The sequence below is a fragment of the Photinus pyralis genome, unplaced genomic scaffold (genome assembly GCF_008802855.1).
Source record: "Photinus pyralis isolate 1611_PpyrPB1 unplaced genomic scaffold, Ppyr1.3 Ppyr1.4_LG3a, whole genome shotgun sequence".
NCBI classification, from domain to species: domain Eukaryota; kingdom Metazoa; phylum Arthropoda; class Insecta; order Coleoptera; family Lampyridae; genus Photinus; species Photinus pyralis.
Genome location: NW_022170509.1, coordinates 9,162,896 through 9,307,074, shown reverse-complemented (window position 1 = coordinate 9,307,074; position 144,179 = coordinate 9,162,896). Strand labels below are relative to the sequence as shown.

The 144,179-nt window shown below is 35.4% G+C and overlaps 3 protein-coding genes and 1 long non-coding RNA gene across 5 annotated transcripts; 3 read left to right on the top strand and 1 right to left on the bottom strand.

Annotated features, from left to right (window-relative positions):
• Positions 1–19,242: 19,242 nt before the first annotated feature.
• Positions 19,243–20,683, bottom strand: LOC116165698. Its single transcript, XR_004144187.1, has 4 exons — positions 20,403–20,683; positions 20,166–20,346; positions 19,789–20,117; positions 19,243–19,734 (listed from the first exon to the last, which is right to left on the bottom strand). It is a non-coding gene; the product is annotated as an uncharacterized LOC116165698 (long non-coding RNA).
• A 5,468-nt stretch (positions 20,684–26,151) lies between these two features.
• Positions 26,152–38,199, top strand: LOC116165752 (sulfotransferase 1 family member D1-like). Its single transcript, XM_031480417.1, has 9 exons — positions 26,152–26,251; positions 34,125–34,261; positions 34,313–34,409; positions 34,460–34,706; positions 35,624–35,759; positions 35,814–35,910; positions 35,961–36,135; positions 36,181–36,304; positions 37,726–38,199. Exons 2-9 carry the CDS (start codon positions 34,126–34,128, stop codon positions 38,082–38,084), a joined length of 1,371 nt encoding a protein of 456 aa, XP_031336277.1. The 5' UTR covers positions 26,152–26,251; position 34,125; the 3' UTR covers positions 38,085–38,199.
• Positions 38,200–38,334: 135 nt separating this feature from the next.
• LOC116165684 (toll-like receptor 4) lies at positions 38,335–143,157 on the top strand. 2 transcript variants are annotated; one of them, XM_031480336.1, is made up of 4 exons: positions 38,335–38,647; positions 38,788–38,970; positions 120,630–120,745; positions 140,978–143,157. In XM_031480336.1, exon 4 carries the CDS (start codon positions 140,989–140,991, stop codon positions 142,396–142,398), a length of 1,410 nt encoding a protein of 469 aa, XP_031336196.1. In that variant the 5' UTR covers positions 38,335–38,647; positions 38,788–38,970; positions 120,630–120,745; positions 140,978–140,988; the 3' UTR covers positions 142,399–143,157. The 2 variants fall into 2 exon arrangements, with proteins under 2 accessions (XP_031336196.1, XP_031336197.1); XM_031480337.1 differs by lacking the exons at positions 38,335–38,647; positions 38,788–38,970; positions 120,630–120,745 and adding an exon at positions 135,134–135,160.
• Positions 97,664–101,594, top strand: LOC116165692. Its single transcript, XM_031480347.1, has 3 exons — positions 97,664–97,969; positions 98,217–99,063; positions 100,885–101,594. The coding sequence occupies exons 1-2, from the start codon at positions 97,840–97,842 to the stop codon at positions 99,059–99,061; spliced, it is 975 nt and encodes a 324-aa protein (XP_031336207.1). The 5' UTR covers positions 97,664–97,839; the 3' UTR covers positions 99,062–99,063; positions 100,885–101,594.
• Positions 143,158–144,179: the final 1,022 nt, after the last annotated feature.

Here is a 144,179-nt window from a genome sequence, read left to right as displayed (position 1 = left end):
GGTCCTCGAAATGTCTCGTATTTTATTAAAAGATAAAGGATGGCAATCAATCGTGTTTTCTGTAATATTATGTATCTTATATTAATATATTTCAATGACTCATCGGACTTCTGTTTGATTGTTGATTTTTCAAATTCAATATTCTAATAGTTAAGGGTATTGATTCGTTCCTGGTACGAAAAATGGAACTAAATTTATCATTTACGGACCGGAGTCTAGGACTTGAAGTGAAAATAATACCATATATACCATGGTAGAGAAGTGTATTATTGCCTTCGCACCTTACACCCCATGTAATCTTGGGGCTCAGCCTCAGACAATAATACTAGATAACTAGACTGCTTTATATAATGACTCGCCCCTCTCACTGAAAGGTTCATACTGTCAAAACTAGTATCCTTCGCATCTCATAATACTAAAATCCCATAAGGAAAGAATCTTTAGTAATCTTTAGTACAATGGGTCCGAGCACTCTGGATGAATTATCATGAGGGCTGATAGATAATTTTTCTTTTTCTTTTTTTTGTTTGTTTGATGTTATTCGGTTTCGGTAGTTTAAGTACTGTTATCAATATTACTAGACATTTTTTTATTTTTAATTTATTTTTAACTCTATTGTACTCTGGCAAGTTGTAAAATGTTGTTTTTGCTCTGAAATTGGAAAGGTTATGTCTTTCTGTTGAGCAAATAAAGGATCGAAAATCAGAAATTTCCGTTTTTTGTGATATTTTCAAAACTATTGAAGAAATTTTAAATTTCTTATCAGACTATTATTCAGCACGAAGATTCGCAACTTTGCCTCATTTAACCAACCTTCTATATCTTTAGATAAGCGAGATCCCCATAGTGGTAGTCCAAAAATGGATGAATGTGCACAAAATACTCGATCAAATTAAACTTTGCAGCCGGTGAAGACTTTTTTCTTCAACCTTGCACTGAATACGAGGTGAATGCTACAGAACCTTCCTCGAGCGAGTGAATAAACCTATAGAGCATTCGCACCTTAGTATGCAGTATGGGGTCTTATGGACTATATCCCTCCTTTACTAATTTGCGTCATTCTTCAATAACGCTATCCTTATTCCTTACCGCAATGATGCCAAACTTACATATGATTGAATTTTGTCTTTCGTATTTAACACATTTTATTGTCTCATTGCTTTAAAAATCGTTCTTTTAAGAACGCCTCCATCTCGTACTTTATATACAAGGTAACTTTGAGTGTTCTTGTAGAACCGTTATTTGATTTCATCTTTTTAGAATATCCCATTAAATGGAAGCCGAAGCTGAAGCAGGATCTGCTAACGTGAAACGCCATAAAGGAGAGTGTTTTAGCCGAAAGGAGAAACACCTCATTATCAACGTGCTGAACTATTTCTCGGGAACGATGAACGTTACTGCAGCTGTGAAAGAAGCAAGTAAAGCTTTATGTTGTTCTGAACGGAGCATCTATGCCATTAAAAAGGGAGACGGAAACGAAGGTGTATCAAGCCCGAAAAAACGCAAGCAAAGAAAAGGGAAACAAAGCAATGATCGTCTTCATGTGTATGATGAAAATGTGCAATCAGTTATTCGACGTAAAGTGCATAACTTCTTCATTACAAATATTCCACCAACTATGAACAGCATCTTAGCTTCCGTAAAAGACGATAACGATCTACCCAACTTTAAACGCACCACATTATTCAATCTCTTGAAAGATATGGGTTTTGAATTTAAGAAGGTTGGCCGCAAGAGTATCCTTATTGAACGGGATGATATTATACGATGGAGACATAAATACCTACGTCGCATCAGGAAGTTGAGAGAAGAAGGTGCTTAATCTTTTTATTATATTTAATTGCAAATTACATAATATTTATATTTTAGGTAAAAATATTGTGTATACGGATGAGTCATGGGTTAACATTGGTCATTCGGTGAGCAGGGCGTGGCATGACACCACCGTTGAAAGCAATCGTCAGGCATTCATCAAAGGACTCAGTACAGGTTTAAAATCACCCACTGGTCTAGGGCCTCGCTTTGCGTTAGTACATGCTGGTGGTGATAATGGTTTTATTCCGGGCGCGGAACTGACTTTTCTCTGCAAAAAGAACACTGCTGATGCACACAACGAAATGGATGCAGACACTTATGAAAAGTTTTTGAACAGCTTCTACCAAATGTGCCACCGAATTCAGTCATTGTTATTGACAATGCCTCGTACCACAGTAGAAAGTTGGAGAAGATACCAACAATGTCGTGGAGAAAAGAACACATTATAGATTGGCTTCGTGAGAAAAATGTACCGATTGAAGAAAATCCATTAAAACGAGACCTACTGGCTTCTGTTGCGCATGTTCGGCATCACTACGACAAAAATAAGCTTGATGTTATTGCACAAGAAAAAGGTTACGAGATTCTCCGTTTACCTCCATACCATTGTGAATTAAATCCCATTGAAATGGTGTGGGCTCAAGTTAAACATCATATCAAAATTAATAACAAAACATTTAAAATAAAGGACATGGAAGAATTAATAAAAATGGGTTATTCACAAGTTACGGTTCAAAATTGGCAACATTATGTCAATCACGTGAAAACTATCGAAGATGGCATGTGGGCAGCAGATTATCTTCAAGATGATGTTGAAGAATTTATAATTCAAGTGTCGCAGTCATCTTCCGATGAATTTCAATTCGATTCCAGTGACTAATATGTATACTGTACATTTGTAAATTTTTGGGGACTTAATAAATACAAGCTGTTCTCGGCCACATTTGACAAACAATTACAACTTGTTATTAATTTACCTTTTTTGACTTCTGAGGTTAGGTTAAAAAGTAATAAATAGTGTCTAAACTACCGTTTTACGGTGCAGTAATCGATCCTATAATAAGTTTGGCAAGCATGTACTGTTTCTCCATAAGCCCCATACTGCATACTAAGGTGCGAATGGTCTATAGTGTTATGGTTGGATGAACGACGAGTAGAAGTAGGTCATCTGGCAAGAAATGGAGTAAGTGAACTGAACTGGTTAATTGGTCCACGGAGCCTCTAATCTGACGTGGAATACATTTACTCAATGAAATAAACTGGAAAGTACGACTATTTACTATTCCATAGCCATACCATACCAATTTAATATTTATTAATTTCTAATTATTAGCTTCCTAGCTTGATCTTGGTGGCTATTGCGATCACCGTTTTTGGAACATGTTAAAATTTCATTAAATGACGACGTTTTAGATCATTTTAAGCAAATGAGAAAAGCGTTCTTATAGAATCTCATTTTAGTTGTTCCAATGTGTTTAGCGTCGTAATTCTCCGCGTTTGGCAATAATCTATAACAATCACAAGTATTGTACACCTGCTAGCAGTTTTCTACAAAGCTTTTAACTAAGAAAATATTCCAAGAAGCGTCGTGAAGGGAAGCTAATCGCTTTTAGCTCCGGAGCAAAGGTGCAAAAATAATATTGACAGCATGTGTATCCGTGATTTTAATATCGTAAATAATAAATAAGTAATGTGTTGCTTACATAAAATCATACCTCCTATTTTTTTTATAGAGTACCTACTACGACAGCACTACTATATTTTATAATTACATTAGCATTGTCTTGCATCAAAGCCGAGAGCAAAATTACATTTTTAGCTCTGTTTTAGTCACCTAAAAGTTTTATTACTCTTAAATAAAGTAATATTAAATGGAAAACGCGTAAACTTTATCACCTCGTCCTTTATATAAGGTTAATAGCACTTAAAGGAAGTGCTGTTTTCAACTTTATAAGCCCACAGAGATTTTCCGAATCATCTTTTTTTCCTTACATTGTCTTCATCGAGAGTACCCACGCAATACTGTTATCGATTTCCCACTTAATTTAATAAACCTACTATCATTTGCATAATTTCCCAAAGAAATGAACTTAAGGTAAGTACGAAAAATTAAATTAGCTCACCGTGCTTATTGGTATAAATAAATTAGTGTGAGCTCCGTTTATTGGAAGATTTTGTTGGAAATAGAGCTGAACGTACGTATTACCTAACCCGGCGTGGTGGTTGGCATTACGCTAATTTAGCACGCAATTGCACAGAAATCATCGAGAGCTTAGAACAATTACTTCTGCTAATTTACGTTTCCACATTCAGCATATGGATGGGTAGCAAGGTAAGTAGTACGCATTAAATCTGTTCTACGCGCTAACCCTCTAAATTGTACTTACAACCTCGTTAAAATTTACGGGTTGCCCTTTAATTAAGTCCGTTTATATACACTTGTGTGTCGTATATGTCATTTGCTACTTTCATTAGTTTAAAGTAACTTCTTAGGTGCCCATTGTACAAATGCAAGCTCTTCATAACTAACGGTTCTAGAAACTCCTTGTTCCTTAATTAAGGGCGACTTTGCCAGGAAAGTATTAAACATAAGTTAATCTCTAAACAATTACATGGAGTTTTTCCGAAAATTGTGCTCATTGTGTCACGTTTTATGGGCGTGGAATTTTTGGTCTAAAGCTACAGTTTAATCATTCAGTACTTATGTACATACATGTCGTGCCGATCTCAAAATAATCAAAACATATCCTTCCGTATATAGAATAGCTTCACAAATTCCGTTCGGTTCATTCGAACCTTAGCCGCTGTGCGGCTCAACCCGAGGCTCAACCTCGAAACTCGTGGTAGAATAGGCGACCTTCTGCAACCTATGTTTTAATATACTATTCTATCGCAACGGGAAACGACAACAATTTGTGCTGGATCATGTCGTAGATAGAGTTTTGAATCACTGATTATGTGAAAACATCAACATCGCTAACGGGTTTCTTACATTGCCTTATAAGTCACTGTTCGCAGAGTAATATTTAATGCATCCGTATTGGATTATTAATAAAATGCAGAGTATACTTAATGCCGTTTAATTAAGTTACGCTCAGTGCCAATGCCAACAATAAAGTGATGCATATTTACAAACACACCCTTACGTTTAAACATACGTCGGAATGTGGCAACCCAGATGTTACATAACTCAAGCGGTACTTTTAAGGGATCAAAGTCAGTTCAGGAAATGGGCAGCACCCCATTAACTAACAACTGCTTGATTTTCTAAGAATGAATACAAAGAAGGTAGGTAGGATTTTGTATTATATCCAATAATCCGCAACTCTCTGTGGAATGAAACTTGTTACATATACGAATTTTTATTACGAAGTACTAAGTAATAGGTGAAGTAACCACTCACTTCTCTTACTGCTGCGACTGGTCAAAATGAAGCACCATTATCTCTTTCTTGTTCAAAGTAACGAATAAGATTAGAAATAAGATGCTTACCTCTCTTAGTAAACCCGATGGCACTTTTGACACAGACGCAGTGAGACTTACAGACGTTGTCAGATTTGACGTGTCGCAATGTAAACGTACACTACCACAATTTATTTCGATTGACAAGTAACTTAAATACAAAAAAATCTTTTCATTAAAAAGGTTTTTGGTTTTATTTTTTAAATAACGCATCAACATAATAACAACAAACTCCGACGCGTAAAAGCAAAAGTCGATCAATGGCCTGCTATCGGAACAAGACGAGAGGAGATTTTTCTTACCAGAGCGCGAATTGGCCACTCTAGAGTCACTCACTCCCACCTGTTCCAAAAAGCCGCACCAGATATCTGTGACCTATGCGACACTGAAATCACCGTTTCCCATTTATTGTTAGAATGCACGAGGTACCAGAATGTAAAAAGAGCGTTACGGGTGCCACTCACACTGGAAGAAGCACTGTCTCCAAATAACCAGAAAACTATCCTCCTGTTCGCTAGAATTACTAGAATGGACAAAGAATTCTGATGAACGTCGTTTATTTGTGGTTTTCAAAACTGAACTAGTACATGTATTTCTTCCCTAGGTTTTTCCTCTGTTTCTTACCTTTTGTTACTACCTGTTTTCTCCTATCCGAGGTCTTATCTTGTGTGTGTTCAAGTAAACCGTCTTCACAGACCCGAAGACGTGAATATATGTGCAACTTGTTCTTATCTTATTTCTTCTTACTATAATTCCGAAGTAGTACACTCGTTTTGCGATTAGTGACAACGATCAAAGGAGGGTGTAGCACTAATAACCCAGTAGTTGATGAGCTGCACCTTTAAACAAAAAAAACAACTCCTAACATAAACACGTAATTCCAATGTGAATTGTGGTTTAAAATGATTTTTTAAATTTTTTTAATACGTTGGCATTACATTGTTCTTCAAAAACAGAGTTGGTGACGCGTGCAAACGCGCTACTTTGTTAAAGAATTCCTGTCTTTGCTTTACCTTCAGTTTAAAAGTCGAGAATGTTAACTCTTTAACGTCATTCGGCAAATACTGTTTAGTGACTACAATTCCGGAGGCGACTTTCCAGGGGCGATTATTCCGGGGACGAATTTTCCATGGGCTAATTTTCAGAATGCGAATCTTCCAAGATTGAATATTACGGGAGAGAATCATCCGGGGGCGAATTTACCGGAACAAATTTTCCGGGCCGAATTGACCGCACTCGATTTTTAGCTAGGATTTATTTATCTGAATTTGAAATACGTGTAGAAATAATTTCATTTTTTGATTAAGTTGGGTAAAGGCAGTTACCGATTTAAGGTTCGATTGTTAAAAAGAAATACTAAGGGATTTCCAGATCACGGGGCTACCAAAACGGTAGGGCTCCAGAACTGTGTCGAGTTTCGCGGAGATAATTCCGCCATTCCAGAAATGTCTTTAAAAAATTTCTTAACTAAACTTTTTGTCTAGGTAAATGTTGTACCTATTTTGTGAATAAAAGAAGTGATAATTATTATAAACAGACAAATGTTTGATGACAAGTATGGGATTCAAAGAAATGGAAATAGAACGCGAAGGTTCTAATCGCAGTAAATAATGTGTAACCGATGATTAAAGTCCTTTGAAGTCTAAAAGAGATATTTGAAATAGTGAGGTGTGGTTTTTACAACAAAGGTTTGAAATTTTGCATACATTTGCCGCTAAGCCGCATGAATAAATATGGTGTTTCGTTCTATATAACACGAAAGTAGACACGCAAAAAAATCCCTTGTGCTGTTGGTAAACACCATTTAAAAACGAAATAAACATAATTCGTTATTATTATTGCGTGAATTAAAACTATGGTATATATTTCTTTAAATCCAACAAAGCCAAACTACGTTTCAAATAGTTTCCAATTTAAACACGTAGGGAATTCAACAGTTCCACGAAGGGTGTTAGGGATGAAATTCTTACATTGCAGGATGTTGATTAGTATAAAATTGACGTGTCTCGGACTCATAAATAAAATTTATTCCATTTACTATAGTGGTGTATACAACCTTATTTATTGCAATACCTTTGCGCTTTCCTTTCCTATTAAGATGAGTATATGAGGAGAAATACGTTTGATATCTATATGGTTTCAATTGATAGGAAATATACACCAAATATGTGAAAAGATTTATTTTAGGTGAAAATCCTACTCCGTATAAACTCAACGGCGACCTTCCTTTTTGAAAGTACTATATTTGCCAAGTTAACGTAAAATTGCCAGAAACGGTTAACGGTAATGAAAATGAGGCTAGACTGGGTAATTGCATTAAAACTAAGTTTTCAATTCGGATATTGCATGGTGAAACTTTAAGCGATAATCAGCAGCGCGTAGTTTGGAGCGAGAGTTTTTTTACATGGAGATTTTAATCGGTTATATTAGAATATAATTTAGAGAGTGCAGTACATTTAAGAAAAAATTGGGTTGTATGTAATATATTCAGGAACCCTTACTTACTTACTTACGAATCAGAAAACGGGATGTATTGTGTAAATAAAACATTGAAAGTTTTCAGCACTCATTAACCGAAAAAAAAAACAGCAAAAAGTATTGCTGTGCGCAATGGCAAGTTGGCAACACACATAAACATCTGTCCAACTAGCTCAATTAATTTCAGTCACTCACAACAACAATTTTATTAAATGAAACTCTTAAAATCCTGACTCGTAACTTGGACTTCTTCTAATACGAAACTGTTCTTTTACATAAAACACAAATTTATTCAATGATAAACAAACAACAGTGCTACACATTAAAATGACACTCAGGGCCAGCGACACATACCACGCAACACAGGCGGTCGATCGAAACAGGTTAAATAAAGTCTTAATTACCTTTAAATTGTCAACAATGCAAAAATCCAGTCTTACATTGCAATTCAATAATTCAAATGTGCACGAACAACACTAAACTGATTTCTTCGCAGAAAACCTAATTTCTTTACTTCCTAACGCTTAACTTATTTAGAACACAAACTCGACTATTTCCTCTCCACACGACATATTATAAATCACCAAACTTACTTTTATGAACTTTACTAACCGGAAACTGACTGACTTGACAAACACAACTGTAATTAATTTTAATGTAAAGTAAACAACAAGGGTCAAACCTGCACCAAGACTGCCTACAAAAAAGAAGGTCGATGACGGCTGAGGGTGGCGATCAGTCAGTATCATGTTACATATCCGGGATAACTTGCAAAAGAAACATTTTATTCTTACATTTTCGTTGGAATAAGAAGTGCGAATTAATCGTAACACACACAAGGAAAATGCTACACACACAAACAAATATTATAAAAAAAACTAAAATTAAGACTTAATTACTTACAGTACATGTCCGGGAATTGTAATCCAAATAAAAAGGTATCCGTACACAAAAATAATTTTTAATTATCAACACAAATTATTACACTTTACACTGACGACCGGGTAATCTCAGCATCTTCATCTCGGGTAGAGAAGGGCGTTCCAATAAAAAAACAAACTCTACTACAAAATGAGTCACGTTGTATAACAAACTTATGCGGGCGTCGACAAACACCTCTTCTTGAAAAAAAAAACAACTTTGATGGCCAAAACTTCAAACTTTAACACGTAGAACAGATAATTAGCCGCGATTTCGGCATCCGGCAACAGAAAATATCCCTTCAACTTACGTTAATAGACCAAAATAATAAGGTCGAATTATTTTACTCAACAATTTCTTATCAGACATTAAGAGACTAAAATCCTAGGAAAAATAAAAATTCATCTCTTTTAACTACACAGAAAAGGCGATAAATCACATCCACCTGTCAATTAAATTATGCATTTACAATTGATAACAGCTAAAGATCAATACAAATTGTAGGAAATTTCTATGTTAAATAAAATACAAAGTTAAACCAAAACAACCTTGACCGCTTTCTCGTATGACATAATAATTTGCTCTTACATAGAGCAACGACAAATAAATAAAATTTAATTATAAATGTTAATTACACAAAAAGGAGACCGCCCTTGTCCATCTTAATTAAGATGTCCGAAAATTTCATCGTGTCAGACGAAATAAACACAGGATTTAAATCCCATCTTCAATTTCCCCCAAAATGTTTTCGACTGTGCTTTTTGATAATCTGAATCGTCTGAAGAGCCCTCTGTCGTCCCATTCTTCAAAATGGTTTGGTCGCACCCTCACCACTCTTGGTCGTCGAATTCGAACCTCCTCATCCTCTTCGTCACTAAACGCATTAATGTCGTAATCTAACATTATTCTATTAAGAATTTTGAGAAAAAACAAGTAAGCAAAGGGCACGTTATGACGACTACACGTAGTAACGATTCGATGACATATGGACATCATACGCATGTGCACCACACCCAAACCGGAGGTTGTACTGCATAGCTCGAGCTCTATCCTCAAGTTAGGGTAACTTGCTGTTGACGTTCAAATAGCCGTTTCAATGCGTCGAGTTGGAGTAAACTTCGAGTTAAATCTCAACTTTGAAATGGAAAAATCGCCTCTCAAAGATGTGCCCTTTGGACATTTACGTTCGGTGATCAAGTGTTAGAACGCAAATAGGTAACTAGCAATGAGAGTCAGAGCAATAAGTTATCGGCGAAGCATAGTGGCCCATACGTTATCACAAAAGTCTTGGACCATGTTAAGTTCGTGCTCGAAGACTTGCAAGGGTCTTCTCGACCGCAAAGGATATATAAGGGCATCTTGCCTCTTGATAAGATGAAGGCCTTAGGTATCGTACGATATTAGTTTTGAATCCGGCGCGGATTCAAGTGAGGAATAAATCCATTTTGTTTACAAAATCAGAAGAAGAGGGTGATAAATTAATGGTGTACGGACACAAGTTGTATACAAGCAAAATTTAAATTACTGTTATTGAAATGTTTTAACCACTTTCTGTTTTTTTGGCGTTTACCAATACTAGAGACCATGTTGTCTGTGCCAATACAAAATAAAAATAAAAAGTCACGAAAAGTGTAGAAAGTCTGGAATAGTAGGAATGAACGACTGTAGTAAGCGCATAGTAAATTTGGATTCGTATTTTTAAAGTTTGCACTTACATAGAAACATGCAGAAATATGCGAGCGTGATCCATTTTACGCATAACTTTACTAGCTTTTAAAATAAGTTACCTAACTATTTACTTTTAAGTAAAGTTTGGCATCGTTGTTGTTTGGATGGTATCAATGGTATTGATGTTTTGCTGCCAAATAAAGATTACAAAAAAATTTGTATGCTAGGTGTACGTATAAAAGCTCGACTCTCATTTCTCCTGCTGTAAACTGTAATCTTTTACACTCTAGTAGAAGCTATACACCTTTTCTTGGCCTCTAGAATCGAATCGTAGCTTCTATTTCAAAGCTCTCTCTAAAAATCCTAGAAATAATGGAGATAGCTTTGTGCAGATAAATTCAAGCTTGCTTCTATCTGTAGAGCACTTTAACGCTTGTAGGACTTCTAAAATGTTACCCGTTTCATTCCAGTTCTTCGTTACGTGATTTAACACCCTCACTTAACGCCTACATAATTGCAAGGTAGAAATAAGTAAATCATCAACTTTACGCACAAACAATTTTAAAAGATAAATTACGCAACTTCAAAGCAACTTAATTAAAACAGGCGAAATTAGCCCGATTACATAATTTGCGATGTAAGTTTACGGCTCTAAATATATTTCTTCCGTTATAATTGACTAGGTACCTATATAACAATTCTGATTTTAGAAATTCAATTTTCCAGACTGCTTGTTCGATAAATGTGTCAAAACACTGTATTTCATTTCATATTAATAATAATTTTTTTTTCCTTTTCGGCCTACGCTGAACGGTAATATCAGAAAAATCGTTGTTTAGATCGTCGAGGTCGTAATAAACCCAATTTTTGGTTCATTACGTTTGAATTCTCTATGTCTCCGTTGTAGTTTTAAATATCAATTTATAATTTAAGAAACTAGGAGAAAGAAGGGATCGCCATGAAACCCACTCCGAAACAGGGGTGAAAGCCACAGAAAGCCACTCATGATGATACTATGCGATCAACAATGAGTTGCTCTTGCTGTCGAGTGCAGTTCAAAGAACGGTACACTCATTTTATTTTGCTAATGAATTTCAACAATGTTAAAAGTTCATTCCACTTTTTAAGCAGAAGATGTACTTGAAATCAGTGGAACTCGATTGTGGAAGATACTTCACGAATAATTCCCTTTGTATGTCTATAATTCCGCTCAGTACATTCCTCAATTTCTCATAGGTTTTCTCAATTCTCTTTAATAACCATCCCTTATTTGTCCCAATTTTTTTTTATACAAACAGAGATCTAAGCATTAGGGTCGAACTTTACACCGCTGCACATTTATGCAAAAGCATTATTTTTGAGTTACGAAAAGAAAAGTAATTCTAAGGTCTCAATCAATTCCAAAATTCATAAACTTTGCATCTGGCAACATTGGAGAAGACTTTTGGATGTCGATTAAATACGCTTTAAATATGTATATTGGTAAATGCTCCGATGATTTTAATGTCACATTCCGTCTCAAATGGACAAATGCGCTTTAAACAATTGTGCGTCAGGCAAGCGGGCCGACTGTCGAGCGTCAGAATATGGAAGCGTACCTACTCTAGATTGCGTGGCGGTACGCATGAGATGATTTTACTCCCATCCAAAACATGTACGTAATGGATACCAAGCGATAAGAAGTAGCAACTTCATTAGAAATATGATGCTATAATAGTATATTAAGATACGAGTACAAGTGTATAATCAAGTCTTTAAAGTACGCGCAACGAGTTAAATGGCACGACGCGAAGCGGAGTGCCTTCAACGGTGCAAGTGCCTTAAAGACCAATTATACACGTGTATCTTATAGTATTTTTTATTATACCTGCAGTATAATTGAAAAATAGGAAAAATAATGAAATCATATTGACGTTATACTCGAATACATGTCTGATTAAGTTGGCCGGGTATTCTTAATTTCACGCTGGCCATGGAAATGTCACTTGACGTTTGCCGGACGTTTGCTTATAAAAATCATCGTCTTTGTGAATAAAACGATTTCGTAAATCGATTTTGTAAAATCTAAACAAAAGTTGGTAGGTGTAAAATCCAAATCCAGTAAAGTCTATTATAAAGAATATGAAAAGTTGTTTCCATGGATGAATAGGAAGTTACTTACGACTAACTTAAATCGATCGATAATGCTGGCATACTTATATGAAGGAAATGTCACAGGTATTTAAAACTTCTATCTTTTGGTGCATTCATTCAAAACTTCAAACAATGCCGCGATTAAAAAGTGGAACAGATTTGGAAGCATACCCTAAATTACCCGCGTTTGTGAAAGCTTCAACCAAATGATAGGTGCAAGCCAAATAAATGTTCTGCAAGAAAGCGATCTAAGAGGATTTTTTATTTCACCCAGGTGACAGTTTCAAAAGTCATACTTGAAGTATCATTACTTAGCAACTTTAAAGCACGTGTGTTTTAAAGGCCTTTTTCGCACGCATTTGAGTGTTTAAAATGGAGATTGTGATTCAGGTATAAAAAATCTATTTGGACCGTCGGAGATTAAATTTTCAATTATCATCAATCATTAACGTTATTAATGACGTTCATAAACGAACTTGTATCATTAAAAACTATTTTGACAGCATATTTACTTGTAAAACTGACCCCCTTTTTTTGTTGTAGGTAAGTGATATCATCTTTTCCAGTGCATCAGTTTAACGGGTAAGCGTATTTCGATTCTTACAACAGTTTTTTTCTTAATATAAAATATCAAGGAAGTGATACCATCTTGATACCAATTTAAAATGAAGGTACCTACTTAGGTAAAAATACTTTGACGATTTCGTTAACTGCAAGGTCTAATGACAATCGCGTTATTTTAGTTACAAATGCTGCTTTTCTTAAATGTCTCGCTTTAGATATACCAGGTGAACCAAAAGTATTGGGGGCAGTTTAAATTACTGAAAAAAACAAAAACATTTTAAAGTTGGTAACACGCTAAATGCCATTTAGTTAAAAGCAGTGGCAGATCAATTTAATGGATAATCACAATTAATTAATTAAAGAACATTCATTTATCAAGCATAAGTTTACAATTACGCACTTCTTCACATCGATTGTTCAAAATATCTACCACTATATTTGTTGAACTAAGTGTTCTGTACAAACTTTGTATAAAAGTGTCAAGGAGTGAATGTTTTAAAAATAATTGAAGTTGTTGTATTCTATAAAAAATTAAAAAGCTTGTCAATTTGTATTTATTCAATATCTTTGATTTAAACGTGGATATATCAAGGTAAGCACCAGGGTACAATTTTCACAATATTCAAGAAACAGTTGCAGTCGACCAGTCATGTCTTGAAGTACACGTTCTTACTGAGGGAATAAATGGACTAAATGGTAAAAACTTATATTTTGGTTAATTTTCCTTAGGGCAATCGATTAAATATTTATAACATTCGTTCATCAAAAATGTATTCCAGCAATGGCCTGATGATGACTTTATCAGTCGAAATCGATTGCCCTAAGGAAAATTAACCAAAATATAAGTTTTTACCATTTAGTCCATTTATTCCCTCAATATTATAAACTTATAAAAAATGGAGCACTACATCAAACACACACGTTCTTACATTGCCGGTGTGATGTTTATTACCTCTTCTACGGTCGCATTCTGCAAGAGAGTGCAAGCGATTTTGGAAAATGTGATTCTTTAACGTAGGAAACAGAAAAAAATCTAGTCGGGTTAAATATGGCGAACGGGGTGGCCATAATCCTCTGCTGATTAAACAATCATCTTGCTGGAAATATCCTTGTCTCAGTTCGCCATCATGAAGTTGATTCAGGAACGTATGCAGTATCCAGTACGGTACCTTTCTGCAGTAATGGTACATATTGTTGAAAAAAATTAGCCCTAACATGCCGACCCATACCATACCAATTTTCAAAGGATGCAACATGGTTTCTTCGAAATTATGGCGATTTTCCGTTGCCCATGTCCGATAGTTTTGACTATTCACATAGTCTGATAAATAGATCCACGCTTCATCACTCATAAAACTTCGTTATTGTTTAAATGATTATTAAACCAGCGGCAATAGTTGCGTCTACTTTCGCAATCTCGTGCATGCAGTTGTTTGACAATCGAAAGGCAAACATTTAGAGATCTTTGTGCAAAGTTCTGTGGCATGTATCGTATCGTCCTGTAACGATAACAAATAAAGATGTTATCGACGTTATCGTTTCTATTAAGTTACACTTACCAGCTTGATTCGATAGATCGCTAGTTGATTGATTGATTTATTTATTATCCCTCTCTTGTTCTGGGCCCTCAACAGGCTTGTGCCCAATTACAGAGTGACCCGCATAATGCTTTTTAGAGGTGCCCCTGCAGAAGGTTTTAAGTTGTTCTATACTACTCCGGTATTTACCTTACGAATTAGAAAAACTGCAGGAAAACCTAATTCTGAGTAGCCGGCTGAATGCTCGCAACTGGTCTAAGGTAATTGCCATCCTCTGCCACAGATGAAAAATTCACCTCAATCCAGGTTCGAACACCCGACCTCCGGAGTTATAGCCCAACGCTCTATCATTGAACAACAAAGTCGGATTTCTTAGGGATCCGCTCCATACGTTGTCGTACATCTTCGATCGCTTCCACACTTCGAATTGATGGACGGTCTGTTGGTTTGGCCCTACAAATACACTTCTTATTCCCAAACCGTTCGATAATTTGGTGCTTATGACTAACGAAACAACTGAAGTGGTGGTCAAGACCTGCTTCGTTAAATTGATGAAAGCAGGAAAGCAGGTGTATGAGCATGTATCTTCTTCTAAACGTGTTACGCTACAATAGTGCGACATTAATATGAACGCATTATGTTCTAGGGTAAAAGTCATTCTCGATTCTAACTAAAAACTGGGATTATATAATCCTTATAAAGTGTTTTCTCTTATTTACGTACCTTTGCAAAATTTTTCACTTGCAGAAGCTCTAAAAAGAAGTGTTTGTTTTAAAATACAAGGTATGTGGTATAGAGACAAGAAAATAAAAACACTTGTAAAAAACAGACGCCAACGGATTGTTGTTACTCTACCTTAAGTAAAAAAACACTAAAATTTTAAGCGCCAAATTCAAACTGCCGGTAGTCATTTTGGATCACCCCGTACTCAATTGCAAACGATGCATATTCCGAATTACGATAAGCATGGTAGTTTTCTTTTTTACCAATTTTCGAATAGATATCTGGGTTAAACTTAAGTGGAAGATATAGGATACCATGTATGTGCTTTATATGTATTGAACACACAGACAAAACCGATCACTTCAAATATTTACAAACCTGATGCTCCAGGTACAAGTCCAAGTCTGTTGTTTGCTTACTGATTTGAGTCTGACGCGATATGAAGATAGCATGTCTTATGTGAACATTTCAAAATCCTACACCATTGAATCCCACTTAGTATCTTGTTACCACCTTTGCTGCTTATTTTCAAAATAAAAATATAACTCGACTATACGACTTTGGAAATTGTGAACACACCTCCACAGATCAGGTACAAACACTATTTGTCTTGCTGAATTTGCACTAAGTTAACTTTATTGAGAGTTTGCATACTATTTAAACCTAAGATATACATACAAGGGAATATAAAAGAATGCCTGGAAAATAATCAAATTTATCATTAAAATATAAAACTATCTTTACGTGTAATACTCTTTGCCGTTGAAAATTAGAGCTTATAATTCATTAAAGAAAAAAATCCTTTTAAATCTTGACTTTTACGTTGTACTTAATGCAATGAATATTTAATTAATTTACTTCAAAGGTATTTTAATTGCTTAAAATCGTTAGGCAATTCCTTTGTGATATAACGAGATGCGGTGTAGCTAAAGGTAAAGTGAACTAAAACTGGACTTTAGCTTTGCTCATAGTAATTTTATTTCTCTCTTTTGCACGTATTTAACATTTTAACAAACAATTTCTAAAATTCCATGCGATTAAGTACCTAGATATTTTAAGGTAGTATTTTATGATAATATAAGAATATTCGTTTGCGTCACTTGATCAACTGATCACTTGATCAAACTGTGAATTTAACAGAACGTAAAATTTATACCATGCGTTATTGAATCAAACGCGTAGTTTTTTTTAACAGATTTATTTATGAACGTAACCCCCAGGGCCGGCGCTACAATAAGGGCAAAAATCCCATTTGTCCTAGATGGCAACATTCTGGAAGGCATCATTTTAAACATAAATAGTCTTTATTTTATTCGGTTCGGTCGATACACGACGTCCTTTATGCTTGCCAAACAGGTCTTAGCGGTATATAGATACCTACTCTTCTAATATTGTTGGCTCTATCTCTGTTTCTGGTGATTGAAAATTGATGGTTATCTTCGAATTGATGGTTCTATCTCTGTTTCTGGAGGCCAAATTTATTAGAAATCGTCTTTTTTCCGTCATATACTATACTGCTCCAATTGTTGCATGTATTTCTGTTTTTTGTGTTTGAATCTTAAGAGTCTTCTTTACCTAAACGCAACTTTTTTACATTATGGTGTATAGATGATTATAAATTATAGTTGCAAGAAACAAGATGATATTCTTGCTTAGTCAACTCCTATTTTGGTCCTCAGTTAGATCCCGCCGACACTGTGCAGCGGCGCCACAGATCTGTGGCGGCGCTACTTGCTACACTCAAATTGTTGATTTACCGCCCGCCAAGATACAGACTTTATATACAAAAAATATGATTTCATTTTTTGGGGTAATGTTTAGAAGTAACTTATCTAGAAAACTGTCGGTTTACTTTCTCCATAAACCGTTTTGATCGAGAGTAACAAAATAAAACAGATTAGCGCAATAATCGGTGCAAAACACCTAATCTTTAAACAATCGGTACTCCAGTTGCTATAAACTTTTTTAAAAAAGTAGCCCGAACATTTTGTAGATAAAGGTCTAAATTTATGAAATAGTTCTTAAAAAAAGTTTTTTTTTAAAAAAACAACTTGAGTTTTTATGGCGGGCGCTCTTATGGAAATTTAAATTGGGTGCAGTGGGTACAGAAGACTCTTAATGTCTATTAATTTTTTGGATTCTACAAGTCAAAATTTGATCTGCGAAAACTTTTTTCTTTGCTTGATATAAAAAACAAAGTAATGGGCTATAAGCTCTTCGAATTCATGCCTTTATCTTTGTTTCTGGTGGCCAGATCTTTTTGTTCATAGTTTTTTTGGGTTCTACAGGGCGAAATCTGCTAGAAATGGTAAATAGGATCGGACAGTATTAGCAAAAGCGTTACGATTAGATAGACACAATCCAAACATCATTCATAATACATGAGACTGAAATAGTGAAATGTATTGGTGCGGACAAGCAGTATCCGCACAAACGTACAACCTTAAAACGTAATTTCATCGTGTAATTACAAAAACAAACAAGGGAACCCGCGTTTAATAATTAAACCTAGGTATCTCCTTTTTGTTTGGCTACTAATTGTTAGACGTTGATCTGATTTCTCTTCCTTAATGAATTTGCGTGACCGGCTCTGTAATGTAATACAACCTTTCAGCTTTTTCATCTACACACAGTTTGGTAGAAAACGGTTTTTACCCGGTATATACGGGGCTATTGTAATCAAACGAATGCTCTATTATGTTCTGCTTAAAATTTCAATCTTAATAAGCTTTCATTGTAACCCTAACTCAATCTTCAAAGTATCCATAAAAACTGCGGGGCATATAAAATAAATATTTTATGTTTCGTGTATATGCGCGATTACGACCGAATGCATGCATTTTACATGAATATAAACGGAAGTCATGCAGTATACGGCATTTTTAGTTTTACTAGGGGTACAATGGGATGTAAAATATGTCTACCATTACTGACACTGTAGTTACGGGTTTATGGCTATGATCAATAATTAATATATGACATTGTTGCCTAACGGTCGGTTTCTCTATCTTCTAATTAATCAGTTCGACGAATAAAGAAGGCGTTTTACAGTAATTTTCAAGGATTTTGCATGGAAACATTGATTTATGTTATTGTTATTTTTTAAGAGTGGCAACAAATACAGAAGCCTTTCCATGAGGTGCTAAAAACCAGAAACAATGGTTACAGTGTGTAGATCTTGGCCCGGCCCGGCCAAAATAAACCATACACAAAACACCTTAAACCTAGCTATAGGTAAAATAATAAGTTTTCCGTTGCACGTCATTAATTTTCTGACGTCGTTCTTATGCAGCGTTGACAAACATTTAGTATACGATAGAACTATTTTCAAATCATTGTATCTACTGCTTGCACATTTGACCTACTAAGCATGTAGTATCAACAATTTTAGAATCGCTTTTACGTGCCTTAAATTACCTTTAAATTGCCGCCATAAAACCACACGTTTTTTTATAGTACCCCACCCAGTACTTACTCATAATTAATATATCCCTACAATCTTCAAAACTTGAATCAAATAAACATTAACACAAGAAAATTATACAAAAATAAACCCACCAGATAACCTATATAGGTTACAAATCTTAACTTTATATTCAGTTGTCATGAAGTACAAGATATTTACGTGTACAGGAATGTAACGATTATCAATTGCTTACAGGCGATCGACTTTTTAATGTTGGATCTTAATGTAAGGATTAACACTTTGAAGTACCTACATACTGGGAAGTTAAGTACCGACAGCAATTTCGAGAAATTCATTAATACTTTTCAGTTTTCTACATGGTTTAAAGGCTTCACAATTTACATGTCATACTTGACCATCAAAGCCAGGGGATAGTATTTTGCAGTAATAAGTCACTTTTATGTAATTATTTTATAATCTTACAATGTAAATAAGTACAAATTACTTAATTTGCAAATTAACAAGAATCTTCTGTGTCACTCTCACTATCTTCCCCTAAATTTATTATAATTGGCAGTATATCTTGCATATCTAACATTTTTTCTCTTTCATACCATTTCATTATTTCACCTTCAGTGTGTTTGATTGAATTTTTCCACATATCTGGTGTCACGACATTAATTGCTTCTTGCCACATATTTAAACAATCAGCCTCTGTTCTCCCATCTCTGCCAATATGTTTATTATAATAAGTTTTTGTTATACCCCATATTAAATCTATAGGGTTAAAAATACAACGGTAGGGTGGAAGGCGCAACACTTTATGACCATATTGTTCCGCTAATTGGTCCACAAAATATGTTTTTTCTGGTTTAATTCTGGAAATTAATGACAGACGGTTCACTTAAATTTGGAAGCAATTGATTTTGAAACCAATGTAAGAAATTCGTCTGCTTCATTTCTCCGTGATAATCACCACTTGAAGGTATGAATCCTTTCTCATTTCCAGCATGCAGAATTATTTGTCTGTAACATATTTTTTGGTATAATTATTGTTACCGCTATTAATAATAAACCAACCGCTTTCCATCAGTTTTGATAGTTTTCACACTTCTTCCATTACTATCTTGCCATGAGCGTTGTATAGTGCCATTTTGGAATATCAACGTTTCATCAAGAAAAACAAATTGGTACAAATCTTTTTCCTTGAAATCTTTGTATTGGCGCAGAAAACGAATTCTTTTACTTGCCACATGGGGTAGTTCCATTTGACCTCGCCTGGGCTCGTTTTGTTTCCATTTAGGTAAATTCAATTTCTTTTAGCACTGTTCGCAATGATGCCAATGAACCATGAAAAATGACTTTTTCACGAAGCTGTTCATGCACAGATGCCAATGTAACATGCACTTCTGCAACTCTGATTATACAAATTGTGAAACAAAGTGTGATCAACTTACTGTTTTCGTACATTTTATAAATTGTGTTTCTAATACCATCGACGTTTAAATTAGATACATTTGTCACAGGCTTAAGGCGATGACGATTCTTTGAAGGCGATTTCAACACTTCATTCTTCTTCACTGCCGCTGATATGGTACTGACCGTGGAGATACTGATACTTAAAACTTGTGCCACTCTCTACGATAATTACTTAGTAGAATAGGTACCTAATGTAAAAATTATGCTCTTGTTACCTCTCTTACTGCCGGCAAAGGTAACAAGGGGCCTCCATGGTCACGCTCTTGTTCAAAATTCAGAATTAAAGACGCTACCATTTTTTTAGTAGTGCTATCCAAATTCTTCGTCATCGTAATAAATAAGGCTTCACAGTACGACAAAAAGTTGTTCTGAAAAGAACAGTTTGGTTTGTGGAATTGAGAAGCTTGATAAAAAGGCACGAAACTACGATAAACTAGACGATTCGAAGCACACGCAAGGTGACAGAATGGGTGACAGATAGCAACATAACCTTAAATGCATAGTACAGAGTCACGCCAACGTCGCATTTCTGTACCAACCGTATAATTTCAAATAAACTTTTTTTAACTTATAACAATCAATGAATAAAGAAATCCCATTTAAGTATTTAGGTTGGTATGTGAAATTATTCCAGTAATGACGTGCAACGGAAAACTTGTTATTTTACCTATAGCTCTCTTATTAACATTTTCTCAGGACACATATGAATCCTCGTACAATGCGACAATGCGAAGTCCAAATTCTACGGCAAATAATGGCTACGATCAAATTCTATAAATTCCAAAAGGATCACTTACGCAAATTTTGAATACATCTGAAATAAACTTTGGGTACGGATCAACAAAATTTATCATAATTACCACCACAGGCAACATTCATTCTAAAAAAGAAATCAAATTAATTAAAAAATTCTAACAAACAAATTAAGGGGGGAGGGGGGAGTGGAAAGGTTGATATTTTTAACAAGAAGAGAAGTAGCTAATTAAATGGTGTTAATTGTTGGTCAGAACTTATTATTAAGATGCGACAAATTTACTGTAAACTCACCGTTCATTAGAAACGTCCCTCTGTAATCTACGCGAACGATCATAAAGGGTGGCATGGCAGCATTCAGTCTGAGGACTCTCGAGGGTCATGTAAACAACCGTCGCAACTGATTAACCGCGATCATCGACAATGAATTAGGTAACTCACCGGCGAGAGTCAGCCCCGAGCTGGTCCTGAGCGCTTCTGGACCTCTGAAGACTCTGATTGGTGATTGGGGTTGAATGCTTCGTTGGAGATGCATCCTAAAGGGTTACACGCGCGCGCACGTGTATTATTAACGAGCTCTTAGCGAGTTTATAATTTTGCGGTGTCCGTCCGTCCGTCCTTCCGTCCACTCGCCCGTCCGTCCGTCCGTCCGTTAGTTAGCACGATCACTCAAAAACAAATGGACCGATTACGATGAAATTTTGCAGATGGATTTTTTAGCAAATTTTTAGATCGGAGTTCTTGAATTGGCAATGTAGCTCAAAAAATAAAGTAGGCCCTTTTGACATCTCCGTTAGATATGAACCGAATTGCATGAAATTCAATATGCGCATAGCTTTAGCCATATAAAACACAATTCCAAAAGTTGAGCCTAATCGATCAGCATTCACAGTGCCCTTTGCGCATCTCGATCATTTACAGACCGAATTGCAAACTTTCTGATTTATGAAAATATTAAATGAAATTTGATACATAGCCTCTTGGAATAAAAGTAAAATTAACCCCAGTTTCAAAATTTGGTTTTGTTTATGCGCAGTGCCAACTTTCTTATTTATGGAGGCATCCAAATGAAATTTGATTCAAGGAATAAAAGCAAATGTAACGCAATTTTCCAAATTTGGTTTTGTGTAGGACCTGCAGTGCTAACTTTCTTATTTATGATGGAAGCAATTAAATGAAATTTCATACATATACACTTTAAATAAAAGCAAAACTAACATCAGGTTTAAAATTTGGTTTTGCACATGCTCTAGCCATATCCAGGAGCTCGTTTGCTATATTATATTTGATTAATTTATTTAGGATACACATCCCGCTTCGGTCTTCTAACTAGGACCCTCGGTCAATAGATCAACCACCGTCGCTCTATGCCACTCATTGGTCTCCTCACTGCTTTACTTAGCATCCCTTACGATCATGACCAGAGCGCGCTACCTTACCACCACTACCTTAACACGATCCCTTAAGACCCTTGCACTCATCTCTGCAGAATCTCGCGACTTGACCAGTCAGCTGGTCATATTTATTAAATAGGGGTTGACTTGACATTTTACTTTTCACAAGAACTACTATAAAATGTCGTTCTTACACAAAGTAGACTATAAGAAAGTCCGGTTTACACACCCTGCACCATTTTGTAGAGCTTAACCGGGAAGCGATCGCGCCCGGGAAGTGTTATTTGTTTCTTGATACCTTTTCAAACAGAGCAAAGAAAAATAAAAACGAATATGAGTAATTTCGGTTTTTCTAGATTATCTCCGGAACTGATCTGACTTTCCGAATTTTTAAAACATCATTTAACTAAGCTCTATATTAAACGTTTCTACCACAAAAAATTTCTATTTGCCTCTTTCCCGTTCTGGTCACGTCTCTGGATACTTTTTACAGCAAACTTATAGAGAGTGGTACTGATCTGAGATTATCATAAAAACAACTTTTTATAGTGATGGTTTATATTCGACACAATATCTTAGTCCCCCCATTTATCCGCCTCTTCGGCTACTTTTATGCACTTAATCTTCAGCCAGAGAGGCAGAACTATTATTATATATATTAATATATTAAATATATTTGATTTGAGTGAAAAGATCTTTTCGTAGAGAAAGTGAAATTATGCACGCACAAAATTATAACAAATTAAATTAACGGCTTTGATATGTTTTGCATATTTTTTGTGCTATTGTGGTAGTATCCAGGATTTTCCACTAGAAGAGAGTCGCAAAGCTTTAATGTTAAAAACTATGGAGGGGCATTTAGGAAACTTGAGTATACAATTCCGATACTTTTTCTTCTGTTGTCTTGAGAAAAATGTAGGTTCAAAATTTGACACTAAAAACTCCATAAATTCCCCCACAGTTTGAGAAACGCTGACTTCGGGGCGCGAATAATTTTCGGTAATAAATCCACTTGTCTGTGATAGAAATTGACAGCGTTTGATCCTATCAGATCCCGGTATTTGCGGAATCCCGCTCTATTTTTGTAAAATTGAAAAATGTGCCATAGTTGTAGCCGTTACGTGAATTTTAATTGAATTAAAAATATCCACTCTTAAATAAAAAAAGAAATATGAGACCTTCGCTTTTATAGATTCTTCACTGATGAAGTATCGGCACCTACAATTTGACGTGACCTTGTAACAGTTTATTTTTGTAATTACATATTAGTTGTTTTTGCTTTACTCTATGTTTACGGTCACCGTAATTTATTGTTTGAGATTTTCTGGCATTCTAGGTGAGACTTACCGCGCAATCCGCAAGGCGTATTCCTTTCCCATTTCCCTTTCCGGGCATCATTCTAAAACCAGTGTGCTTTAGTTTGGCACGTTGAGCCCAAGTGCGGAATTCATGTCGTTGTGTATAGTTTGATATAATTTGGGAGCGGGCTTAGGAGGATATTTTTTTTCTATTAATCATTTAATCTGTAAGTTGACTGATGTTATTGGCTAAACCCGTGATTCTTTTAAGTTCTGCTACTGGAGGTTCGAACTGATTTCAGTCCGTTGTTGCGCTAATTTCATTGTTCTACGGATAACCTTCTTATTGGTTTGAGGTATGTTGGCCGTTAGGTGCCACCACGGGTGCTACGTTAGGGTAGGGTGTTACATGTGATTTGTTTCAAGGTTGCAATTTTAATTTTCTTCTTTCGTATAAGCTATACTGAGTGTTTGTATTGGTTCGAGTTAAAAATTCCGGTAGCGAAAATATTCCATTTCCATCCACTTTTAATGACGATGATCATCACATGTTTTTTTATCACTCTCCGAACCGAGTAATTAATGGGAGTTATCGTTATAATTAGTTTGCAATTAATAATTTGATCATCTCTTCAAAGATATAGAAGTTATTTTTAAAAAATAAAGTTGATGATGATTTCTCCGAAACGAAACGTTGTATCGGAAATTTCTCAACGCTGTCTTGTAGAGCTCAAACAGTGGCAATGAGAAAGTGTAAATTTTCTTGTATCTATTCAAATACCACCACAAAAAAAACGAAATCAGCAAATTTCGGTTTTTCTTTCTGGTATATCTTTTACACCATGATACAGGTAAAGGGATAATAGGCACAAAGGCACTATCAACCTAACACCAGTAAACTAATCAGAATTATGGGATCAGAAATCAGAAATCTCTTCTCCTGTGTATAGGGTTTTGGTTTAGTGAAATGCTAAATTTTGCCTCTTCCACCAATAACTAAAGTCCCTCTAATATCAAACGATATAATTTGACAATACTGGTATCTTGAGTTTGACACAAATTTCTATCTGTGGGAATAGCTCGAGAGGATTTTGGGAATAATATCTGGCGTTTTTAGCAACCCAGTATCGATCAGTTGCGTATGCGGTTCTCCATTTGGGGCCACAAAAGGAAAAGACGTAGAGTACCAATGCTGACATATAATTCTATTATTTGCTCTTGATATTACCCGTTTCATTAAGAGCCATTAATTTGATTATTACTTACGTCCCCCACATTGCAAAAACATCTAAAAGCAAGATCACGTATAGGTATAAATAAGCTCAACGTAGCTACTGTTATAATGTTCAACGTCTACCTAGGACAATTATGCCGTGGCTGATCTCTCTATTAGGTACTATGAATTTCTTTCATTTCCATTCAATTTTTATGATGTCATCGGTTTTGTATATATTATTCTTAATAATGTGGGTAGGGATTATTAGGCAATGGCCCGTATGAATAAAAGTAAGCAAATGCTTATACTTGCAAAATTCAAAGTAAATACTCGTAAGTGCTCCTTCGCACTGGGCGACTTAGCAGCGCTGCTAAACCATGCTAAACAGACCAGCATGAAGGGGCAGTTACGAGTATTTACTTTGAATTTTTCAAGTATAAGCATTTGCTTACTTTTATTCATACGGGCCAATATAGATTACAAATAAAAACTTATAAACAAAACACAACTTCTATTTTTTAAAATACATCGCGTCCAAATGATACAGAAAGCCCAAAACATTTTTAAAACGAGTTAATAAGCTATAACCAGTTTAGTATCGTACAATTAGTATGGGCCGATTCTACCACGATAGTTCAAGCTCTCCAGATTAACTTTGATTCTGAATGCTGAATTGTGTCAGGCAACTGAATTGCCGCTGTAACATTGTCGTACGGTTCAGTCCTGGGTGTGTCAATACAAAACTGAAAAAACGACCTTCCCACACTGCATATTAGTTACTAATTAGCGTGGACATATCATATGACGTAATGTGCAATGTACTTAAGAATTTAAAAAAGGCAAGTTGCTTAATCGTGTTTGATAACCGGAATAAAAAAAAAACATTGAGCAATATTACTTTTATCTATTTGTCAATAAGACTGGTTTTGTTACATGCTGATTGTCAGGTTATGTGATGATGTAGGTAGACTAAAATCGACAACCCTATATAGGTAAATTTGACCTGGCCTTCAAGTCACTTCCTTATAGGTGAAGTGAAATTAAGTCCTGTTCTAATACCAATTTGACGTGTGCCGGAAGTGCTTATTTTAGTTGAGACACACTGTACACATTCTCAGCAATCGTTAAATTAACCGCTGTGCTGAAAATTTACTATTTTGCTGAAGTGTACAAAAATAATATTAAAAGACAATCACTGGCTTCCCTGAAAACTGTTGTTGTCCTTGATTGACTTAATATAGCACATGGTAGATAGCAGCAATCTGATTATGGAGATTAATAATTAACGACCTTTTAACTTACGTATTCTCCCGAGATTATCCGAGCGTGGCGATAACTTCAAACTTGGTGGATCACAAAGCAATAAGCATTGTATTAATTTGTGTTGTTGCGTTGCTGTGCAGGTAAGAGATATGTCATTTACATGAATATGAATTATTACCTTAAAATTTTGTTACAAATGAATTCTAAAAATACCTAGGTAGCCTCGATCACTGTAGAATTTCAATTACTTTAACAAATTGGGTTTGAAGTGGAACATTTTGTAAATAATCGTTGCCGAATCATATCCTTTGATAATGTGGAAAATTATTGAATACCTTTCCTTGGAATGTTCTCTTCGATTTGCTCTTTCTTAAAAGTATCGTTACACTCTGCAAAACAAACGTTGCTATTATCATATTATGCACCTTGCACTAGTTGCATCCCATATCACAATGTTTAAAATACTCGTATTTATATTCTTCCGTATCTGTTGTTGTAGAACATGATTTTGATTTCGGTGATGCGGAAGAAGTGTATTTTTAGAAATTAAAAAAATTACATTGTGGTAATGTCTCGGTCACCACTTTCTTTATGTGTCACTATCTTCCTTTTTCAAGTATGATTTTGACGTTTTGTGCTGAAATGTTCCAGTACCACTGAAGTATTATTGTATAAATTATACAAGGGTGGAATTAATAGATATTACAAGTTACACTTACACATTACTCATACTTAGCGCGTACTCAGTGGTATTCAAAGATGTACTTAAGGTGACGCATGACATTATTTCTATAGTAACGCGCGAAATTCGGACAGATACTATAAGTTCCACTTAAACTAACCTAAGTGTGCACTGAGTAAAGTGTAAGTCTAACTTAAGTATTGTCTATGAATTCTACCCTCAGATTTCTTACTTCAAGCAAAAGGGGTTGTATTATTTTTTCTTCTGAACTTAAAATTAAAAATTTCTACGGGAAGCTGCAGCTTCAGTAATTAAATTGATTATTCATTTTTCGAGGGCTAGCTTAATATGTCCAAACCTTTCTAGGTGAATTCTTATTGCAAATTTTTCTTGTAATCTGAACCGTAAATACAAAACAAAACTCCTGGGTCCGTGAAGTCAACTTGAAAGTATCTCATAATTTTGTACTCATTTTGTGCTAATTTGTGCTGCTAGTGTAAAATTTTGTGCTCAACAGGTTAATGAGTAATGCAACTTTTTCTTGATGCCACTCCAACTTCACGCTCTAGGGTTAGCATTGATATTTTCAAAATGTTCTTTCACTATAATTTTGTGCTAATTTGTGCTGCTAACTTAAAGTTTTGTGTTAGTCACGTTAATGAGTAATTCAACTTTTCAAATTGTACTCCTACTTATTACTGTAGTGCCAACATCGATATTTTTTTTTATTTTTTGATCGCTTAAACTAGGTGGCTATTGCGATCGCTGTTTTTTGGACATGTCAAAATTTCATCAAATGTCGACATTTTAGATCAGCAACTTTCAAAGAATAAAAATTTTCTCCGTCTGTGTGTACGTACGTAAGTATGTATTGCTGTGATATTTCGTCTGGCAGGACGAAATTTTGGGATTCTTAACTAGAATGGACAAGGGCGGTTTCAATGTAATTAATTTTCATAATTTAAATTTTTGTTTTGTATCGTTCGATAAGTACTTCAACAGAAAGTATTGTTACGAAAAAGAGGTCAAGGTTTGCAGTCGTAATCTCATTTTTGATTTTATTTAACGTAGAGTTCTGAGAATTTTATATCACTTTTACTCTGTTATCATTGTAAACGCGTAATTTAATTGACATGTGGATGTTATTTATCGCCTTTTCATTGTATTTAAAAGATAGAAAATTCTGTTTTTCCTAGAATTTTAAGCTTTGTGTTATCTCTTAATGTCGGTTAAAATTTGATTATAAAAATAATTTCTACCTCTAGTTTAACTTACGTTAGTGGGGAAATTTTCTGTTGGCAACTGCTTATCATTGGCTGTTTGAATTTGTAATTTTGGAAGAAGGGTTTCCACCTTAAATAAAACGGACTGAGAAGAGGAAAGGCTTTTTGCCAGAGTCAACTCAGAACTACGTTTCTTTGTTTTGAAATCAGCGTCTTGTGAGTTAAGAGCAGATCCACATTTTGTTGAAGTTTAAAGTTTGTTTTGGGAGTTTTGAAGTTTTTATCGTCAGTTTGTTGCCAGTCAGGGGGTCAATTTTTGAGATGCGATCGTTTTTTTGCGAATACGCAAAGTTACGTGTACGTAGTTACGAATGTCAAGAAAACAATCAATTTTTGAGTGACAGTTTCTATTATTCGCAACTTTACTTACGATCATCGTAAAGATGCGATTGATAGATTTGACAACACCTGAATTAAAATTGACATTTCGCAAAATTAAATCTAATTTCGTATTTATTCTCATTCCATCTGTTCTATGGTTAAAGAGGTGTATATAATTGTACCTCGTTATTATAATGGACAGTTTAAAAAAGAGAGGTGCAAATGATTCCGAAAAGCAAAAAACTATGCTGGTGGAATATGTGAAAAATAAAGGGTACCGCTCACTAGAGCGAAGCGGCGCGTCGACTGGAGTATAGGTAGGTATAATGAAGAAATCGATGCTTTAATAAAAAACGAAATTGCTTCTTTAACAAACCATTACATCTCTATTGTTGCCTTTGTTGTTTTGTGGAGATTATTGTAACGGCTTTCTGGAGTGTTTGGTTCCACATTATTAAAAGGTGTTAACAACCAAGAGCGAAGGGGATATCCCGAATCTCCTGTAAAGAATAAGTATTTCCCCAAAGTGTAAGGAACTACATTTATTAATAAATGTGTCACACACCCAATACTAATCGATGTAATTGCTGCATAAGACCATTGACATTTGATTGATTCCATAAATAGGAAAACTCAATTCCTCAAAACCTTCCCCTTTGAGGAATTGAGTCGTCTATTTCCTATATGGTTCATCACCCCATTTAGAGAATGGATCAACAACGAGTTTTTTCTGATATAGGTATATCTATATGCATCGTTAGTACCTACTTCCCGGATACCTTGCGTTCACATTTAGAATGTTGAGGCTGCTGTCACATATCTAACAACATTTTTGTAACGTTATCCACTCATCTTCCATTCTTTAAACTTACCGACTGCACATTAATAGAGTGGTAACCATTTCGGTTTATATATAAATATTCAGGATGCTCCGGATCCTCAATTTTCGGAGGAAAAATGGGCACATGCGTGCAGTCTATGCACCCTATAGTTCCCGGAAAACCAAATTACGTAAAAAATCTAAAATCTTGAATGGCCAAAACGTTTATCAATTCTTCTATTTTCGATAAAATTTTTAAAATTGACGATCAACTGGTCACTATACTTTATATTCAAAGCAAAACCTTAGACCATATAGTACATGGACTGCTATTAGCCCTATGCTTTCAATACAAAATGGGTGGTCACGGATAGAGGGCACTGTAGTCGTGGGTATGTGAATCTCAGGGCTAAAGTCGTATGAACACCACTCGGGTCGCGTAAAGAGTAGCTTTTATGGTAACCGTGTAGTACGGGAAGCTTTAAATACTCTTGATTATCTTCTATACGTCCACAAATAAGAACAAGTTTGCTTTTTTGGCATATCTAGGCGGTTAATTAATTGAAGTTTGCTAATTTATAGGTTGATAGTCTCAAATCGTGTCTAATCGGACAATTTCGGACAGACTCGTTTACCCTGAAACGCACATACCCAGGCAATGTCCTTGACCACATTTTAGTTGCAATTAGCAGTCCATGTACTATATGGTCTAAGAGCAAAACGCATTCGAATATCAAATTACGCCAGCTATCTACCGCTCGCAAAAAGCGAAGGATATTTTAAGAGCGCGCAAAGAAACGTGCTGTCAAAATTTGAAACAAACTACTATTCGTATTGTGCCGTATACGTTTCCCATTTGCGAGCGCTCAAAAATTGACCCCCAGGGCAGTTTTTGAGTTGAGTGAAGTTTGTTTATTTCGCTTCGGCGAGTTACCGCAGTAGTTTGGATTTGTGTAGAGGCCAGCAGTGTTGGAAGTTGGTGGAGTTTCCGTTACGGAGTGGCAAGCAGAGTTGCGGCAGGTTTGAGTTGCGGCAGTTTTGGAAGTTTGGACCTTCAGTAAAGTGCGTCACTAAGGTGTGTCGGCGCCGACTTGAGTGTTGTTTTGTGTAAATTTGAATTTTGTTGTTTTTTTTTTGTGTGTAACGTATTGGGATTAGCAGTTTGGACATATACCGAATGTAAGTAAGATTAAGTTTTAATTGTAGTTTTTTTTTGTAATAATTGTTTGTTTTCCTTGTTGTTTTTTTTATTGTGTAACCATTAAAACTGAAATTTGTAATTCTCACATTAATTTCTGTGCTTGTCTTTCGAACGATTTCATTTCCTATAATTTACTGTTTTCTTTGAATACTTGCCCAAGGTCCATTTTATTTAATCAAAATTATTGAGATTGATTTGGAATGTAAGGTATTTGGTCTAACCCACTATCTGAGAAAAGAGTCGAATTCCTCCTCTGTGCTGGGGAGAAGTTTTGTTCCGAGAAATATAAATACAGTTCTTTTCTCCACAATCCAAATAACCTGCCCGTACAGTATAAGCCACATAAGGCGCACTTAACTTACACACAAACGCTGACAGGTTCTCAACACAAAATTGTATGAATAACAAAACTGGTTTGTGATTCGGGTGGTAGGAAGAGCACCTTAACAAAAGGCCTCGCTGTACTACACCGCTTCCATTTCCAATTCAATGAATTTTTTTCCGTAACCGGACAATCTGCGCTAATTTTTCTTTACTAGAGGCATCTATGGTTAAAATTTCAGAGAAATAAATCCCTAAATAAGAAAGTTGATTTTGCGCTGTGTAGTGTGTATACTACATCTAATTTTTACTATATGCGATACTAGAAGTGTCTGTGGTTAAAAATTCAACAAAATATATTAATAAATAAGAAATTTGATATTGCACAGCCTGCGTATGCGCATATTAATCGTCAAGATTTTTCTTGGCTGAAGTATCAGAGCCAGGGGCGGACTGGGTACTTACGGGCCAGGTGGAATTGCATAGGTTACGGGCCATTAAATATGTATGTAAATATGTATGTATTAAGTATGAATGAAGGGGGCGGGGGGGGGGGGGGGAGCTCTGAGGTGCACCACAAAAACATTTTAAAGTACTCCTTTCTCGAAAATCAATTAAGATACAGTTTTTTTAAATTGCAGCTAATAATTAAAAGTAACAAAATATACAATCCACACGAGGTGCGTCGCCTATGATTGTATTTCAGCACTTTCATGCTACGACAAAAAATGATAAATTCATTGTAAAACACTTCAATTAAAACAGAATTTTTTAACAGAAACAGACCAGGTGGCGATACCCCCCCCCCCCCCCGGCTGGGCCAGTCCGCCCCTGATCAGAGCTATAAGCTACCGAATTGACAAAGTATTGGAGTCCTCGGACGATGCGACAGAGAAAGTGACGCTAAAAAATGACGAACTGCGTCTTCAACAAAACAAATACGGCTGAATTTGTGTTTATGAACATTGGCCTCAATTACAATGCAATTTTGTGATAAAATAGTTAGGTACCCAATTTTCCTACATAATTACTCGTAATGAGAAGTATCAGTTGTCGGAACTTAATGAGGCCTGTGAATGCCATATATGTTTGCACAGTTTTAACCTGTTTTAAATTTACTTTTTTTTAAATGTTTTCTTTTTTTTTTAATGGTAGAATCTATTTTATAGCGCATTTTCCCATCGATGCTCAGTGGCGTAACTAGAAAATATTATACCCGTGGCGAAACAGTAAAATGGCGCCCTGCATAAAATTCAATACCTCGCGCGTGGAAAAAAAGAATTAATCGATATCATCTTACAATAAAGAATATATATGTATAGCGCGTTCGCACCTCCAGATGCAGTATGGGCACGAGTATGCTACATAGCTACATCATTACATTCACGCATTGTTTATAAATGAATAAAAATAAACAATGATTAACGTTTAAGGAAAGCCTGAACTGTAGAGTAAGAGTTAATTTTTTCATTCATTCATTTTATCGACTATATTTCGCAAGAAGACGGCGCTCATCTATCACTTCCAGTCGAGAAATTTCATTAATTACCCCTTAAACATTATTTAAGTGAAACTTTTTAGCAACATCCTACAGAATGCATTTTACCCCAGTACTGAAACATGACAGAACATGAAAAATATAAGCCTAACGCTAGCTAACACAACAATTTCAATAGCCATCGCCCCCTACCCTACCCTACCATTTTGCTCACTGGGGACACTTCAAATTAAAAGCACACATAATTACTTATATTATATAGTACATTACTAATTAAAATACATTTTTTTCTTTTTTGGTAGGTACATTATTTACATATCAAACTATGAACTAAATGCATACTTAGATTAGTTAAATGTTACTGCACATATTTTTCTGACGAATGAATTTTCTTTAAAATAGTCTCATTTTTTACAAGCTTTTCCCGAAAGACTTCGCACGAGACACCAAAGTTAGTTTTTACCTGAAACAAGAGTGTTTGTGTAACCATAATTAAATCACACCCACACCCTCACACTTCAAAATTACTGTTTGTATTTACTTTTACGTACTTGTAATAGAGCATTGCAAATCTACTTACCGGTTACCCGTATGTTTGTTTACTAGCTATACTATATACCTAAAGTAATTGAAATTGAAAACTAGCTAGAACTACTACACAACACAACCTTTCCAACTGGTGATCACTGAAAGACTGAAGTAGAAGTACCGTTGTTGACAGCGCATGAGCGCAATCGCCGGAAAAAGTCGTCGAAAGCACTTTGCTTTGCCATGTTGCGTGTTGCCAAGCGTTTTCAATAAACTGGAAATCCGGGGACATTTTTCAACCGGGGGCAAGGTTGCAAATCAAGGGACCGTCCCCGGAAATCCGGGACGTATGGTCACCCTAGTACTGTATGTCCATAAGCACCATACTGCATCTGGAGGTGCGAACGCGCTCTAGTAAATTTACGCCTCTCTAGTTACATAACGTGGAAGAGTTTTTCGAGTCTTATACTAAATTTTTGTTTACATTCTTCAAAAAATATTTATATCGTTTAAGACCATTTAAGTACTTAGGTACTTTCCAAACGTATTTTAATGCCCCAAAAGTATTTGACTACTCTAGATGTATTTAAATACCAAGCATTTAAATACTTTTGAATATTTAAATACTAAGGGCGAGACTAAGGTATAATTTGAAATACTTCCCAGCGCTGATTTCAGTGGAACTTGATGTTAGATACCTATATAGACCATAGAGCATAAAACGTTTACATTTTAATTACTAAAATAAAGGAAAATAGTGGCGTTCATATAAATACATTGCTAGCTTTTCAACCTATTGTAATTGTTGGTATTTTTTATACAAAAATTATAATTTTTGAATTCTGGTGCTGCAACCTTTTGCACACAGTGCAGTGTGTCTTTTTTCTGTCCCTACAGTTCAAATTCTGTGAATGTATATTCATAAGTGCAGAGAGTCTCAGTACTTGGTGCAAGTTTGTGCAACTCTGACATGCATTTGAAGCATGCATCGAAGGATGATCGTAAATCCCTGCAACTACAATGTTGCTGACTAAATTCTGCAATGTGTATATATTTACCTCGAATCGTCAGCCTGTTAAGATTGCGGTCGTCACTATATGCTCTCTTCGATCTGTAGTAATCCTTTACGCATATTATCATTCATTTATTTATCGCAGAGCTGACATTTACATATCCTTCTCCACCAAGTTGAATTTGAATGTTTGAATTACACTGCGGCCATAGGAGAAAGGTAGCAACGAAGTAATAAAATGCATAGATCTAGAACGGACTTACCTCTAATTTTTATTCCAACCAAAATCACTATACGTTGCTCTGAGGAATAATTACGAAGAATAAAATATTATATTATCATCTTAGGATGGAAGACGGACCTTCACATACACCCAAGCAGGATCCACATCTTTGCGAAGAGGCTGCGAAAAAAATGTGCGCTACAATTGTGTCGTTTGAAGTTAAAGACGACGACATCTTCCTAATTGGAAGATCAAGATCCGGTAATATTCCAAGTAGGATGTGACATGATTTGTAACTCGAGAAGTATTTAGGTACTACCTGGGCGCAGGAAATGATTTGGTTGATTGCTAACGATTTGGATTATGAAAATGCTAAGGAATGCACTTATAAGCGGGTTCCATTTCTAGAGTAACTTTCTTTTCTTATTTCGGTAATCGTTGTTGAGATTTAGGTTGTAGGCACAGCGTCTATTTATGCGGCAACTCAAACACCCAAATTAATATGCCAGAGCGATACGAACCCAATTCAATAGAGTACTGTAAAAATCTCAAAAGTCCTCGTATTTTTAAGACTCATTTATCACAAGAGTATTTGCCAAAACAACTATTTAGTAAGGAAAAGAAGGCAAAGGTATTCCTCAAAATGTTAAGCTTGCTTAATTACCTACTTTGCCTTCGCGCAATATTAAAGACGTTTGTTTGTCAGGTTATCACTTCCAAACAAACGTTCTTAATCTTCCTTATAAATCCTTAGAGAGCTACGCTGAGGTTTTTATGTCTGACGCATGTAAGTAATAGCCCACAGCACTAAATAATATTGCTTGTACATTTTTTACTTGCTACATACCCTCTCGTAGCAACTCGATTTTCCTTCGAAGAATTACAATACCGTTTTAGTTCCCAAAGGAGACTATTGGAAAAATGTCCTATACTTTTGGAATCGTCGGGATGAAAATAATATTTTATTCATTAGGTATGAAGATATGAAGAAAGATTTAAAGGATGTCATAAGGAAGGTGACAAAATTTCTTGGTAAATCCATGACCTCGAAACAAGAGGAGGACTTGTTAAAGTGGTTAAGCATTGAGTCTTTCCAAAAGAATACCGCGGTGAACCAAGCTTCGTTTTTTAAAACCGATGAATTTGTGAGGGAAGGAAAAGTTGGAGGACACAAAAAGGAAATGACACCTGAATTGATTTCAAACATTGACAGTTGGAGTGCGGGTTATATTAAATGTTCTGATTATGAGTATGAATTGTGAGTGATTCTGATGTACTCACAGTATACACAAAATAAAGGGACTTAATAAGTATAGGAGGTGTATTGTTTAGTAACCATTTTGTTTTCAATCAAAGGGCCGCTAGCTGTATGTAAATTTTTGTTTTGTGAAACTTGGTACATTCTGGTACTTCTTAATTGATCTGAACAAGAGATAGGTATAATATTGTATAGCCTTCTCAGGGAACCAACCACTTCAGGGAGTACTTTCATTCTTCAGTCCACCTTAGTTTCAATTTGCATTTATATTATAACATTTTCCTTTACACCGTTGAATAAAAATTATACGTTTACAATCTCGTTTACAATAATAAAAATTTTATTTTATTCGTAAGGTACTATAGATCGAAACTCTCACGATGGAAGAAAATAACTATCTCCCTTATTTGTGTGAAAAAACCGCAAGGAGTCTTTGCGCCAAAATCAAACCGTTTGAAGTTAAAAATGACGACATTTTTGTAATTGGAGCGACAAGATCGGGTAAATGCCCAAGCATCAGTTGGTGCATTTTATACTGTTTTTGTAAAAGTTTAGGTACCATGTGGGTGCAGGAAATGGTTTGGTTGATTGCAAATGATTTGGATTATGAGAAAGCTAAAGAGGGGGCGTACTATCGGGTTCCACTTCTGGAGTAACTACTTTAAATCCATAATCAATAATTGCTATAGTACCGATTTACAGATATAGTGTTTATTTGTGCAGCAAACCGGGCTCTCAGTCTTATCATATGCAAGAGCGGTACGAGCCTAATTCAATAGAGTTTTGTAAAAACTTAAAAAGTCCACGCATAATTAAAACGCATTTACCAGAAGAATATCTACCACGGCAACTGTTTGATAAAGAAAAGGAAACTAAGGTATTTTTGGAGTTTTAACATCGCATTAATTATATTACCTTTTAGATTATTTACATTGCACGCAACCCCAAGGATGTCTGCTTGTCAGGATATCATTTTAAAAGAATTGTTATGAAGTGCGAATTTGAATCCCTGGAGAGCTATGCCGAAGTTTTCATGTCGGATTCATGTAAGTATCTATCTAATGAAAGTCTGGATTCACATAGAACTAACTTGTGGGCGTAAATATCAATAGAAAAAAAGACAGAGAAACGAAAGGTATAGAAACTAAGTTTTGCGCTAGGGTCATCTTCTTCAAAACAGAAATTGTCTTGTTGGGTACCTACACTTGCAACGCTTCGATGCAAGATGCTAACGTTTTGACTCTTACTCATCATTACCTCTAAAGCTCTGTACCAAGAAGGCAAATATGAACAAGATACGAAGAATCCCATACGATTTTAGTGGGGGAATTTTTTGACACTCTGTTGGCACGTGGGCATCGATTGGCAAAGGTTTCACATCGCTCTCTCTTCGTTCTCGAATTAGATGAGAAACCGACGGCCAGACGAACGGATAGGACGGACAATACACATAAGGCGAATTTCATTCGAAAAAATCCCCTAAAAACACAACATTGACTATTGTTCAACTTATGCGGTGTAATCTCAGTGGCTCTGCGAAATATCATGGCTTATACAAGGTGTATCTAAATATGATGTACAGGGTGGTTAAAATTCGTGGATCACCATTGGGATTTCCGTAAATTAAAATTGCTTCTTTTTGTGACTAAAATTTGAATTTGAAATATTTGAAAAATCTATGAAAATAACTGAGATATCGCAAAAAAATTGAAATGTCAAATCTCGTTTTCATTTTCCCCAGCTTAAACAGTCGAACGGTTTTCGTTAACCCGCCCTTCTATGGAATTTTTTTTCGGAGAATCTGAATCTGTTATCGGAATTTTAACATTATAGCAACAAAGTAGTGGAGAAACGTCCATGATAGTGCCTACCAGGGACGCATCCTCACGACAGGTGACTAAATCCTGGGAGAGGCGGCGACGCCAGGCATATGTCAAAGTTTCAAGTTTCAAGTTTCAACATTTGCACCCTCCAATTTAAACTGAATTTATGATTAAGAGTAACTCAAAATTCATGGTATCCAATTGTAACCACAATTCCAAATTTCCAATTTTATTCTATTTTAATGTCGGTCATGAATATCACTCACAGCACCCTCCTATAGTAGTCCAAGTTTACATTAAGTGTTATCAGTTTCTATAATAGCTTGCAATATTACTTTATAGCCACTACGTATGTATACAATGGTGCTAAAAGTGCTAAAAAGGTATGTGCACAGTTACATTATAAACACAAGAATCACAAAGAAAACCACAACTCATAAAAGACATATTCTAAAAGTTTTCTTATAACCCTAGATAACTTTGCAAGACGTTACTGTGTTACTACGGTCAACCGTCTAACACCATATACTTGATCGTCCATTGCTAACAAACTCACAATTTTCGATAATAAAACTTTCCTATTGCGCATATGGTCTAAAACCAGAAATAAGTCTTATTTAAAATAAACAAAGATTATGTTTTAGTTCCCAAAGGAGATTATTGGAAGAATGTGCTGTACTTTTGGAACCGTCGCCACGAGGATAATATTTTGTTTATTACGTACGAAGAAATGAAGAAAGATTTGAGGGCGGTTATGCGGAAAGTGGCCGAATTTCTTGGCAAAGTTTTGACGATCGAACAGGAGGAGGAGTTGCAAAGATACCTGGACTTTGGGTCGTTCAAAAACAACAATGCCCTCAATCAAATTGACTTTTTTAATGCAGATGCATATTTAAGACGAGGGGTAGTTGGAGGATACAAAACGGAAATGTCCAATGAATTGATCGATAAGTTTGATAGTTGGAGCAAGGAATGTCTTAAACATTCTGATTATAAATTATAACGGTTTTTGTCAATGAAACCGATCTTGTATAGTTTCTAGTATTTGGTGTCCTTTGGATCTTTTAATCTAAGTTGTGTATGGGTGATTTAAAATTATACGGAAATATGATTTTTTATTGCTCGACCAAAAGCTACACAGTCTGCGACAACAAATGGAATATTCTAATGGCTGATGGAAGCTTTTCTGCTAGGTGGCGATTAAACAAAAATTAAGTCAGTGAAAACCTCTCCATTGTTAAACCTGTCAAATGAATTTTATATTTTTATCTGTGGAAAATTTGCCAATATCCCACCTATGGAAAAATGAGAGCTTTTCTTTATTTTTAATTTTCAGATTTTAAGTACCTTGAAATAATATTGCAGTATTTCCACTTATATAATTACAGTAACATTTGTAGGTACTGTTAAACATTTTTAATTAAAAATGCCTTTAAAAATGAATTTGGAACGTCTATATTTAGTCCTGCGGTACATGTTAATATTGCCGGTTACGTTTTCAACCGCGAATTTAAAATGAACCTTATTGAAAGTAATGATGTTACCACTCTCTCACTTCCACATTGAGTAAGTTTGTATATTGCGTAAGTGAAGTTGACAAAACAATTTCAAACGCATTATATTAATCTGGGAAGCGTTACGGCCGATTTATGTAGCCTTTATCGAATCTGTATGTTTCCTAATGCACCTGTGCGTGTACGTTCTAGGTGTTTCCATCTTTAAATGCGCAGGATCGACAGGATATTCGCGGCACGCTGAAAAAGCTTCCTCAGTCAGTGGCATGTACGATAAGGAAACGTAATTTGGCGGGTTTTGGATTATATTTCGAGCGTTTACAACGCATAAACTATTGTTGCGTGTGATTAGAAACTACCAGTTTTCTCTAGTCGGTATGTCTCCTACTTATTTATTTTTGTGTTTGCTCTGATCAGTATAATATTTTGTACTTTTTAATAGCACTATAAATTATAACGGTTTTTTTGGAAATTGCGGGTATTATACTAGATGGTCGCAAAAGCTATAAACCATAGTAAAAACAAGCATTACTAAAACGCTAGGGGAGCGTTTGATTGATAAGCTTTCAGAGTGTAGATCAAATCTATTTTAATCTACAAAATAAACACGAGTTTTGTAGGCGGTTACTAAATTAACTTGACTCAATATCGATTACTTAAGTGATTTAAAAATTTTTCTTTTTAACAACTTCGTGACGTTTTCATTCTATTATCAAACATTTGAATGTCTACAAACTTTCAAAATGGTAACGTTATCCAGTTATCCGTTTCGTTTGCATATGCTCATATCATGAAGTATAATGAAATTATGTTGTCAGGCTGACAATTAAATTTTAGGTAATTATCTAATAAATGGCACGGAACATGCGGAGCGTTTTCTCTAGGCTACGTAATTAACTTGGGTCTGAAAATTTAATAAATGATATGCCAACATTTCTTAGCACATAATTTCTAGTTATATTAACCTTTTCTTTCCTACCATAAAGCGGGGAAAGTAGACAATGAAGAATTAGGTGTCGAATTCAAAGGATAAACTATGTCTAGAGTACCATCACTTTCATTACTACAAGGGGACATTATTCTGTTATCTATCTAGATCTAAAAGAAAAGTAATTTAAGGTAAAACAAAATTTATGTTTCTACATACGCACCTTCATATTTTACACATTTAGCCCACCGTTTATGCAGTAAGCAGAAAAAAAATAGGTACTAACAACTACGTTACAATCAGAAGTAAATCTTTGTCTTCTTCGTAAGTGTTTTTCTAACGTGGCGAAAAGTAGCCGCAGGGTGCTAAGTCCGGACCATAAGCGGATGTTTTAATTCTTGGTAAGTAGTCACATTCATCGATAACTAGTGGAACCTTTTGGGCCTTGTGAACCCCGCAATTGTTGTGTAGCAGTTTGTTGCCATCGGCATTATGCTGAGGTATTTCCTCTCGAATGGCACAGCTTTAGGGTTTTTCATGGTCTCTTCCTATTGTCGTTAATTGTAGTTCCCTTTATCATACACTAAATCTACAGAATCCCCTTACTATCTAAAACTGTTGCCTTCGCTATGTGCACTAACCATGGCAATGGCAATAGCCGAAACCTTATTTATTTGATCAGTTCAATTATTTGTATTTTCTCTGTGCTCTTGCTTGCGTCAAAAGACCTATCGGATTCATTTGGTATGGATTTTCGAACCTCATCGAAATTGTTTCGAATGGATAATATGATGGAGTATTTGTAACACTAGAGGGGTGATTTGTTGGGGACTATTAATAAATGGGACTTTGAAATTCTGGGGAGTAGATAAGCTTTATTGAAACATAATAATAAACTGTAGGTAGGTACATGAGATATTAAATGCCAAATAGTGTTATATTTAAAGCAGAAACACAAGTAAATACTGAAGCTAATAAGAAGTTCACTTACTCTTGCTCTACAACTACTCACTCAAAATTATTTCTTAACATTTTCACAGGCCACGACCTCTCCCATTCAGTGTTCAGTAGTCCATTCATTGAATATATTGATAGAGTGCATGGAATATGCGAGACCTTTTTTCTTCAACGCTTTGTTATAGGTGTAGTTAGTAGCACAGATTTAAATATACTACTACCAGGCAAAAGGACAACATAAGGCTACCTTTTGTAGACTAACAAACACTCGAAATGGTTTGACTTATCAGTCACAGGTATTGTATAATTGTATTCTCGCACATATAAAAATACTTTCTTTAAAATTATTTAAAACTTCTATCAAAAACGTACTTATAGAAAATGCGTTCTATTTATTTGACGAGTTTATAAGTCACTGTCGCAGAATTTAGTAAGGAATATGCATGTCTCTTTGTTGTAGTGGTATGTACTTTTTATATGCCTTTGTGTCTGTTAATTACATATGTATGAGAGTTGACTAGAGTGTAAGTGTACCCACACAATAACTCAATAAATATATTATTATTATTATTATTACTAAATAGTGTAATTATTTAAATCTGTGTTAGTAGGTACAACTTACTCAAAGTCCCCGCTCCTGGGAGGGGGGGGGGGCTAAGGATGGGAGGGGGAGTCTAGGTGCCATTTTTGGGCTTTTTAATTATAACTTGTGGACTGTAGAAAATATTGTTTTACATTACATTTTACAATAAAAGGTAATTAAATTTCATATAAAATTATTTCCATACATATTTGGATGTTTGCATCTCCCAATTTCAACCTTAGTTGTTCTTAAAGGTCGATCCTTTTGACACTGCCGTCGCCTGTATAGCAATGCCATCCATACTTATTTGTGCAGAATCCGAGGCAGAATCTGTATAAAATAGGTATTTAGTTCAGTCAAGATGTAGGTGTAGAATACATTAAATATTTATGACAAACTGCAGAACTTTGTTAGGAGTAGTAAGTAGTTAAACATACTAAAAGCCTCCGCCCCTGGGGGGAGAGTTAAAATTATTTCCATACATTATTTTTACCTAACTATTTTTTCCAAAATTTGTACACCTTGCGTTTCCTTTGGAAACTTTTTCTAATTTACCTTTAACCTCGTCTTCAGCCAATCAAAAGTTATGGAATTTCAAACATATACGCTCCATTTCGATATTTCTGTAGAAATGAGCATATTGAAGATATATTATGAACATTTTAACAATAGAAATAAGATGGACATAACACTTTTTTTATAATTATAACTTTTTTAATATATAATTATGAATTGTATAATGAAATCACATACCTACTTCATTGGTGCGGATGCTCTTGCAATTCGAACATGCGACAAAGCAGTTTATCGATGCTTTTCTACACTTTCTGCCACTATTGCATCCTTTTGTACATCGACAACAAATCATTTTTAATATTTCATCAGGGGCAGCATCTAACAGAGTTTCGGGACTAGTTCAACATCAGTTCAACGCCCCACCATTAGGTTCGCACCCTAACCAGAGCTGCACTTGGTGGTACGTTCGGAATGCATGCTCCTTCAATTGGAGGGAGAGTTGAGAGATCAGGCTTCATGTCTACAGTTGTAACTCAGTGAGGGATTTTTCTGTGGTTGCAGCGCCATACCATGAGAGAGCACTCCTGATTCCAACTGTCTCAATGGAATCTGGAGAAGAATAACCGCTGGTAAATATCTTAGCTGCACGCGGTACTATCATTCTGGACTTCAGGTATATTTTGACATAGGCGTTATTCTCCATTTTCAACTCCTGTTGCAGCTGTTGTGAGGAATAAACAATAGTACTCACCTTTCCTCTTCCAGGTTTTACCAACAGAAAGTCGCAATCAGTTGGAGTTTTGGCTACCAAGAGAACAGCCAAATCCACAGCTACAGACGAACTTTGTGATCTGTTGATAGCATCACATGAAGCTTGGAAGGCCTTTATCTCATTTTTTTGCAGCTGCATCATCAGCAGATGTATCAGGTGACTCTATTATGAAAGTGGGAAAGAAAGAGCCTTTGTGCTTCCTTATGTGTCGGTATACCCATCAAATACCACTGTACAACCTCTCCCATTATAATGCGTCTTCAGAAATTTAACGTAGGTAACCATCACAAATTGTTGACACAGTTGTCTGCCAAATAACTATGGAGTAGGAATCTTCCATGAAGAACAAATTCAAATGTACTCAAGTCAAAGACCTTATCAACTTCCTTAAACAGTTTCTATAGTACTGTCTTTCTGCACTTCTTCATTCCTTCATTCAACAAAAGTTATACTCATTTGAAGATTGGGCCTTCGGTTTACAGTGTCCCCCGTCTACTAGAGAGTGATCTAATTTCGCATGTAGTTAATTGAAAATGTTGCAAATACCAAAAAAATAATATTTTTTATGATAGAAAGTGCACTAAAAAACATTTTGTTTTTTAACACTCCGTTCTGCAGGTACGAGGTTATAAACGGCCTCCCAAGGGAGTAAGAAAAATAATTTCGTTCGTCGGGGCCTTACATCAGTCATCGGACTATCATGGAGTACACATTCTGCAAATGCTACCCAGTAGCGTAGTGTAGCATTCAAAGATGGAAGATGTATTTATAAAAGAGCGGAATCGCCACATTACGACACCTCTTGTTTTAAACATAAAACTGATCAATGATAATAACAATAGCTTTATTTAGTTTACCCTCAGAATAATACAACAATAAAATGAGCAGCAAACCGATTTTTTTTAAAAATTGGGTTTGAGTGCCTCGACAACCATTGGCCATTGGCACATGTTATGAGTAACACAAGGTTTTAGGTCAAGGACTGTTTAAGTGTTGAATTAGGCGTTTCTGCCATTTTATATTTACATAGATCGGTATTGAAGAAGGGAAGATTTCTGGTCCATGGGGGTGTAACTGTTTCTTGAACTATTGTTTTTGATAAGTCAATGTCTCCTTGAAAATCCTGTACAAGTTTCGAGATTAGAAACAAAAATTTAAACCGAACATACTAAAGATAACTTGAGCCAAAGTTCAGGCACAGGCCATAATTCTAATAATTCTAATTACCTGGTATTGTGTATCTTATTATAGAAGCTGTGGACTCGCCTTAAATGAGGGAAAAAGATGACGCTACTTCAGTTGGTTAAAGAGATACTAGTCGCTAGTGTCGCAATTTATTTAAATTAGTACGAATCTTGTCCCCCTTTCAGTGATTCCCACTGGTATGCTTTTGGGGATAACCCTTCGAATAACTCGTGAATATAGGTGAAAGGTAGACCATCTTGTAATAAACCTCTGCACAGAGTTGATTTCGTCTTGCTGAAAAGGTCTGGAGCTTGAGTGGCAACGCTAATGGGATGGATAAAAGGGAAATCTTCCACGAGTATAATTTTACAGATAATTTGTGAATAGTGGACTGTAGTAGCGCAACTGTGTCAACGGTTAATATCTTCCCCCACCAGTGTTTTACTAGTTGAGCCCATTCAGTCAAGATTAACAGTTTTAGTTTTAAAGTTATTTCAATCTTTTCTTTATTAAAAATTACTTAGGTAGGTACCTTGGATGTGGTCGACACCATGGCCTATTCGAGCGAATAGGGTTACTCAACGGTATAATCATATAATTATAGCGCTACCTAAAATCGCGTCATGAGCTCATTATACATTCTCGCAGTGTAGGAGTATATCCGGATATCAGGAGTTTTACATAACAATAACTCAACAATAGCAATAGCAATAGTTTGCACTAAATCCTTTTTTCGTGATTCAATAGTTGAGCAATTAAATCCAATTGGAACACTCATCTACTATTTTCATTTATTTAGCAATAAAATATACAAAGAATTCAAATAATCAGTAAACGCCAAAGAACGGCATTTATATACACGCTCCTAATAAGCTGTTTTAATCTATAAAGCTTTTCTCTTGCATCCGGAAGAAACAATGCAAATGTAAAATCTCTTCATTCTTCACAAAAGCCTTGAGCGAAGATAAGAAACTGCAACTAAATCTGTGGTTATATCACGGAGGCCATCTTTATACCATCAAGGTTTAACAATGGAAATTATTTACAATGCTATACTGGGAAGCAACTTCTAGATTCTTCCCAAAAGTTTTTGAGAATTTGATTGTCGGACACTGCTTCGCAATAACCAGAGACTTGTTATAACTAGACCGCGCGTAACGTAGATTTTACTATAAACGCCTGTTGTCAAGATAGGATAGGCAACCAACTGTTCATCGCGGGGCAGACGTACGTTCTGCAGCTTGCTTTAGCCATGTTTATTCTAAATTTTAGTAGCAAAAAAAGATAACATATAGCTGTTAACTGTTTTAATCGAATTTACTGGTATTTTATTTGAACTAAATTGGTATATAACTGCCTTACTCTAGTCCTAATTTGATTTATATGTGTATTTTGGTGGTGAACACGTATGGGAAAATATACTCTTAAAACTAAAGATGTAAGTAGTAAGATATGATTATTTAGCGGATTTTGATTCAATATATGCCTATCCAAAAACCCAAATGGGCTGTAGCTGTTATTTATTTTTCTTAGACTGCTGATAACCATTTTGTTTACAACGCGTTGTGGTGTGGATTAAATGAAAAACCTAAACACACTTTCAGCAATTTGGCAAATTTTTAATGCATCGCTTGATACGAGCAACAATCCTCCACGATTTTTTCTAGTTAAAAGCTTTGAATGGCTCTCTGATGCGAATATCGCATCTGCACATATGGAACATTTAACAGACTTGGCTATTTTTCTTGTAACAAAACCTGAAATATACTTAGTACCAGTAAGTACTTAGTTACGTCTATACCTAATAGGCAAATAGGTATTGCCGTTGTCTTGCTGGTAAAGGATGTGGAATAATAGTTCTACGGTATTTTAAGTGGATGGGAAAGTCGAAAACGCTCGGTATTGCATTATTGTTTAACACCTTCGTAGGTACCTTTCTAAAATCGGCTTCATTCCCCGCAAATGCACTATGGTGAGAGTAAATTTTTCTCTTCGAATGGCTCTGATCCATTGGCCCTTTAAACTTTTATCCGTTGAAAATCAGCATATTGTTTCAAAATTTATCGACAGAGTACATGTTGATAGGCACAAGCTAACCTAAGTTTATTGGTTTATTCTCAACAGAAATTTATCTGTTCACTATTTCGAGCTAATCACGAGAATGATTAATGAACGGAACATCTAAAATAACAGCTTATTTCATTATATTGCATATCATCTCAGCGATTTTTGCCCCGCGGTGCATTGTGTGTTGCATACTGTGTCGACAACACCTTAGATACGTTAGGCGCAGTCTAGTTATAGCAAGTCTCTGGCAATAACACATTGTGTTTTCAGCTAAGATAAGTGGACGCATTTTCCCGTACAGCTTTGAAAAGACCAATTCGGTGATGTGTGAGTGTATATTACGTCCTTCATAACATTTCGAAATGAATCTGTAATCCAATGGCATATTGACTGTAGTAAACGTTTGAGTAATCTTTATCAATCAGTTAAATTCCTTTGTTTAATGGAACAGCCAACATAATTGGAATGTGTTGTTTACAACGTAGGGCAATTGATTAGAACTTACTACACTGTAATCGGTATTTCATTCTGCAGCCGAAAAGTGAAGAAGTCTCAACAGTAATACACCCTCTTATAAAAAGTTTTGATATGGGAAGTCAAGTGACGGCAGACAATAGTATATTGGAAGACAAGTGTTACAATGTGACCTATTGTAATACGACTATCTTGTGGCACGAGTGGCGTAGCGAAGCGGAGCCACGAGTGTCCACAAGATAGGGAGTATTACAATAAAGCATTGTAACACGTGTTTTTCATACTATTTTTTCTATTTCGGGGCTTTAATTTAATTAAAAAGTAATTATCAAAAACTACAGGAAACTTTAGAATTAATATGTCTTAAGTTGGCAACACCATTTACGTTGACAAATTTTAAGTTGGTAGCGTAGATAAACACAACACTGACATTTGGAAACTTTAAATTCCGTGAATGTGCAATTTTTTACTCGTAGTAAATTTATTTATGGTGGATGTGTAAACTGCTGATTTGGAATGTATTAAGTTCTTCGTGTACCAAAAATCAAGGAAAACACATAAATTTTACGTACGTAATTTGATTTCACATCTGATGATTTGACGTTGACGTCTTGGCGAACTGCCAACTTAGAGATGAAAAGTTACCAAAAACAATGTTACAATGGAACTCATTGAAACACTGTTTTTGCCGAAAACAGTTGCACAAAATTCTCATTGTAACACCGAAATAGAAAAATTATTTTTTCGTGTAGTTAATAGAAAAGTGACGCATTGTTAAATCAAAAATCGTGAAGAAAAGTGAGACTTTTCTTGTTAGCAACACTTTTCTTCACGATTTCAGTTAGCAACACTTTTTTTCATTCGTTTTGTTTATTATTGTAAATCATAAATGAACAATTTGTTAAGTTATTAAATATTAGGTACACCAGAAGATGAGGAAAGCGACCGCAACGTTTATAAAATATAAATAGTCTACATCATCCACTTTTAGTAACCTTAATTCTTCCGCCCGACAGCCTCAGTGCAATAAACAGAAACTTGTCATCAGGAGACTACGTTATCCATCGATAGAACTCTCGATTTTTTTGCCACATAACCGTCATTTTGACGTTGCAGGTAAGCCAGTCCCAGTAATTTTTTATTAACAGAAAAATCCACATTTTCATTTATTTGTACTTCTCAGCATCGAGTATAGTGACCATAGTGTAGATGAAGCTTTTTAAGAGTTTTTGCCTAAGAATAGTTAAAAATCAGTGCTAATAAATATTATAAATACGAGTAATACAAACCTTTCCAATAAAGTACGCAATTAGAATATCTTCATTTGCTCCTTGCACATTTTTTATATTTCTCCAGTCACAGAATTGTAGGCAACATTTCTCGTACTTTACTTTGAACTTTTTAGGTAATAAACTTGACTCTGCTTCTAATACCAATTGTAAAATTTCTTCATTATTTCCGTTTGATTGACTCATTTTAAATGAGCGTTATTCACAAATTATTTACTTGTTCGTATGTTTTGTTACCATATCAACAAATGCTCAACATACTTTGATATTATAATAAATTATTCTTCGACATCAAAACAAAACGTTACAATTAGAGTCATTTTTGTCAACTACACGAAAAAATAGCATGATCTACACGTAAGAAAAGTGAATTTCTATGCTCGTGCAAATTTGATCCACTCGTGAGCTGCGCTCACTCGTGAATTCAAACATTTACACTCACTAGAAAACTAACACTTTTCTAAACTTGTAGATCAATGTACTATTATGCAGTTTCGAAGTTAGTTCGGAAAAGTAGATTTTCTTGTAAAACATCACAACTTCCTGAAACATTTAATAGTTTGTAGTGGACATCATCTTTTCGGTAGGATTACTCGCGTCATCGAGCTTCCCACTTACTATTCCATTAAGGGATATTCGAGTGAACCATACAAGATCGTGGTTATAATCTATTAAAGTTGCATGCTTACATCATGCTTATACCGGACTTTTGAATCGGAAAAAGGACAAGCGGAAAAGGTGTAGGTGGTTATTGAAATATCTAAATTTGTTAGTCGCAAGTACAGCCTCAGATTGCGGCGAATAAAAAGGATGTATAAGTAAATATTGGCGCTTTAGGATGATAATTATGTTTACAGACAAATAGTAGGATTCTTACCTTATATTACATGTAAGTAAATACTGAGGGGAATTTGCTGTTTATGGTTGCTATTCTACTACATTATTCCTCTGAGTCATTAGTAGAATAAAACGCACTCTCAACGAGGGAAACCGGAACGAACGCGCTATTATTTTCTATAAACACGACCAAATCTTTTGAATGTGAGTGATTATCTCTTTGTTTGGAAGCTTGTCGCCTAAAAGAACGTGGTTTTTGTTGTAGAGTTTTAAAAGAAACATTAAAGAACTTTTGTATTATTTATCCACTTATCGCATTTCGGAAGAACGTTTTATCTTGGAAGTTGATGGAGAAGAGTTATTATAACACTGTGTCCTAATTCACCGCTGACTAAAATTCACCTTCAGCGGGCGACTTCCAAACAAAGAATCGATCGATACAGTTAATTTAAAAAAATCTTAATTGCCTTAAAATGTTAAAAATCCTGTAGTGTACTTAACCCCAGTTTCACACTACAGTAACAGGTTTTAATAGTTATAGCTCTAAAATAAGTGTTCTGTGTAGAAAATCACATGGCAAACTGTTGTAAAAGTGGACAAATAATGTGTGCAAAAGGTATTCATAATAAGCAGCTTTTGTTTCAAGCCTTTATTTAAAAAGGGTTTCAATTCCTTAAAGATACTGCGTCTCTTCTTAAGTTTCCGAAATAACAGAAACCAACAGAACGTTACTCTGAAAAAAACTAATAAAACGCAGAGGTAGCTTCTTAATATCCGAGGAGAATTTAATCACATACCATTTCTATACTGCATAAATAAAAAAACATTTCCCTAACTTTATCCAATAAAAGAAATGAAGTAATAACTGAATAGAAAAAACACCCCATGTTCTTAGTTGAAAGGTTATGAAATCATTTAATAAACTCATTCATGTTCTTTTCCAGTTTATGGCCCTTATAATAACGAACAAATAGGTAAAATAACGTATTTACGTATGCGACAGGGTTCAGACCCACACCCTCCCAACGACTGGGCTTATCTCGTTACATTTAAAATTGATACATGCTTTACGATCTAATTAATAGCTCACATTAAAATAATATAGGTAATCAAATCATGTGACAGAATGCAATCGAATAGAAGAAGAGCACCATTTTATCTTATACCAAAGATTAAATATCGGCAAGAGTAATTTGTTTTTAGATTTGCTTCTGATGGGCCTTTCAGAGATAATATGCACAAAGTATACTATATAAGGGTGAGTTTTTTTCACTTCCATTATAGGGATGTTGTACCTAAACCGTAAGAGACACAAATCGGTTAAATGGGAAAAGTTGTGCAGAATTTTATGCTGATTAATTATCCTACTCATAATTTCTTGTAGCTCTATAAATAGCAAGGTTATGGTCAAAAAACGCAAAAAAACACTTAAACAATACAGGTGAGGATTTTACAGCATTGAGAAATATTCTGGAGGCTCTTGGGGAGACTCCTGGAGACAGTTAAAAGGTTTTAGTGATAGTTAAGGAAGCTCTTTAAAGGTTTTTTACAGGTTTGTATTTCATATACTAAGACTAAACGTCTATTAAAAGTTCAAAAAGCTTTTCCTAGACTTTTGAAAACTTTTGGACTTTTAAAAGACTATCAAAAATGATCGATTCTCGACCTTAAGATTAGAAATATTTTTAAGGACTTTTAAGCACCTTTAAGACAATTGAAGACTCTTAAAAGCTATCTTCGAGGCATTCAAAATCTCCCAAAGAGAACCCCAACTCTGAAAGTTTGTGAAGTACTCACAGTTCGTAAAGGTTCTCACAGAGTTTTAAAAACCCATGTAAGTTGTAATGGTTTTCGAGTGACATAGAACCTCTTTAAACACCAGCCAAGTATGATACCTACCGACGCATTAAGGATTTTTCAACACTCTTAGCACTTTCAACGACTAAAAGCCAATTAAAACTGGTAAAGTGTTTCAAGGGCTCTTCAAGATGCAGCTATTAGCACCCTTAAACATCATCATTAAAAACTCTTAGTGCTCTGGTATAGGCTTTAACAGCCTGTGCGGTGCCGGAGCGGACACGAGGGATACCGGGAGATTTCTCGATGGCCACCGAGGGTTCCTAATTCAATGGTTAATATTGTTATTAATACGTAAATGGCTAGTAGTACAGTAGAAACTCGATTATCTGGACATCGGTTACACCACAGATTAAATACAAAATCGTTTTCACTACACTCCTTTACGTACACGCGGCTTTTTAATTCACCCAGCCCTTAGCTACAGGACCAACCCCTCTTAAAATCACAAATTCTTATGTCTAATTGCTGAGTATAAAATTGCAAAGTTCATACGCTTATCTTTACGTGACCGCGGTTACCGAGAGAATGCCTTCTTTACATTTTCTACTTGGTCAAAGCCAAAATTGTCGCGATTATAAATACTCGTAATTTCAATTCATTTACTTACCTTATGCTAAATTAATCTTAGGTACATACACCGTCAACTAAATTTAACCTTTTAAGTTACACTGTCCAATTCAAATTCTACCTTACTGTAGAAGGTAAAAATAAATTAATTTTTTTAATAAAATGGTAGGCCATTACAGCCCAAAGGTGAATTTTAGGCATTATGGGGTGCATTTTGACCAACAGATTAAAATCGCTATGTATGCAGCAATTTCGGCGTGAACTTGAAATATCAAAAAATTACCCTTATAACCTAGGGTTCACCAGCTAGCAAAAGCACAAATTAATTGTCTTTTATCGCTTACCGTTTGATGTCAAATTGATTAACACTCCATATACACAAGTGTTTGTACCTTCAAATAAATTCTCAATAAAAATAAAGAAGCGCGCAGTTTTGATTCACGAACTTGTTTAATCATCTAACTGCTTCAAATATATCCGCAATGAACGCTCTGCACCTTGAACCCCAACGATTTCGTGGTAACATTTTATTTAAATGCGTGCACGTTAATCTGATAACGCAACAGCACGGTAATACTCACGTACGTATTAAGAAAGCAATATATTCGTACTGGTTGAACATAATACCGCCGTCCATTAATTTTCACTACACAACTAAGTTCCCTTGTTGCATAAGAGGCCTCTTATTATTGGTTTTGTTCAAAATGGTAGCTCACAATGAATTGATAAAACACCTACAGTAATTTCGCGGGTTTCGGTTCGAACTTTATGAAAATTTATCTTCACGCGATCTCAAAAGTGGCGCAAACAACTTACATGATTCGCATTGAAAGCTTGGCGAAGAATTTCGTGTTACGCGATCTCAAAATTGCCGGGCTTACGTTACGTAGTTTTGCCCCGAAAGTTTTACTAATAATGTTTTTTTTACTTATGTACTCTTCGAATCGTACACCCAAAACGGACGCAACGCAAAACTTATTTTAGTTGTTTTTTTATGCATGTAAAGGTATAGCGGAAACCCCGTCTCTCATGCTCCGTTACGACGGTTTTTAGAACCCGCAACACTGTAGCGTTTCGACTCTTATCTGCTTGAACACTCGTTTCTTATCTTAACGCGCTTAATTTTCTTTCGTATTAGTTCTCTTTCTTTATGAAGCGATGCACGCATAAACCGGCAAACTTGTAATTGTAGAAACCAAAACTTTCCAAGCCTAAAGCGACTACTTTTTACAGGTTTCTGTGTCGCGTGCTTTTGTTATTGATTGCAAGTTATGTTTGTTGTAAATATACCCATAATTATTATATTGGATAGGATATTAGATAGTCAGTAAACAAAAAATTGATTTCAAATTTGCATAGATATTAACTATTTGTAAATTTTATTTTGGACCGCACCCACACGTCTGTGGTTGATAAAGGATACGAGCATCATCTTTCATTTGATAGATCAATAGATATTTGTTTTTGATCATGCATTTTAATGAAACGTGCTCTGGGTTTTATAATAGTAATTTATTTGTTCTAGTAGATGACGAGTGTGACTAATATAAAATGTTGGTTTTCATGAAGGAAGAAACTGATCGAGATGTCAAACGAGACGCAATGTAAGGAAATGTAACGTGAACACCGGACATTAAATTCTGAATATATCTGACCGTTTCAGCATGTAGTTAAATGATTCCCTTCTTGCTTTCTTGGCTACATCGCACATTGCCCTTATACCTTTCTAGTGTAGCAACATGTACTTTGAACTTAGATCAAAAATTAAGTTGGGTTAATCGAGTTATATACACTAAAACTGCTACTGACTAAGCAGACCCTTCCTTCCTTACGAAACTCAATTGATGTGTAATTTTCCACTTGGCTGTTCTCACACATTTCGACCAATAAATTTAAAATAAAATTATTACTTTCGGCTGAGCGAGCAGTCTTTATAATAAATTACAAATCAATAAATATCTAAAGAGACGTTATCTCTATGCGTTCTAGATAAACAGCAGGGCCTCGTCGCACTAAAATTGAAAGCTCATTTACATCTCAAACTTGCCACCCTTATTTCTGCGTTAAGCGTTAATTGTTTTGTTACAAACTTGAATTGGAAACTTCGAAATTTATCTTGGAAAAGAAAAATGTTCAAGAAGAGATGTGACATATGACGGAAATGCGATCTTTATTTTAGATCTTCTAACACCATGTGACAGCTGGGCTGAGAAACTCACTTTCTGCATTGTTCATCGAAAAAAATAAAGGAGAAATTCAATTTGCTTTTGTTGCCCAACTTCCAGTTATAAAGGATATTTCTTACCCTCTTGGGTGTGAGTAATTAAGTACATAAATTGGTACTGTGCAAATACTGCGGAATACCTACAATTTAATACAAGGAATAGGAGGTCTTCTACGCTATGTTTCACGATACTTGAGATTATAATTAAATTTATATTCGGTGGCATTTGCAATAAACGTTATAACGAGAGCTTCTTTTATGTTATAGAAGCTTTTCAATGTTGCACACGGCTAAACGAATATTATAGTAAACCCACAATTTTATTTGATTTAAGTGCCTTAATGCAATAACTTCTTGTATATCGTCATTGCTGAATACACAATGCTTATAAATGAGAACGATGATATCTGTATAAAAACTTCCACAAAAGAAAGTATATTTTCAATCGGTTGTGGATAGGTATTTTCGAAAGGTTTTCAAGGAAGTTTTCCATTCTTATGTGCGATTTGGCATCCTGTTTTTCATCTTTCGAATAAAAATTCTCGCTAATATAAAATATTAAATTCAGGATCGTAGAAAGGAAGACGTGTACTTTATTTATTCAATGAATAGAAATTTTAGAAATTAGGTCGTTCTTGCCACATTGGTAAATTGTAAATTTGTTTGGAGGAAGAAGTTAAGCTTCCGAAATCTCTCCACTGTAACTACGGGATTGATTCAATTGCCATTTCGGATCTAATGGTTCAGATTGTTCGAGCATGTGACAATTGTGTTTGTGTCTATCCTATCACTGTCCTATGCGTCAGTGTGCCGAGTATTCTATGCTATGGGACAATTCGCCATCGCCAGTTCGCCTTCGCCGATTAGCCGTCGCCCATTCGCCGTCGGGACAATTGGTCTTAACCAAATTCGCCGTAGGTACAATTCGCCTTCGTCGATTTACCGTCGCCCATTCGCCGTCGGGATAATTGGTAATAACCAAATTCGCCGTGGGTGATGTAATGTGGACATGAAGAAGTTTGAGTAATGCAAAAAATTGTCAACATTAGTAGTAACGATTTTAATACTAAAAGAACAAAAATATTACATGTCTAATTACGAATTTCGCTACATATGATAATTGTGCGCTAATCCTCTAAGGTATTCCAAAATATTACTGTCGTCATTAAAATTTGTAACTAAATTCAAAATACGAGCATCAGCATTTCTATATTTCCTCAACTTTAAGGGTGGTGCATTACCAGCAACTAATTGCTCATAGTATGCATCCCGTCCTTTTTGCACTTTGCGCAAAGCGTCTATAAATTTCCATATTGATGGATGAACCATTCCTACTTCCGACTTGAGCCTTCGGTGAGCGGCTTCAGCGTGGTTGTTGGTTCTATCCTGCCCATTTAATGTGCGCTGGTAAAGATTCCACATCTCGATTGGGAACAAAGGTTGTCGTCTACCATTACCACGTCTAATTTAGAGAAACACACATGTAGCATTAGGATCATAGTACACATTTTTATAATAATAATAATAATAATAATAATAATTAACAGAACTACAGGCTCACAACATACTAAAATATCTCCACCAAAAACCCAAGCAACTTCACAAATACAACCTCAAGAACAAAGAAACATCATAAATACAAGTAACGCAACATGCACTACAAAGACAGGTCCATCCCAATAAAGTTACACGCCCTAGCACAGTTAAAAAACACATAACTCCTTCTTCACCGAATCACACCACGTTATCACAACCCACTCGTATTCAACCCAAACGCAAAAACCTATACAGAACTACAGGCTCACAACATACTAAAATATCTCCACCAAAAACCCAAGCAACTTCACAAATACAACCTCAAGAACAAAGAAACATCATAAACACAAGTAACGCAACATGCACTACAAAGACAGGTCCATCCAATAAAGTTACACGCCCTAGCACAGTTAAAAAACACAATACTCCTTCTTCTCAGAAACAACCCACTCGTATACAACCGAAACGCAAAAACCTTAACAGCACCACAGGCTCACAAAATACTGCAATATCTCCACCAAAAACCCAAGCAACCTCACAAATACGACCTCAGGAACAAAGAAACACCATAAATACAATTAAAAAACACAAAACTCCTTCTTCACAGAAACACACCACGTTATCACAACCCACTCGTATTCAACCCAAACGCAAAGCCAAAGAAACACTTACACAATAAACTCCATTTAATAAAATTACAGGAATTATTATAATGATTTTTTTTTTTGTTTTGTTTTCCTCTTTCCTGATAGCGTTGGCTATTGTGCCCATCAATAGGTATGTTGGTAAGTACGAATTACATTATCCCTAGATGTCCAATGTACGTGTGTGATTTTTTTTTTTTTTTTTAAGGACCCTACATAACTTCACCAGACACAGACACAGACACTAATCGTTACTTGATTTTAATCCGTGCGATTAGTTAACCAGGCTAGACCTGAGTTCTCACAAGAAACACCGACCATAATAATAATAACATACCTGTTCATACGCCCAACATAACTATCTTCAAACCAATCGAGAAGCGGTTGAAGGTTTCCTGGTAATGCGTTTGACAGCACTTCAATTGCGTCATCCAAACGTGCGGGGGGTACAAAGGCTAATGACGTCACCATTCTGGCATTCAGTGCAAATTGCGGATCATTATTGTATTCCCGTGTCACTCCCATTTCCCCCAATTTTTTTTTCATATTTTGAGCCATATGAAAAAATCCGTAAATATTTACGTTTGGGAATGATGTTTTCATGGCGGTAAATGCAGCATGCTCAAAATCGCAATTGATTGCTAAAGGGTTTAAATTCGGAAGCAACTCTTTCAATAACTCGAACATCCGCTGGTAAGTTCCTCGCATTTTGTTGGGTAACAACGCATAGCATATTGGATGGACACCATTATTTATGACTCCCATCAAAGTGTACACTTGTGAAAATAAGGGAGGAGCTATAGAAAATGTTCCATCTGCGTACCATACTGAGGAAGTTTCTAAATATGGAAGCCAGGTCTGCCTTCCAAAAATTAAAATTCTTTCTGCTCCATCTTGGTTGTCTGCCAAAAGAAAGTTTTCCGTAACATTGACTCGTAGTTTGTACGTTTTGTAATCATCTGGTAATAATAAATCTGCTAGAGTCAAAGGATTTGGTGGTGCAGCGTTAACTTCATTACGTTTACGTCTTACTAATTTCCTTAAACTACAAGTATTTGGAAGAACAGCTTGAGCAGCTTGCGTTGTATTAACCATACACTCATTAATCACCTAAAAATAAAAAAAAGGGCACTGTTAAGGTATAGGAATGAAGCGCATAAAGAAAGATAAAACGCCAAGCAACGCGAGGCTAGTTTTTTTGGTACAATTATATAGCTTGCAAAAAATACACTCAAATTTGTTATTGATAATACGACGTTTGGAAATATAAAGTACGAGTAATTACCTGAATCGTCCCTTCAATTGTCTCCACAGCACGTTTTTTCACTTTAGTGACGACTTGTGTCACTTCCACGCTAACCGCTGAAGAATCATGACAATGGTCGTTAATTTTCTTAAGAACTTCTCCGTTTCTGGTATGGACTCGCGCTTTACACTCTTTTCTCTTCTCGCATCTCCAAAACTTTATACTGTTGTCACTTTTACTAAATGTATCAAAGACATAAATAAATCCATTTTCCGTAAATTTCTGTTTCCCTTTTTCAGATAAAATTTCCACGTCCATTCTTTAATTCCTGCCTACTTACAGCCACTATAGATAGATACTGAATTTTACCTACATATTTTTGTATATTTATACCGATATAAGAATAGTTGAATGGAACAATAAACCAGATTTACGCTAATGACAGGGAGATTAGGATAATAATACAAGTTGTTCATTCATACAAAATCTGTTTATGGTTAATTGCGCTAGACCAAAGGACACCCTCATTAACATTCTTGAAATATAATAGAACAATAAAAGGTATACAGTACTGCGAATCCGGCCTACGACGCATTTCACAAATGGCTAATACACAATATTCTAATCGGCGACGGCGAATTGGCCATGGCGAATTGTGCTAACGACGAATTTGGTTAAGACCAATTGTCCCAACGGCGAATGGGCGACGGTAAATCGGCTAAGGCGAATTGGCGACGACGGATTGGCGACGGCGAAGTGTCCTAGACCCCTACAGAGTGACTTATGATGTCTCATTTCAGCTTTCATTTCAAACGGATCTTGGTTTTACGCTCCTAAGAATTCCTCAATATGTGCACGTTATTAAAAATTTTTGTTTTCAGTTTACGTATATGCAGTAATGAAATTTTTTTTACATGTTTAATATCCGCATATTGGTTTGAATTTTTAAAGCGATGTTTGGTTTAGAATCACGTGCGTGGCTTTTGTTTCACTCAGTTGGCCTATAATGAATACCATTCAATTTAAAATTTCGTATTATCCATAAAGGGATTTGAAAGGTGTTAAATGAGTAATTTTATTTGTTCGCTGTGAATGCACGCACATTTTAGTTTATTTTACAATTCATTTGATCGAGCCCATTCATTCATCAAATTAATTTGATGGCGATTACTGAAAATATCATACTAAGAGCATATTATTGTGTAATGTATAATAATAATATAGCACTTATTGAATCACTTTATAAAAGAAAATTATTTGTGGCAAGCCAATCGAGAAAGAAAAACGATCAAATGTATATCACAACAATTATAGGTATATGTGTATGGTAAATGTAACGTCGATATTCTTTATTACAAGATAACTATAGTTAATAGTCGTGGCTTTACATGTACCTACTGTAGGCGATCAAAAATGAGTTGCTGTCGAGTTAGGTACCTTTGGAATTTTTGTTTACATGGAAAATCGTTCTTAACTTGAACTTCCAAAGGCGACTCGACAGCAACTCATTTTTTATCGCCCGTTATTTACTTATACACATACGCCCACCTATCAATTCATTGATCTGGCAATCGTTACCAAAGTGAACCCCCTCTTATTTTACAGTGTTTTTCGTTCCCCACGCAAAAATTCATGACAGGACAACCTGAAACAAATAAAAAAGTTACAAAAGGAATTTGATAAATACGCGTTCCATGTTATTTATATTAAGAAGTAAAAGTTTTCAGGCTGAAAACCTTTTTTGTGAAATCATACTTTTTGCCTGTCCGTCCGGAACTGTATTGGATAAGTGAGCGGTTCCACTTTCCACAATCGTTATTTAGTAAAGAGAAAATGTCTAAATCGGGCTCTCTCAGACATCAATTTAGTTCAATTTACGATAATTCAACCGGTTAAACCGGGTTGGTAGATTTTGTTTGCTATGGTTACAATTATCGCCACAATTGTTTCTATGGTGATTTCTACCAATCCGATTAAAGCGGTTGAATTATCGTAAATCCCCAAATTCCGTTGCACGTCATTAACGTACGCCGTACATGACGTCATTACTGAGAATTCGAAGAAGACATTTTTCTATGTTTTGTTTATTAAAGAATCCATAACATTAATGCAAATAGGTACACATTTTTTGTTTGTTTAGAATCACAATTACTAAAATAACATTGCTACGGATATCATCTTCACCCAAGTTAATAATAATGGGAGCAACCTTTATACTATATGTATATATTCTCTTATGTTTAATTGAACTTTTCAGCATTTTGGAGATTACTGTTACTAACGCTTTTTTCCACATGCTTAGCAGCTTTCAGTACTCGTTTTATCTAATATGCCCGTTTTATAATAATTTTCCCATCTCGTATCAATTCAGGGGCCAGTTCACAGCGTATACTTTCGCTGTTTTATTTCTAAAAAAGTGAAATCAAACAATATTTAATAACTGCAGGAAAACATACTGTCCAACTAAAGTTTACTTTTGAATTCCAATTTCCGAAAACTATAAATTATTGCCGCCTAAACAAATTTGAACATCCGCCTTTCTCCTAAGGAAGTTTGGTATCTTTACCGTGTTGATGTGCTATATGGAGCGTTGACTAAAATATTTTGATCAGTTATTTTAATAGTCATATAAGACAATTTGTTGCAATTGATTGATGATAAATATAAATCACATGCACAATGCATGATATAAAACCGGGACAAAAGCAAGTTGCAAAAGAAACGCTGATTGGGGTCCAAGCAGGTAACAATTAAAGGTAGCTGTACAAGAGGGGACTCATCTGTGGTCCAAGAAAATCCTTCTGTTAAAAGCAAGATGGAAAACTATATGGCATTGGATGGCAAATTCAACGTTTAAAACCGAAGCTGTGTTAGCAGACTTCCTTCCTGGAACCGGTAGCAATTTGGGCCCTTGTGTGGGATTTCCAGCCTATAGAAGAGATCCTAAAACAGTCCCGGCATTAGGTGTCGTAACTAATGTGGTCACAGTTATTTACCATCCCCCTGACCGTCTCATTCAAAAATGTTAGTTTACAAACAACAAGTCCATACAAATGTTTAAAAGACATCAAAATTTATAAATTTATCTTGGGGCAAGATCATTATATTCAAAACAGAAACATTTACATAAAAAATAAACGCGATTTCAAACGATAAAAGTTCACGATATCAAATACGTGATGAGGTTAAATCAAGTCAGTTTAAAAAACAAAAATCGAAAATTATAAAACAAACTATAAAATGTTGCATTAAAAAAAACAAATAAATTATAAAGAAATGCAATGATTCCTACCTGCATTAAATAACACAAAAATAACAACAAACAAACTATAACACGATGCTGTCTCATTGGCCGCCTAAATCTGGAAGCCAAATGTACCCAGCGTTGGTACCTCCGAGTCGGCGGTTGCCAGTTGTATATACAGGGTGGAACTCTCAGTTTCTTTGCACCTTGATAGTCACCTTTAGTTTTAGAGGCAATATTAGATCTGCACCACTATTTTAACAGCCTGCATGAACGTATATAAAAACTAACTTTTTGCCTTTAGTTTTAATGGTTTTTAGCTTTCGCTTATCATTGTCTTGCCATGAGCGTCCAATAGTTTCGTTTTGAGAAGTCTATGTTTCGTCTAGAAATATGAATTAATGGGAATCATTTGCTTTTATCGCGTTTGAAAGACTGAAGATCTTCAAAAGGGGAACTTTAATAGACATTAGTCTGGTATTGAAGAGTCTTTGAAAAGCATTTAGGGTCTCTACGAGCTTTTAAGAATTTTTAGCAGCTTCGAACGATCGTTTATAGTATCACTAAGGCTTCAAGATACTCTACAGGCCTCTAAATAATTTTGGAGATGATTGGAGTAATGAGCACTGGCTAAATCAGGCCAAAAGAGATTTGTAAGCTTGTGTGCTCGTATGAAAGGCAACAGTCATTCTTATAAACCCTTCTGTATGTAAAACTCGGAAGTCATTGTTTCAGATGTCACAAGCACTCTGTTCTTGAGTCCGCAGCTACACAATGTTGGGCAAATCATTCACTTTGGAGAGAATTTTAGACCAGTCATTTTAAGCACTAAACTTTTCAAAAAATATTGTAATGTTGCATTTTTAATATGTTGTTAGGGACATGTAGAATAACGTAATATCACATTTCCTGTTCAGAACACTCCTTCGCTTCTTTTTTTGCGAAAAACTGAAAAAAGTTCAACATTTTCTCGATTTTCACCCTGTACATCGGCTGGCTCACGTTTCTCAGGGCTGTAAATCTATATTTATACTGCCTAATAAAGTATCATACATATTAAAATATTGAAAGTTTACAGTATTTTTTGCAATCTTTGGCAAAAAAAATTGTCTAATATGACTGGCCTATTTGTCTATCTCACTCTAGCATTTTGTATTTATATTTTCCCTCGACTCCGCCACGGAATCGTAAATAGTAATACTTTATGTCAGGAAGCTGTTTGAAACTCAATTTTCGCGTACGTTTCATCGTCTTTAATCACACGTACAATTTTCAAGTTCGTCCTTTCGCAGTTCAATTTAGTTTATCCGATCGATGTGGGCGTTTAATTGCACGGTAAGCTCCAAAATCGCCTTTTAGATCAATTCGTCGCACAGTTGTTCGTGAGCAACCATATTTTCAGCGCATTTTTTTTAGAATTAAAAACAGTGCTATTGCTTGCTTTTTGTCCGTCTGTCCGTCCGCCCGGACTCACTTCTGGCGTGTTAAACTACTTTTAGGAGAATGGTCCTAGAGTCTTGGAATTTTTGGCAATAGGTTGAAGGTGTGATTCCCTGAATTATTACCTCCATTATAGTCCTCTACATCGACCCCTTATTATATGATGATATTGTGATAGGTATAATTCCTTATAAAAAAGATTGTCAGAGGTGGGCACTCAGAAAGAGCGATTGGAACGTCTGGAAGAAATATATAGATTGGTGAGGTCATTAACAGTGAGTATCTCGAAAACGGTTTGTCGGAGGAATGTTTTCGCATTGGCAAAATGAATCTTCTGGGCGACACATGTCTATTGGTGAAGTCGAAGCGAATATCTTAAAAACGATGTCTCGGAAGACCCTCTGAGTACCCTACTCATAAAGGGCGAAAAGATCGTCTAGACGAGACACATCTACTGGTGATGTAAAAACTTAATTGTGAGTATCTCGAAAATGTTGGAGGAAGGTACCTGCAAAGGGAATGTTTCGAAAAATTTCTCTAAGGGTTTGATTCTTCTTGTATTATATAGCGTAGATTTTGAATGTATGCCAAGTGGGCTTTATGGGTCTCATTAATCATATAGCAAGAAGGTACACAATGCGTTTTATCTGCACAAGATTTGTGCACAATGTATACTTGTTTTGCTTTGTCACCATCGCAGAGCAGAGACCAAGATTTTTGTTTAATGGATCTTAAAACTATTTTTTGTAGCTCCTGGTCCCGAAACCTTCATTTTCATGCCTACTGTCTGTCAGCAAATTTTAGTTACCATCACAGATACAGACCAAACTACTTTACCGGCCTCACCTATCGCTTGATTGGCCGCACCCGTCACTTTTCCGACCGCACCCGTCACATGGATAAATGTCTATAATGACTCCTGTCATCACTGACAGATTGACATTCAAATGTTCTATATCAAAATGTAAAATTGTATATTAAAATACGATTTCTGGTCAAATTTAATACAAAACTCGTCACTAAAATGACACTTGACTCCGAAATTAAAGTACTTGGGGCCGAGTACTTCAATTTTTCCTTCCCAGTGATGTGCCGTTTTCCTGACTTACCATAGAGGGAATACAATTCCTCTATGCTTTTATGTAAATAACTATTAATTGACTGGAGCTTTAGCCATTTTCTGCAACCGCAACTAAATTATTTATCGAATCTTAGATTTTTTTGATACCCACATGTAAATATCTACCTTAATTGGTTTTTAAAATATTTTCATTTTTGGTGAAAAAATAGCGAATGTAGTGGGTACTTTGAAAAATCGCTATTTAAAATAAATTATTAACGCGCATATTTAAAATTCACTGTAGGGGAATGTTGAAGGACCCTTAAGGCTACAACTTAACAATATTTTCACCGAAATTGCAATTGTTATACAGGGTGATTTATACCAAAGTTGCATTTTTTTTAATGGAATCCCCTGTATATTATTACATATTTCGATTCCTTGGTCAATTTTAGTGTGACTTTATGTATTACACATGATATCTAATAGTTATTTGTTTCATTAGTACAAAAAATGTCAGTTTTCGGGACGAGGAAGATAGTTGCTGGACGACGCGCTAGCGGAGTCCAGCAACCTTCCGAGTCCCGAAAACGCATTTTTTGTACGAATAAAACATAAAATTTTGTCTCCAACCCCCTTTACTTCAAATTATATTCGAATTTAGATTCAGTCACAGTTTCACTACTAGTTTGAGAACTTCTGCTTTCTTGTCTTCACGTGTCATGCCACTCTAGTTTATAGGTTAACTTATAACCAATTCGTTCTTACTTCTTACTTCTCACCTCTCGCGACTTTGTAGGGAGCAAATCTTGAAGTAGCATGTTCTGCCGTTTCTATAATCTCTGGCGGAGTGCAATCCATGTCGCTATCAGTTTCAGTCATTTGTATTGTATACAAAATTAATATTCTTATATTTTGTATTGAAATAAAAACTTACCATATAGTTTCTTAATTAAAATTAATTGCAATTAACTTTTTCAAATTTTGAATTCAAAATGACAGATAATAGTGCAATGAGTCTAAAGTAGATGGCGTTACGCGCGACGGCGGGTTGTATACGTATTAAAATTACGTTCACCGAATAATATGTAAATTACGTTACACATGGTTTAAATAAAAATAGCGAGCGTAAATCATTTTCAATACATGTACATACGTATAGGTAACATCATTATTTGCATTGAATATGCAAAAATATTTGATTTGTATGTATAGAAATATCTTACAACCTGCATTGTAAAACGATGTCAATGTGACATATCTCCGTGATTGTAATTTTTTAATTGACCAACTTTCAAGGTCAATTTCTTTTTGGTACTAGGACCAAAAGTATCTACTTTTTGTACAGTTGCCATGGTGAAAGCGATTAATCCGCAAAACGTCAATTTTACGTACCGAACACTGTCACAAAATAGCGTCTTATTCAGGTGGTTGGAGAAAAAATAAATAGTTTAGCCGCAATTCGTCGTTTTTTCATAAGGTACATGTCCAGTAAAAATTGAATATCGCAGTTATCATAAAACTTAGAAGGCCGTGACTTTGCAATGGAACTAATCATGAAATGTACGAACATACGCCGAACAGCTTAAGTTAAACTTTTTTTTTTGTTAAAAGAAATCACTCCATCACTTTTCAAAATTTCAATCAGAGGTAACTTGATTTTTTTAAAATGGAACTACGAAGTTTTTTTTATTGCATGAAATGTAAAATTTTATTACCTTTCTACGATACGATATAAGCATGTCGTATACATCTCTTACCTATTTTTTGTAATTTAACAATTTCTAATAATTCAGTGTGTTTGCTGTGGATTATTAGAAATTGTTGAATTACAAAAAACATGTAAAAGATAAATATCGATATGCTTATATTGTTAAAAAGGTAATAAAGTCCTATATTGATAAAAAAAACTTGGTAGTTCCGTTTAAAAAAAATCAAGTTACCTTTGATTGAAATTTTGAAAATTGACGGAGTGATTTCTTTTAACACAAAAGGCGTTTAACTTGAGTCGTTCGGCGTATGATAGTACATTTCATGATTAGTACCACCACTGCAAAGTCACGGCCTTCTATTATTTTAGATATCATGTGTAATACATACAGTCACACTACTATATCAGATTTGTCTGAGGTCTGATAGAGAGTGATCGTGAAGGAAAGGGAATGTTTTTACTGTGAGTATAATTTGCATATTCTGAAGTAGATGGAAAAACGCCAAAAGCATATTAAATACAACGTTTCCAAGTTTAAAAATAAAGTAGGTATCGATACGGAAAATAAAAATCAGTAATCTAATTAATAGCGTTCCAAATACAAAGCCAGTGTCTGAAAAGTAACTCACAGTAAAGAGAGTTTCGCTTGTTCAAGGAGAATTTGATCACTAATTAAACTTTTATTAAAATACACTCTCTCAAAGGAGGCGCATCTCAATTCTTCAGAGAGCTACATAGAATATGAGAATTGAATGAAAAACACATCACCTCTAATCCCTTAGATTGAATCAATTGTTGGGTATACTCGTAGTTGCTTTCATGCCAAAAAACTTTGTGGCCTATCGTTAATCTTAAAATTTTCATTTGGGGCGAGAGTTACAAGGCTTTAAAAACATAACATTTTTTACCCTAGGAACTTCGACATTATTTATTAACCGACTCTCAATATAAATGGGCGCTTCAACTCCGGAAGTACAAACAAACTTCATCATAAAATGCGAGTTTCGAAAGCCATAAATGTATCGCCTCTGAATCGTATAAACATTTTGACGAATTCTACACTAAAGTAAATAGGACGTTAAGCAAACACTAAAGTATATACCATCCCAAAACAAAAACGTGTAATATCTACGGATATTCATGTAATGGTAAGGGTAACTAAATATGTAGGTGTGAAGGGATGTTGTAACAATACGTTAAGTTGAAGTGTGTGACAAAAGGTAGAACTCTGCATTGTTTTAGGTTTCCTTCTGCTCTATTTTATCGCAGTTTGCAGATAGTTTTATATGCTACGTGGTGTGGATATGGGATTTGTATACAATAAACGTTATGCGTATTCATATATTTATACTCGGCGTTTCTGACACGAAATTCGCCACTTATCGACGTGGTTGAGAATCGATAAATATAATAAATACTTTTAGTTGTTTGGAATTGCCTATTGTTTGGCAGAACTCTGTATTTGAGTTTCTGTAGTGGAGGTGTATTTGGCTCTCCTTTTGTTTGCGAAGCATATTGGTTTTCTCTAAACATTTTAAATGTCGACCTACATATTTATCAATGCATTCTAACCCATATACATACTGAGCATTTGTGTAGACATTTTAAAGGAAACGTCTATGGCGTAGCCCTTTCATTAAACTGAACGTTCGACGTTCCTGGCATCTTTTTCATGCGTAAGGCATTCATTTTCATTTCGCTCTATTTCATTCTTTGTGCGTTACAATCATGCAATCACTTGAGAGATTAACAGTGAAACCTCTGGTGCCAGCACATTGTAATTACTATTGGTGGGATAAGAGGTAATCAATATTGTAGTTTTTATGGTCGTAAAGTTCCTTGCAAATATTTGACTTGCAATTAATATATTTACACTTTAAAGAGGAAGCATAAGTAGTTTTAGAACGTCACATTTTATCACGTTACTTTCCAGAATTTTAAATGTGATCAGTGTAATTATGCAACCAGCCAAATGATAATTTAAGAAATCGTCGTCTTCTACTTCATGATAACGCTCCTGCGCATTCAGCCAAGGTGGTTAAAGAAACGATTTCTTCACTTGGTTGCGAATATTCTAGAACAAAAGACATCATATTCCCATCGTTTGTTATCACCGGTGACTAATCTTTTATGGCGCCTTCATGTATATAAAATACTCACTACAATACAGGCTACAATACCTAGGATGACTAGAATGTTTTGACGAATCCAAAAATTGAGTGTAGTGTTTATAATAAAACAGTTAGGATTGGCCCCAAACAATTTTAACAAATGCGCAACGTGTCGGAGTTCTTGCCCTCCTTTTACTTATCGAATTTATTCCATTTCGTTCATACACGGTGTATAATAAAAGCTTCTATCATAATTTTACACATTAGACATTCTTTGGAAATTGATCTATGTACATATGGAATTTTTAAATTTATGTTATGAAATTGCTGGTATTATTTTTGTTAATCTTTTTTGAATGATTACACACATCATATTTGTTTAATATAAAATGCACAAGATACGATATCTCGATATTTCACTAAACATCTGACCAAAGAGAAGGCCACGTTTCACGGTAATTTTTATTTGCTTCCCTTAGCAGAATTCATTCCTAATCACGCCAGACTTAAATAGTATCATATCTCGAGTAACAGAAAAAATTAAAGCTTTAGCCAAATCCGATTTATCATTTTCAAGATATTGACAAAACTGTAATTATTAAGAATCGTTTTCTGCGCTAAATACAATTTATTTACTTATACTTCATAGTAATCAATATTTTCACCAGCAGTGAAAGTTTCAAGAAACTAATTAAAGATTTTTTAAATTTATTTTTATTTATTTATTTGCCTTTATTTTTGAGTGGACGGGGTTTCAGCCAAGGCTACTCTACCAACCCAACCCACTATGCATTTACAAATATTCATGCCCGAACCCGGATTCGAACCAGGGATCCTTAGCACCACAGTCCAGCTTCGACTAAACTGCGCCACACGGGCCGACGCTTTTTGTTCAAAACTACGGCGCAGAAGTGATCGTTTTAAACTCTGCATGAACAAACTATAAGAAAACTACTGTCTCCCAAATTCTAAAATATAGGGATAGATACACGACACACAAAAAATGACCAAATAAACGGATGTTCTGCAAAAATGTGTAATTTGTAATAAATGGGAAATAATTAACCTATTGATTAACCTATTCTGTTTTGAACATATTTGTTAGAAATGGAAAACCATTTCCAATGGATTGGACGTCAGGATAAGATGCAATCCTTGGAGTATTGTTATTCTACACAGGTAGATATGTTAATATTTTATTCGCGACTGTGTTGCAGATTCCATACGGCAAGTCAGTTGGTTGTGACAATTGATAGATACCTATAGTGGCTTTAGAGACTTTTCGAGACGAACATGAACAACTTTATTGGTAGTTGTTCAAGCCAAGCCTTCCTTGTGATCAATAACAGTGAATATGACGGCATAACACATCTGCATATATTTCTTACATCTCTACGAATTGGGTAAATCCAGCGACTTATGATGGCAAAACAATTTCTGGTACTCTAGCTAGACCCAAGAGTAAAAAATCGCCCGTAACGGAGATAGCTAATCAGCAAGAAATAAATACTTTAAAATATAATTCACAATATTGTGAGTTATTTGCTAGGAATTCTATTATTAAACGTGGTAAACGCTGTTTTGTAGTAGACAAGCTCAATTATGTATCAGATACAATGCCGAAAGAAAAATTCAGATTTCTTATTCATTTATCCACGTTTCAAGTTTTGTAGACTCTATGGAATTATAAATGATCTACCGTGAATAAAAAAGATCTTTAAAAATATTCTTAAAACAAGATAACCGCGCTTGTCATCCGACAGATCCCCACGCAAGTGTTTCTGTAGCGCTAAAGTTTCATCTTGGTTCTCTGTAATGCTCCTCATTCTGTATTATTACTCCATTTTCCCTAAAAATAAGAAGTTATGAAACTTTTCCGTGACTTGCTCATATGTTGTTTTAAAATTTCCCGGAAGAAACTTGAAAAATTATGCGAAGCGCAAAATTGCGAAATAATCCCGCAACTTGTATCTTGCATTGTTCAAATTAAGCACACAGTTTCTCATATAATTATCATGCGGGTTAACTGACTCTGGAAAGATTCTGTAAAATTGTGTTTTGTAACTCTATTTCGGCGCATAATAGCGAACATACAGCCATAGAAGAGATCTCGTTCTTTCATATAATATACAACGCTGATTCAACAAATAAGTAGGTATATAGTTTGGCTTCTACGATTGATGAACATATAACCGACGAAGAAATTTACTCATTGTTCTTTGTGCATAATGATAAAAGACTGATCCGCAAAGTGTAACTCCCTCTGGCTCTTGCTGATGTATTTTCGGAGTTGATAGTACTAGCGGTATACCAAAAGATACTACATTTTGTTATACCAAGTTGCCACTTGGTACAGCTGTTCCTTAGAGCCATTTAGACGGTTTGACCCGAAGAACACTTGACATTTTCCGTGTGGGTAGATTTTAGAGGGGGTGGGAGTGATTTATTGTAACATTTTTTTAAAAACTAAATGTGGCTTAGAGGCGAGATCTGGGTGTCGATTTCGTATGATTTTAACCCGAGGAATCCAATGGTAGCGCCACAAATGTAATCCGGAAACATAAAGTCCGTGAAAAGCCGCCATTTTTAGAAAATGACAGACTTTTGATCGAATTATAGTTCTAAGGCACACCGGGTCGTGTAAGGTGTCTGGACTTATGTTTTTGGGGTCAGGGAATTCATTTGTGATAACAAAAATAACCTACTGGCATCGGAACTGCATGAGAGGCTCCCCTACTTCACCTTTTGAAGACGTCGCACACGGTGAAACCCAAGATATTCCAAAGTTTTAATATATAAACTTATAATAGTGCCTATTTTATTTAATAAAAATACACATTAACAAAACATAAAATATATTAAAACATGGCGTAAAAAATTTATAAGCCTATGAAGAATCACCAAGGACATCGCTGACCTCCTGTCAGACTGCGTCATCACCACTAAAAAGGAATTTCACATACCGGGTGATGAATATTTTAACATAGGAAAAAGGTTTTTTGCAGATCTTTGCTCCCCATGTTAACTTAGAGGGTTTATAATGACACCAATCAAAAGAAGTTTTTTTTTTCATCTAATGACATACGAATTAGTTTATTTTCAGGTGTATTTCTCATTATTTTATAAAAAATTCGGAAATAAATCCAATTAGCAAAATCATGTTAAGCCATGGAAAGATTTGAAATTTTTAGAAGAAAAACTTCCAATAACAGATCAAATCCTTGAGAATTAAAATGAACATTAGAAAAAAAATTAAAAATTATAGCTATGTTAAACTAGAACAGCCTAAACAAAAACAAAAATGCCAATTAAAAAATGTCCTTTCATATGAAAGTTATGTATGTCACATTTGTCACAAATACTATTAAATACTCTACACATGTTGGAAATAGGAGAATTGATAAGAATATTAGAGTTAGGTGTAGTATATAATAAAAAGTAGTGGACGATCGAGATGAAAAATATGGAACATGAAACTGCAGTTCTTGAAGAAGACACGCACAGTCAATTTGTTGATGGATGATCTTGAATAGGAATGTCACGCTGGTTCTGGTCCTTCTTGTATCAAGGTCTTCCATATTGAATCTTGCCAACAGCGCATTTTGACAACAACCTCTTTCTCTGAATGCGTTCCATTCTATCCCTTTGATATTGATAGGACAGCGACCAAACCAAATTGCAGTATTCTAATTTAGATCGCACTAAAGAAAAGAATAACGCCTTAAGAGCACCAACATTTGTGAATGAATATATGAATATTCTGAATATAAACCCCAACATCTTCATCACCGCACTACAAATTTGGTTGATATGGTCAGAAAAAGTCAATTTCATATCAAACTGCACTCCAAGATCTTTAATGAATGTAACACGAGTCAAAAGGACGGAATTAATTGTGTAGTTGTATATTACAGGAGAAAGGTTACGCGTGTAGGTCACAATTCTACATTTAGAAGGGTGATTTCCAAGTAATTAAAAGAGCACCATTCAATCAAATTATCCAATTGACGCTGCAGAATTTCACAGTCTTGGAACCATCCAGCCTTTGGCTTCAAGAGTCTATTCCCATCTTTCTGGACTTGTAGAGCTTCTCATCACCTGGTGTGCACATCCCCAGATCCCCATCCCCAAAGCAGCACCAGTTGGATGGGGATGTGCAAACCAGGCGATGAGAAGCTCTACAAATCTAGAAGGATGGGGATTTACTCTTGAAGCTAAAGGCTGGAAGGTTCTGTGGTCCAAGCTGCCACAAGTATGGAAGGCAGTCCGTGCTCTGGACAGGTGTGGCTTAGAAATATATTTCGATCAAAAGTCTGTCATTTGCTAAAAATTGCGGCTTTTAACGGACTTCTGTAGGTATCCGGATTACATCTCTGGCGCTACGATTGGATTCCTCGGGTTAAAATCATACGAAATCGACACCCAGATCTCGTCTCTAGGCCATATTTAGTTTTTAAAAAAATGTTACAATAAATCACCCCCACCCCCTCTAAAATATAACCACACGGAAAATGTCAAGTGTTCTTCGGGTCAAATCGTTTAAATGGCTCTAAGGAACAACTGTACTAAGTGGCACCTTGGTATAACAAAATGCAGTATCTTTCAAGAATTTCCGTTATACCGCTAGTACTATGAGTTTAAGTATATTTAAATTAGTATGGGGTGTAGATGCATTGGAGGGGATACAATATGTGGTTTCAAATATAGCACATCCGTATTTAGATAAAGTAGTTCTTCTTTCTGAATAACAATGCTTTTTGCTGCAATCTCGGGCAGTTGCAACCCAAAGATTTTAATAGGTGAAGGTTAGGGGTTTTGGCTGGTTAATCTGTGGTGTACCTATATTTCTAGACTGTGGGTTATACTATTCAGGAACCATGGCCATGGTATTCTGGACAAAGACATCATAGTGCTCGAACCGGTGGTAGCATATCATCTTCCAGTATGGATGACGTAATTGACCCAGGAAATTTTATAATTAAACGAAAAGATAGTGAATTCAATTGTTCTAGTCTTCTAAATTGCCACAAATGTATTTGCGTATTTCATTTTTGTGTTGCGTGTATCAGTTCAAGATATCGATAGGGTGTGAACGAAGGGAAGATTACTAATGTGTTAGTTAATATAATTACCTATGTGAAATTAGAAAGAGAGAAGGTAAAAAATATATTAACTTAGAAGTTTTCCTGTCTCAAAGTAGTAATAAGTGGTCAGAAGCACTCATTGTACTCAAAGAATGGCTTCTTACATTGATCGAGAAGGTTAAAGACAGAAATTAAGATGGAACGAAGGCGACTAATAACTTTTTTTAATTTTTCCTCTAGGTATAGTAGTCGCTCACGACACGTCAATAAGCTATTTCTCCCGAGCACTAGTGATTTATTACATTCACAGGGTTACTAATGAGAAATACTTATTATTTCGCCAAAGTAATAAAATCCACTTGATTTACAATGTAAAAGATGAAGTAAAACTGTAAAATAATTGGAAAACTTAAAATTTGTTATTATACTAGACACATAAATTATTCAACCCGCATAAAAGATGCATCCAAAACTACATTAAAATATATTATTATTTTAGATGTCGAACCACCATAAATAATGGAATGGACATTAATACAAAATTCCTGCTGCATTATGTAAATACATATGACGACTAGACATTAAATCTAATTATGTAATAGTAATGGAACAATTATGAAACAAGCATTTTCTTTTGAACTGTGTCGTTTTGCAACGATTTAGTCGTACAACTACAGCATAAAGTGAGTGTGCACAATTCAACGGATTAATAACGTTTGCAAGCTGCTAAAAACATTTCCACAAAGGAACATACAATTGAAAACCCACACGTAAAGATGACATTTGTGTCACAGGCAATTTATCATTTTATGTAGACGACTGCTCTCCTTTGATGGGATGGGATATAAAAAAGGATATTATTTGCACTATATATTTCGTTGGAAGCACGACATTTCTAACGTAGAGAAGATGCTCAGTTATAACACTGGTCACGTTTTCCATGTCTTTTCCTTCTTGAATTGTACAAATCACATATAAATCATATTTATACTTGCAAGACAAAATAAGTAATATACAAATGTCAGAATTCTGTTTATATGCAAATTTTATTTCAAAAGCAGATTGCTTCGAGTAGCATCATTAGTAATATACGCGACACTGTTAAGATACTTCATTCACAATCGATTGGTAATAAGTCAGTTTCATGCTTTTCCAATATCTGAAAGTTGGCATTTCATATTTCGATAACGCTGTATCAACAATGGAGCCATGGAATTCATCTTATAGAATAAAGGGATCAGCAGTTGAAGTGAAATTGAACTGAATTAATATTATCCATGGACACTACTACAAAACAAACATTTGTGCTGCTTCAATTTGTTGTTGATGAAGCAAGTATTTTTATGCAAAATTCAGTGTATTTATTAGAGAAGTAAAAGGTGGATACGCGTATATTTTTTTAATTGTTTTTACATTCCAAAACGTGCAATTTCTTGTGTCAAATTATGTTACGTTTTTTGCAGGTCCGTTTCGTTGGCCCCGCTTATTTCATTTTGGTACTAAATTAATTTTGCTCATTGTGCATCGTTAGTGCATGTAAGTGCACCCAAAATTTTTCTTAGTGCGCGCATATTTTCCGAGATATTTAAAAAAATTGACATTTTATGAGTATTCGTCCAGGACAGGGTCCAGGCTAATAATTTAGATACCGGTTGAAACCGAGTTTTTCATGCAGGTGAAATAATTAGAAATTGGGGAAAAATAAGTAAAACAGCTAAATTTTTCCGCAGACGAAATCTTGGGAGTTGAAAGGTGTGGAAATTGCAATTTGTGGCAAAACTATTTTTTTAGGCGAAATATTCGGTTCGCTGTCGCATTTTTATTAGTTGACAGTTTTTCTCGTCGAATTGCTAGGCAACAGATTTTCATTACCTATACAACCGAAATTTACTCGGTAAAATACAAACCTCTTGTGCAATTATAAGGGGAAAAAAGTACTTTCATAAAAAGTTACATTTTGTTACCTATCAACAGAGATAAAATGTCAAACGTTTTTCCCGTCACAGAACGTTCTTTTTCATCCAAACTTACAGATCAATTTGCGTTGTTGGAATAAATTTTAGCCGCAGGTGGATTTTGAAATGTTACATATAAATTACGTATCCGGTCTCTTGTTAATTTGAGATTCCCAGTAATATATATTTTACATCTAACGGCGATAATTACGATAGAATGGGCGGGTGTCGTTAAGTGCCGAGGTTGGTCAAAGTTTATTTATGAGCTTGTGCCTGGGATTTTTGGGTAAATATCTTGCAAAGAGTGAATAATTACATAAGTAACCCCTTCTACACATGACGAAATCGTTCTCTTGAATGTACACACATACAGCTGTTAGTTTAACGGGAACGTTTTCATTTATTTTATAATTATGAGTACTAAATAAACTGGATTAGATTTTGAAAACCTAATTCAAAATAATAGAACGCACATCCTGTAGGTAGAACCTAAATATACTGTTTACAATTTATTTCTGTCATATTTCGTTGTCCATGTAATGGGTGCGAGGGCGAGGAAAGAATACAGGTAATTTTGTAAGTAAATGTTTGAGTATCCAATGCGTTGTGTATACCAACCACCAGGCAAAATACGCGGAATGCTGTACATATACGTACCCTCATGAGAAAACGTGTTCTGGCGAGCGATGAGTTTTATATTGGAAATTGTCAGCCCTATATGAACCTTCGCGTTAATTAAAAATCCCAAAAATTGTTTACATAGGTTTCTGCTTTTAGCAATATTCTCCCTCTTTGGCTCGGGCTTGTACACGCTGAGTGCACAAGTTAATTGTACCGTGTGTCCTATTTTGTTTGAGGCTACACTGTATCTTAGCACTTTTTAAAGATAGAGACTTGCGGTTTTCGCGTCAGTGTTTTGTCAAACTTTTAATACTACAAACAGAATCAATCTAGTTACGTTTCGTTTATGAGATACAGGGTGAAAACGGAAAGTTTGACTTTTTGGGAGGTTGTCGTATCTAACTACCCATGTAAGATAGAAAAAGGTAACAACTGTCTATCCTAGATATTTTACGTAGAATCCAGTGGCGTAGCTAAATAAATTTTGGACCATCGTTTCTGAGATTTGACCCAAAGTTGGTATTTTTTAAATGCAATACCCTGTACATATTAACGTGAATTTTTTGCATTCTTTTGATATATCACAATCTATATTTTTTGTTATTTTAGCCACGAACCAAAAATAAAATCCTTATTTTTTTACAGTTTTTAAACAGTAGGCCATGGATTCCAAAACACAAACCATTCCCCATAAAACTTTAATTGTATATGTAATTCAAATTTTGTCGTTGAGTAACAACATTTTTAAAAAGGCGTACAACGCTACTAGTTTCGGCGGAAAGATGCCATCATCAGGCTATAAATAGAGTATATTAATTATCAAAAACTCTATTTGAGGAGGAGAGCGTAGGCGAGAAACATTTGTGACTGGGTGCCCAAGTACGTGCTGGAAAATTGTGTGTATAAAACTATATATATTTATCTAATAACATACATACTCCTCGTCTTTGTACGAGCGTTCTTCTACTAGCCTGCATTTGATGCTAGCTTGCCAGCCAGCAGGCCAAAGTGAGATTAAAAGCTTTTTACAAATGCAAAATTGCGCTAAAACTACCTTACAATTTTATTATAAGAATCTCTACTACAAGTAGTTTAAAACCGCCAAGCGCAATCGAAGCTTCTTAGAAAAGACCGTGAATGTCAAAACCATATCCCGATAGTAGAAGAGAGGTACCTCTCCCAACTACTTTCTGTGACGTCACATGGTCGTGAACTTTAACTAACTCTGATTTCCCCGAGGTTATGGTCTTAGATTTTGGATCAAGGCCTTGGTGATACCCTGGGGAATTCCTCGACTGAAATCATTTCCCGGTTCCCCGAATTATAACAAGAAATTGTAATTGGAATGAGGTCTTTCCAATCGCATAAAATGGGCCATCTGTTTGCTATTATAAATTGCAAGCTCTTTTGACGAAAACCCGTTTTTTGATGTTTTAAAACCACCATTGTTTTGCTTGTGAATGTGATTGTCATACCACCAGGCACCAATTGTATGTTAAGAGTATTGGAAAAAAGAACATGACCCACCCCATTAAAGAATGTGCTGCCATATGTAGTTGCGCCCCATAATTTTCGAATCTGGTGGAAAATGTTTATGTGTTCTTTGACTTTTCATAAACTAAACAGTGATTGGAGTTTCATTTTATTTTTATAATACGAAAATGTAGGAGTCCCAAATGTAGATGTATAATTTGCAAATAGAGGATAACTTCTATTATTATTTGCATTTTCCAGTATTCTGCCTATAAGATCTACAAGATATGAAGGCTCGACACTTTCCATCTTACATGTATGATTTAACACAGAGCCTAATTAATCAAATTTACTTTACATTGTATCTACTTTACCACAACTCCATTATAATGTAACATGTATTCCAATTTAGGCGTTTTGGATGAATACAATACAAAAAGTTTCGCTTGAGGGTATTCTGCAAAAACGATACAAGTTTGGTATCTCTATAGTAACCGCGGAGGGTCTTTATCTTGTGTTAAGCTGTAACCCCCAGGAGAAATATTGAACACCGTAATTTTGCATTTCCGTTTGAAAGTATCTTGGTTTCATACATTGATTTTCATTTTTCACTAAGACCTGTTAAAGTTGCGCAAAGTATTTTCAAAGAGGCGAATTCTCTAGGTAGCTCGGTGAAAAGTAATTAGAAGAGTTGCGTAATTAAGCAGTGCTGGGACACGTAGGTTCTACGAGTATACATACGTTGATCCAACGTGCTGGGGCTCCTAAGACACTAAGGTCTTTGAATAAGTGTAGGGCGACTTTAATGGGTTTCATTTGCGTTACTTACCAAAAATTTCGGAACTGACGTGTTTAAAATACTGCTCTGTTAAAAAATGTGTGGCATCCTTTCAGCCTTTAAATTAATGGTAATTGTTCCTTTGAGTAAAGATTTAACGTAATTTAAAATTAAAACGATATTATTCACAAACTTAACCCTCAAGCCGCACCCTTCATCAATATTTCTCTTACGTTGCTTTAAAGGATAAAGCTTATACATTGTCGATTGTAATTGGATCAAGTGACTGCATTTGCACCACTTGTCTTGCAAGGTTAATTACATTATCTAACTACTGTCTCAATGAAAACGTAATTTTAAAACCTCCCCGTCTCGACAATTTGAAGGAAAACTAAATTATTAGCACTTCGTTTTAATTAACCAAAAGCGTCAACGGCCCAATTTAGAGTGCATTGAATTTGGCTACGTCAATGCTGAATTCGTGCAAGCCGGATTGTTAGTATAATTCCATCAAATCTGAATGCGAATATTAATTTCGCGATGCTAATGGTACAATATAAAAAAAAGGAATATTAATCCTATTTAATTCAGCAACCAAGCAATTTAATGCTTCACTGACTTTCCAACTTATAGGAAATCAAGTTTAGTACTGAATAAATTTCAAACTTTTTCAGTTTAACATCTGGAATTGAAAATAAATTCTATATCCATATCTGGCGTGGAATGATTTCTAGTGGTTAAAATTTAATTTCGCTGGTCGCATGTATGGAAAACTTTTTTTAATCAATTCCATATCCATTCCTTTCATATTGCATTTAATTTTGTATGTTCGATGGATGCAGACGGCGCGCGCCGCGTAAAAACTAAAAGTAGCGATTTATTGAATGATTAAATATTCGAGCATAGGGAAAAAGGTGCTCACGTAAAGATGAACAACTTCGCTGATTATGACAGCTTTGCTGTTGAAACGCCTGCGATAAGCTGTGGTTTATTAGTGTTTTTGCTTTACTTTTTGTATCTTCAACGACCACAGTAATTTTATAGTAGCAAATACATGTGCCATGAATTTCTCCATTACGGAAACGTTATGGTGTAAGTAATAAAAGGTAACTAATTTGGTGGTAACGTTGTATTTTTTGTTTATTTTCTTATGAGCTATCGATTTCAGCAATATTTATACCATCATCAGTCCTTACTATAAATATATGATAACAGAATAGGTACTAATAATTTTAACATTAAAATAATCTTACCGTCATGAGACATAATATGTGTGGGTCGTAAATATGAACATGAAATATAACGGTGGAAAAAATTTTACTAAAAATACACTCTTCTTTCAGCTCTTTTTCCACCGTTATACTTCATGTTCATATTTACGACCAGAGCTGGGTAAAATACTTTTCAAAATATTTAAAATAGAAAATACAAAACAAGAAATTTATTTTAAATACAAGATACTAAATAGGTTTGGTATTTCTATTTAAAATACCAAATAGAAAATATTTCAACTAAATATTTCAAATAAGTATGCTTGAGTACCAAGTTTGTTTAAATTTTTTAGATCCTTCGGAATTAGATGAGGTAAGCGGCCGTTTCTTTGGATGCACAAAATGACTTTGTATATACTGCTCAAATTCCTCTAGTGCAGCGGTTCCCAAACTGAGGTACGCGTACCACCAAGTCATTGATTATACATCGGATTATGCACACTATACAGGGTGTTTATTAAACATACGGCGAAAATTTAAGGGACTATTCCTAGGACTATTCTAAGAATATTTTGTCCTTCGATGATTTTTGATAGGGCGCTTTTTTTCTCAAATCTTCCACATGTTCCACTGGAGTAGTATAAACTAATGACTTTAGGTGGCCCCATAGGAAATAATGCAGGGGTTTTAAGTCAAATTATTAATTAAGTCAAATAGACAAATGAATCAGTGTCAACAGCTACCTAAATTGGATGGTCGAAATTATTTTTCGCTCCGTACATTCGAAACCGAGTTCGAAACAAAGCGCCCTATCAAAAAGCATCGAAGGACAAAATATCCTTAGAATAGTCCAAGGAATCGCCCTTTACATTTTTGCCGCATGTATACACTTAGTGTGTGTAATCAATGGCCAAGTCATGGCCAAGTCATGGGACCAAACAGCGCACAAGCAAAGAATATTTTTTGGCACAAGTTTATCTACTTAAGGGAAGTTAGGTGCAGTTATCGAATATCAAATAACAAAAAGTACATCACTAAAACCGTACAACAATACAAAATGGATGATACAAAATTAGCTTTTTTTTACATACAGGGTGATTCCTATAGTACCTGCCACCGTTTGGGAGCGTGTAGGTGGTGCGTAGGGGAGTATTTTGATATAGGACACTTGGGGTCGGAAATCTAAAATAAGGGTGCCAGAGCCAAATTTACCTTCTGGAATTTCGCGCCTGTAGGTAGGCAACCCAACCGGCCGGCGGTGCACACGGAGCGATCTCAGGCGGCGATGTGTGGCTGACACTTGATCAGAATTTTGTTTAAACCCTCCGCGTCTAAATGCACATAATTACCTGATTTTCCTGCGCGAGGTGCTACCAGAACTTTTAATGGATGTTCCAGTGAACTTGTACTGGGACCACTGGTTCCAGCACGATGGGTGCCCTGCTCACTACGGGCGGCAGGTGAGGGAACACTTGGACCAAACCTATCCGGACAGATGGATCGGCCGTGGAGGTGCGGTGGAGTGGCCTGCCCGCTCGCCCGACATCACCCCATTAGATTTTTACTTGTGGGGTGTGATGGAAGCGCACGTCTGCGAGACTCCCGTCGAATCCGAAGAGGACTTAATTGCGCGCGTCGTCATGGCCGGAGAGGCTGTTCGCCAGGACATAGGAGTCTTCACGCGAGTTTGAGGGGAGTGGTTGGCTAGATGTAGGAAGTGCATTGAGAACAACGGTGGCCACGTTGAACACTTGTAAACGTGATTGCTTTTGACTGTCGTTTTCCCTCCTTCCCTCCCATGTCGCTTCCTCGCGCTAACTCGCTCTGCATCGCTCCGCGCGATACGTCGGTCGGTTGGGTTGCCTACATACAGGCGTGAAATTCCAGAAGATAAATTTGGTTCTGGCGCCCTTATTTTGGATTTCCGACCCCAAGTGTCCTATATGAAAAGACTTCCCCTAAGCACCCCCTATACGCTCCCAAACGGTGGCAGGTACTATAGGAATCACCCTGTAGGTTTAAAAATGTTTCAAATATAAAATAGAAAATACCTTGAGAAATCTATTTAAAATGCAAAATACAAAATAGTTTTTTGTATTTTAAATACCTATTTCAAATAAATTCATTTAAAATAATTACCCAGCTCTGTTTACGACCCACACATTTTGTGTCGTGACTGGTACTGACTGATACGATATTTGATGGGGGTATATCACTGTCAGCTTGCCGGATTGCTGGGTTAGTGACTTCTTGGGTTCCCTTCTGCATGGTGATGAGTTTGCCGTTCATCTTTTTTACTTCGAATGGTTCTTCGTAAGGTAGTTGCAGCGACTGTTTCATCTTGTCTACTCGTGGGAAGCCGTGTCTAAATCTTTGGATTGGAATACTATATGTGCGCCATGCTGCGTTCCCAGCGACAGGTTTTAATTTACTGAAGTGGCTCCTGAGCTGTGCCGCATAATATAATAGACAGTGATTGCGCTGCCGCAAGAGATCTTTAATTTGGATTTGTGAGGTAACCACAGAGCACAAATTCGGAATGGTACCGATGTCGTTGAAAAGATTAAAACAACTCATGAATAGTATGTAACCTATTTATGATTTTTGAACTCTTATTTTTCAAGTTGACGTGCAGCAGTGCATTTTTACAAAATCGATTTGTGAGCTAACTAGTGATATAGCTGTCAGATGTAATCATCGCAACTGATAGAATTATTATGCTAAATAACGCTGTGTACAATTTGGAGGAACGGTTGATAATCGTACATCAGCAAAATGGACGACATATCAAACATTTACGTTAACCACTGGTGGACATAAGAATTCCCATTATTTAAGAAATCAATTTCATTTTGTTCAAAATACATAATAATCTGAAATGTATCCCTCACTTTGTAATCTTGTATATTTATCTGGTCGGGACGGGTGCTAGAACGTGAATTAAATAAGAAAATATTGTGTACCTGTCTCTCTAATTCTAAAATTAGTTCGTCAAATACAAGAAATAATATGTAATATTCAATGTATTTCAAGGGTTAGAACATTTCCCCTAAGGGAAAGAATGTGATCTCTTTGTATTTCTTGCTTGACTTATCTTGACAAAACTATTGTTACTCTTGTAAAGGTAAAATTTCGAATTAGGGGTATCAATGTTACCTAGGGCAGTACAATATTAAATTACCCGTATTTTCTCTAATGACATTAGGTTTTAAATTCGTCTCAGAGTTTGCATTGCAATTGGAATTGTCTGCTATAAGCATCGGTAACGGTTCTATTTCTGTACATTTGACAGAAAATCCTTATTTGCATTAGTACAATGATATACACCGGTAATGACCAGAGGGTTGTTCGAAAACTCTACAACTCTATTTGTAGATTAAACTGATCTGATGAACACCGAATTGGTATTGAAATTAACCCCATCTCTGTGATCGGTTTGGAAAATATTTCACGCGACTTCAGTATTAATAATGGTTCATTACAATGATCGGGTTAAAGAGATTACAGCATTAAACTCAATGGTCCATGACTTTGAAAGCTTCAAACTTTGAGAATTTTGCGAAAGGGATTTTGGTAGTATAACTTTGCACCGATTAAGTACAGCGTCTATTCAAATTATTAATGTGCCAAAGAATCCGATATGGCCCATAGTGTACCGAGACCTATAAAATAATTTACTAATGCTGTATCTAGCGGTCTTTGAGATATCCACGTTCGCTTGTCAGGAACAATTTAAACTTATTATTAATCATTGAAAAAAAAATTAGATTTTATTCAATGCTGAGTTCATTGATATTTTATATAATTCACGTACAGTAATTTATCATTGTTTTCAAGTTTAAGCAAGAAAGACTGAAAACTAACTAACGTCATAGGGCTAGGTGAATTTGTATTGCTACATTCGGCTGTTGAACAGAATTCTGCTAAATTGCATAATTATTACGCGAGTAAATAATAAATGAGGGGGCTTGATTCCTACAAAACTAAAATACTCTCCTTTGGGTTTAAAGACACAAACGTGCTGATTCTACTTTACTCCATTAAACTTTTAAAACTTTTTTAAATCGCGTAAGGCTTACGAAATAAAAAGTACGTAAATTAATTAATGATTGCTCTAAACCTGCCTGGTGAACCTTCTCTCCTTGACTGACTTTCTCCAACGCTGTTTGGTTATTGATGGTTAGAAAAACTGAAACTAGTATTTGATTAAATTAATTCCGGCTTAATCCACGTTGTAGAACTATTTATCCATATCGTCTAGCTGGACAAACATGAAAATGATAAAGCTGCGTTTAGCATTTTTAGTCAAATGTAAAGGTATCCTTCAAAGAGTTTAATCTGCAATATACTTCCAGATATACAACTTTTAATTCTCCTCGCGTTTTAGTGATTCCCCATTGGAATTGAATCCAGATTAACTAATCACGTGATGCACTATCAGTGCGGTTTACTCGCTCAACTGAAATTCTCGAAGGAGTTGTGCCCTAAAAGGTTTTAGACGCGTAATAGATTTAGAGAGCATTTCTGATGAAAATGCAGTTCTCATGCAATCTTCTGCTATTTCTTTTACTTATGTGTATGAATATGTCTATATATATTGAATGATGAGCAAAATCATCAAACTTCAACTTGTTATATACCTTCCCTATTTTGTTTGGTAAAAAGTTACGCAATTTTAAGGGTCGGGTTTGGTTAGGTTTTAGAAAAATATGCGGTTTAGCGCATAAAGTGTAGATAATATACAAAAATAATCTTTAACATAGAGTCATGAAATTTCAATGAGAGCTGGTCAATGGTACATGCAATTAAATTATAGTTTTTGTTAATTTTTAGTAACACTGGAAATAATTAATTTTAAGGTTTGAATTCTTTGAAGATAAAACGATGATAGTAAATCCGTGTTTTTCTATATTTCCACCATCATATTTCTGTTTCTAGGACCGTTTCATTATAATTGGTTCGCGTCTTAAACTAGAATGATATGCGCCCCAAATTTTGTCTATTATATAATGCCTTATCCGGCATTACTGTAGATTTATGAGGGCCTACAAAATCGTGCATTAATTATCCGCGCAGAGCAAAATTCCCCATGCGAGAAACTTTTCTGTTATTACAGGAATTATATCACATATATCGAACGAATTGTGTCCAATAAATAAAAAAGGCCTATTTTGGAACTTTTATTGACTTAAGTACATTTTCCCTGGTTTTATAATAAGCTGTAGCGCTAATTTTTTCTAGTCGGAAAACGAACTGTTAACGTTGAAATTTATCTTTGATGTAAGTTGGAATTCTGCTAACGGTTTCATAATAATAATAATTAAAATTTTTACTCATATATGAGGAATGGAATGAGAGAGATGTACTATAACGGACTTTAACGATATGAATACTTTTTGTTCTAGCATAAGTTCTCCAAAATCGCGGAGTTCAAAAGGCTTGAAGTGACTAATTTTGGAGCCCTCCCTTATATATTTATATTAACGACGAAATAAAAAGATATGATAAGGTTTAACTTGTTAAGCTAGCACCACGAGTTACACTTTGTAGTTTGTATACAATGTGAATTCAGTGTATGGTCGATGCACTCCTTGATTATAGTGGCGTTTTCACACGAAAATCACGATCAAGCGCAAATATGTTAATCTTCAACCGCTTATAAATAATAGGTACGTCCGCAATACCTTTTATTGACTATAATGCATAACGGCTTATGATATGTATATTCCGTAAAGGATTTTTGTGGAACACTACGTGATTGACCAATACAAGTATCATTTTATCTCGTGCATTTTAATAGTTTTCAATTACGTACGCACGTGATTTCCGTAAGAGAGCACCACTGAAAACAAAGAAATCAACTCTTTCGTAATCACGTAAAAAGCAAGTGCAAACATTCTTAGGAATCGCTCGCTGATTGGATTTAATTGAGTTGTCTTGTTCGTTTCAAAGTATAATGTAAGCAAACATGTAGGAACTTATACAAATCCATTATAATTATGGAACAACTTGTTCTTTATTTATAACAAACTCTTGTTCTTAATTTATAACAAACTCTTGGGACCATTGCGATGGCACAAAGGTTATTAAAACGGCAACATTAATTTTACACATAGATTCCCTAACTTATGCAGTGTCAACACAAATACAGTTTTTCGTGGCTAAACCTTATGAAGAAACGTTGTTAACAGAATTTAAATCACTGGAATCCTTTAAAAACTACACTACAATAAACCGTACTTCCGAAAATTGCTGCGATCCATGTTGTCAAACTGCCACCTTCCTCATACATTTCTTTTCAAAATTTAACAGTGGAGAATTCCTTACAGTATTCATTGAATTTAAGATACCAATTTCACTTCTCCGCCGAATCAACTTTTTTATCAGATACATTCATTATTTTTTTATTTCCATATAGATAAATGTTTGTAAAGAAGTTACGTTTGAAGAAACTTGGAGCTCCATATTTTACGAAAATAAGCTTCAAAAGTTTGATTTCTCGGCAGTGAAACCAAGTTTGCGTTATTTACTGGAAACGCATTTTATAGTAAACTTTCCTTGCGTGCGTATGCTTCACGCGGCACTTGTAGAATAAATAACAGTTTACTCTTTGACTTAGTTTACATTTTAATCTCATTTTTTTTGAATTTATAAACATGTACTTACATAATTGAAAAGTAGGACGCTTTGATTTATAGGGTGTCCCAATGACGAAGTAGGAAACCAATGGGAATACATTCATACAATCAGCTTTGCAATACTTCCAGTTATACTTGTAATTATTGGTTGGGTTTGATTAGGAATAAACGGTATTCTGTCATAAAAAAACACTGAAATAAATTTCACGATTCTATTGGTCAACAGAAAAACGGGGCCCTCCATTAAAAAAGTAAATTTTCGCATCTACAAAACCGAGTACAAAACTGTGAAACATGAATTCCTGAGCACCCCGTTTAAGTTTTTTGAGCAGTTTCGTATATGGTAAGGCCTTACTTAAAGAAAGAAACCGGAAAATAATCGTCTTATTTGCCTTATACAAGCCAATTTACTAACTGAAGAAGTATATTTTCCAAAAATGTCGAAGAAAGTGAAATAATTCAAAAACCCTTAGGTTTAGCCGTATAGTTCTTTTCAGTTTAAGTCTTCATTGTCTTCATTTTTTACCTCCCTCACGTTAGTAAGGGAGGTATTGCAATGGCGTAAAAAATGACCCTCACTTTTTTTACGGAACTACACGCACTAGGGATCTGAATAAAACAAAACCGACACAAATGCAGTTTTACAACAGTAGCCCAGGTCCGGCTAGAATACCTACATGATTCGCGTAGCACCAGTTCCTTAGCTAGGCTTCGTCTTTGTATTGCCTCACCATAGGACAGTTCCACTTTTTCACACTGCGTGGGGAAAAACGTCGTGTTGATTCTATTACCAAAGAGGGCAGGAGAGTTTTGCTACTAATTGTGGTGCGATGCGTATCAGTTACCATATATACCAACACATTACTTTCGTGCGTTTGTATTTTCTTGAGCTTGAGGGTAGAGTTTGTTGATAATCTCTTGCAGTTTGACGTTATTTCTCTGTTCGTTGCTCAACCTATCGGGGTTGATACCTTCCGATATTTGTTCGATCCTGGACAGGTTATCGGCGACAGTGTTTTCTTTGACAACCATTTGCTGGATATTTGTCGTGAATTTTCCGATGTAGTCCAGGTATCGGAATTGTCGTGTGAGCATTTTTCTAGTTCACTGCGAGGAGTTCTCGGTCGTAAGCTCCGCATTTTATTTCGACGGCGGATAATTTTTTTACAAAGAAAGCGAGGGGTTACCATTCGGTGTTGTTCTTCTGATGAATTACTCCACCTATCGGGAAATCGGATGGGTCATTCTCAATACTTCTCGTAGTCGCTTCGCTTTTTCGGGTCATGGGTTGTCCTTAATTGCTTGTATTAGGCTCACCAGGTGAGAATTCGGAATTCCGGTCTTGATGTTAAAAAGTTAAAAAATCCGCCCCTATTATGGGTTTAGTCTGCAATGATAAATCTCCATGGGTAGTTTATTGCGCAGATTTAGGTCGAGGTTCATGTATATTGTACCGTATCTCGTAATGGTTGTTCTAACTTGCAACTTGCTTGGTTTTCCCTTTTCGGTAGCGTGAAAAATCATAGGCCTCGGCTCCTGTGTCGATCAGGAATTCCGTGTGGGTAGATCTATTGGTGATGTGCAATCGGCGGGGTGTGTTTTGCGAGTCTTGTACCGCCTCTAACGATTGGCTTAGCATTAATCCGACTTCTCCTTGACGGGTGGTTGACAGTTTCTGGCTTTGGACCATGTTTAGATGCTGTTGACAAATATAAAATCAAAACTCAAAGGTGGTGTTTGTAAATAATACAAAAGTAGCCTTGCGATTTTCATAATAACGCTGTTCCGACGTAAGAAAATGGTTGTTGATAAAGGTTAAATTTGATATTATCAGTGTGTGATAAAAATGAGAGAGAGATGTATTGCTATGTGCACTGGTCCGTAGGCCAGAAAGACCGTACCCAAAGCACCTAAACAAAAACCTACCCAACTCTTCACCTTTATTTATGATCACGGCACAAAACTTCTCCCCAGTACAGAGGAAAGATTCGACTCTGCTCTCAGTTAACCTATTAACTTCTAACAGATAGCATGGATCAAACCAAATACCTTAAACTCCAAACTGAACTGCAGAATTTTGAATAATTAAAATGGACCTTGGGCAAGTATCCAATCCAAACACAGGTAAATTTGAACTGAAGTCGTTAGAATGGAACAGACAAAAATTACTGTGAAAATTACAAAAGTGCGAATTAATCGGACCACACACAAGGAAAATGATGCAAAAACAGAAACAATTGTTACAAAAAGACTAAAATTATGACTTAATTACTTACATTACATGTCCGGGAAATGTAATCCAAAAAACGGTATCCTTACACAAACCACAAAAAAATTTTCAATTAAACACTCGATTAAACAATTACACTATAACGACCGGGTAATCGCAGCATCTTCTTTTCGAGTAGACAAAGACTCAACTTCCAACTGAGTCACGTGGACAACTTATGGGGGCGCCGAACAAACAAAACTGCTTGCAGCACCTTATTAGATGGCCAAAACTTCAAACTTCGCAACGTAGACAAATAATTAGCCGCGAATTCGGCTTCCGGATTTACAAACGAAACTTCTTCAATCTTCAAACTCACGTTAGACGAAACTTTTAATACTGGCCGTGACTAGCTGGCCGTCGCTTCAACACAAATAATCCACGATGGAACTGGAAAAAAATGAAATAAATTCTTCTACGTAACGTAACTCGGTGCTGAACGTAGCAAAAAGCTCATTTTAAATTTCAATGAACCGTAGTTCCGCGCTGAACTTGGCAAAAAGCGATGCTCTCCCTCTTCCGAATCTTATTTAAAGCCAAACACTTCACACATCACATCAAAATTATAACAACCAATCATACACAGTTGACAAAAGAAAATATCCCCTCAACTTACGTTAAAAGACCAAAATAATAGAGATCGAATAATTTTACTAAACAAATTCTTATCAGACATTAAGAAATTAATTCAAACTTAATTTCTAGGAAAATAAAAATTCATCTCTTTGAACTACACAGAAAAGGCGATAAATCACATCCACATGTCAATTAAATTAAGCATTTACAATAATTGATAACAGATAAAGACCCAACAAGTCCCAGAAATTCTACGTTAAATAAAATAAAAAGGTAAACAAAAACAACCTGGACCATTTTTTCGTATGACAATAATTTCCGTGCCTTCATATAGACCAACGACAAATTAATAATTTAATTATGAATGTATTACATAAAAAAGAGACCGCCCTTGTCCATCTTAATTATAATTTCCAAAATTTCATCCGGCCGGACGAACTAAATAATTTTTATTTTATACAAATGTCGTCACATTAGTAAAAAAACATAATTTATTTTATATATAATATGTAAGGAACTAGATTTTCTCTTGTGACTTCGTACGATCGATATTGACGGATATACGATAACGGAATCCCAGCGTACAAAAAGTAAATCTAAACATATCGGTACGAGAAATAGCAGAGTGCGAAATCAACAAAAAAATAAGTTTAAAAAAATCCGATCGGGCCCAATGTTGATTTTAAGCCACCCGGTGACAAATATTGGTTTAGGAGAAGTTCAGTCACAAAGACACGTGCAAGTCGAAGTATTTTATATATATAAAGAAGAAGATGATAAATGTTATTTCAACCAACTATTTTTAACCCAAAAGGCAGGTATTGTGGAAACAAATTATCCTTAAGGAAATATGCACATGTCTCCCATAAACTAAATGAACTAACGGGAGATTTGTGCACGCTGTTTCCTTATATCATAAAATAATTCTCAATAAATCTCCAGAGTACTTGTATGAAAAAGTCAATGGGATGGTTACTGAGAACAGATGGGGGCGAGAGCTTTTAAATGAACCATTTTAAATTGATAAATGCGAGAGATTTCGGTGATACGTTCCGAAAGTGGGAGAAATGTTGACTTTTCGCTGGCTGAACATTGACACGGTCCTATCCCGAAGCTGGCTCGCATCTTACTGGCCCTGATCGTGGAAGCCTCCGTCCCGACATTTGAAATGATGGCTTGATTTGACCTATTACATAATTGTTGTATTGGCATTGGAACATATTTGGTAAAGCTTGTTCCTACACAGGATAATCTTTTATCTAACATGAAGCCAAGATCAAAGGAATTATAGAGACGTATTACAAGTTACCTAGAAAAAACCCTCGTACAATGAAAGTGGTATGTATAGAGGTAAAGAGTACTCGAAACACTTCTTTTAGCTGGGCACTCTTCGTTATTGAAAGAATTGATGATATTTTCCTTTTAGCCTTTGCTTTCGCTTCTATCTTTCAATTTATTTGAGGAATACGAAATTGCGGAATAAAAAATTTAGTACTCGTAAAATCAGGGAAACCGATCTCAACTTTAGACGAGACGTGCGCCCGTTGGCGTAGTCTGTGTAATTACTAATTGTTCGAAAAGTTTCCATTATCCTATCAAATAAGTGCGACACTTTTGGAAAGGTGGGTGAATGTTTACAGAACGTAAAGGGTTTCTTCTTGCAAATCCCTGCAGATACTTGAGAACGTCGCCGAAGCTTGTGAAAATAATCGAGACTTTCAGATACAAATAAACCTGGTTAGAAAGGAAATAAAACAGAAGGATCCGAGTTGTTCACATTACAAATGCCTACCTAAACGAACAAAGCCTCTACACGTGTCGTTAAAGAACAATAAAAATCGATTTAATATTTGATATGGTTTGTCCCTTGTGTATGCGTAGGTAAGATAACGCACGCATGACTGATGATTAAACAGGATTACCTCGAAATGCTGGCTACGTTTTAGCGAAAATATGTTTCCTCTAATTTCCTTCAAAGAACTAAAGCAATGGGGTTTCCGTTGTAAATAAACCCGTTTCAAGTTAGCATTTATCTATCTGCGCTGAAAGTTTCTTTATCATGGCGACCTTTGAACTTACAATGAATTTTTTGTTCGTTTTTCAAAGCAAAATTTACCTGGAAAATACCTCGTGTTCTTTATTTCCCTAATCTTAATTGCAAATCCGTGATGCAGTTGTGCTGAGAAGCAACTTGAAACAATAATTTGGACGTCCCATACACCTTACGATCTCAACTTTAATTAGGTAGTGAAATAACGTTGATGCTAATCAAGTTGATGTCTTTGAAGTGCGCATAAATTCTATTAAAGAATATTTCTGGGGAATACTTCAGTTTTCATTAGCAGCATAGCTTTCTCCTTTGCGCTACCTACTAATAATAAACTATAACACTAGGCTTAATTTGCTTTTAATATGAACAGAGCTTTCTTCCAAATGTTTATGAAAATGTAATCGATGTATTGATGATTTGAATTATGGAAATCACATGAGTCTTCCTAGGTCTAAAAGCCTAATCTAAACTTAACACGGGTAATTTGTCGTGCACAGTTGGGGTTTCCACACTTCAATTATTCACCACTCTCTTGGCGCAAAAGAAATCTCATATATACTACATGCATTAGAAAAAATGTCTCGTTTTGTTTCACTCATTACGTCCAATCGGCTCATTTACTTATACTTATTGTTAAAACTTTTATTGCATATGTGAATCAAGTGAAAATTTGGATGTGTATAAGTTAATTAGTTTCAGATTTCTAGGGCTGTAATTGTATTTTTTTCATTTCCAACAGAGGTGAGTAAGACGAGACTTACGGTGAGGAGGACTGCTTTCGTAAATTAAAACACTAAATCGGCGGTTTTCAATCTGTTCCTGTCCTGTCCCTTCCCCCAGTAGAGCGCGTTAATTTGATAGGAAGAGGGGCACGGTAAATTGAAATAAACTCTTTCAAAGCGATTTATAAAGCACATGCTTAAGAAGTGCAAAGGTTGTGCAGAGTCTAGTTGCCACCATATACAGAACTGTCTAATCACGGCAGTGTACAGCTATAACAGGACAGCCTTCGGAGGTGGTCTCCAAAGTCTGTCAATTGCGCGACGATATTGCCAGAAAGTCCTATTTGCTTTTTGGCCTTAAACTGGGTATGTTTGCTCCAATTCAGTTTTTTGTCAAGTGTGCCTAGATATTTCACTGACTTTGGCCTGACCTTCTTTGGCGCCGGAGGTTGGGTCGGTGTTCAGTCATCCGACTTCTGCCTCTTCGCCTACCCATTTACCAGCCTGAGTGCCCATGGTGTGTTAGCCAAGGCCTGTCTTAAGCGAAATTCCGGCCAACGCAGTGTGATGTCTCCACTTCAGGTAACTCAACTACCAGGATCCGTACATCCGCTATTACGGGTCGCCTCACATGGCATAAACATGACGGTGTTGCCTTTAGTTTGGATTCTCATTTGATGCTGTCATACGCCGGGTTATGCCTTGCCTTACACACCTCCTTGATCACTAAACCAATCACGCCACGCAACCACGACAATGCCCAACACTGTGCGGGGAAATAATTCCTTTAGGAGTTCTAATGACACGTTTAAATAATTTCCGTCGGAAAACGTTCACTCAGCTAGAATTCGACCGGAGAATTTCTCGCGCTTTCGATTTTTTCACCTTCTTTATTGTAATATGTTCGGAAAACTCCCGCAATATTAACGCTCAAGAAACCAACCCGAACCGAACCAATTTCTCTAGTAACTCTCTTGTGGCTTGAACCCGAATTTTTTCTGACCTGAACGCTACGATGGCGAAACACAGAATCTCTCCAAAACTCTCTCCTGAACTAACCCCTACACATCTTTTGTTGGTTAATCGACCCCCAAAAATGGCACCAAGCAATTAAATTAGTCATCTGTAATCACGAATTAATCCCTTTCGTTTCTGTCCCATCTCCCATGAATTATGCGAGAGGTAACTACATCAGTAAACTTGATCACACGTTATCGCCGATAGGCTGTCGCCAAGACTCCCGGAAGCTATTTAACGGTTACTGCGTATGAAGGGAATTTTTCTCAAATGTATACATATGGGCTATGGTATAAAAAAAAGGGTCAAATGCTTGGAATAGGTGGCTATAATAGGCAACTAACTCTACACGAATTTGTTTTAAATGATAATCACCCTCTCAACAGTAACTTGATTATTCAATGTCAAATTAGGGTTAGCTATTAGTCTTTATTTTTATTACTAGCATCAATTTGTAACAAAAGCAAAGACAATAAGGTTGAAATATTAACATGGTATTCGGGTGGCCACAGTTTAAGAACTGTAAAAACAGCTCCAGTTTGTCGTGTGTAATGTTGGTTGCCTACATTCAGCTGTTCCATGCCGTGATATTAGTATCATTATTCTATGAGTTTGATGGTTTTTTTTTGTAAGCATACATAGCCCATATGTATACATTTAAGAAAAATTCCCTGCATAAACCTCAATGACGTATAATAAAAATGATCGCTAATTTGACCAAGAACCTGCAAATTCTAAAAAATTTAGATTTAGTAAAATTTGGAAGTGATCGACGCTCTAATTTTGACATTCTGCATACTTTCTGCTACCAAATATAAACATGTACAACCCTACCGAAATTTCCAAAAAATAAACGTCTATAAAAGGCCCCCATTACAAGGTTTGCCATTAATTCAAGCAGTAAGTCCATAGGAAGAATTCTTTACAAAAGAAAATTACTACTAATACTTCTAGTTTCAAAAGACTAAGTGCGGATTTCTATGGACCATTGCTAACAGTGACTGGAAGACTATTACTAAGAGAAAGAAGTTGTTAGAAATCACTGCTGAAATTCCTTTTAAGTGTAACAATTTTCCTGAGAAAATGTCAACTTTTGATCTTATTCTTTAAACCAAAAAATCGGTGCTTTTGTTTTGTTCTTGTTTGAAGTAAGTAAATATATGTAGCGTGACTCATTCACTATGTACTAATTTAATATAATGATATACATTAAAATACTCACCATCCCCTTCTCCCAGACATGAAACAAATTAGGAAGGTAGCATGTCGTTAATCGCAGTTTTTATGTGATTCCCTTCCCTTTAGTTCATTCGTACGCCCTACTATTAAAGGCATTGTACAAGAAATTAGAACATGAAATCTATACTCGTGTTCATATACCTACTTATGCTTGACGGCTCCAGTTTCAGTCTAGATCTATACGTGATGTTATTTGCACTCATTTGCTCTTGACATTTTCATGCGTTAGTAATATTCCCACCCCTTATTGTGAGATCCACCAAATATTTGAAAGTCATATGAATTAAAATGCCTTTCTATTCGTGATTTATTAATAAAATTCCAGCATTTACAAAGGAAAGCTTCTGATGTTCAAAATAATTACATTCCGATGAGTAATTTCTGTTTTTTTCCTAAATGGACTTTTCATTTGGTGTACTTCGAATCTTGCCGCAGATAATTACTCCGTCGTTTACGTTTTTAACAGAAACTGAACAAAGTAATTAAAAACAACGCAAAACATTAAATGGAAGGCAAGGTTTTTCATTTATGAAATTTACAATGGAGTTCAAATGTTAACTAACTACCCGCAAGTTATTTTTTTATTTAGTTTATTTAATGTGGCGAATATCCATAACTAATGGTGTATAAGGTGAAACTTTGAGAAGGCCAACACAGCGTACCTACTTGGTGAATTTATGCTGGAAATTTAAAATTCACTTCGTTAATCTCGTATGATGTAAAGCTTTCGCAGGACAAACATTATGTCGGAAATCTAAAGGTTTTAGGTCATTGCAGTTGTTACCAGCCTTTTTGATAGCCCCGTTGGACGAATGCAGGATACCATAATTAAACATAATGTATATAGAAATATAGATACAAAAATGAAAGCTTGAGAAGAAAATACTTTCTTATAGGACATACGAGAGACCATTCCATGTTCGAATCTGTGACATATGATCTATGTGTGTAAAATGTAAAAATGCCGAATATAAATTGTGATAATTAAATGATATTGTCCCTAAATAAATAAATAAAAATAACAACATGGCATAAATAATACGTGGTACCAGTTTACTGTCTCATTGTTTATGATGTGAATTCCAAGGGGAAATAACAAGCCGAAAACACTACGGCAAGATCCTGCAATTTTCCTTTCTTTTAAATTGAGAATTACGGTGCTCCGTTAAATGGCGTTATTATTAATCTCACGTTTTTTCCCCTTAAAAACCCGCAAGGTTCGTTAAATCCATTGGAAAATTGAGTAGAAAAGAAGAAAAATGTTGCGTAATTATATTTCGTGCTATTCATTAGGGCATAATGAACATTGAAGGATGTGAGAATGAATAGACCTTTGGAAGAAGGTATATTAAACTGGATCATTTATTTATATAAAAACGAAAAGATGTATGGCGTGGAACAAAAGAGGTTTATTAAATCAGTGGCAATAAATTTATTGTTGCGTTAAAGTGCTTTTCAAGAGGACGCTCTAACGAACTGCGAGACAATTTTATCGTATTACCAAGAAAAAAGATGTACGCTTAATAATTACGATGTAATTTAGTTTTTAATATCTGGAGGAATATGACACCATGTTATTCTTTATTAATAAGTTATACTTCAATTGCCTAAAGTTGACGTCTACGTATGTGCGATTTGGTATATAAATTCAGCATGCAAAGTAAACGTAAAGTACAGTACAGATAACATTTCAAATAACTGATTAGGAATATGGAAGAAACCTTTGAATAGTGAACGTATACCTTGTTTTTTCGTGGAAATTTTTTCAAGACTGAGACGCTGTTGAATAATATAATAAATAATTCAAGTAAGGGAGAAATCCGTTAAGTTTACACACAATTCCATTTAAAGATCATCCTGTTCCACAAACATAATTCTCTTTTCTTCTAACGATCGTTACTTTACTATACAAAGCTCGATTTACGCCCATTCTACCACCGAAAATATCCCGCCGCTCAATTGACTGCCTGGTGGAAATCCGGCGTGATAAAATTGCCCGGCACGAAAATCCCTCCTTGACGAAACTCTGCGGGATGATTTGCTGTCGCTGGGAAAAATTAATAGCTTCTTATATTGACGGACAGAAAGTTAAGAAATGATCTTAGGTTCGTATCCTCTGACCTGTAATGATCTTTACATATTAAAGGGGTTGAAGACCCCCTTTCAGTTTTTTTCGATCCCAACTTCTCATTTGACGCGTCTTTCTTTTTAATTGAAATGATTAATTAATTCCCGGCTGGTATTGGAGGAAATGATTATATATATAACGAAACACTCTTTAGTAGAGAAACGGCTCCTTTCCCTTTCTTACGGGAAACATATTTCTCTGAATTTGTTTGGAATTTGCCTGGTTAATAGACAAAACGATTGATATTGACACAAATATACAAATATCATGATTATTGTTTGCCCAACAGTGCTTCATACAAATCAAGTTGCATCTTTTTTATTACATAAAACTCCATCAATCAATTTGACAGGCCGTTTGAGGGCATAATGCCCTAGGTCGTAATAGACTGCTGTATATATCACATATGACAGATATAAATGACATATAATAGGCAAATGAAAAATAAATATATTGAAAATGCATTCTTAGGAACGATGAAAAATAAAATGTTGTATGCACCTCAGGCATTACTCAATATTTAACCCTCGGGTGACTTACAATCCCTCGGGCCGGAGGCCCTCGGGCTCTGTCGCCCTCTGCATAAATATTGCCTTAATGCCCTTGATGCATAAATAACTATAATAAGCAAAACAAACCTCAATCCAGCATCTAAGTCTTGTACACATTTTTTCTTACTATTATCTCGATTAATTTTCTTTAATCCTATTTTTTTTATCAATTTGGGTGTTTTCCGACCGATAGAAAAATGGACTCGGTGCCTTCTGTACAATGGATACGGCTTAAATTGCCCTGAGTTGACTGGACAGTGGATGTGATTTCTTGACCGTGGGATGTTTTAGAACTGCCTCGAAAATGGCATGGAATTTTTTCAGATAACGACTCGTTGTGGGCCTTCTTTGGTGTTTATTATTTAGGCAGGAACTTTCGTCACTTTACGTAACTGGTTATTCGCGCAAAACGCCTGATCCGCTTGAACGTTGTCTGATTTCACTAATAACACAGGCCAACACGATTTTTGACTTTGATAAGAGAATATGAAATTTTGATACATCTATTGATAGTTAGACGAAAAAAATATATAGGGCCTGAAAAAGTTTGCTTTTGTATCTAGGAGAGCCGTTGACCAGTATATTAAAAATTCCAGAATTGAAATTTTTATTTATCGATAAATCGGAACAAATGTAATTGTATGGAACTTTTATTAACTTTTACTTTACTATCATATCAAATTTAAAATAGTAAAAAAATATAGTAGTGTATCCTATTACTCTTTTTTCCGTGTTACTTTCTCTCACTAAACCCAAAATGTAGATAGTCCCCCATCACACTTTCGTTGTATTTATCATGATATGTTGTTCAAAGTTCATAATATCTCGATATCAACGTTCTACTCGTTTTTCTGAGTACGCCCTTATATAATAAATAATTAAAATAATCATATTCTTTTTTTGTAAAAAATCGTTTACCTTCTAAAGGTCTTTTGTAGTTACTACAAGCCACAGGAGGTGTCTATATTCCGAACGGGGTAGTTAAAATAGGATTCGTAGGCTTCACACGGCTTTTTACAGGCATTTAAAAAAATTGTCTTTCATACCTTAATAAATATACCATAGACCACTTAAGTATATAAAAATATGCATCAGCATCATATTTACACTTTCTTGACCACATTTTAACCTCTATGAGTCTTCTAGAAAATATTCAATTGTTGTTTATCACTTAAGTGATATCTGTAGACACTGCGAAAGTTAAGACCCCTTCATTTTCTTGCAGTGTTTTGAAATACTCTAGAACTATTAGTCCAAGAGCCCAGTAGGAAAGTATACCTTGAACGCCCGGACGATTCTAATAATTTCAATGGGATTCGCCATAAAAAGTTGCATTAGAATCGACAACGGTGCCGGCGAAAATCCTGCCGAAAGCAGTTAAAAAAAAATTAAATTCGCCCCTTACTTTTGGAAAATCTACTTTATTGTCCCGGACGTTCAGGAAGAGTACTAAAGGGTGCATATGGATGAGTTTTATCGGAAAAAGTCACGGTGCCGGGGCGCAACTTGCCGTAACCCTTGGCACCGCCACTACAAATGGGGTGGTAAATCGTACTAATCTACCTTTTTCTCCCGGACCAAAATGACCTATATGAAATATGTAGCTTGCGATTATACGAATATAAAAAACCAACGGTGCCGACTCTCAGGATGCCGAAAGTCCTCGGCACCGTCGATGGAATCCGAGCGCGCGCGAGCCTATTGACAGTGCGAAAATGGAAAAATTTCAAGAATGCACGTCACTTACCTATGTATTCGGTGAAAAAATGTAACACCGTGGATACCGCGAGATCAAATATATTCCACAAAATTTTCGCGACGAGAAAAGATTCTGAGAAACTCGTCAAGAAAATCAGAGGATTTGATTCGTGTACGATTTCCCCTTGTTTCAAATCATTAAAACAAAAGATTCTCCGAACGATTTTTGTTACTGCTATATGGAAAAATGCGGCAGAAAAACAATGTGTCACGCTCGATCCTACGAAATGAGGCTGGTAAATGAAAGATATTTTAGAACCCTTTTAGTTCGAGGGCGATCCTACTCCTTTGAGCGTCGATTCTGATTCTGATTGAATTACAATAAAATGATTTCAAAAAAGCATTTTTGGCATAAGAATCATTGCGGGTCTACTTCGATCATTTCTACCTTTTTTGGGTTGCTTTTAGGCATAACCACACAAGTCAAGGGTTTTACTTTTAAAAAAATTAATGTTTAAGAATTAAAAACGATTTTGTCGGTTCTTTTTTTGTTTTTTTTAACAAAAAAGTGGTAAAGTTTGAGAAAATGAACTTAAATCGTTTTTCTTGCAGTCACAGAAGTGATCGGATACGAAAAGAAGGCTTTTGCGCGCCCCCGGATTTCTTATAATTTGTCTACTCTTAAGCTACATTTTTCATTAAGGACTTTTTGGTGCGAAATCGAAATGACAAGCTGGATTGTTACAATTTACCCCTTCTTTTATTGGCGCGCGCTCGGATTCCATCGACGGTGCCGAGGACTTCCGGCATCCTGAGAGTCGGCACCGTTGGTTTTTTATATTCGTATAATCGCAAGCTACATATTTCATATAGGTCATTTTGGTCCGGGAGAAAAAGGTAGTTTAGTACGATTTACCACCCCATTTGTAGTGGCGGTGCCAAGGGTTGCGGCAAGTTGCGCCCCGGCACCGTGACTTTTTCCGATAAAACTCATCCATATGCACCCTTTAGTACTCTTCCTGAACGTCCGGGACAATAAAGTAGATTTTCCAAAAGTAAGGGGCGAATTTAATTTTTTTTTAACTGCTTTCGGCAGGATTTTCGCCGGCACCGTTGTCGATTCTAATGCAACTTTTTATGGTGAATCCTATGAAAATTATTAGAATCGTCCGGGCGTTCAAGGTATACTTTCCTACTGGGCTCTTGGACTATATTTGACATCTTTATATGATAACTCAAAAAAATGAATTATTATCATAACTACCACAAAAGCAAACTATATATGGAAAATGGGTGTTTTTCCTTTGTTTTGGAGGATAATGAATTTTATGACAAGGAAAAAATTTTTTTTGTAGAGTGGTGTAATCTGGGTGTAAGTAATTCAACTAACGGGAAAAGTTTCGTTTCTTCGGAGCTTGAGTTAACCGGAGCTAATTAACTGTTTTTTGTGTGCACATTCATAACGAAAGAATGTTTAACTCTCGTTTCGGTTTACCGTAAAACGTCCCGGGAATGACAAAAAATTCAGATGCGGTTTTTTTTATATTTCTTTATGCACACAGATACGATATTTTATCGCGATCTTCAAAATGTTTATCTTTTTGCACACAAAGAAAGAAACTAATTTTTTTCACAAGCGTTAAACTAACGTAAATCCCAATTCCCAGCTAAAACGTTTTAAATGAAGAAAGACCCCCAGTCAATACTACTTAATAATTAATGACACTTACAAAATGGTGAATTAGACTTAATTTGTTGGTTTAAATCCCACTTTGCGAATCAAATTAATTTACTTCGTTACTCCGGCAGCCTATAGCACAAATTGTAGTTTGCATTTTGGCAACACGGCGCACTACATTCAAAGCATCCGTCCTATCCGTCTTATCAGTGGCTCGTTACCCAACTCGTTATTCTTGCATTTAGTGCGGCACGGTTCACTTCGTTCCTCGACCTCCAAAATCAGTGTTACGTTATATTCCGAACATGGGAAAAAACAAAAAACGCCCTTCGGACACGGAAATGTCCGTCTTGAAAAAGAAAATGCGAAAAATGCAGCGCTTCATGAGTGAATTTGCAGAAAAATTCAAGGATGACTCGTCGTCGGATTCAGGAAGTAAGTGGTTTTATAATAATATATGTTTTAGACACGTGGTGGCCAGTTTTCCAAAAAATTGTGTTTTATTACGCACCATGCAGTCGTGATAAACATAATCGACTGCAGTTTTTCGTGCTGTAAGTGTAGGTTATTTTAACACACAAATACCTACACACTTCTATTTCTCATGGTTGGGTTAACACATACTCACCATAAAAAGGGAATAGAAAATGGACCGTTACAGTTTTTCTCTTTTTCCTTTTAGCGTCACAATCGGAGTTTTCACGCAATGACTCATCAGCTTCAGACCCCGATAACGTTTCGAATGTATCTCCCGTTCAGCTTACTCAAGCCGAGGTTCATAATAACACAGAAATCGATACGTTATTAGGAGAGAGTCCTCTAGTCCAATCAGCACTCGGCCCACCGATTCTTGACGAATTATCGGTTAGATGGACATCCTTTTTGAGAATTGGGTTAGACAAGGACACCAAAGAGACTTGGTGTCTTCTAGAAAACTGCGCCGCTCTGGCAAGTCCCGTCATGAATCCCGAAATACAGTTGCTACTTTATGCAAATGAGGCCAAATCAGATTCCTATATGAGCCATCTTCAATCAACCGTGGGAAGGGGTTTGTCTGCTCTTGGTCCAGTCCTAACTAAGCTGCTGAATAAGGAGTCTATTATAGATATCAATACCTTAATCCCTGACTTAGTAGACGTCTCAAAGTTTATGGGTCAGACGCATTATTTACTGTGGCAACACAGGCGACATATGGTTTATCCGAAGCTCAATCCGTCTATCCAGAAGGTAGCAAAAGATTGTCCATTAGACTCCTACCTTTTCGGGGAGAACCTAACAGATCGTTGTAAGGCGGCACAGTCCTTGCAAAAATCATGTCTGGAAATGAGAGCTGCATCAGCAAAATCATTCGATAAGACTCAACCGAGTGCTTCAAAAAACCGATCTGCTCAGCCTCCAAGGTCCAAATACAAGAAACCGGAGGGGTCAGCCAAATCCAAAAATCAAGATCAGAGACAGCGGACCTACAGATCCAGCGGCAAGATGCCCAGCTACTCATACTACCGGAACAACCGTCAACGCCACTAGAGGTAGGATCACAAGGTGGTAGGCTGCGCCATTTTATAGGGAATTGGAAACAGCTTACACGTGATCCATTTGTACTGCATTGTGTCCGGGGTTATGAAATTAAATTTAACAACAATACCCCTCCAAGACAACGGAAACCTCCGGCTCTCAACCCTCCTTCCCCTCTATATGATCACGCTATTACGCAACTAATTCAGTCGGGTGCAGTTTCTAAATGTTACCCTTGCCGGGGACAATTTTTGTCGTCCTATTTTTTAGTACCTAAATCAGACGGTACTTCACGTTTTGTACTTAATTTAAAAAAATTAAATCTCTTTATAACATCTCCACATTTTAAACTCGAGGATTTTAGGACAGTGAAAAATATGATAACGCCGAATTGCTATTTCGCATCGATTGATCTGAAAGAAGCCTTTTTTACTGTTCCAATTTCCAAGAGGTCTAAAAAGTATTTGCGCTTTCCATATAGAGGGGAATTCTTCGAGTTCAATTGTTTACCGTTTGGATTAACTACTTCGCCATATGTGTTTACATTTTTACAAAGGTTATGAAACCAGTGCTACAGTATCTCAGGTCAAGAAGTTTCGTCTCTATAAATTATTTAGACGATTTCCTTCTTATTGGAGACACCTTTGCTGAATGCATTAATAATGCAGAGTGTACTGTGGCCCTATTAACTTCCCTGGGTTTTATCATAAACTATAGCAAAAGTGAACTTTCACCAACTCAAAAAATTAAATATCTAGGATTTCTGTTTGACAGTAGAACCCTACAAATTTCTCTTCCGCAATCTAAAATTGATAATATTTCTGCAAATATAAAACAACTGTTAAGTAAAAATCCTTTAAAATACGTCAGTTTTCCAGAGTTATCGGTTTACTAATTTCGGTTTGTCCTTCCACTAGATACGGCTATATGCACGTTAAAGGACTAGAACGACAAAAATATCTCGCCCTCAAGGAAAATGACTACGATTTTAATAAGCGGATGGCTCTAAACCATACGATAGTTTTAGAACTGCGGTGGTGGATTAGTAATCTTTATACTACGAGTAATTCGATTTTACCTCCAAAATACAATGTGGAAATATTTTCTGACGCATCGAGAACCGGTTGGGGTGTTGTTGCAGGAGAAGAACGTGCCCACGGGTTTTGGAACCATCACGATATGTCGCGTCATATCAATTACTTAGAACTTAAGGCCTCTTTTATAGGTCTTAAATGTTTTGTAAAAAACCGCCAAAACATAAATGTGCTACTTAGAATCGATAATACCACAGCCATTGCATACATTAATAAAATGGGGGGAGTGAAGCATGCCAATTTGGCGACCTTGAGCAAGGATCTGTGGGATTGGTGTGAAGCCAGGAATATCCTCGTGTTTGCTTCCTTTATCAAGTCCAGTGATAACAGTATAGCTGACGCAGAATCCCGTTCCTCGTCAGTGGAAACGGAATATTCTCTTAGCACTAGTGCCTTTAGGGATATTGTTGTTGAATTTGGTACCCCGGAAATAGATCTGTTTGCATCTTGTCTCAATGCAATATGCAAACGATTTTTTTCCTGGAAAACGACCCGGGGGCTGAATCAGTCGATGCGTTCACAGTTCCTTGGACAAATTTATTCTTTTACGCCTTTCCACCATTTTCTATAATTTCTAAAGTATTAAATAAAGTTATTTACGACAAGGCGGAGGGGATTGTGGTAGTTCCCTTATGGGAAACACAACCGTGGTTCCCTTTGTTTAAAAAAATGTTGATATCGATCGCCTGTTTGTAAATTTTGTCCAGACGAACGGTTATTATTGTCTCCTTTTCTTTGCAGCCACCCATTATGGTCATCAATTACCCTGGTCGCAGGAATTTTATCAGGGAAGCGTTGCTAAAACGAGGTGCTCCAGAGCCGGCGATTGAAACCTTAATGTCCTCGCTGTCAGATTCAACCTTGGCCCAGTACAACAGTGCTTATGCCAAGTGGTGGAATTTTTGTGTAATGAAACACCGTGACATCTTTAATCCAAGCGTTTCAGCGGTTCTGGAATTTTTGGAAATTCAATTTCGGGCAGATTAAAACTAAAAGCAGACAACAGCCGTTTTTAAGTCGATTCTAACGTCCACATCTCTCCAATTCGAAACATCTTCGTCTTTGTTATATCTTAACAGCGCTAAAACACGTGCGTTAATTAATTTTCGCAAACGACAGATAAAAACTTTTACTCTACTTCTAATACCTTATCTATACTGAACAATTAAAAACCGATAACATTTATACAAGAATTAAAACGAAAACTACATAATTACAAACATTTCTAAAAAGGTAAAACAAACACTGAGATACAAATTCAAGTACTATAAATCAACTTTTTGTTTATTTGTAAAAAAAATCCCCCAGATTTACTTAATAAATTGAAATATTCTCACATACAGGACCATTATTTATGGTGCTTAGACTGAAATCATCTGTATACTTTAATTGAGCATATATTAGATACTTGTGCACCTATGAAAACGATAGTTACAAAAAAGAAAATATAATCCATGGATTAACCAGGAAATACGTGAGAAAATTCGCCGAAAGAATAATGCGTCGCAACGATATCGCGTTACTAAATCCCACAATGATTGGCTATTTTACAAAGATCTACTTAAAAAAACCAAACGTGCAATTTACGTAAGTAAACTCAAACAAATCAACAAATTTGTCAACCAAAATTACCAGAATCCTCGAAAAATGTGGGAAGGTCTTCGCAACATGGAGGTGATTGAGAGGCAGCAAAAAGCAATTCCGCATACAATCACAGACCCAAACTCGTTTAACATATACTTTAACGGAAGTGGAAAAACTGACTCTGACAGCAATCCATCAATTCCCAATGAAGACAATATTCAAGACACTCCTACGGCTATTCATAGAAAGTTTGAACTAAGTTGTGTAGGAGCTGAAGAAGTACTAGAGACAATATTCTCTTTAACCAAATCAACAAAAGGACTTGACAACTTGTCGATAGAAGAAATCAAGCTATGCATCCCTTTCTGTTTAAATGCACTCACCGATGTTATCAATTTTTCCATATATAGTTGCACTGTTCCTAAAATATGGAAATCGGCACTTATTACTCCCGTTCCTAAAACTAAAGATGCAGCAAGAATTGAGCAATATCGTCCGATTAGCATCCTTCCGGCCATGTCAAAGATTGTCGAGAAGATAGTTCATAAGCAAGTGCATACATTTTTAGAAGAACGAAAACTGTATTATGAAAAACAATCGGGCTTTAGAAAAGGATACAGCACAACAACAGCATTACTCCACACTATAAGTACCCTGAAGTATAACATCGATTGTGGAAAAGTTACACTGTTATGCCTATTAGACTTTTCAAAAGCCTTCGACACCATTAGCCACTCCCTATTACTCTCAAAAATAAAATCCTTTGGACTTTCAAATAAATCGGTTGCGTGGTTTAAGCAATACCTATCTAGCAGGAGTCACAGAACAAGAATAAAGTCGGAAGGTAGCTTTATTGTATCAGATGCCCTCAGCGTTGGGTCTGGTGTTCCACAAGGAAGCATCTTGGGTCCTTTATTATTTAACATTTACGTATCTGGATTACATCGATATATCAAATTTAGCGATATACATCAATATGCCGATGACGTACAAATAATGAAAAGTATTTCCCTCGATAATGTTAATCAAGAGATTGAGCAACTCAACATCGATCTACAATCAATCTCTCAGTGGGCAACTACAAACAATTTAAAGCTTAACCCGTCCAAAACAGTGGTTATACCAGTGGGGACACGAAAAGGCATCCAGAAGTTTCTTCAACGACAGAGGCAAAAGGTGGAAGTGGGAGGTACCACTGTGGACTTTGCAACTTCTGCTAAAGTTCTTGGAATGACTGTTGACCAAAATTTGTCGTGGGAACCACATGTTAAACTTATATGCAGAAGATCCATACATAAGCTTAGAAGTTTATATAAAGCCAAAAATCTTTTACCTACAAATATTAAATTAAACTTAATTAAACAGTTAATATTTCCTTATGTAAATTACGGTGATGTGTGCTACCACGGACTAACAAAGCAACGTGCGTAATTCTTGGTGTGTGGACGTGTTATTTTGTGCTCCAATAATCTCATTGCTGTTATTCAATAATATGCCCACAATTAATAAATGCTTCATTTGCAATAATGCATTGGACTCTGATAGGGAGATAAAGTGCGACAAATGCGGTAATCATATCCATTCAACCTGCGCGGGTTTATCGCAAAGTGAACTCAAATGTTTCTCCAACAAGAATCGTAAGCTAGCTTATCATTGCGACGAATGCAATAAAGAAAATTCGGAAATAAGTGAAATTAAACAATTAATACTGTCTCTTAAAGCAGAAATTGATGAACTCAAAAGCGCTCGCTCACTGGAACCAGCTCTAATTCCTGATAATCTTTTTGAGGACGTCGTTTACGAGATTAACCAGCGTCAGATAAGAAAACGTAATTTAATCGTTTATGGCGTACCGGAAAACAATAACATACAGCAAGATAGGCAACAAATTAATGAAACCCTGTCCAAACTTGATCCGGCAATAAATGACCCTCAATTTTCGACCCATCGACTAGGAAGATTTGATCACACAAATACTCGACCGCGTCCCATTAAAGTAGTCCTGGAAGAGGAACAATTTGTCCGGAACTATGTTCTTAAGTCAAGTCAATTAAGAAGCATGCCACTTTATAAACATATCTCGCTGTCCTTTGATCGAACGCCCAGGCAAATAAATTACTACCGCAAAATTAAGAAGCAATTAGATGAACGCATCGCTGCTGGGGAATCCAATCTCAAGATCAAGTATATTCGCGAAGTTCCTACCATAGTTTCGTTAAACTAACTTTGCCCAACAGTAAAATTGACTTAGAGTGCTATTTTCAGAACGTTCGTGGTTTGCGTACAAAAGTTGACGATTTCAATGCTTCGATAGTAATGTGTGAATACGACCTGATAGGACTTGTTGAAACGGCCTTAACAAATTCCATTTCCAGTGCGGAATATTTTCCTAACTGCTACACAGTTGAGAGATCTGATCGTCAATACGAGGTAACTAAACAAAAATGGGGAGGAGGTGCGCTTCTCGCTGTTAAAGACTGTACATCTGTTGATCGCATTGATATGTCAGAATTTTATGCAATTGTTCCATCAATTGATATGTTGGGGTGTAAATGTTGTTTTGATTCGCATACAGTGTATGTTTTTGTTATATATATTCCGCCCAATACAACACTGAATAACATTACTAAGTGTACCCATTATCTTGAACAAGTGTGTAGTGTCTTAGATAAAAACATAGTAATCATGGGAGACTTCAACATCCCAAGTTTCAGTAACGATGGTTATGATGATAGTAAATCAGAATCGATATATAATCTAACCGATCTACTCAATCTAAAACAATATAACACTGTTACAAATGTAGATAAGAGACTGTTGGATCTTGTTTTATCGGATATTCACACAGAAGTAACGCGTGACTTGGTGCCATTACTTAAAGAAGATGTTTACCATCCGGCCCTGCGTTTTACTTTGCAGCTGAAATATGCTTCTGGAAATAAATTCCCTCTTAATATAAATCATCCTAGCTATAATTTCTCAAAAGCAGACTTTCTAGGTCTTTATAATGCGCTGCTTAGCGTTAATTGGTCATTCCTTCATAATTATACGGATGTTAACCTAGCTACCACAGAGTTTTACAATGTCCTTTATCATTTATTTAATCTCCATGTACCTTTACGGAAATTGGAGTATCTCAATTACGTGCACAGTATTGAAAGGTCCATGAACACTGACATTAACAAATTTTGGTCATTCGTGCGTCAAAAAAAAGGTTGCACAAGGATACCCAACAAAATGTATTATAACGATGTGTGCTATGATTCTCCAGAAAAAATTGTCAACGCATTTGCTATGTATTTTGGCAGTGTTTACCTATCTGATGATGGTTACAATGATAGTGCAAACAAGGATAATGAATTTAACAATTTGCCGTGCATTAACATCGGTAGTGTTTTAGAATCGCAAGTTATCCAGGCAATAAGCAAACTACCTAACAAATTCACGGCTGGTCTCGATCTAGTGCCAAGTTTCCTGATAAAGGATTGTAGAGGGGTGCTGGTCCAACCATTACTATTACTTTTTAACCTATCTCTACGAACTAATACGTTTCCTGACTTGTGGAAAAAGGCGCGCATTTGTCCCGTTCTAAAATCTGGTGACTTGTCGCAAATTAACAACTATCGGCCTATCAGCATACTGTCTAATTTTGCGAAGGTGTTTGTGTTTATCCTCAGGTTAATAAATACATTTCGCGATACCAACATGGCTTTATGGGTAATCGGTCTACTGTGACCAATCTGACATGTTTTACACAATATGTGTCTGAAGTTGTGGATAATCAAGGCCAAGTAGATACTATTCTATACTGGATTTTGCCAAGGCCTTTGACCGTATTCATCATTCCATAATAATTAACAAACTAAGAGACTTTGGTTTTCATGAATCGATGCTATCTTTCTTACATTCTTACCTGCTTAACAGAGTGCAATATGTGGCATTCAACAACTATCATTCTGAACTGTTTTCTGCATCCTCAGGTGTGCCCCAGGGGTCTAACCTTGGGCCACTACTGTTCGTCCTCTTTATAAATGACCGATCAACTAAAATACCGTGTACACATCACTTTTATGCCGATGATTTGAAAATTTTTTATGGTATTCATGGGATTGGTGACTGTGAATATTTACAAAGTCAATTACGGATCGTTCAAGATTGGTGTGATGCTAACTCTCTTCATTTAAATACATCGAAATGCAAGGTGGTCACATATACAAGAAAATTGCAACCCATTACTTACTTGTACAGATGTGGAGATACTGTTCTTAATCGTGATATTGCTGCTGTGGATTTGGGTGTTACATTTGATAATCAGTTATCTTTTACCACTCATATTCGAAATATCACCAGCTCGGCGATGAAGATGATAGGTTTTATAATTCGCAATACAAAAAGCTTTAAGGACATCTCGTTAATAAAATTACTTTATATCAGTTTTGTTAGATCTAAGCTAGAGTATTGTGCTATAGTTTGGTGTCCGCACTATAAAAATATGAAACATGAAATTGAATCTGTGCAAAGAAGACTATTGAAATATCTCGCATTTAAGTGCGATGGAGTTTACCCTCCTCAAGGGTATGAGAACTCGCTACTCAACGCACGGTTTGAACTTCTTTCTTTGGAAGTTCGGAGGTTAGTTCTCGGACTGACCTTTCTATACAATATAGTGTCGAATAAGGTGGATTGCATTGAGTTGATGTCTTTGATCAAATTTTCGGTTCCACTTCATGCCACTCGGAATGTTGTTACCTTTTATTGTAAGAGCGCCCGTACTAATTTAATGTTAAAATCGCCGATGTTTCACATGTGCAGTACATTCAACAAAATTTCTCGGTTAGGTGATATAAATTTTCACACCCTTAGGGAGTTAAAGCAATTGTTGATTGTACAATACCATACAATGCATTCATAGTTTTTCATTTTATTAATTTTCTTTTGTTTTGTTTTTGGTTGTTTTTTTATGTAGAACAATAAGGTATTATTATATTAAGATTTAACTATTATTTCACTTTTGCACACTTTATTATTTGTAACGTCATATTGTCCTGTAATTGGAATGTTTGTTTTTCTGTTGGGCAATAAAGGGAAATTTAATTTAATTTAATTTAATTTAACTTAGCCAAAAAATACAAAAAATCCAAAACCACTGTGTGCGATTCGCATGTGACATTAAAAGGCATGAACATATAACGCCCGTTCTTAACTACCACAACATACTTAACATGACTCACGCCCGTCTATACCACATGCTAAAAATGATGCACAAAATCATTGTGAATCAGAAGCCGCCGTACCTATTTACACAATTTTCGTCCTTGAAAAGTTTTCACCGGTACTCTACGCGAAACTCAAACTTGTTGATCCCAAAGGCAGCTACAAGTATGGGTGCATCATCCTTCCACGTGCAAGCCGCGAAACTGTGGAACAAGTTGCCAGTGGAACTACGTAGTTCGTCGTCGAGCTTAGTTTTTTCGCGAGGCTGTCTACGATTCTTAAACACATTGGACATGGACTAATATTATATTTTTTAATTTGAACGAAAGTCAATTTACGTTACATTTATCACTTTTTTTTGTATGTTTTGTACCGACTGAATGTGTATCATATTAATATGTAGAGGGGGGTTAAATTGGCCTTAATTGGCTTCGCCTAATCCTTAATAAAGAAAGTAAAGAAAAGAAAAATATCGTCTACGTGACGTTGTTTACACAAGAATATCTACACCCAAAAAGGAAGCGAGATATTTCATCGCCATTTTAAACACATTATACTTACGTATCACTAGAGGCAGAGGGATGATTGAACCAGAAGTTCTACTTAGATTAATGATAGTCACCTTTTAGTTGCCGTGTAAAAAGTAATCATATGGGGGTTGAATAAATATATATATTTGAAAATGTTCGCCTAGTTTAGTACATAGAAACGGCGGATGAAGTGACACATACATATACTCAATTACATCCTATTTAATCTAAGCTCACATTTTTAATTAAGTTTGATACGTCTGTTCCTTATTGGTATTGTAGTTTCTGTTTTATAAGTAGATTAATGTTATAGGATCGTGTAGGAATCCTCAGAATAGTTGTTATAGTTTCTGGGAAGTGTTCTAACAATGTGCGTTATTATCCGCCTTTGCCATAGGAAGGGATAGTTTTTAGTAATATGTGCACGTATTTCATTGTTTTTCTAGAATAAATTGAAACCAATCAAGTATAATTAGCGTTAGTTATTCTACTTCAAAATGAATGTGATTTTATTAAAGCTTTTCCACAAACAAACAAGTCGGAGCGAATTAAATGATTGGCTGTGATAATATTTAATTTTAACTTTCTACAGCGCGCAGTGCAGCTTGAAAGCTAATGAGTATTCTACGAAGTTTTAGCAAGTAATCCTTATTCCATGCAAAATGCAGAGGAGCTCAGCTAAAAGACGTTTCATAACGCCCACTAGGGCCTAATTAAGTATGTTAAATTGAAATATACTGCTCGCCATAAGAATCTGAACACCCAGTGTACTTTGATCAATTTTGATGAAATTTTCATGACAGTTGCCTTTATTTCGAAATACGAAACGATGAAAATTTGAACATTATACAAATTAAAGTAACACTAATAATAATACTGCTTCCATGGCCTTCCCCTCGGCCTTCCCCTTCGCTGGATCTAACACGTGTGGGTTATAATGGGTCGGAGACTAAATGCTTTACAACCACCTGTAAACACTTGTAACAGTTTAGGTGATCTTCACAGGCGTCTTTTAGAATCTTGGACAGTGTTTCACAGGGTAGGATCGATTCACACATTTTCAGTATGCTCAGTCGAGTAGCTGAATGCGTAAGAATCGATGGAATGATCTACACATTATTAGTGTTGTTCGAATTTGTTGTAACTGCATCATGTTTCTTCTTTGAAAATTTCATCAAAATTGATCAAAAGTACATTGGGTGTTCAGGTAGGTACTTATAGCGAGCAGTATATGTATGTCGGAATAATTTGCATAAATCATATTTAACGACTATAGACGAAATTAACAAAGCGCTTAAAAAACCTTACTTGGTCTAAAAACTACGGTCTGCACGCATTTCTATTTGCACATTTTGTCTACAACCGTTATTGAAAACGCAAATAAATGCTGATATTTCACATTGAAGATTCTGTATAATTATACGAAATTATGCAAATTGCTTCCGTCTCTGAAGCATCTCGTCTCTAGTGCACCTTTTATTTAAGACCATTTCAGCAAATTAGAAGATGCCGCATTGACTTACTTTCTAATAGAATAATCCCTAACAACTCAAATTATCTCCTTTTGGATAGTAGAAACTGAAATTCGTCGAAAAGAGTTCATGTTAACCGTCGCGGAAGGGGTGGCTATAAATCTCGACATGAAAACGCTTTTTGTTGAAATGCATACGTTTTGGTTTTCTCAATGAAAAATAAATTCGAAGCTCCATTACGACTTTTATTAATTTTTAATTGTCCTTCATTTTGTATGTGCATTTTTCAACAACGCTAAATATCAAAGTCGTTTAGTAATTTTATTAGTTGCTCTGTCACAAAATTTCGTAATGGAATTGCTAAACCTCTACGAGCGGATCGCTGTACGTCATCTTATCGATTTTCCTTACTTTATAGTTTAGTGGGACGTGATGAAGTAATCTAGGAACCGATTTGGAAGTCTACGAATAAAACTTCGGTAATGTTCCTAGATTCACTTTGCGAATAGTTTACAAGGATAAATGCGATATCTGTTGCTGCATTTTGAAGATAAAGTAACCCAATAATGTGTATGCGAAACGCGAAACTGCACAACTTCTGAAGGAACTTATAACTCTAAATAAAAGCCGTGGATTATTATTTATTATTTACTCAACTTGACTGAGAAGTGCAACTACTAAAAGGTAGTGATTGATAAACATTTCGTTCAAGTAGTCATTATTAGGTGTATTTAGGGGAATTTTAATTTAGTGAGTTTTCTTTATTACTTTCGAGGAACAGAAAAACAAATAAAAGATCCCCATCTGTGACTTATGGTAATACGAAACCGATTTTCCAGTACCAGAGTCGTCTATCAATTGATCGTAACCTTTAATATCTTAATAGATACTCTGAGTTTTATTAATCCAATCCACACAAATAGAAAGGCATCCGGTGGAACGAGCGGCCGTTGATCGAGCGCCGGTACGATCGGCGCCGGCTAGTGATAGCGCCGGCTAATCAACCCCGCGTTCTTCCGTTTCTAAAGGAGCTGGAAAGTTGGGAAATTAATTTACGTTTCCGGCACGAACATGCATCAACACACACCATCTTCTGGCTTGATGATCATTCGCCTATTGAGCATTTGTGATACATTGTGAATAGACGAATGAGGAATTTGGCTATTCTCCACAAGTGTTGAAACAGCTTTGGCATGAATTCCTTGGAACACAAGAGGAAATTACATATCATTGGAAAGGTCGAATTCCCTGAATTTGGAAAGCTATTGTTTACATTTAATTTTCAAGTTCCAAAATATTCGGAATTAAAGAGCCTAATTCGCTATCTAGTTAGGATTAGTGCAAAATTGTACATTTGGATCCCAATATGACACCTGGTATCGGGGAAGTGTCTCAAGTAATTTTTTATCACAGGAATTTCAAAGAAGATTTATAAGGCAAGAATTGTTTCTATTGAATTTTTGACAATTATATTAACTTTATTTTGCGTTCATTTTCAAATGGGCATATTTTCAGGAAAAGTTTTACTAACACAGTCCTCTACACAAACGTCGAACCCTCGGTGCCGCAGTCGAGTCTCCACTATACTACGCTAGGTTACTAATACCGTAAGAATAAAATTTAAAAAAAAATTTTTAAACAAGTGTCTTGGAAATGTTCCTATGGAAAGTAATTAAAATGTTTCAAAAAAGGTTTTAGAGATTTTGAGATTCCAAAAATTTTTCAATGGGAGTAAGATGTTTTTCAAGAAAATTTCTAATATTTCCAGGGTAATAGAAATGTGTAATAAAGTTTCCTAAAATTACTAAAAAGATTTTCCAGAAACTTCTTTCTAAAAAGATATTTCTTTAAAAATTGGTAAGAAGACTCTCAAAAAGATTTCTAACGTTTCTGCGATTCAAAAAATATTTGGTAAGATGGAATAAAAGCCCGCTCAAGAATTTTGCAAAAAAGATTGCTGAAAGATTAATATCGAACTTGTGTCAATTTTCTAGGGAGACTTCGAAAAAAATTATGAAAATCTTTAAAAGGACTTTTAATTTAACGGAACAGCCCCTATTTGGTTATCAACATCCAAAAATTAAAACTTTCTTAATTAATTGTGCGGTCTGCGGACATCTGTAATTTGTCCCAAAAATTAAATTAATTAAGAGCGTTTCTTTTAAAACCACTGCCGACTCAATCGGATGCTGTTTATTGCCACTCATTAAATTATCTACCACTAATTACACTTACTTACTTTGCCTAATATTTCTAAATTCTAATTAACATCCATTGCCTCTTGGAATTTTTCAGATCAGGCCAAAAGGTCCCTTGTCAACTGAAACCGACTTAAACCTGCATGGCTTTGCAATTTTAATGTGCGTTTTAAATTAACATAGGAACTGAAATTCTAAAATATTAATTCGCCTCGTCCTCTAACTGACAAGAGTTTTCGGACACAACAAAGATAATTGAAATATCTTGACGGGAAAGGTTGTAAACGGCAAATTAATTACAGCTTTTGTTTGCAATACTCTAGAAATTAAATCAATTACCTTTTCCTTCTATCTTCAACTCCTAAAACGAAAACAAATACTTTGGGCACGATACGTTTCGATACCGGGTGTTCACATACCGGGTGGTCAGGTATGTTAACTTCAAGGCGGAAAACGGGTGCTTCGTTACAATAGCTAATCATAATCATAACTAAAAATTGGACTGTTGGCACTCCGCATAATTATTTTACAATTGATCTGGATATCTCGTTCAAAGTACAATAAATTAGGATGGGCCAACACGTTTTACGCAAAAAGTAATCTATAATGCCCACAATTTGAATAAAAAGTTTACATAATATCGTCGAAATGTGAAGTTATATTTCGCTATTATTAATTTGAACTGAAAATACGAAGTGACAGCCAATTTCTGTAAGAGGTTATGTTAACTGCTTCGTATAGGTACTAAATTGAAATATGCTGGGTTTAACGTGCACATTAACAGTTGTAATGGGAGTAGTATATAATAGGTATAATATAAATAGGTTTAGTTAGAATTATACCCAAAATAAGCGACACTCTCGCAAATTTTGTTTTTGAAAACACTTAATGATGGTATCTGGGGGGCATAATAACGTCACGCAACCCCCGCTTATTCAGGAACATTCTGACTGAAGTCATTTTCGCTTAGTAGGCGAACAGCTATGTCTTCATTGTGGATAATTGCCCATAAAACGCTTATTTTCAATATAAATATTTTCATAAGTTATATACCAACATGCAATAATGCAAAATTTTGGTATAATAGTCGTAAAATGTTGCTTTCGGTTCTCTATTTTGAAATTTCTGGGTTGACACCCTGGAATGTTTAAAGTGTTTCCCATTTACAAACCTGACTGCTCTGTTTATGTCATTTTAAAAACGTTCGGACGATCATTTTGCTCCAAAAAACATGTACAACTGCATCCTATACTCTTCCCAGTGTTTATTATCATTCCCCATATGGAGTACCGTATTGACACTCCTTAACAACATTCGTCGTTAGAATGGATTTAATGTGATCCTGAGTTAACCCCTTATTATGGTTTCTATTACTAATACCTATGACGTACACTTAAAAATAGTATAAAGTTACAGTTAAAGTTCTAGGGCAAAGTGGCGTTTAATGGCTGAGCGAAGCGAGGCCAGCAAAATACTGACGAGCAGCTATAAGAAGACACCGCATAATATACAGTGATATTTATTAAGAAGTAGACATAGGGATTAACGTGTATTGTTTTTCCCTATGTCTACTTTTAAATGACAAAATCTGTTTTGAAGGGCGCCGAATTTTATGCAACCAAAATAACTTCTTAAAACAAATAAAGATCTGGCTGTCATATTCCCATATTTGTTTAAAGAAGTTATTTGGTTGCATAAAATAAGGGGCCCTTCAGAAGGATTTTTTCATTTAAAGGTAGACCTAGGAAAAAACGATACACTTTAATCCCTATGTCTACTTCTTAATAAATATCATTGTATATGCTAGTTTTCTTCGAACGAGAGAATAACAAAACAATGGTTTTTAAATCGAAAGAAAAATCAACTCGATTGGTATTATAGGTAGCCGTGAGCGCGTCACTCTTTGAAATTGGCAGCGTCAGACAAATAAGTTGAGAATTTCATGTTTAGGTTTCAAGCAAACAGTGTTTCACTAGGGGATGGAAATGTTAGTTTCATTGAACATTCTTAACATGCGAAAATATAGTTGTAAGGTGTCACAAATCCAAATCAAGATTGTGAATCCATTACATAAAACTATGAAAGATAAGGGGGCGAATCCAAGAAGTTACTAAAATAATAAATACAAAAAATCTAAGCCATGAAAACGAATTATTTTTCCGCGTATTAATCTGATTGTTTATACAATTTCCGTGGAAACAAAGTCGCCACGTTCTATATGAAAGTGTTCATTCATGATTGCACGCCATTGCCTAGAAATTACTCAAAATTGCACATTATAGGCGGAATAGTATATAATTTTCTCTCCATTATCCATTTAAATTATGAATCGCTTCTACTATAAAAAATGCGATAAATCAAAAGAAAGATTTAAGGGAAAGCTTTTCTCACGCAGACGGTTCTGTATTGTAATTAGAATAAATATTTATAAATATAATAAATATAATTTTTGGAAAATGCCGTGTTGTAATATTTTCGAGTGTTTGGTGGCTAATTAAACCAATTGCTGTGGTTTTGGTCAACGCTCCAATTTAGATAGCATATAATTACGGTACTCCAATTGACACGATTTTCAGTGTTATTACGATTGCAAAATACTTCCTGTTCGTATTGCTCAGCAACACGAAGGTGCGATAATTTTAATAAATTGGAAGAAAAGGGAGGAGAGAAACACGCTCTAGTGTAATTATGTTTGCTCAAAATTTTGCTGATCGCTGATTGGATGTCAATTTATATAATTAGTAGGGCATTTTAATGATTGTAAACATGCCGCTATATTTACGTTCCAAGTGCTTATATTACGTACAAATAAGGTGATTTTCAATGAAAGGGGAGATATACACTCGAGACACTCCTTTTGGGGTTGGTTTTTAAGTAAATTGCTTTGGATTTGTGTAGCAAAATACAAAGTAGGTGAGAAAAGTCACGATCACCATTGAAACATACGAGAGGGGTAAAAAATCTCTTGCAAAATGAGTGCGATTCCAATGGGGCAATTTTATTTCGTGAACGCTATTTGGTAAAATGAAAGGGCGAAAGGAACTTCGAAAGCTCTGGTGGCTGGTTCGAGCTAAAACCTTTTGTCTTCCACTATGTTAGGTTGTAAATCTACATTTACGCAGATCATCAGTATTTATTTACCTAATATATACATTATTATTGTACCTATTTACAAAGGCAATTTTTGCAAACTTAAACGTTTACATTTCGACAACGGTACTTGATGACAAATCCTTTCAATTGAACATGATAAAAAGAACTATGATAGAAAGCGATCAGGTAGGGTTACTGAAATCAATAAAATGAACCCAAACTTAATTTTGTATACGGTGTAACGGGAACCCGTATTGCATTTAATTTTTTTTTAAATTTTGTATATAAGAAAAATTAAATCAAATAATAAATAATATGCAACGTAGAAATTAATTCGTTGTTAAACAACGCGGTAATGTATGAAGAAGGAATAACCGTATATTCGCGGAGATCACAAATGTGTTTTTATGGGGATACAAAAAATATGTAGGTGAATTACATATATCGAGGAAAATGCTAAATATTTCGAAGTGCGATTACTGCGTGGAAAATTATCCTCGCAGAGTTCTGATTTTCTAAAAATACTACATCCATAAGCTTGATGATTTTATTAGTATCAGAGTCAAGTAGCCAATATCCCTTGCTAGATTCGCAGTAGCCAGCAAATATTAACTTTCTAGACTTGGTATACCATTTTTGGCGTTTTCTTTAGGTATTTGTGCTATGACTTCAAAGCCATTTTTGCGTTTCTAGCCCGACCACCTCACGTTTTATCTAATAATATCATGGGGGATCTATTGACTATATACCTAGGCTGCTATTTCTACCTCCTCTACCCATAACTGATTAGGCAAATGTAAATCAAACAACATAGGTACACGTAGCTCATTCCACTAGCGTTCGGTTCATTTCGTTCTGAGTCGAGGAGTACGGGGTAATTGTTTAATGTTCAATTACGAAGAAATTCTCAAACTCTTTGTAGCAGTATTCTTCACCGTTGTCGGATCGAATAATTATCATTTTTCTGCCTAATTCATTCTCCACTTTATTTTTATAATCTTTGAATACTTCCAGTACACTTAACTTGAACTTTTCTGGTAGTCATCAATAAAGGTATAAAATATTTCATACCTCCCAGCCATGCTTATTCCATGGGTCTACGTAAATCGATTCTGGTTTACCTGCAGTGGGTATGAAGCTTTTGAACCAATATTATTAAACAGCAATGTGCTGTTTTCCTTCGAGGTATACAGCACATGAGATAAGAGGATAAAACCTTTACTTTATATTAGGAAATGGACGCCCTCTACACACTCCTGTAACTTGCTAGCATCTGAAGAATGCAGGTGTGCCATGCGTCTGTGGCACAGAAAAACATTTAACTCATCAGAGCATGTTAGGTGTTAAAATACTTCTCTGTGTGTATTTAACTGGTATAGGTTATTTACGTATGTAGCTGTACAGGACTTCTCTTACCTGTATTTTAGCTTGTTTGTTCATCAATAAATTAACTTTTCCCATAAATTCCACAGGTAACGGTGTCTTAATGGCATCTTTTATGGTAGATATTGGTGGGGTTGTCACATCATACATCCAGTCACGCTTATTAGTCATATGCATGGAGGCACCTGAGTCCATATACCACAAATACGGATTCATTGAGAGAATTTTGAAAAAGCTGCAACTAAACTTTTATTTTCTTCTTTTTCTGTATTTTCCTTCTTCGGAGCGCGACAGTTCTTTGCAAAATGATCATATCGTTACACAGCCATCCACGTTCTAAGAATTGTCCAACGTCGTCGTGATGAGGTCTCTCAATAAGGCTACTTTGTTATAACCTGACTTCTTTGCATATAGTCCCACTCTGTTCATTTACATAGTTGAATCTAGCAGTAGAATAAGCTTAGACTTATAGACCGGGAGGCAGCGTACATAGTAACTAAACCATAAGCGACAAAAAATTCGACAATACAGGCTGAAAATACGTTGAAAACTAATAATAAAATCACTCGTCTGCCAGTCGTAAGTGGCAGGCAGCATTAACTTGGGGCGGCGCTGAATAGGTGACTTCTTTAGGTGATCAACTAAATTACCAAACTATAAGGGTCACGGAAAAGATTTGTATCAAGAAATCCCATTTTTTCCATAGTTTTCAAATATGCTATGGCAGACGATTTCAAGTGCAGCGTTGGTAGCGAAAGACGCCCTCCAATGTAGGGAAAAACACCCTTGAACTAAACCATGAGGACCGTATAAAAATTATACATAAAAAATTCCTCTTCTTGTCACTACTTTAAAATATATCCTAGCAGACGATATTAAGTGTAGCTTTAATAGTGGCAGACGTCTTAGAAGTTAAAAAATTTAGGTATAGTAAATCCCAGCGAGTGCGAGCGTGTGAGAGATAAGCGCGCGAGAGCTCAACAAACAGAGATAGCTATAGATTTACGCACCGCTTGGAGTTACCAAACGAAGCAAATTAGAGAAAATAATAAATTGTTTATTTCGCGATAAGATTGTCGGTATTTCTTGAATTCTTCTCAGACTGAGAAACAGAAAACTTGAAGAGAAAAGAAGATAGATCTTCAGCTCGTTCTAAACTATCCTCTGACTCCAGTTCCGTTGTCTCTATGCAACATTGATGGATCGATGATTAAAATCGACAAGTTTGTTTTGCTGAAACTTTTTCGGAAGTATGATTTCTTCAAGTGCTCCTAGTCCATCGCCAGTTGTAGATGTTGTTTTAATCGATGGATTATTTTTTTTTCATCTTTTAAAAGATCTCCGGTAAACCTTTGAGCGATTTTCTGAACACATCCTCGGCAAGATTTGTGCTGTGTCAGCGAGAGAAGTACATCTTACTTTTGACAGACAGTAACCCCTTCCATGAAGGACGCAGAACATGATCGTTGGGATCAAAATAAGGAAAGATTACAATCCTACTCCATTTCTGTTTCCACTCAGAAGCAGCCTGCAAATTTCATAAAACTTCGCAATGATAGCTCAAATCCTCTCTTATAGATTACTTATACCGTTCATAGGCAAAAAAAAGACCTGTTGTGCTTTACTTGGAAGGAAAGTTGTGTTTGCCACATATGAAGATAAGTGCTATAAATTTGTGACAAGGGAAGATGATGTGGTAAAAACTGAATTGTGCTGCAGCCACTAAGAGGCAGATTCTCGAATAATTTCCCATCTTGGTAAACTACCAACAAGTAGCAAAGTCATTATTAGCGCTTCCGATATGGATATTGGTGTTATTGCTTTGGGAAATGTAAAATTGACGCTACCATCAAGGTATAGATGGAAGTAGGTCTCTTTTCCAATAACACGCAGAAATTCATAAATCTTCGAGAGATGTTCGTGAATTTGGGTGTTGATGTGTGTAACGCGCAGGGTAACGCGTTACCGGGTTCCCACGCATTTACCGGATGTATGACTTGTGTATGGTCCCCATGGTTTAGTTCATCGCAATTTGAGCGAATGCCACCGAAAAATGTCCCAGTTTCTACAATCCGTTTGATTGAAGTGGATGGAACTATGTGAATCAGAAGTTTAGAATGAAATGGTTTGAAAGATCTCAGTAGTCAGTATCCTATCGCTATCTCTGTTCGTTATGCTCTCGGGCGCTTATTTCTCACACGCTCGCACTCGCTGGGATTTACTATACCTAAATTTTTTAACTTCTAAGACGTCTGCCACTATTAAAGCTACACTTAATATCATCTGCCAGGATATATTTTAAAGTAGTGACAAAAAGAGGAATTTTTTATGTATAATTTTTATACGGTCCTCATGGTTTAGTTCAGGGGTGTTTTTCCCTACATTGGAGGGCGTCTTTCGCTACCAACGCTGCACTTGAAATCGTCTGCCATAGCATATTTGAAAACTATGGAAAAAATGGGATTTCTTGATACAAATCTTTTCCGTGACCCTTATAGTTTGGTAATTTAGTTGATCACCTAAAGAAGTCACCTATTCAGCGCCGCCCCAAGTTAATGCTGCCACTTACGACTGGCAGACGAGTGATTTTATTATTAGTTTTCAACGTACTTTCAGCCTGTATTGTCAAATTTTTTGTCGCTTATGGTTTAGTTACTATGTACGCTGCCTCCCGGTCTATTAGCCGTTGTTCCAAAGTACGAAGAGAAACAGGTTTTCAAAGCAGACGTGGAATGGAACTGTGACTAAAATTTTGAAAGACAAAGGGAACGTAATAAAGGTGCTGACAAAAGTGGAGCAAGTTTATTTGATTTTATAACAATTATTTAATTTTTGATGTTGATGATATTCTATGTATTTTATAACACACCGCTGTGTCGCTATTGGTTATAGATATTTACCTTTAACAAAGTGTAAACTTAGCATTTTCATATTCTATAAACGGTATACAATTTGCAGCACGAAAAGCCCTGCTACGTTTGGGACAAATGATAGTATGCTTGAGGGGAGCTATTACGGCACGTAGCGGCTTAGACGGGATGAAATATATTGCAACACAGGGTTGGTGGAAAGTCGGTATAACCAAATATAATTTATTCATTTACGCAATACTATTTTATCTCTTAGATCCATCTTATGTGAACAGAATAATAACATTAATCCCATTGCCGAGCCGTAGAGAAACGCCCCACACTAAAATTAGAAGCATCTGTTATAATTTTAGAACTTATCTACGTAACCTTACGTTAAGATGCAATACTTAAGTATTAATGCGAGAGTATATTTAACTTAACGACAAAAGGTTATGTTTACAATCCAGATTTATTACATACTAATTGAAAAGGTTTCCTTGACTGTACCAGATGTCATCCTCTTAACCTCTTCAGTAGAAAGGAATACATTACATTACATGCTATCGATGATAAGCAGCTTTTTGTGAGGGTAACATGCACGTTCATATTTTATGGCACAATAAAATATACGTATCTGTACCTACTAAATTTTCATTACCTGCTACCGTTATTAAAATCAACATGGAGTTAGTAAGTCGTTTTAACTCAAAATTCATTACCTTGGTTAATAGAAAACAAGGAACATTGAAACCACCTTATTAAAAGTTTAATTTCGTAAGCTCTTTTTGTTCACTCCCATTTAATAAAGCAATTGTTGCTTGGATTTTAGGTAATTACCTCACCCTCACTTAATTTCGTAGGGTTGTGTATTTATTGGACCTATACTAACATATATACCATTCTCACTCTCTTATTCTCTTTTTCCAACTTTTTTCAATTGAAAAACAACTCAAGTGTCAGATAGCAGGGTTTTTCAAATGCCGATCATTACTTATGCAGAACTCCATCGGGAAAACATTTTATAAAGCTGGAAACAGTGGAACATACGCGTTGATTGTTTCTCTGTAAAAATAAACCAGTTTGGGAAGTTATCGCCGTTTTTACTGGCCCGCCTATGAATAATATAAACCTTTCATGCGCGTAACATGCCAATTATCCGCGTCAATTTCAATTTTTAATGGAACATATCTCAACTTGCCCTACATGCACGAATTATCTGCGCTTCCTTGTAAATTACTCTGAAGTTGGAAAATCATTCTATGCGTCTCCAATGCAATGGTCTTCGTTATTAATAAAAGCAAGCCGGATGCTGTTCGTTCATCCTCAAGGTTTTGTGGGTTGATGTTTCATGTTTCAGTTAAAATTATCTGACAGCTGTACTTCTGAATGGATACATTTGTTTCCATGTCAGATAAGTTTGACGATAAGAGGAAAGTATAACTACTTTTTGTTAAAAATGTGTAACTTTTTTTTATTAATTCGTGAAAGTTGTTCTAAAATTGCATTCCTACAAGAAACAATAAATTGGTATAATCGCTTCAATAAAATACTATACAACTTATATTTAGTGCTAACACACCGATTACGATAATTGCCAATTGGGGCATTCCCTTTACTACAAACTGAGCTACAAACACTTCGGCGCAATTGGTAAGCTTATATATACAATGAGGTGATCTTTGATTTTAATTATAAATTATAATAAATTATATTATAAAAGACAATAAATTAAATGAATACATTGGCCAAAGGTTTTCCACTTCAGTACCAGAAAAACGAGCATGGCTTTTGACTTCGTAGGTTTTACCTTACGACCATTAAAATCAAATCAACATTCTAAGTAAATACCATTTTCAATATAGAAAAAAAAAGAAGGAAAAGTAATATTAGGGGCTGTAACCGAGGAACGATTAGGAAATTGCGGTTATTGACTGCCTTACTGAACTTCCACGAACTGGAATCACTTATTGAAATCAAATCAAAGGCACATGCGAGCGACTGGCACAATACAAATGATTAATCGATTATAATATTAAGTTACGATAACCCGAATTATATATACTTTAATTTACAATCGCACCTTTTACTTATAACAGTATTGATCAGAGCACATAATGTTAGATTGTAACAATATTTGCACAACTGTTGAATTTTCTTTAGCATACTCGCTGGTATTTACCATGAAGCTACGTCAAATCCAAATACTGGAGGCACTTTGCGCTACACGTCATCAAGGCTTCGATCATCTTGCTCTTGGCGAAAAACGAAATTTAAAGGTAAGTAGCATTCAATACGTAAAACTAAGTTTATCATTGCTGAAACGGAATAATAAGGACAGAAACTTTACGTCTACAAAGCTTTCTTATTTAATGCAGTACACCCTTACGTTTACAAACACTATTTTTATGCCAAAGTATAATACGTGTTAGGAACTTTTTACTCGCGTCTATAATTAAAGTGTTTACATCTTAAAAAAAGTTTATTGTGGTTGTATCCTTGGCCATTTTTGCAGTTAATGAGGTATACTGCATATTTTTAAAATAGTGTTATTGCATATATGTCGTAATCAATCACTTATTACTTCTTAAGATTGGTAAAATATCTTCCAATAGTCTATAAAAGAATATGGAATGGTATCCAAGTTGCTTACATTGCTTACTTTGGATTAGTGGTGGCACTAATAAACTGATGCGGAATTTGCGATGCGTATTTAAGACTAGAGATCAAACTCTTAAACCTAAGTGTAAAATCACCAAGCGTCGGTTTTCTTGTCTTAGTTAACCATATCTGATGGATAGCTTTCTATCTGAATACATTTGTTTTAAGGGAAATTAACAATAATTTTCCATAAAAAAATAATAACATTTGAAAATGAACTGTACCTTATAGAAAATTCGATTCTAAGCAAATTCATTTTTATTCATTTTTTCCCGCAACGCGATAGTTAACGATACAATTGAAGCAAAATGCGAAAAGAAGTGACATTTTCGCATTTTTGGTACGTTTTTTGTTTATAACAACATGTTCCCGGAGTTTCCGACCCAGGGGGACTGTATGATTTTCCAATTCAGCGGATTTTTTACATGGAATACACTTGGTTTCGTTGAGCGCAATGATAACATCCAGCCCAAACCGCAATTTGACTGGACTAGTTTTAATTAATTTTCTGTATTGAGTTAATCTTTCTCACAAAGATAACTGGTCATGGGATGGCGGAACTTCCTCCTTGTGTTTTAAGTTAAGGTGCATTCGTAATCTTTATTTATGCATAAAACACCTAGATAACCGGTGACTATGGGCATGGTATTCTATTTAACTGAGACCCAAATGTCTGTAGACATATTAGGGTTGTCGTATAGTTGACAAATTTTATTTTGACATCTGGGACCACATCTCGAGTATTATTTCCCATTCTTTTTACACGATTTCTCGGTAACTAATTGAACAATTTTGAAGAACTAAAAACCGTTGTGTGAGTAATTAAAACCCCTTCAGAATTATAGGTCATTACACCCATCGTTACATTAAAAAAATTAGTGGGGGGGTTGCAACTCCTAGCACATGCTTAAAATTACAAAAATATTTTTACATGAAAATTGGCGCCCCTCGATATATCAAGCCGGTTTAAGATCCTACTAAATTTCAAACGGTCGCGATTTTGTTTCTAAGGGACGCAATCCCGTTTTATTATGTAATAATAATGAATTCTCGTGTATTAATCAATCAAATAAGACAAATGTTATTTGAATACATGTTATAAATCAAATGCGAGATACGAGTATGAAATTGGCCCAATGTCAATCTTTGGCTTCAGATGGACACTAATTATAAGTTATATACAATAAAAATAAAGGTGGTGGTTTAACATTTTGGATACCTCAAAGGTGATCCTCAAATTTTTTTTACAAATTAAAAATCACGCGGAACACTTTTTAATTTAAATTTGTTGATTTTTGGACAGGTTGCCCATTATGTATGGCATTATATATAGCATATATCTCGGTAAATAACGACTATATAAAATTTTTATTTTTTATTATTTATGGAGTTTTTTCTCTTTTCGATGACATAACATGTTAGTACCCTTATACAAAGAAATTTTTCAAAAAAATGTAGAAAATACTATAAGTAATTACCTACACCAATAACATTAATCAGATATCCTACATCAAAATATAACAAACGGGGTGTCAATTTTAAAACTTGCAGCCATATTTTGCAAACTAAAGATATTGAAAATCGCGAAAAACCGTTTCGGAGGTATCGAGGGGGAACTAGAATGACGTTATGAGTGACAACCCCCCACCCACTTTAATAACGATTTTACGCGATTTTCAATATCTTCTATAGGTTGGAAAATATGGCCGACTGCAAGTTTTAAAATTGACACCCTGTATAAACGTGTACGTTTCTTATTAAAGCCAAAACGAACTCGGCAATAAAATGGTTTTCATGGTAATAAGTGTTCAAAATATTCGCCAAGGGAAGGACCTAACCTATCACGAAAAGTTTGAAATGAATGTCTGGGAGAAAGTTCTCATGCATTTCTAATTTAGATTTGTCTTCAAGGTTGAATAAAAAAAACGCACACGTTCGCAGTTGTTTATTTCGATGTAGGATATTCAAATTAATGTTATTGATGTAATTACTGAATAAAGAGTATTTAAGATTGAAAAATTTTGTTGTATAAGGGTCTCAACATTTTACGTCATCGAAAAGAGAACAAAAATTATTATCAACTGAGCCTAATGAAAGAGTACATTGCTATTTAAAGAACTCAATTGTTTTTCGCTACCCATTTGTTGTGTGAAAGAAAAACAACTGAATCAAATTAATGCTGCCTTATTATGGGAAACAACTTTTATTCAAAAAATGTTGTAAACCAGTGGTTATTTTCAGATATATTTAGTATATTTCATACATAATGGGCACCCTGTATGGATCGAGTCGGTACTTTTGAGCGAACTCGAACTGTGTAAGGTGCAATTTTATTACGTGAATGAAATGTTTGCTGTCGCGATTTTGTACACACACTTTTGATGCTCGTTTTGATCTCGAGTTTTTTCCGTTTGAACGAAACTTTCGTGTATAAATAAAAGTATCCGATAAAAAATCAAGTGTTGTGTATTTACCCCCAAGTAAAATTGCATGTATATCATTCTGTACGTATAGTAGGCGTGGATGAAGTCATTAACGATAAACTTACGCATCTAGAATGCTTGGGTCGTTATCCGAGTCAGCAGAACACCTCACTGACGCGGCGCGGCAGTGCCGTTTAGGCGACACAAATTGCACTGTAAACAGAGGATGCTGCTCTGCCATTGCTTTAAATGGGATGCCAATCTCAACATTCCGTTGGTTCCATTTTGACTTAATATAAAAAGCGAAGCGCATAGCCAGCGAGAGACCTAGGTGCTATATGAAAGCGTATATCTTGTCCGCGCATTTTTAATAGTTACAAAAAGAAAAAGCAACAGTTCTTTGCGGAAATAAAAAATCATTATCATTTAAATTTGTTGATTTTATATGGCTCAAGTTGGCAGTTTTCAGCGAACTCCTTCGGTTTTCATAATAATTGAATAAAACTAAATTTTGCAATTTCTTATTTGTTTATTCCACAAGAAAAAATCATAGAAATAAGGGGATGTAAACGATTTTTAAAGATTGTTTTCAATGTCGTCTTCAATTTGGCATACAATCTTTCCTATAGAGATCTTTTTTCACTAAAATGATGTACAACAATTTACGGTGTTCTATTACACTTTGACTACTATAGAAACGCTACTTATTTAAGGCATGTTTTTTCTGTAGTATATCAAAGAAACCTTATCTTTTCCAATGCACGCCTTTTTCGAAAGATAAGAAGAATTAATACCTATGGAACTATTTATACCGCCCACATCATCAATTTGTCGTATGTTAAACTTTAACGTTTCCTATAAGTCTCATTTAATTTGGAAAAGGATTCTTTTCTTTTCATCCGTTGCATCGGAGTAGAGCAGGTATTAGGAATTGCAATTTCTTATCAACTTTGGATATCGTAATCCGATTTCTTAAAACTAAATACGTAGGTACCTTATAGATATACGTACGAAACCTGGTCATCCAATTTTGTTCATTTTATTAAAGACGGTAATCCACGTCATAAAATTGTTATATAGCTATATCTGTAGAATTTACGCCTCCGCGAGCATAAATTTTTATATACCGTGCATTTTCCCAACTTCAAATTTGCTCACGGATTGAAACAAAACAAGTGGAAAGGTTATGAGTTTACCATAGTAATAGACTATTTAATATGCATTACAGATTTTCTCGTCGGAATATCTGGGTAAAGTTTTACGAAAATATTAGATATTTAACGTGTAATTTACCAAATACCTACGTATACTTGCGAACTGAATTTACTTTCATGGTGGAACATCGGCGAATATTCTTGTTGCTAATTTTAGCAACATTAATTCCTCGTTCCAATTTATACTACAGTAATTTTGCTTCTTTATTTTGCAATAAAATAACTAATCCGAGGAAGCTTCAAGGTATAATTAAAGGGATATCTGCGGCGTATATTATTAATTAACATGAATTAATCAATGCTTAAACTGCTTCATTGTGATGATCTCGAAATTGCTAGAAATAAGGAACTTGAAACTTGGGGGGGGGGGGTATTTTAGTATGATAAAGGACTACCGTCCTTCCACAATCAGTTTTCCTCATTATAAAGATGGAACATTTGAAAACAGAAATATATTACCAGGTATATTACATTATCAGAACAAAAACCCTGCAATTTACAATAAAAATAGCATTTTATTAAACCTATAACATAATGAAACATTGAGAACTGATACAATTGGTACTTTCTAGAATTTAAATACCAGTTTATAGCAAATGCTCAAATAAATGATCACTGCGCAATGCCCATCTTGGACTGATAACTTTACCTATTGTTATATGTAGTACAAATTCTCTTTGTCGGGTTATTTCACCTCCCGGTCTTCAGATTTTCCCCAAGCTCCTTTAAAATGCTTTCGAAGTTCTTTTAAATTTATTTTCAACTCTTCCTAAAGTTCTACTTAAATTCTACAGTTCTCAAACCATCTTCACGTTCCCCTCAAGCGTTTTTCTTTGAAGTTTTGTTCTCAGGTTCGCAAGAATTCCCCAAGTTCACCGCTAGTTCCATCAATTTATTGGAACAATGTAAGTGAATGTATAAGCATTTCGTTAATGCAATGTTTGAATCTAACGCACTCTTTTCAGAAACTTTCACCACGTCCATCGGCCCCTGAAGCAAAGTAACCTTATGTGAACATTATTATAATGAACAAATGTGCTAATAAAAATTGATTTTTACCATCATTTTGGACCAGTGGTAATTCAGTCCTTGCGAGAGCTGGTGTAGCATCGATTGTACTGACATTACATTTCGAGGGAGCAAGACGACGTTCCTGGCGAAGGTACTGCTGAAAGCTTTGGAAGCAAATACTCTGGAAGCGAGTTTTCTTTGGGGTGAACATTCCCAAAGAGACCTTTTTGGAGTCGAATTTTCCGGGGGCGAATCTTCCTGGGTGAGAATATTCCGGGATCGAATTTTAAGGGGCGAGCTTTTCTGGGCGAATTTACAGCACACGTATGAAAGTGAAAGGTGAAATTAGATTTAGCGGTGTACTATGAAATTATATCACGTCAATATATTATCCATTCGAACACAATTTTCGTTTCGTTAGAACAACGGATTTAACTGTAGCTGGAACCATTTGAGATAGACTTGGAGAATAAATAATACGAATAAAGCAAGTCCTAATTTTCAATTCAACTTCGGGTAAATATATAAGATCGTGCCAACCTTCTGTTAATTTTTATATGATATACATCGGAACATTATCAAGAGGACTAAATTTAAAACAAGGGCATGAAATGAATTAATATTTTAATTAATTCCGTACAACTCAGTTCTTAAATTATGACTTTCCTTCCGAATGCCGCCGTTTCATATTTTACCCGTTAACTTGTAATAAACCCTGGAACGAAGACTTATGGCGTTTTGGCTTTCATTAAAGATTAATATAATATGCATACATTAAAATATGCGCACGAACGAAACACAAACACAGCGTGTGTTTTCGTAAGTTCTAAACAAATAAGACCCATTTGCCTTCTTTTTATTGTTATGTATGTATACAAATGAAGTAATTTGTATGTTATTTGTGGCCCGTAGAAAAATAGTAACCCCCAGTCATGCAATATGGCTTTCAAGTACCTAACTCTCCGAAACCGTTGCCGACTTCCTGCACTGCCATATTTGAAATGCCTTTTAAAAAGTTTTCGTGTGGTCAAACACTTTATCGCAGCTTTTGGGCGGTTCTAAAAACTATTTCTCAAAGTTTCTTAATGTATGAACTTCATTGTTATTTCACTATCTGCGTCTTTTGTTTCAATTTGTAGTATTTGTAATGGCTGAGTTCACCTTTTAACTTCCGTCCGTAAACTGATATAAAATTCAATTGCCCCTTGGCCCTAACCTAACGTGGATGCGTCTGGAATGTAAGGTTTGACGAAGGGCCAATATAATTCCATAAAATCATCTCCTGTTGTGTCTTCGACAACCACTGAGTAAATAAATAATAACTGAATTAATGTTGACGTTTAGCTCTTTTTAGTGCCACGTGAGTTTAGTAGGTACATTTTACCTACCTTTTCGTTTAAATTTTTATTTATAGGGATTTACTGGTATACCTACACTGTACGACATTTTCAACTTTTATTACATTCGAACAAAGTGGGCTAGTGAATATTTAAAACGGGAGACCAGTTTTTTTTGTGAAAATTAGCACGAATGTCGTTTCAGGCAAATTTCTACTTTTATTTTTGGTGTTCTCTACGGGATGACTTTTTTAAACGACGTACTATTTACAAAGCCTCTTTTGTGAGCGGAAGTAGACCCTTCGGAATGGTATAAATTCTGGCATTCTAGTTATGCTGGTTCATTATTTACGATGTGAAATAAGCAAAGTATAAGAACAATAACTTCTGCTACAGAATATATTACACTCAAAGTAAAATAATTTAAAAATTAGATCATATAATTGGCATGGAAATCAATTCCTAAACCAAACGGTGTATGAATATATAACACATGATCTACTAGAAGACACATTGACCATGCATCGGTCCATTCCTCGTGCGTGCTATTGATATGAAATTGTAGTAAAAGCAATAATCTTAGACACGGCACAAAAGGCACGCTAGGAAAAATATGCGTTGCCAGTTTAGATTCTAAATGCTGGTTATCTACTTTAACCATTACTTTCCACATTTTCGCTTCGCCATTCCTAGATTGTATTGTCTCCATCTTGTGCAGGCTATTTGGATTAACGTTAGTTTTTTTTTTTATTATTTCCGTTTTGATTTAACCGTACTGTTCCGTTAAAGGCACTCTTGACAAAATTTTTTCAGGCAACCCATTTCCAATGTGTTTGTTTACATATTAAGATTGCTAAAAAATGTATTTCACTCGGTACACAGATGGGCGAAGATTGACCTTATGTGGGATCTATTGGACTACTACCACTCGATTTGTTTTACCACCACCATTCTACGTTACTCACACCTTTCATATTATTAATATTTTTGTTCCCCTTTCAAAGATTTCTTGCTCACTTAAAATTTAATGCCCAGCTACAGCGCAGACGGTTTTTGTGGAAAGAAAGCTTCTTACACGGACCGCAACTCGGCCTCGACCGTCGGCAAAAAAGCGTTGAACTAAGTGAAAAAATTTTGCTCTTAAAACGACAGCAACTCGAAACTGGCAAAAAAAACCCTTCTAAACGCGTACTCCCGTATTTAAACATACTTTTCTCCTTACATTGCATCCAGATTTGATAACTAATTAACGACCCTTGGTACCCCGATCAAACAACTTGCGACAAGACGCTTGGTTTTTAATTTTCTATGAGAACAAACAATTTTTTTACAATTAAACAACCACCTTATCCCAAGACAATTACATTATTCTCTTCTAAAATAAACAAAATACGCAATAAATCAACTCGGACTTGTCACAAATGCATTAACAACAAATTGACTGCGAAGATTGAGATAAAAAATTTTCTTCACTTTATTAGTTCTAAGAAATACACATTCTTTTACATCTAAGTAAACAAACAAGACCTAATAAAATATAGGTTGGGAAAAAAGAACTCACCAAGACAAAAACGGACAGCAAATTAGTATTAAACTGTATAGCAAAATTAATTGTTTGTAAAGACATGAATGCATATTAGAATAGTTGTCAAGTACCTAAATTTATGAAAAGCCGAATCATAGACTCCACTGGAATTCCCAAAAAAGGAATACACACAACATAAAAAGAAAAAAACATTAAACATGATAATAAATTCACATAGTTTGGATATTGCCCAGCTAGCAATTGAGGTGTCATTCGACGTCGATTCGACTTCAAATAAGTAACGACACCAATTTCAATAAGTGCAGTATAACATAAATTCGACGTCGAATCGATTTAAGTGGTGTTTTTTGACACGTCGATTCGATGTGAGAAATAAGTTGAATAGGTGTGATTTAACTAATAGGTGTTAGGTGTCTAGACACCTTATTAGGTAATTTTCTACGTCGAATCGACGTGGCGGGTTACTTATTTTCTACATGTCGTTTTGAACTTATAACCATACTTCATTACTGTCCTCTCGTTTTAAAGAATAGTACCTACAGTTAATAAGAATACTGTTATGAACTTTATGGCTGGCGTCATGTCAGACAAATTACCTATTATATGTAAAATATTGAATATGTTTAATTTCATGATTTCTATGTAGAAATATTTCGTGGGAATGCATTTTCTATGATAAACATATATCTTCTGCCTTCAAAAAACACAAAGCCCCTCTGAAATAACTATTATAAAAATAATAAAAAAATAATTATTCGTTTTTCATTTTTATAGTTGTATATTTTTGGCAGTTTAAGTATTTTATTCAAACATACAATCATTAATAATACCTAAATATAATTAGATTTTAATTGTATAACACATATTTATTCATTAATGCTAAAAAACATGTATGATGATATTTTGGCCGTCTACGCTAGTCAATAACTATGTTTGCCTTCTCGTTATATTAATCTAATAAGTAGAATACCCTAATTTGCACCTATATTTTCGACCTCATGTTTCAAGTTGGTGAAGAACAAGCTACTTTTGATACCTATTACCTAATTGGTGTACAATATTACCAATTTTTATACACCTAATTGTAACAAAGTCATGTAAATACCGTATTATATACATATTGGTGGTCTGTTTAAGTATACCTAATACAATACGTGTAATCGCAACTAAGTATGTTGGGAATTCGACCTATCTAACTAAACCAACCTATTAAGTGTAAGTCCAACACCAAACTCCACCTACGTTCATTAAATCGACACCTATTAGGAGCGCATGTAACTTCTTTTGGTAGATTAGTACCCTTGTTAGCAACACAACTTATGATTGTAACCTGTACTGCCAGGGATTCACAACCTATTACGGATTACCTATTGTTTAGGTCGACATTGATACTTACTATTATCTCTTCACCCAACAGATGCAGTAAAGCTCCCCCCAAAAAAATCCCGGCAAATTTAAATGAACATTTTTAATTGGCCGAATTTTCAAAACCTGTAACACACGCAACTATTTGCTTCCAATTATAATTGCCGTATCTGAATTGACATCCTTAACCACAAACCTGTCACTGCGTTTTGTATTTGTCTTGCCTCAATTTGCCGTTAATTTCATTTATACGAACAAAATAATCTTTCTGAACTTAATAAACAATTTGAAACTATGTACTGCTGTGTGTTCAAAGATCAATATTCAAAACATAACACTATATAAATAAATGCTACTAAATAGGTGATCTGTCGGTTCGACCAATTGGTCGAAAAAACTTAATGGTGAAATATTCAAGTCATTTCAACCTATTGGTCGAAATGTAAGTAACTGTATTTTCTTATTAGGTGTCTATGAATTTTCTTCTTTTCCTATTTAGTCATTTTGTCGACTTTGGCCTATATCTCCTATTAGGTTATATTTATAACGTGAACAAAGTTACCTAATAAGTCATGGAACGAATATATTACCAATTAGGTAACAAGCGTCCCTTTAGTTAGGTTACAAATTGGCAGAAATAAGGTCCTTCTACCTACTGCTCCTATTAGGTGATACAAAGTTAGGTATATATGCCACTCCTTAATTGGTATTTTTGACGTACCTCACCTATTAGATGACCATTTACCATTACCATAGTTGTTTGCATCCTAATAAGAGGTAATTTCACCAATATGTCACCAGTGCCTAATAGCACAGATTTAAATAGTATATTTAAATCTGTGCTAATAGGTAACATATTTAACGTATTTAACGTATTCAACATAAACATTACATAATTTCTACCTACTTTGGTCGAATTTCTTTTGCCTCAAGTTGCTGACACCTAAATTCTTAGCTGGGTGGGTGGCCAGTTCCAAAATCCCACACACAGTTGTCTTTAGTTGTACTTGGTGCAACAAGAACTCTCTTAAAACCATTTGCATTTCACAAGAAAGGATAAATCGATACATAAAACAAAGGCACAACGAGAACACTCCGTATGCTTTCAGTAGATCCCTGGGTAACTTGAGACCGATATGAATAGAGCAAGCGTCAACATATTTGTACATAACATAAACAATTAAATAGCACCGGTAGACTCAGAGAGGTGACATATTTGCACCGTCGCGGCGCCAGCGTAGCAAAAGATTGGCACATAAAAACAAGTACATATAAATATTATCTCTGGCGTGTGTCGGACGCACTATGAACTTTTGTGGTTTATCGAAACAAATCACCCTGCTAAATATTAATATTCATTGTTAGCCGGTTCAAATAAACAGTGCACGGAGCATTACGTTAATTATAACATTACAACAAAACAAAGAAACATGTCGTGGAAAAATATTAGTCTAGATGAATTAATTAATGCCTAGTGAAATATGTAACAATCTTGACCCAACGCAAATAAACAATTTAATGTCGATGTCCCAAACTGCAGCACCATCAACAAAAAGCTATAAAATTAATTAAGTATATGGATTAATTCGGTACACTAGTTGAATATCTTCCTTAAGCGGTCACATTGTATCTAAATAAGTATAAATAAAAACAGGTAAATCTGTCAGGTGATGGTCCTATGAAGGAATTTTGATGGAGAGTTGTTGTTAACAAAGAAAACAAGTTGTTACGTTACGAATTGGGTAGCACTCATTTAGCCACAATGGGTGTAATTAGTTATAATTGATAATACCCTGTTGCATACATAAACGTACGTTTTCCTTAAATTAAAAATTTCCCAATATTGTTTTGTCATTACTCGTCATAATGTGATTTTCCCTGCCGTTTTGTGTCCGTCCTTGTACTTCGTGCGCACGCAAAATGTTCGTGAAGGCAACGAAAGGAAGAAGTGGGAAGCTTGTGGTTTTGAGAAGATATAATTCCTAATGTCGTGCCTTGGTGTTTAACAAATGCATTTTTACCTACAATGACATTAATTTAGCAAATAATGCAATGCAGTCATGAAATTACTTCGAACCGAACAAGCTAGAGACAAAAAGAAAAACATCACCTGATTAACTCAAGATGGAACATACCCGGTCACAAATGAAAAATTCAAACAACGAACAAGTTTTGCTTCTTAGCAATGACGGTGTTCTTCCCTCCTTGTTTTTACATAAAAACAACCTCCACAACGATGATGTTATTTCTATTTCGTATATAACCTAACGTAAACTACCGATACGCGGTTTTTTTAAAGAGAATAAAACCTGTCAATATTTCCATTGAATTTAGCGCTGATAGAGTCGCTTCCATCACAAGTGTAAAACCAAGTTTGAATTCCAGGTTTCGTGTTCACGAGATCATATATTTTTCCCACCCCCTTTTAGGGGTGCGCCGTATTGTGGAAGAAGTGTTGAGAACTTAATACACAATCGAAGAGTATACTCCAAGACTTAAGCCAATGCCATTAATCTAATCTTTTAGTATATTTTAGTACTAAACGAGACATTTTGGAAATAGTTAGGTACTTGTACAAATAGAAAAGAAAGTGAAGTTTTTCAACTCGAGTTCAAAGTTTAACGAGAGTTGAAAAACACTTTCTTCTCAAGTTTTAAACATATTTTTTTCTGAAACTATACAATTAAAATAGAAAAATTCATATATGCAATTATGAAGTTTCACACAGCAATCTAGATACGTCTATGTTGCAATTTTAATGTCATTATTAAAATTAACACGGCAATTGCTTTTTACTTCCCTCACTAGAGAGGAAAATCACATTTTCTTGCGCCCTTTTTAGAGACGAAAGTAGTTTCAGAAAAAATTTGTTTATTCTTCTCTGCCACTAAAATGCCCTTGTTATATATTGCATATTCGAAGTAATGTAAATTTAAACCAGAAGTGGAAAAATTTAAGTACTGTTACGTCTGTCGGCTATACTATTTATTTCAATACATTCATATCTAGCAGGATATAATGTCCGAGATAATGTCACAATAGTTTTAGATCTTTTGTAACTTAGCTATGTATAGCAGAACAGTGTTTGTTTAGGTTTACTTTACGGTCTCTTCAAGGAACATTGATTTAAAATAGAACACAACTAAGGAACATATTTTGGGCAATCTAAATATCATCTTTCTGTAATAGGTCACGCTGCTCCTACACTACACTTACCTATGTAATAATATTTAGTTAGAAATTCAAAACTTCGTTTTTTGATTTTATCTCTACTAGATATTAGTAGGTACTTACTTTTCTTAAATATGCACTTATGTTCAACCTTGTTGAAATAAAAATGCTTTTACATAACCAATTTTTACTTTATAGAAGGCAGAGAAGCGCATTTTCTGCGGAAAATAAAAAGGAAGCTCGGTAAATATTTATAATGCTCATGCAGTATTAATAGAGCTCTAAAAAAGTACCGGCAAGGAAGTTAAAATGTTGTCTTGTGTCATTCGCTTCATAGCAAATGTCATGTTTCCATTACCTACAATTCTAATTAGATTACTTTTTAATTTTGGTAAAATAAATTTAAAAGCATTAGAGGTAATTCATTATTATGCCACATTTATGGATCTAATTACGTTGAAATGAATCGTATACCTTCGATCGTAGTTTACGTTCATTCACTTAGCGACTTAGCGTGACGACAATGGGTAAAGAAATATTTGTTTCTAGCGCTCAAATGCTAAAAAGGATTTTAGATCATGCAATTTATACTGCTTTGTTACCTACCTTACAAATTACTTGCTCGCTCACTTTGTGAAATAATTGATCTGGCGTGCATTGCAATCGTCCAGAGATTTACTCAACATTCGAAGTATAATACATATTAAATGAAATTCCGTGACTATTCACGGGACCATTACCGATCCAAAATAACCAGGACGATGCTCTCAGTTTAATTTTATCGATCAGTTCTAAAATTAACTTGAATAGCACAAGCGGCACCTAATGGAAGGAGAAATGATGATCTTTAGGTATTGGGCAATCCAAATTCATTCATAACTTTCTATACACAACTTGAGTAGTCATTTACAATGGATCCACTTGAGACACTTTTTGTGGCCCACTCATAATAATCCTTGTTCATAAATTGCATTCGATAGATTTGTCCCATTTGAAAAAATGACCTTCCTTTTAATATGTAGGAAAGCTTTTACTCCGTTTTGATTCTAAGATTCTCTGTCAGTTGTCTTGTGATATATTTAATATTTTATATAACATAACAAATACCCGAAGCCATAACATAAATAATACAAAGCTGGACGAACGATTTTAAATTAATGGCAGTTAGAAACGCGAAGAATAGTCGACGCGAAGGGATAATTCCCTGTATTATATTCTGTGTGCTACCATTCAAGTACCTCTTTTAAAGCATCAATTGTATGGCGGTCGTAGCAGTTAATGGTAGAGGTAGATTTGGTTCAAGGGGGAAAGTTGTCTGCAACATTATCCTATTTTGTAATACACGTCTTTCAATGGGGTAGTCCTAAATACATCTCGTTACAACACAACGTGTGATTACATGTAGGTAGATGTAGTTTGTAAACTCCTAGCGTAAATTTATTAGTGATCAAACGGATACTGCTCTTCTTAATTTCTAAGCATGACAAAATCTAACGTATAACATCCTTATAAGAAGCGGAGATGATTGTGGTAAGGGTTACACATCTAAAATGTTTTGAGAAAACTAGGATCAGTTGCTTTTATCGATGTTCAAGCGCTAACATATTTCGATAAAATATGTTTTATTTTAAATAGTGGCGTTCAAGTTGTAACCCACTACCCACATCAAACTAATAACTTTAGACTTGGTTAATGGATTTAGGGTAATTTAAGCGAAAGCTGTGAAACTTTAAATTACAAGTCATATCTGCGCAAATTAAAAGCTTCCCTTTCAGCTACTTCTTCCTTAATCATAGACCAAACGGTCTACGCTTTAATCGTTATCACTTTGTTGCAAGATCGACGGTTTGATGTAAACCAAGTAGGTACAGATAGCAGTATAATGCTGACTAGCGGTAGTAAGTTCTTTATATAGAAAACTAAACTGCATCGCATATCAGTGCAAGTGTTTGAGCCGTTAATATAGGTAAGAGTTTTGTGAAACTAAATTCTCACACGTAAACGTCCAAGCTTTATTGAATTATTGCCATTAAATAATTTCCAATGTTTGTTTTGCATTTGTAATCCAAAGAGTGAGGACGTAAATTTGCAATAAATACAGTCGAATAAATCTTCCATAAAGAATTGAGCATTTATTAAAATAAACAAACTCTTCTTGTACTCCAACCAAAATTAAGTAAAATCTCCAATCACATTCTTTAAATCCACCTGCAAGTTTTACGATCTTTTTAATACGCTTTGGAGCTTGGAATGGGTTTTTTGCTTTAAAACCAGATCGAACGTGATTTTTTTATTTGTATTCTAATGATAAAATTGAATCGAGCGCTTGGCTTTTTGTCTCGCTACCTTTTGTTTACGAGCTTTTTAACTCGAAGTATTTTTCATTTAAATGCCCGATACCACCGAACTGAGCGCGGGTTATATTTGACAAAGATTTGTCTGTAGGTACTTATCCAGCTACGACAGCAAATGGAACAATAATGATGATAAAATGCTCATTTGTGATTTTCTAATAAGGAAATTATTACTCTTTTAAGTATCGAGTTTCAGATTATGTAACACCTACGCATTACTCGTACATAAAACTCGGTAGAACAAAAGTGCCGAATTCAGGATAATTGTAATTATAAAATTGATAAAAAGGGATGGCTACCTCTTGCACAATAATGAAATTCAATAATGTTTTTATTAATAAACATAACTTATTCAATTGTTATTTCAGTTTCCGTGCTTTAAAATGGTTTTTCGCAGTCCTCACCAGGGGTTTCAGAACAATGTACTATCCCAGCACTGAGCACTTTTCAAATGTTATAGGTAAAGAGAGTTTGTACGCTATTCGCTATTAATAAAATTTAAGAAATTAAATGACGGAAGCCAGTTCAGCAATTTATATTAGTCACAAAGGCGGCCTTTGAATGCAGTAATGTCATGGTATAAGTAATGTGGTAATTGTGGTAAGCTTTCTTTTGCTGAAATCTTCTTAGGAGCCGATTTGGGTGGTCTAAATGCAGTTTTGCATTCTAAAAAGCTCGCGCTGGCTGAGTTAAAACTGAAAACCGGTAAAACTGTTTGCATTATCTTTTTTATCACAAGGCACTTAGTACGTAAAGAAAAATGACAGTATTGCAGTTTTCAGAATATACAAAATTTTCAAAAATCTGAATGCAAAAGTAGGTCTAAATTTGTCAAAACGCAACAATATGGTTTGTTCAAGAAATGAGAACTTTAAGTTTTCGTACCCTTCTGAACGATGCATTAACAAAAATACTGTAAATACGCTCTGGAAAACTCGTTCCAGTAATTTGGCCTCAGGAATATTCGCTTCCTGAAAATTCGTCCAAGGAAGAGTTGCTCACAGAAAATTGGCCCTTCACACATACCGGCAAAACCGAAGCCGGTGGATGCGACCGCATCAGATGCAATGCAATCAAATTGAAGCTCTCACACTAAAGGCCAGTTTTTCCATCTCTCGATAAATGTATTCGGCAAATAAGTACCTTGACAACCATTCTATCAAAAATAGTATCCATGTAATTTATTCAGAGAGTAAAGTTATTGAGAAGTGGAAAAACCAGGCCTAACTGATTACATTTTGGTCATTTGGACTTTCCGTCCGCTCGTTAGTGATGGTCGCTCGTTGTCTATATTGTTTTGAAACAGTTTATTGTTAATTATTTATATCTGTGAAATGGAGCTGGAGGCACCCCTTTTAAAACGGCGCCCGCTTGCTTTGCAGGCCATGAAGAACCGCTTCCGCGGGCCCTGTATGTTTGTCTTTAGTAGAAACGTAGATGGTTAAAATTTTAAAGAGAGATCTTCGTAAGTAAAAAAAGTTGTCATTTTGCAGTCTGTGCATGCGCTCATTTGGTTTTTACTATTTTATTTTTGGCTTTATTTTTGAGTGGGCGAGGTTTCAGCCAAGACCAACCCAACCCACTACACATTTGCAAAATATCTATGCTCCAACAGCTTCTACTGACCTGCGCCACAGGGGCCGGCTATTTGTTTGTTTATTGTCCCTTTCTTGTCCCTCAACAAGCTTTTTGCCCAATTACAGATTGACCCGCATAATGCTTTTTAGAGGTGTCCCTGCAGAAGGTCTTAAGTTGTTCTATACTGCTCCTTACAAGTTAGGAAAACTGCAGGAAACCGTAATTCGGAGTAGTCGTCAGAATACTCGAAACTGATCTAAGTAAATTCCCTTTTCTACCACAGATGAAAATTCTTACCTCAGGTTCGAACACCCGACCTCCGGCCATGTAGCCCAACTCTCTACCGCTAAGCTACACAGTCGGTATGGCTGGTTTTGCTAATGACGTTTGTAGTTTTCGATTTCTACTACGTGCGATGTGTTTTTCTTTACTAGAAGCATCTATATTGATCAATTTCTTGTTCAGGTCGCTTTGACAAGAAAACTTTACGAGTGTAAACACAGAATTGGATACAATAACTTGATCAATTTCTTGTCGGATTAGCGCAAGTTTGGTTTTTTATACATTCGGGCCATAGAAATTACACTCCTAGCGCAAAAATATCTCTATAAATAATAAAGTTGACATTGCGCAGTCTGCGCATGCGCACATCTGATTTTTACAATATGCGATATGTTGGTTTTTACTAGAAGCATCTGTGGTTAGAATTTTAAAAAATATCTCCATTAATAACAAAAATGTCATTGCGCAGTAAAAATGTCTGAAAATGTCAAATTTCGTTTTCATTATCCCCATCTTAATCGGTCGGAAATACACTGTTCCTGTTAGCACCCTGTATGGGCACTTTTTTTGGGAGAATCCATAACATTCTAGATGTAGAAGCTTCAGCTACAGGCTTCAACTTTCTTATTTATTATGGGCGCCATATTGGATTTTTACGAAATGAGTAGTGGATAAAAACGTCTCAGCACTCTATACTTTTACATAAATTTACAAGAAAAATTTCAAAATCAAATGTTTTACATTCATCCACGGGTAACTAGATTACATTTTGAAAATTCTCTTCAAAATATATTGCTGTGTGCACTGACCCGTAGGCCACAAAGGCCGTACACAAAACAATAACCTAGCTAGCTCTTTACCTTTTGTGATTACGGCACAAAACTCCTCCACAGTACAGAGGAGAGATTCAACTCTGCTCTCAGTAAACCTGTGAACTTCTAACAGATAGTGGGCCAACTCAAATACCTTAAACTCGAAACTGAACCGCAAAATTTTGAATAAATAAAATGGACTTTGGGCAAGCATCCAATGAAAACACAGGTAAATTAGAATTTAAGTCGACACGGAAATTAATGTGACAATTACAAAAATGAGATTTAATCTTAACACACAAAAGAAAAATAGTACGAAAACACAAACAATTATTACAAATAGACTAAAATTATGACTTAACTACTTACATTACTTGTCCGGGAATTGAAATATCCAATCAAAAGGTATCCGTACACAGTTCACAAAAATTAAAATTTTCAATTAACACAAATGCTGCGATTATCCGATGTCATCTTCTCTTCAGGTAGTCAAATACGTTCACAATAAAACTCAATTCGCTACCTAACTGTTAAAATTTCAAGTTAATCGAGTCATTTTGAAGAAATTGCGAGGGCAAAACCTTCATTTCCTGTACTATAACAAGTTTTAAAACCAATTGATTTTAAATGTACTCATCATATTTATTTTGCAACCTGGAATTCTGAGTTGCTCATATTTGGTTGTTGGACTCTAAATCGCTTGATGTAATCAGTTTTTTTTGACATTCTACAACTTTTGAGGGATTTCAATTTGGGCGACTAAAACGTTTTAATGGAAACCCGCTATGTTAATTTTCTTGTTAATTCTTGTTTTTTTAGTAGTAGGGGTACTTTACTAGAACGCTTGAAAGGTCATTGTAAAGAGCCACTCCTTTTTAGTTGTGAATTTATGTAGCTGGGAAGGTTTCTACATTATACACTATCATTCAGATGAAGCTGAATTACCAAGTAGCACAGTGTAGCACTTTTTTCTCAGGATTACAGTGACCAAATTAGAAAAAAAAAAGCTGTGGGTTACTGAAATATACAACAGAATAAATTTTTAGCTTCCTAGCACGATCACCGTTTTTTTGGACATGTCAAAATTTCATCAAATGTCGACGTTTTACATCATTTTAAGCAAATTTCAAAGAATAAAAATTTTTCCGTCTGTATGTATGTGCGTATGTTCCCCAAGCGGTCACCTATCCAAGTATACTGACCACCTGCTGTTGCGTAACTCCGACGATCGGACAAGAACCGGCGTTTTCAATGTGGCATTGCATTTACTGTTCTAACGGAAACAATTGCAGAATCTCTTCTTAAAGAAGAGGATACCAAAAGATGCAAAAGCGACGCGAATATCGCGATTTGGGATTTTGAGGACTTTTTCAAAACAAAATTTTCCTGTGGGAATTTGAACAATTTAGTGTTTAGTAATAAAACTGCACATACAACAAATTTATAAGACTTTTTCCAGTATAAGGCATAAAGGATGTAACACTGTCAAAAAAGTTTTTTTTTCTGTGCGGGAAAAACATTTGACATTTTATCTCTGTTGATACGTAACAAAAGTGAGTACTTTTTTCCCGGATATACTCGCATATACACATAAGTAAAGATATTCAATTTTTGTGAGGCTACTTTCACTGCTTCTACTAACTCACGTGAAGTCGGAGAAAATTCAGAATCAGACATTTTTAACTTTATACGAGACTTTATATCATTCAATATAACTACTAAACAATCATTAAATTCGAAATGTTTAAATCAAATGACAAAACTGAATTGACAGATATTTGAGTAAAGGTTTCCTTAGTAACGCAGTTCGTATTGTCGCGACAAGTGCAACAGCCTGTCTGCAGTTTAAAACTTCAAATTTCTATAAATCGATATGACTTCAATATATCGTTTTCCCCGTTCCAGAAGAAAATAGTGTATTATACACGGGAAAAATATTAGATTTTAGCACTCGGTTTTTTGTCCCCCTCCGCTTCGCGTCGGGAGACAACACAACCTCGAGCTAAAATCTAATACTTTTTTCCTTTTTATAATAAATAACTATTTTTGTTAAAAATTTGCTTCGGGCTACGAAGCTGTTCTGTCAAGAATTTGGCAACTGGTTGTTATGGACATCCCCTTGCAAATTGCAATGGAATAGCATTAAACGTTTAACGTGAACTAATGTACCCTCAGTAAAAATTGAGAAACTGCGAACGAAAGCAACGGTAGAAAACACGACAATTCGTTGACATTAGATTTAAGTAATAGACATTACTCTGAAAGTTGACGTATTTTTTTAATAGAAGACGTTACGTACAGATTGGAGTGACATGCTAATTTTAGTTGCTTTGTTTGTATTTTTAGCTAATTTTCATTGGTTTTTTTTGCTTTGTTTTGGATTTTGAGCATATTTTTCCAGAATGTTTTGTGTAGCCTGTACCGCGTATAGTGGAATTTCGTAAAAAAAATTGTTATTTGCACTGTAGCACTTTCAAAGTAGTTATGTGTTAAAGCTTTTTCTATTAACGAACTGCTATTTTGTTGAGTGCCTTGCAAGCCCATGCTCAATTTGTTTAATTAAACCAGAAGAAAATGCTTCGTATTTGGTCATTTACACTACTTCGTAGCTCCATCGTTAAAAAAGTTAACAATAGCACATCTTTCAAATTGAAAGCAGATGACGCTTAAGATATTTCTTTCTATGACAGTCACATCGAATTTTAGAATTTGTTTTCATTATTGTGGCTTTGCTTATTTTATTTTGTTTTATTTCAGATTATCGGAAAATGAAGGAACTATTAGCAATTCAGTTTTTGATATGTCTGGCGCTGGCATTTAATGGGAATTATCCGGAAAATTGCTTTCCTGTGTTACACTTTTCAAGAACGCAGTTTTATTTCAACGACGTCGCCTGCGAACACATATCAGTTGTAAATGGAACCACATTAAACATACGCTTGAAGAACAACCATCTAACAAAGACAATTTCGTTTACAAACAGCTTTATTCCAATTTTACCCGCCGATTATTTCCGATTCTTTCCATTCTTGGAAAGATTGTTTTTACTCGGAAACAATATAGAAACTGTTGAACGTGATGCGTTTAATCACCTTAACCACCTTCAGCATCTTTCACTTTACAATAATAGTATCAAAGAAATTTTTGGACTCACCTTTCGTAAATTATCAAATGTAAAGATACTAAGTTTTTCAAAAAATAGACTGGAGGAATTGCACCGGGATTCTTTGTATGGCCTAGTCTCTGTACAACATTTAAATTTATCACACAACTCATTTCGTAAATTAAATTCAAATACGTTTGATAATGTGCCGTCACTTAAATTGTTGGACATATCGCACAACATCTTGCACAGCATTACTTCTGAGATTAATTTAAAAAGGGCAGCCGATCGTTTTGAGTCATACGATCAAGTACCTAACAACGTTTTTAAAAGTCTACCCAAATTAGAAAAACTAAATTTAAGCTTCAACAATCTGAGTGATATTCCCATTGGATGTTTTGGCGGGCTTAATGTTTTATCAGAACTCAGGTTATCCAATAATGTCTTAACGGATGTAGACTTTGGCACATTTTCGGGACTCGGTAACATAGCTACTTTGTACTTAGATAACAATAAATTAATTTCTCTACCGGAAGAATCATTTTACGTACTTAAAAATTTACACTTTTTATATATTCATAATAATCTGATAGATAACTTAGACGTAAAAGTATTGCTGAAGCAAACTCCCAACTTAACTCACATTTCTCTTGGTGTAAACGAATGGAATTGTGACAATTTATTTAATATTTTGAGGCTATTAACGCATTTCCACGTCCATTTTGCAAATGGTACGAGTTACGATGTCGAAAATGTAAATGGGATCGCTTGTACAAGTCGAGAAAATTTGGAACAAATCCGTGCATCTGGTAATTTTGAAGATCCCTATTCCACTTTTGTCTACAAATTTGCACAATTCTTCGACAGAGACTTTAAAAACACGCCTTTTTACAATTTTTTACAAGAAATCTTATCCATACCTTCGGCAGTTATAAATTCTTTAAAAAACCTTACTAAGTACATAAAAGAACGGCGTGAGTTAGTTGATGAACTCAACAGACTTATCGGAAAGAAGGAGAACGTTTCTTTCTCTGATGAGTATTATGACCATGAAGACTATGAAAATGAAGAATAAGACAGGATAGCGACTGGGTTGAATAAGACTATACCATAGATGTAATTGATCCTCAATGTTCCCGTGTTATCTGTGTTCATGTCATGCTATAGTTGCAATCTTAGAATAATCGATATGTTTGTGAGTTTGATTAATAGGCATTACATACTTACCACTGTCGAAATTGTTTAGTAAACATTGCTTGATTTATGTTATATACATTATATTTACTACGTTTTATCCAGCTAATTACTGACATTGTAAGCCACTGGCAAGCAACAAAATGTTAAAGCAATAGAAATATTTGTTTGAGCAAACTTAATTCTTATTCGTGGAGAAAAAAAGTATCGCTACTTTTAAACTAAAGTGTTAAATGAATTAGAAAAACTTAGAAGACAAGACGGTAACACCATAATATTTGGTTTTGGCCATCTGGGACATGTTATTTTCTACTTTCTTCAATAACATTGAGAGAGAATATGTTTAGCCGTGTCAACCTGTGATTCTTTCTCACGTACTGGAGTACACCTATATACAAACTAGCGAAGAATTAGGGAGATAATCTCATAGTGACAAAGCTGCCACATGTTAAGTGCATTTTTCGAAACAGCAAGGGTTTAAATTTAGTGTACTTTCATAAGAAATGAACAATAACCCATAGTTATAGCATAAAGTGATACATAAAAAATAGCAACATTTGACATTTTGAAGGAGTAAAATCGTAAACAATTGCAAGTTAGAGCTTAGAGATCAAGAATTAATCGAGGCACGGTAAAAATCTGATAGCGGTCTGGTCTAACCAGCATATTTGGTTGGTGTACATTCGCTCGATCTTCTGGCAATCGCTGTGTTCCAATCCTAATGTTAGGAGGTTTCCTCGACCTCTCACACCCCTTGGTCATGTAGGATGTCCCCGATTGAACTACTCACAATATGGCACTACTAAATGGTACCATTCTTGCTATACGTCTTCTAGTATAAGAACAGTCGTAGGTAGTCACCCACTGCAAAACATGTATTTTTCTTCGTATGGGCTAGATAGAGATGCAAATATAGCATAATTTGTGTACAAATCACAGGCGGCCAGTTTTGCAATGGGCGGCTACCTGCGATGATTGGCGTGACTGTTTTTATACTGGAAGAGCAATACCTCTACCAAACGCCAGGATAATCTTCCTCCAAAATGCGTTGCGTTGGCAAGAGTCGTGTTAACAAATGTTGTGTACCTAATAGGCACGATGTAGTTTTTACAAACGTTATTGAAAAATACCTCTTTATACAATATCTACGAGTAGATCAACTACAAGTATAACAAGCTACAATATGGCTTCACATCTGGAAAATCTTCCGAAATGGGAGTTATGGATTTATTTAATAATAATGTGCCCGTGCTTGGGCAAGGATTATGCAAACCGGGGTTTGCCCAAGAACTTTGATTCATAAAACCCTAATTACTCACTTATGAAACAAACGTTTCTTTTTCTGCAGTTACTTGAGTTAGCGTGATCAATGAGAGCGCAATATTCGCCCAGTCGTATTTAGCTGAACCCAAGAGAATAGTGTACGGAGTTCCACAAGGACCGTTTTTGGGATCTCTGTTATTTATTTTGCGCTAAATGATCTACTATCCAGTCATTTATTTCAGTATGGATTCTGTATGGTACTTCCTGCCTTGCTTGCAACTGCCCGTTTAACCTGCTTGTGAAAGAATATACCTACTGCAGGATCTAGCTAATCATGGACCACCTCGTGACAAGAGCTTATTCATCACGATATGGCGGAAACACATGCATTCCATATTC

Coding starts and splice junctions, on each gene's coding strand:
- LOC116165752 (XM_031480417.1), top strand. CDS start 34,126: ATGGAAGACGGACCTTCACATACACCCAAGCAGGATCCACATCTTTGC. Junction 34,262..34,312: donor AATTGGAAGATCAAGATCCG/GTAATATTCCAA, acceptor AGAAGTATTTAG/GTACTACCTGGGCGCAGGAA. Junction 36,305..37,725: donor AGTTTTCATGTCGGATTCAT/GTAAGTATCTAT, acceptor ATTATGTTTTAG/TTCCCAAAGGAGATTATTGG.
- LOC116165692 (XM_031480347.1), top strand. CDS start 97,840: ATGGGAAAAAACAAAAAACGCCCTTCGGACACGGAAATGTCCGTCTTG. Junction 97,970..98,216: donor CTCGTCGTCGGATTCAGGAA/GTAAGTGGTTTT, acceptor TTTTCCTTTTAG/CGTCACAATCGGAGTTTTCA.
- LOC116165684 (XM_031480336.1), top strand. CDS start 140,989: ATGAAGGAACTATTAGCAATTCAGTTTTTGATATGTCTGGCGCTGGCA.